The 139,993-nt window shown below is 46.9% G+C and overlaps 2 protein-coding genes across 23 annotated transcripts in view; both read left to right on the top strand.

The window, feature by feature from the left end:
* The window catches only part of LOC139260048 (poly(rC)-binding protein 3), a 305,580-nt gene extending 291,174 nt beyond the window's left edge, over positions 1 to 14,406 (top strand). For all 22 annotated transcript variants that reach the window (XM_070876158.1, XM_070876162.1, XM_070876141.1 and 19 more), the window contains one exon: positions 13,995 to 14,406. In XM_070876158.1, coding sequence (XP_070732259.1) covers positions 13,995 to 14,006 — 12 coding nt within the window. In that variant the 3' untranslated portion in view covers positions 14,007 to 14,406. The remainder of the gene's footprint in view (positions 1 to 13,994) is intronic.
* Positions 14,407 to 38,749: 24,343 nt separating this feature from the next.
* On the top strand, positions 38,750 to 106,064 carry LOC139260052 (protein mono-ADP-ribosyltransferase PARP12-like). Its single transcript, XM_070876163.1, has 12 exons — positions 38,750 to 39,156; positions 48,866 to 49,001; positions 50,975 to 51,233; positions 61,630 to 61,737; positions 62,680 to 62,803; positions 65,800 to 65,968; positions 89,216 to 89,336; positions 90,567 to 90,663; positions 93,924 to 94,011; positions 96,809 to 96,939; positions 98,778 to 98,929; positions 101,130 to 106,064. The coding sequence occupies exons 1-12, from the start codon at positions 38,822 to 38,824 to the stop codon at positions 101,447 to 101,449; spliced, it is 2,040 nt and encodes a 679-aa protein (XP_070732264.1). The 5' UTR covers positions 38,750 to 38,821; the 3' UTR covers positions 101,450 to 106,064.
* Positions 106,065 to 139,993: the final 33,929 nt, after the last annotated feature.

Raw genomic sequence — 139,993 nt, forward strand, 5'->3', positions numbered from 1 at the left:
TGCTTCCAGTTTGGTTAGCCCAATCTATATGTAGTTTTCTACAATGCTACCATAACTGCAGATTGGAATACCAAATGCCTACATTAGCTTTTACAGGCTAAAATAATTCAGTTATTTAGGAAAACATAGCAAGTTTAATCAGTAAAAACCCATTTCAGTTAAAGCAGTGAATGTAGCAGCTTGGATAGAAATTTAGTAAAAAGAGAGTAGTAGTTAAACTATATTTCTTGGACTGGAGGGATGTAATCAGAGGTGTCCTTGGCGTTACTGTTGGGATCATTGCTCTGAACTTGGATATAGGGGGTGCAGTGTCAACATTTTCATACAATATAAAAATTGGGTGCACTGTGAAAAGGCTTGTGTGTGAGGTCATAACCAGGTTATTAGATCAAATAAATAAATGTCAGATGGTATTTAATGTGGAGAAATGTGAGGTGATTCATATTGGGAGGAAGAATGCAGAAAGGAAATGTGTACTAAATGGTAAAATTATGAAGAGCAGAGAGAAGGCAAGGGCCAGTTGAAAAAGCTGTGTTTTATTGAAAGCAACATATGGGATCCTAGATTTTATAAATAGGGGCATGAGTGAAAACGTAGAGGTAATGTTAAATCTATATAAGTATTGGCTAGGCTTAGAATATTGGGTGCCCTACTTCAGAAAGGATGACAAGGGTATAGAAGAGATTCACTAAGATGATACCAGGGATAACACTTCAATTATAAGACACAAGAGAAACTGAGTGCTCTTCATAAAAGTAGAGTAGGAGGAGATCTGATAGAGGGGTTCAAAATTATGATGAGGTAAATAGGATTTGGTGAGCCAGTAAATAGAGGGCATGAATTTAAGATGAACACCAAAAGAACAAAGTGTTATGTTCAGAATAACTCCAAGACTGTATATCTTAAGCTCAAACTGTTGTGACCTTGGTCTCTTTATTGTAACTCCAGAGTGAGGAAGCAGTATGGTAGACTGCCTTTTATACCTGCTTGCCCGGAGTGTGCAGGTGACCCCTACAGAGCTCTCCTACAGGTGCGCCCTCTGGTGGAAAGTCTTACACATTGGTAATGTTTACATACATAACATCATTCTCCCCCAAAGTCTTACATACAAGTTATTTACAAGTTGAGGCGATCCGGGGCTCTGCGTTCCCGGGTTGATCGCCTGAGTTGAAGTCCTGGCATGGGTGAGTCGGTCGGATCATTGCTGCACTGCAGTATGGCTGGTCTGATCGGACTGTCGGGCATGGTGGGTTCTTCCTCGTGGTTGACCGCGAGGTCGATTGCTGGTTGGGTGCATGTGTGGATCAAATGATGGTAATGTCCTCTGCAAACTGTTCTTGGTTGTCAGTGAACCGCAGTTTAGTCTGATCCAAGTGCTTTCTGCACGTTAGTCCATTCAAAAGTTTGACAACAAACTTCCCCTCCTTGGCTAACACAGTGCCAGCAACCCATTTGGGACCATGACCGTAATTAAGAATAAACACAGGGTCATTAACCAATGTCACGTGATACAGCTGTGCAATCGTGGTACATGTTATGCTGGTGATGCCGGGTTTCTACATGATCATTGAGATCCAGGTGGACTAAGGAGTGCCTCGTTTTGAGTGCTCTCCATTAGCAATTCTGCAGGGGGAACCCCGATCAGCAAGTGGGGTCGCGTGCGGTAGCTGAGCAGATCCGAGTTAACCGGGTCTGCAGGACACCGTCTGTCATTCGTTTCAAGCTCTACTTGATGGTTTGGACTGCCCGTTCCGCTTAAACGGCACAGACCTGACATGCTTGATGCCATTGCGGGTCATGAACTAGTTGAATTCCGAGCTGGTGAAACATGGTCCATTGTCACTAACAAGGACATCGGGCAAACCATGGGTGGCAAACATGGCCCGGAGGCTTTCAATGGTGGCAGTGGACGTACATGATGACATTATTATACATTCAATCCATTTAGAGTAAGCATCCACTGCTACTAGGAATATCTTTCCTAGAAAGGGGCCAGCGAAATCTAAGTGGACCCTGGACCACGGTTTGGAGGGCCATGACCACAGACTCAGTGGGGCCTCCCTTGGTGCATTGCTCAACTGTGAGCAAGTGCTACATTGGTGTATGCATGACCCCAATTCCAAGTCAATGCCAGGCCACCAAACGTGCGACCTGGCAATAGCCTTCATGACTATGCCTGGGTGGGTACTGTGAAGGTCGCGTGTAAACGTTTTCCTGCCTTTTTTTGGCAAGATTACACGATTCTCCCATAAGAGACAGTCCGAATGGATGGACATTTCATCCTTTCGTCAGTGGAACGGCTTAATTTTGTCTTGTATTTCCTTTGGAACCCCCAACCAGCTCCCATTGAGGACACAGCTTTTTAGTAGTGATAGCACCGGGTCCTGGCTCGTCCAGGTCCTGATCTGGCGAGCCGTGACAGGTGACCCCTCGCTCTCAAAAGCATCTATTACAAGAAGCAAGTCTGCGGTTTGCGCCATTTCCGCCCCGGTCGTGGGCAGTGGTAGCCGTCTAAGGGTATCAGCACAGTTCTCAGTGCCTGGTCTGTGGCGGATTACATAATCATACACAGATAACGTTAGTGCCCGTCTTTGGATGCGGGACGAAGCATTGGTGTTAATACCTTTGCTTTCTGAGAACAATGAAATGAGCGGCTTGTGATCGGTTTCGAGCTCAAACCGGAGTCCAAATAGGTATTGGTGTATTTTCTTAATCCCATATACGCATGCTAGTGCTTCTTTCTCAACCATACTGTAGGCTCTTTCAGCCTTGGGTAAGCTTCTGGACGCATATGCAACCGGTTGTAGTTTGCCTGACCCATTGGCTTGCTGTAACACACAACCGACCCCGTACGAAGATGCATCACAAGTTAGCACGAAACGTTTACATGGGTCATACAATACAAGTAACTTGTTAGAACATAGCAGGTTTCTGGCCTTGTTAAAGGCTGTCTCTTGAGATTTACCCCAAACCCATTCGTCACCCTTGTGTAGCAATAAATGCAATGGTTCCAGCAAAGTGCTCAACCCTGGTAGAAAGTTACCAAAATAGTTAAGGATTCCCAGGGACAAACGCAGCTCTGTCACATTCTGTGGTCTGGGTGCATTTTTGATGGCCTCCATCTTGGAGTCTGTGGGTCTTATGCCGTCCGCCGCAATCTTTCTCCCCAGAAATTCGAGCTCTGGCGCCAGGAAAACACACTTGGAGCGTTTCAGCCTGAGTCCCACTCTGTTCAGTCACTTGAGAACCTCTTCCAGGTTGTACAGGTGTTCGGTGGTGTTGCGGCCAGTGATCAAGATGTCATCTTGAAACACACGGTGCATGGAACCGATTTCAGCAGACTCTCCATGTTCCTCTGGAAGATGGCCGCAGCCGAGCGAATCCCAAAGGGGCATCTGTGGTATATGAACTGTCCTTTGTGCATATTGATGCATGCCAATTTTTTCAAAGGTTCAGCCAGCTCCTGTGTCATATAAGCAGAGGTTAGATCCAGCTTGGTGAACGACTTCCCGCACCCCCCCCCCCCCCCTCCCGCCAGCCTTGCAAACAAGTCATCAGCTTTGGGTAGTGGGTCCTGGTCCTGTAACGAGACTCAGTTGATCATTACCTTTTGGTCCCCGCAGATTCTGACTGTCCCGTCACTTTTCAACACAGGAACAATTAGACTGGCCCACTCTGAACTCGACTGGCGATATGATCCCCTCTCATTGAAGTCTGTCCAGCTCGATCTCGACTTTCTCTCGCATCATGTGTGGAACTGCTCAGGCCTTGAGATGAACGGGTCATGCATCAGGGACTAGATGGATCTGCACTTTGGCACCTGTGAAGTTGCCGATGCCTGGCTCGAATAACGATGGGAATTTGTTTAGCACTTGGGCGCACGAGGCGTCATCCACCGAAGACAGTGCTTTGATGTCGTCCCAGTTCCATCGGATCTTTCCTAGCCAGCTTCTGCCGAACAGTGTTGGGCCATCGCCTGGTACAATCCATAGTGGTAAATCATGCACAGCTCCATCGTACGATACCTTCACTGTCGCACTGCCAATGACTGGTATGAGCTTTTTGGTGTAAGTGCTCAGCTTGGTGTGGATCAGGCGTAGTTTTGGCCTTTGTGCCTTGTTGCCCCACAGCTTCTCAAAAGCTTTCTGGCTCATAAGTGACTGACTTGACCCCGTGTCCAATTCCATGGAAACTGAATGCCATTTAATTTGACTTTTAACATTATCGGAGAGCTTTTGGTGGTGAAGGTGTGTACCCCATACACTTCCTCTTCGGCCTCGGGTTGAGTTTCCTCTCTTACTCGTTCAGCATGATCCACGCCGGCTCGGTCATCTTCTGCCGACTGTGCCACGTGGTGAATCGCAGCACATCTGCACATTCGTTGGAGGTGCCCCATTGTTCCACAGCCCTTGCACACATCGTGCTTGAAACGACATTGCTGGGCTTGATGATTACCTCCGCAGCGCCGACACGGTGCTAATGGATTTGCATTCGCGGCCCATGGCGGACTGTGAATCATCCTAGGTGTAGCCCCTGCCATGTACAGTTCTGCCTACTGAAGGCGTTATTTTATGCACAGTACTTGCCGATGTGTTTCGATGCTGCAATGATATCTGTTTAGTGTTATCGTTCGTGGACATAAACGCCTGGGCTATCGTGATGGCGCTGTTCAGTTCTAGGGATTCGGCAGACAGCAGTTTGCGAAGAATGACCTCATAGCCGATTCCAAGCACGAAAAAGTCCCGCACCACTTCCCCCAAAAATCCAGCAAATACACACTGTCCCGCAAGGCGTCTTAGGTCAGCGACGTATCGCTCCATGTCCTGGCCCTCAAAGCGGTGGTGTGTATCAAAGCAATACCTGGCCACCAAGATACTCTCCTTCGGCTTGAGGTGTTCCCGAACCAGCGCGCTCAACTCTTCTTGTGTCTTCTCCGTTGGTTTCATCGCCACTAGCAGATTTTTGATGAGGCCATTTATCGTGGACCCGCAAACGGTGAGGAGAATCACCCTGCGCTTGACCGCGGTTTCTTCCTTTTCCAGCTCATTGGTCACAATGTACTGATCAAGACGCTCAACGAAGGCTTCCCAATCATCACCCTCAACAAATCTCTCAAGAATACCAACGGCAGCCATAAGTTCATGATCTGTTATTCGTTGCCAATTGTTATGTTCAGAATAACTCCACAAGACTATATATCTTAAGCTCAAACTGTTGTGACCTTGGTCTCTTTATTGCAACTCCAGAGTGAGGAAGCAGCATGGTAGACTGCCTTTTAGACCTGCTTGCCCAGGGTGTGCACGTGACCCTCAGGTCTCCCACAGGTGCGCCCCCTGGTGGCAAGTCTTGCACATTGGCAATGTTTACATGCATAACACAAAGGGAAAGGTTAAAAGAAATGTTTTTATGCAGAGGGTCGTTGGAACATGGAATGGCCAACCATAAACAGTTGAAGCCTTAAATGCTTTTTAAAACAAGTGGATAAGTACTTGAAATATATATTTTTTTTAACAGTATGGGGAAAGGACAGGGGTGTGGGACTAAGCAGGTAGCTCTTTCCAAGATTGCAGTCACGAATGGCATCCTTCTCATCTTGTATAAGGAGGAATCAGTGAGTCGCTGGGGCTATTCAACAATACAGAGCATTACAGTTTAACCATTTTCAGCCTACATCCACATGCGCAGTTTCCTGCAAGGGTCACTGGATGGACCTGGACTGTGAATAGCATACAAATTGTATAATGAACTCAGATTTATCACTATTCTTTCTTTGGAGAGAAAGCCGTTATTCCCGTCTATTTTTAAAGAACAACAAACTAACAGATTATGTCATGGTTTCAGGAGAACGACAGTGTGATTCCTCCTGAATTACATTCCAGCGTGCACTTTTTTCTATTCCACTAACGGGCTTTTTCTTGTCCTCGCTCCCTCAGTGGTGCTTTGTTTAGCCATTACACTGTTGACCACTAGAACTTTGTTCTCAATTCCCTCTGCTTTGACATTTTGCTCCCTGTTTTAAAAACTGTGTTTACCCCTCCATTTTCTGTGTGTATTTTAACTTCCTGCTCAGTGTTGACAATTCTCCTTGAGTTAAGTGCTTTGAGACATTATATGGAATTGCTGCATGTCGCTCTCCTGAAACCATGACATAATCTGTTAGTTTGTTGTTCCTTAAAAATAGATGGGAATAACGGCTTTCTCTCCAAAGAAAGAATAGTGATAAATCTGAGTTCATTATACAATTTGCATGCTATTCACAGTCCAGATCCATCCAGTGATCCCTGCTGGAAACTGCGCATGTGGATGTAGGCTGAAAACCACATTGGTTAAACTGTAATGCTCTGCATTGTTGAATAGCCAGCGACTCGCTGTCTAGGATTAAACATCGAAACATAGAAAATAGGTGCAGGAGTAGGCCCTTCGAGCCTGCATCACCATTCAATATGATCATGGCTGATCATGCAATTTCAGTACTCCATTCCTGCTTTCTCTCCATAACTCTTGATCCCTTTAGCCGTAAGGGCCACATCTAATTCCCTTTTGAATATATCTAACGAACTGGCCTCAACAACTTTCTGTGGTAGAGAATTCCACAGGTTGACAATTCTGAGTGAAGAAGTTTCTCCTCATCTTGGTCCTAAATGGTTTACCCCTTATCGTTAGACTGTGACCACTGGTTCTGGACTTCCCCAACATCTGTCCAGTCCCGTCAGAATTTTATATGTTTCTATGAGATCCCTTCTCATTCTTCTAAATTCCAGTGAATATAAGCCTAGTCGATCCAGTCTTTCTTCATTTGTCAGTCCTGCCATCCCGGGAATCAGTCTGGTGAACCTTCGCTGCACTCCCTCAATAACAAGAACGTCCTTCCTCAGATTAGACCAAAACTGTACACAATATTCAAGGTGTGGCCTCACCAAGGCCCTGTACAACTGCAGTAAGACCTTCTTGCTCCTATACTCTAATCCTCTCGCTATGAAGGCCAACATGTCATTTCTCGCCTTCACCGCCTGCTGTACCTGCATGTCAACTTTCAATGACTGATGAACCATGACACCAGGGTCTCGTTACACCTCCCCTTTTCCTAATCTGTCACCATTCAAATAATCTTCCTTCCTGTTTTTGCCACCAAAGTGAATAATCTCACATTTATCTACATTATACTGCATCTTCCATGCATTTGCCCACTCACCTAACCTGTCCAAGTCACCCTGCAGCCTCTTAGCATCCTCCTCACAGATCACACTGCCACCTAGCTTAGTGTCATCTGCAAACTTGGAGATTTAAAATTCAATTCCTTTGTCTAAATCATTAATGTATATTGTAAATAGCTGGGGTCCCAGCACTGAATCTTGCAGTACCCCACTAGTCACTGCCTGCCATTCTGAAAAGGACCCGTTTATTCCTACTCTTTGCTTCTTGTCTGCCAACTAGTTCTCTATCCACATCAATACATTGCCCCCAATACCATATGCTTTAATTTTGCACACTAATCTCTTGTGTGGGACCTTGTCAAAGTCCAAATACACCAGATCCACTGGTTCTCCACTCTACTAGTTACATCCTCAAAAATACTCCAGAAGATTTGTCAAGCATGATTTCTCTTTCATAAATCCATGCTGACTTGGACCGATCCTGTCACTGCTTTCCAAATGCGCTGTTATTACATCTTTAATAATTGATTCCAACATTTTCTCCACTACCAATGTCAGGCTAACCGGTCTATAATTCCCTGTTTTCTCTCTCCCTTTTTTAAAAAGTGGGATTACATTAGCTACCCTTCAATCCATAGGAACTGATCCACAGTCTATAGAATGTTGGAAAATGACTACCAATGCATCCATTATTTCTAGGGCTACTTCCTTAAGTACTCTGGGATGCAGACTATCAGGCCCTGGGGATTTATTGGCCTTCAATCCCATCAATTTCCCTAACACCATTTCTAATAAGGATTTCCTTCAGTTCCTCCTTCATTAGACCCTCGGTCCCCGAGTATTTCCATAAGGTTATTTGTGTCTTCCTTAGTGAAGACAGAACCAAAGTATTTGTTCAATTGGTCTGCTATTTCTTTGTTTCACATTATAAATTCACCTGATTCTGATTGCAAGGGACCTACATTTGTCTTCACTAATCTTTTTCTCTTCACATATCTATAGGATTGCACATGACCAAAGGTGACTCAGCCAAGCTAATAGTGGGGCTGCTGCTCCCCAGTGGAATAGTACCCCAGTGTAAATCAGCACCGTTTAAAATTGGGTTGAAAAACTTAAATGGCATTATTTGGTTGTTCCTTGTAGGATAGTTATCAAGCTGAAGATAAGTGTGACATCCTAATATTACTAATTTTGTGCACTACATCTTAAAAACTATTATCAAGTTAAAAATCCCATAGCAAAACTGCTGCTGCAGAATGACCTTTCACCCTGTGACCACATGATGCTGATGTCAAAACTGGCTTCCAAACCTGTCACTGGCTGTATGCTTTACATGTGTCTGAAGTTGGAGCACCCCATGAATCTTAATGTTTTACACTGATTTAAGGAACAACGATAAATTTTACGGGTGTCCTTGAGTACAAGCTTCACTGATTCCATACAGCTATCCCAACACACACGGACTTAATGTGCTGTCAAAAACATTCCACTGTGCAACTGACCAATGCAGATTGATATTTACAACAACAACAACTTGTATTTATATAGTTCCTTTAATGTAATGAAATATCCCAAGGTGCTTCACAGGAGTATTAATGAGATTTTTAAAAACTGATACTGAGCCACATAAGTAGAAACCAGCGCAGGTGATCAAAACCTTGGTCAAAGAGGTATGTTTTAAGGAGTATCTTGAAGGAGGAAATAGAGGTTTAGGCAGGGAGTTCCAGAGCTTGGAGCCTAGTCAATAGCAGGCACAGCCACCAATGGTTGAGCGATTATAATCAGGAATGCTCAAGAGGGCAGAAATAGAGGAGCTCAGACATCTCGGGTGGGGGGCTTGTGGGGCTGGAGGAGATTACACAGGGTGGGGCAAGGCCATGGAGGGATTTGAAAATAAAGATGAGAATTTTGAAATTGAGATATTGCTTAATCGGAAGCCAATGTCGGTCAGCAAGTACAGGGTTGATGCTTGAGCGGGACTTGGTGCGCGTTAGCGCATTGGCAGCCGAATTTTGGATCACCTCTAGTTTACATTGGGTAGAATGTGGGAGGCCAGCCAGGAGTGCATTGGAATAGTCAAGTCTAGAGGTAACAAAGGCATGGATGAGGGCTTCAGCAACGGATGAACTGAGGCAAGGGCGGAGACGGGTGATGTTACGGAGGTGGAAATAAGCGTTCTTAGTTACGCTGCGGATATGTGGTCGATATGATGCCAAGGTTGCGAACAGTCTGGTTCAGCCTCAAACACAGGTTGGGAGGGGAATGGAGTCAGTGGTTAGGGAACGGAGTTTGTGGTGGGGACTGAAAACAATGGCCCAGAAATCCCGGTTTCTCCTTCCCGCGGGTGTTCAATTGGATTCTAGAAAAAAGAAGCTCACCTACCTGAATCTGCTATGCCCACACGTGATCCCGGTCCTGATACCATCACTGTGCGTGCACATCGGGACGTGCTTAGGCCTGGAGCTGGAGTCACATGGCTCTGCGCAGCCAATCCAGTATAGTATATTCTCATTCATCATAATGAGAACTCCGTAAGTTGGAGTTCCCATTATTATGAATGAGAAACAGCCTCCAAAACACACACAACCAATAATAAAAGCTAGAAAAAATGCACAACATATTTTTATTAATTTTAATTTTGTTTTTTAAAAAATATGTATTTTTCCAATTTTTAAAAAAGTTTTTAAAATTATGATTTAAAGTAAACTTACCGTATTGGGGAGGGTTTTTAACCACAATGTGTTTTTAAAAAAATTTTTACAATGTTTGTGTGTTTTAAAACTTATGCCTGTAAAAGTAGGCTATGCGCCTTCTTTTATTAGGCGCAAGAGTTTGAGGACATTTGCTGAGTGAGATATGGGTAAATCCCACAAACTTGCCCTTGCAAATATCCTCACTCCCGAGGTGCGGAGGATCTGTCTTGACAGATCGGAAAAAACGGTTTTCAGCGCATGCGCATTGTGCACTGAAAACCGGCTTTTCCGATGCCTTCCCGGGTCCGTAGAAACTCCGTACGGACCCGGGGAGGCTGGAATTTCAGGGCCAATGGCTTCGGTCTTCCTAATATTCAATTGGAGAAAATTTCTGCTCATCCAAAACTAGATTTCGGACAAGCAGTCTGACAATTTAGAGACCGTGACGGGTTCGAGAGAAGTGGTAGTGAGAGAGAGCTGAGTGTCATCAGCGTACATGTGCAAACTGCCGCTGTGTTTTCGGATGATATCGCCAAGGTTTAATATGTAGATGGGAAATAGTAGGGGGCCAAGTATAGATCCTTGGGGGACATCAGAGGTAACAATGCGGGGCGGGAAGAGAAGCCTTGCAGGTGATTCTCTGGCTACGATTAGATAGATAAGAATAGAACCAGGCGAGTGCAGTCCCGCCCAGCTGGATGCTGGATGACGGTAGAGAGGCGTTGGAGAAGAATGGAGTGGTCAACCGTGTCAAAGGCTGCAGGCAAGTCAAGAAGGATGAGAAGGGATAGTTTGCCTTTGTCACAGTCTCAAAGGATATCATTTGTGACTTTGATGAGAGCCATTTCAGTGGCAGGGGCGGAAACTGGATTGGAGGGATTCAAACATGGAATTGCAGGAGAGATGGGCACGAATTTGGGAGATGATAACACGTTCAAGGACTTTGGAGAGGAAAAGGAGGTTGGAGATGGAGTGGTAGTTTGTAAGATCGGAGGGGTCGAGAGTTGTTTTTTTGAGGAGGGGGTGATGACGGCAGATTTGAGGGAGAGGAGGACAGTACCTGAGGAGAGTGAACCGTTAACAATGTCGGCTAACATGGGATCCAGAAAAGGAAGTTGGGTGGCCGGAAATTTGGTGGGAATAGGGTCAAGGGAGCAGGAAGTGGGTCTCATGTTGAGCTTGGAAAGGCCATGAGGGGAGATCGGAGAGAAACTGGAGAAAGATGTGAGGCTAGGGCAGGTGGCTTCCTTAGAGGAAGTGTGAGCTAGGGGAAGGGAACATAAGAAATAGGAACAGGAGTAGGCCATATGGACCCTCGAGCCTGCTCCGCCATTCAATAAGATCATGGCTGATCTGATCATGGACTCAGCTCCACTTCCCCGCCCGCTCCCCATAACCCCTTATCTCCATATCGTTTAAGAAACAGTCTATTTCTGTCTTAAATTTATTCAATGTCCCAGCTTCCACAGTTCTGAGGCAGCGAATTCCCAGATTTACAACCTTCTGAGAGAAAAAATTTCTCCTCATCTCTGTTTTAAATGGGCGGCCCCTTATTCTAAAATCATGCCCTCTAGTTCTAGTCTCCCCAATCAGTGGAAACATCCTCTCTGCATCCCCCTTGTCAAGCACCCTCATAGTCTTATACGTTTCGATAAGATCACCTCTCATTCTTCTGAATTCCAATGAGTAGAGGCCCAACCTACTCAACCTTTCCTCATAAGTCAACCCCCTCATCCCCAGAATCAACCTAGTGAACCTTCTCTGAAGCATATATATCCTTTCGTAAATGTGGAAACCAAAACTGCACGCAGTATTCCAATACCTCGCCAATACCTTGTATAGCTGTAGTCCCTGCTTTTATACTCCATCCCCCTTGCAATAAAGGCCAAGGTACCATTGGCCTTCCTGATCACTTGCTGTACCTGCATACTATCCTTTTGTGTTTCATGCGCAAGTACCCCCAGGTCCCGCTGTACTGCAGCACTTTGCAATCTTTCTACATTTAAATAATAACTTGCTCTTTGATTTTTTCTGCCAAAGTGCATGACCTCACACTTTCCAACATTATACTCCATCTTTCAAATTTTTGCCCACTCACTTAGCCAGTCTATGTCCTTTTTGCAAATTTTTTGTGTCCTCCTCACACATTGCTTTTCCTCCCATCTTTGTATCATCAGCAAACTTGGCTACATTACACTCGGTCCCTTCTTCCAAGTCGTTAATATAGATTGTAAGTAATTGGGGTCCCAGCACTGATCCCTGCGGCACCCCATTAGTTACTGGTTGCCAACCAGAGCATGAACCATTTATCCCAACTTTCTGTTCTCTGTTAGTTAGCCAATCCTCTATCCATGCTAATATATTATCCCCAACCCCGTGAACCTTTATCTTGAAAAGGCAGTGGTGGCTTTCAATCCTGGAGACAAAGAAGTCCATGAGCTCCTCACACTTCTTGTCGGAAGTGAGGATGGAAACTGGGGAGAAAGGTTTAAAAAGATGGTTAGCAGTGAAGAATGGAAGCCGCAGTTTATCTTTACATTCCAGAATGATTGTGGAATAGTGAGCGATTTTGGCAGAGGAGAGCAGGACCTGATAGTGCTTTATGTGGTCAGCCAGATCTGACGGTGAATGGCTAAACCAGTTGTCCGCCATATCCGTTCAAGTCTTCATCCCTTGGACTTAAGGGAGTGAAGATCAGGGCTGCACCGGGGGAACGGCCAGGGTGAGAGAGAGTAATTGTTTTAACAGGGATTAGGGCATCAAAGGTGGTGGTGAGGGTGTGATTGAGCAGATCAGTAGCTGCAGAAATGTCATGGTGAATGGAGGGTCAAAGGCTGGACAGTTGTCTAATATGAAGTATTTGAAGTAATTCGAACTTGGATAAGCTACACACTTCCCAATATCCCTGAATTGGGGAACCAGAAAACCATATTCCCCATACTTGTTAAATCTAAAGAAGTTTACTCCGCAAGCATAGTCTTCTAACGACTTGATGAGAACAAAAATAAATGTAGAGCAGGTATTCAACGAGCAATTAGCCAATTGTAATCCTGAGTTCATTTACACCAGTATACGAAAGTAACGTATTCTGAACTACATGGGTGGATATTCACTAAACAAAAGATTTTACTCCAAGAGGAGTTTGCTGAAAGAATTTCCAAACAATCCGCCAGCGTCTGATTGCCGCCCAAAATACCACTGAGATTCCCAAAATTATCGCCAGCAAAAAATTCCCTCCAGCAAAAAAAAATGGGCGTTGCACCCCGATTATCGGCAAAAAAATGGAATCTTGGACCGATTGGTCCGTTCTTTTTTTTTAATGGGCGATAATTACTAAATAATTTACACGGAGGCTGCGGGTTGGGCCTAGGAGGAGAAAAACACATTTTTTCAAAAACCATAAAATAAAAAAATCAGGAAAACATTCTCAGGACTCTCTTCACCTAAATCACTGCAAGAGAATTTTAAAATAATGAGTAAAAACTCATTTACTTACCTTTTTTTGCAGGACTACATAGCTACCGCCCAGCTCCGCTGATTCTCGTGGGCGTTTTTTTCAACTTACCTACGGGTCACTGCTAAGCTAAAAATTGGGTGATGGCAGTCTATGGGCGGTGCATGCCGGCAGTCCGCTCCCCAGCGGTACTTCAAAACCGCCGGCGGAACTCAACTGTGGAAAATTTTGCTGACCTGGTTCTTGCCCAAAACGACCAATACCACCGAGAAACCAGGCGGCGAAGCAATGGAAACTCTCGTCCACAGGATCTATTACCATTCCAAAATCTGTCAGATTTACAGTAAATCAGTCTGTAGGGTCATTGTAGCTTTAGATTGTCTGCTGAACGTCAGTAAATGGATGTTGTGGCTTTCCCCACAGTATTCTCGAGCCTGTTTCATTTAGAATTTACCACAAGGAATAGCATAGATGCACTCAAGGGAAAGTTAAATAAACACATGTGGGAGAAAGAAATAGAAGGATATGCTGATAGGCTGAGATGAAATAAGGTGGGAGGAGACTTGTGTGGAGCATAAACACCAGCATTGACCTGTTGGGCTGAATGGGCTGTTTCTGTGATGTAAAATTCTGTGCAATTGAAGCTCATTTAGAACTGTGACTGAGCAAATTGTTTTTTTTTCTCTTTTCTAGGCTAACATCTGAAGTCTCTGGAATGGGCACACTTTAATTGTTTCCCCATCTCCCTCTGCTATCCGTGTCATGTTACCCACCTACGTAAACCACAAGCAACCTGCTATCACACCCTGTTTGTAAAATTTGTATATTACAGTCCTGGCTCATAGACAACACTTAAAATGTTACATTTTAAGGAATTATTCTGAAATTCTTTTCCAATTACAATCCTTTCTGACTAGACCCTCCTTTCCCCATTGCTTCATGCTTTAATGTAGGTTTTTGGTTCTATATTTACTTAAATTAACTATTGCTTGCAAAAAAAAATGCATTTGCAGACTATTTCCTCTGTACTTTTTAGTTCAGTAATTACTGGTAACATGATTGCAAATTCTTTTTATAAAAAATAATAAACCTTGATGTAATCCAATTATTTGTAGTTCTGTTTGGTTATAATAAAGGAAGGTACATGACTGGATATGTGCTGAAATGCAATCTATCACTAAACACGTAATGCCCGTCTCCTCTATCAGCTGGCATGAAAAGGTACATATCATCCATGATGTGTTTGAATTGCAAAGACCTTGTTCTTGAGTAAGTGAATAATCTAGAGGGCATGATGATTAATGATCAATGGACTGGATCAGGGGTGTGTGGAAGAGGTAAGAGGTAAGAAGGATGGAGTGCAATTTAAAGAGGTTAATCCCAAGGAGTGAGATGTGTGCTGGGAGTGATGTAAGATAGTTGAGATAGCTGCCTAGGGAGAGCTAGTGATGGTTGACAAGCTGGCATGATGAAGGATACCAGTGGAGGTACTGAGGGGGTTCATGGGCTTATTCAAGAGGGACTCGATTCTGGGACAGTGGTGGGAGAAAAGATGTTGAATAGAGCGAAGGCTCAAGGCAGGCCTGATGCTGGAAAAGAAGATGTGGCTGGATAGGAGCTTGGCCATTTAGGAGTAAAGTCAAGAAGCACGTTTTCACATAAGGGTATTGGAAATCTGGAATTCTCGCCCAAAAGACTGAATCAATTGAAATTTTTAAAACTCGAGATGGCTAGATTTTTGTTAGGTAAGAGTATTGAAGGATATGGAGCAAAAGCAGATCATGATCTAATTGATTGCTGGAACAAGCTTGAGGTAATGGAATCACCATCCCTTAAAAAAAAAAATAGATTATCTGGTCAATATCACATAGCTGTTTCTGGGAGCTTGATGTGTACAAATTGGCTGCCACATTTCCCACATTACATCAGTGACTACTTCAAAAGTACTTCATTGGCTGTAAAGTGCTTTGGGGCATCCTAAAGTCATGAAAGGTGCTACATAAATGCAAGTTTTCTTGAGGGGCGGAATGGCATACTCCTGTTCCTATCTTGCCATGTTCAATTAGAATCCGGTGTAGGCAAGAGCCATTCTCTGTTGTGTATGCAATAACTCAATAGACTGAATACTGTAAACTCCAATCGGGTACAAACCTGGCTCTACTTTATTAGGGCTCAAAATGATTACATTACAAGATGGCTGGCCTTTTATAGCTGGGCCGCACACCCGTGCGCACAGCCCAATGACCTCCAACAGTGGCACCACCTGGTGGCTAATAAAACCCAAGCATAACAATATCCCCCTTTAAGATATTAGTAACAGTCCTTTTACAAATTGAGACAGTCCTGGGCTTTCCGCTCCCGAGTTGATAATCTCAGTTCAACTCCAGCCTTGGCCGAGCGTTCTGAGTCTGTTGTGACTGGGAGCTGGGTAGCCGATCTGGGAGTGGCAATGACCATGTCAGGGATTGAAAGTCCGGATTCATTGATGACACCGGAGTCCTCTGATGACTGAGGGTAGGTTGGTTGGTCACTGATTGTGTCTTCCTCAGACTGTTCCGGTTCATCCATGTGCCGCAGCTTTATCTGATCGACATGTTTCCTGCATGTCTGCCCATTCTTGAGCTTAACGATAAACACTCTGTTACCCTCGGCCTTAACAGTACCGGCTATCCATTTGGGACCTTGACCATAATTCAGCACATACACAGGATCATTGATAGAAATGTCGCGTGACACATTAGCGCAATCATGATACCCTTGCTGACTTTAATGTCTTTTATTCGACATGATTATTCAAGTCCGGGTGGACAAGAGAGAATCTGGTCTTGAGACCTCTTTTCATCAATAGTTCAGCAGCGGAGACCCCGCTAACCGTATATGGTCTTGTCCTGTAACTAAGCAATATGCGTGACAAGCGAGCTTGCAGTGAACCTTGAGTTACGCGTTTCATACTCTACTTGATAGTTTGGACCACGCTCTGCTTGTCCATTGGATGCAGGTTTGAATAGTGCTGACCTCACATGTTTGATACCATTGAGTTTCATGAACTCTTGAAACTCCATACTGGTGAAGCAAGATCTGTTGTCACTTACAACGATGTCGGGCAGACCATGCGTAGCAAACATGGCCCGAAGGCTCTCAATGGTAGTTGTGGATGTGCTGGATGACATGAGTGTACACTCTATCCACTTGGAATAAGCATCCACCACAGTTAAGAGCATCTTTCCCAGGAAGGGATCTGCAAAGATGATGTGGATCCTGGACCGTGGTTTAGATGGCCATGACCACCGACTCTGGTGATTCCGCTGGTGCTTTACTAAACTGCATGTAAGTGTTACATTGATGCACACATGATTCCAGATCAGAGTCAATTTCAGGCCAGCATACATGAGACCTGGCAATGGCTTTCAACATGACAATACCAGGATGCGTGCTATGTAGATCATGCACAAATTTCTCTCTGCCTGCCTTGGGCATAACAACACGATTATCTCACAGTATACAATCTGATTGAATGGATAGTTTGTCTTTGCGACGGATGTAAGGTTTGGTGGTCTCTCATTTGCTTGGGTATGGCAGACCAATCACCACTAAGGATACAACTTTTCACACCGATAATATCGGGTCCTGGCTGATCAGGTCTTGTTGGGCCGTGACGGGGGTTCCTTCACTCTCAAAAACATCCAAGTCTAACAGTAGGTCTGCTGGTTGTGGCATTTCCACCTCCAGTGGGCAACGGCAGACGGCTCAATGCATCGGCACAATTCTCAGTGCCAGTTCGATGGTGAATTACATAATCGTAGGCAGATAATCTCAGCGCCCACCTCTGGATGTGGGATGATGCATTGGTATTGACACCTTTGTTTTCCGAAAACAATGAAATGAGTGGCTTGTGATCTGTTTCCAGTTCAAACCAAAGACCAAACAGCTACTGATGCATCTTTTTAACCCCATACACACAGGCTAGTGCTTCTTTCTCTACCATGCTGTAGGCTCATTCCGCCTTTGACAAATTTTTTGAAGCATGCAACCAACTCCATATGATGAAGCAGCACAGGCCAATACTAGATGCTTACATGGATCATAATGTACGAGCAGCTTGTTAGAGCAAAGCAGATTAGAAGCTTTCTCGAAAGCGCTATCTTGAGATGCATCCCAAACCCAGTTGTCACCTTTACTTAGCAGCATGTGCAGTGGCTCTAATAAGGTGCTCAATCTAGGTGAGAAATTACCAAAGTAGTTGAGTAGTCCCAGGAACGAATGCAGCTCCATCACATTCTGAGGCTTGGGTGCATTTTTGATGGCCTTGGTTTTCGAGTCCATCAGCCTGATACCTTCAGCAGCAATTTCCCCCCCAGAAATTCAACTTCTGGTGCCATGAAGACGCACTTCGAGCGTTTCAGTCCGAGTCTCACTTTGTCCAGACGATGTAGAACCTCTTCCAGGTTGTTCAGATATTCGGCGGAGCCACGACCTGTGACCAGTATATCATTTTAGAACTTAACGGTTCTGGGAACGGACTTCAGTAGACTCTCCGTGTTCCTCTGAAATATGGCTGCAGCCGAGCGAATTCCAAAAGAGCACCTGTTGTAGATAAACAGTCCTTTATGAGTGTTGATGCACGTAAGTTTCTTTGACGAGTCGACCAGCTCCTGTGTCATATAGAGTGATGTCAGATCCAGTTTTGTGAACGACTTCCCCCCCACCCCCTCCAGGCTAGCGTTGCAAACCGGTCATCAGCCTTCGGTAATAGGTATTGATCCTGTTTTGAAACTCGGTTGATCATAACCTTGTAGTCTCCACAAATCCTGACAGTGCCATCACTTTTCAACACTGAAACAATGGGGCTGACTCATTCGTTAAATTCGACCAGTGATATGACCCCTTCACACTGAAGTCTGCCCAGTTTGATTTCGACCTTCTCCTTCATCATGTACAGAACCGCTCGAGCTTTATGATGGACGGGTCTTGCATCTGAGTCCACGTGGATCTGCACCTTGGCTCCCGTGAAATTGCCGATGCCTGGTTCAAACAGCGAGGGGAACTTGCTCAGCACTTGAGCACATGGAGTATCCTCCGACAACAATGCTTTGATCTCGTTCCAGTTTCGTTTGATTTTTTCTAACCAGTTCCTGCCGGACAGCATTGGACCATTGCCTGGAACAATCCACAACGGTAAATCGTGAACCGCACCATCATACGACACCTTGATTACTGCACTGCCAATCACCGTTATGAGTTCTTTAGTGTACGTAGGCAACTTGGCATTGACTGGATTCAGCTTAGGCCTCACAGCCTTAGTATCCCACAGCCTGTCGAATGTCCTCTGGCTCATTATTGATTGATTCGCACCCGTGTCCAATTCCATTGATACCGGCACACCATTAAGTTTTACATGAATCATTATCGGTTGGCTCTTTGTTAGGAACGAATACAGTCCATACACTTCTTCCTCTGGTATCTCGGATTGCATATCCGGGTCCGTGCTAGACTGGTCATCATCCTCCATGTGGTGTGTCGCAGCATGCTTGCTCAGTTGCGGACACATGCACTGGAGATGCCCCACTCTCGAACAGCCTTTACAAATATACTGTTTAAACTGACACTGATAATGCCGATGATTTCCCCTACAACGTCAACACGGTGATATTGGATTCATTCCCGTTGACGGACTTTGAGCAGCCACAGGTTTCGCGTAAGCAGTCAGGTAGGCCCTGCCATATGCAGCTCTGCCAAAAGACGATACTATCTTGTTTACAGTACTTGCCGAGTTCCAATTTTTCAGTGATATCTGCTTTAAGCTTTTGTCCGTCGTCTTACATGATTGGGCAATCGTGATGGCCTTGCTCAAATCCAGCGTCTCTGCCGCCAGTAGCTTACGCAGGATCACCTCGTGGTTGATGCCGATTACAAAGAAGTCCCGCAGCATGTCTGCCAACGCAGTTTTGAACTTACACGGTCCAGTAGACATCATAGGTCGGCAACGAACTCCGAAACATCCTGGCCCTCAGAACGAATGTGCGTATAGAATCGATATCTTGAGATGATGATGCCTTCATCTGGTTTGAGATGGTCACGTACCAGAGCACACAATGTTTCATAGTCCCTGTCCGTTGGACTTAAGGGCGAGAGGAGATTCTTTGAGTCTATAGGTTTGCGGACCGGAAACCGTGAGGAGAACCGCCCGACGCCGAACTGCGTCTGCCTCTTTCTCCATTTTGTTGGCCACGAAGTACTGGTTCAAGCGGGCTACAAAGTCTGCCCAATCTTCTCCCTCCACGAATCACTCCAGAATTCCAATTGTGCTCATTTTTGCATGCAAAGGTTCTTGTTACCTCGTCGCCAAATGTTGTGTATGCAATAACTCAATAGACTGAGTACTGTAAACTCCGAACACGTACAAACCTGGCTCTACTTTATTAGGGCCCAAAGAGATTACATTACAAGATGGATGACCTTTTATACCTGGGCCGCACAAACGTGCGCACAGCCCAATGACCTCCAACAGTGGCGCCACCTGGTGGCTAGTAAACCCAATCATATATACATGACACAGTCACTGTCAGTGTTGGTGTTTTGGACTGGTGGCAATAGCCAACACAGCAAATGGTATCCCTATTCCTCCAGCAGCAATTCGACTATCCTTCTTGCTTCAAAAAGTTGTGGCACCGTGGACTGTTGGAGAAGAATGGGAAATTGGGAGGTCAGCACCAAGGGCTACCTGCCCAATTCTGTGGGCCACACGTGCTCCCGAAGAAGGGGCAGCGTTCCAAGTGCCTGACCACAGAATTGGCCTTCAAATCTCCGTTTCTTAAAGCAATCACCACTTCTATTGCTCAATTCTGCAATGTCAAGATGGTGTGGGCCTGCCCTATTCTCCAGCTGGTGATGAAGGAGAAGAGGGGGCGTTTCGCCCCACAGTATTGGCTCATTTTATTCTCTCCTCGACTCGGCCAGGCCCACTGTTCTGTTCTCATTTTCTGTTTTCATTTCAGATCTGGATTTGCAGCTTTTCCTTCTTCAATTTTACCCATGCTCTCACCAGGTCTTTCGCCCTCTCAAATATTTTCCAGTTCGTTTAACGCCTCTTCATTGCCTCACTGAACCTTTACATCATGTAATAGTTTTCTACTGAGGCAGTTTGTAGGTTATTCAGCCCATCATGTGCACTCTCCATGGCTATCACCTTTCCTCTCTTATCTCTCTCTGCCTCTCTAAATTCAGTTAATTAAATAAATCTGGAATTAAAGGTTCCAGTGCCCATGAAAATACTGGATTGTTGTAAAAACCCATCTAGTTAACTAATGCCCTTTTGGGAAGGAAATCTGCCATGCTCACCTGGTCTGGTTCCACAGACTCTGACTCTGACTCCAGACCCATAGCAATGTGGTTGACTCTTAACTGCCCTCTGAAATGGCGTAGCAAACCACTCAGTTGTGCCAAACCACTACGAAGAAGTATACTAAGAAAACCGGACCGACCACCCAGCATTGACCTAGGCACCGGACAAAACAAAGACACACCCAGCCCAGTCGACCCCACAAAGTCCTCCTTACTAACATCTGGGGACTTGTGCCAAAATTGGGAGAACTGTCCCACAGACTAGTCAAGCGATGGCCTGACATACTCACAGAATGATATCTTCCAGCCAACATCCCAGACTCCTCCATCACTGGGTATGTCCTGTCCCACCAGCATGACAGACCCAATGGTATACGGGAGGAAGGGAGTGGTCCTGGGAGTCCTCAACATTGTCTCCGGAAGTCTCAAGGCATCAGGTCAAATATGAACAAGGAAACCTCCAACTGATTATCACCTACCACACTCACTCAGCTAATGAATCAGTATCCCTCCATGTTGAACACCACTTGCATTGTGTAGCAAGGGCACAGAGCATACTCTGAGTGGGGGACTTCAACATCCACCGAGAGGTTCGGTCGCACCACTATGGACCGAGCTGGCCAAGTCCTGAAGGACATAGCTGCCAGACTAAGCCTGCGGCAGGTAGTGAAAGAACCAACACAAGGGAAAAACCTATTTGACCTCTTCCTCACCAATCTACCTGTCGCAAATTCATCTGTCCGTGACATTATTGGTAGGAGTGGTCACTGCACAGTCCTTGTGGAGATGAAGTCCCATCTTCACACTGAGGCACACTCCATTGTGCTAAATGGGATAGATTCAGAACTGATCTAGCAGTTCAAAACTGGGCATCCATGAGGCGCTGTGGGCCATCAGCAGCACCAGAATTGTATTCCACCACAAACTGTAACCTCATGGCCTGGCATATCCTTCACTGTACCATTACCACCAAGCCAGGAGACCAACCCTGGTTAATGAGTGCAGAAGAGCATGCCAGGAGCAGGACCTAAAAATGAGCTGCCAACCCGGTGAAGCTGCAACACAGGAGTACATGCATGCTAAGTGGTGAAAACAGCATGGTATAGACTGAGCTAAGCGATCCCACAACCAACGGATCAGATCAAAGCTCTGCAGTTCTGCCACATCCAGTCGTGAATGGTGGTGGACAATTAAACAACTAACCGGAGGAGGAAGCTCCATGAACATGGCTAAGCCCAGCATCTGAGTGCAAAAGATAAGACAAGCATTCACAACTAGAAGTGCAGAGTGGATGATCCATCTCAGCCTTTTCCTGAGGTCCCGACCATTACATAAGCCAGTCTTCAGACAATTTTATTCACTCTACATGATATCATGAAACAGCTGAGCATCATGAAATTAGATGCAGCAAAGGCTATGGGCCGACAACATCCCAGCTGTTGTGCTGAAGACTTGTGCTCCAGAACTAGCTGCACCTCTAGCCAAACTGTTCCAGTTACAGCACTGGCATCTACCTGACAATGTGGAAAATTGCCCAGGTATGTGTTGTCCACAAAAAGCAGGACAAATCCAATCCGGCCAATTACTGCCCTATCCGTCTAATCGCAATCATTAGTAAAGTGATGGAAGGTGTTGTCAACAGTGTTATCAAGCTGCACTTACTCACCAATAACCTGCTCACAGATGTTCAGTTTCGATTCCGCCATGACTATTCGGCTTCAGACCTCATTATAACCTTGGTCCAAAGAAAGAAAAACTTGCATTTATATAGTACCTTTCACGACCACCGGATGTCCCAAAGCACTTTACAGCCAATGAAGTCATTTTTGAAGTGTATTCACTGTTGTAATGTAGGAAACACGGCAGCCAATTTGCGCTCAGCAAGCTCCCACAAACAGCAATGTGATAATGACCAGATAATCTGTTTTGTTATATTAATTGAGGGCTAAATATTAGAAACATAGAAACATAAAAAATAGGTGCAGGAGCAGGCCATTTAGCCCTTCTAGCCTGCACCACCATTCAATGAGTTCATGGCTGAACATGAAACTTCAGTACCCACTTCCTGCTTTCTCGCCATAACCCTTGATCCCCCGAGTAGTAAGGACTTCATCTAACTCCCTTTTGAATATATTTAGTGAATTGGCCTCAACTACTTTCTGTGGTAGAGAATTCCACAGGTTCACCACTCTCTGGGTGAAGAAGTTTCTCCTCATCTCGGTCCTAAATGGCTTACCCCTTATCCTCAGACTGTGACCCCTGGTTCTGGACTTCCCCAACATTGGGAACATTCTTCCTGCATCTAACCTGTCTAAACCCGTCAGAATTTTAAACGTTTCTATGAGGTCCCCTCTCATTCTTCTGAACTCGTGAATACAAGCCCAGTTGATCCAGTCTTTCTTGATAGGTCAGTCCCGCCATCCCGGGAATCAGTCTGGTGAATCTTCGCTGCACTCCCTCAATAGCAAGAATGTCCTTCCTCAAGTTAGGAGAGCAAAACTGTACACAATACTCCAGGTGTGGCCTCACCAAGGCCCTGTACAACTGTAGCAACACCTCCCTGCCCCTGTATTCAAATCCCCTCGCTATGAAGGCCAACATGCCATTTGCTTTCTTAACCGCCTGCTGTACCTGCATGCTAATCTTCAATGACTGATGTACCATGACACCCAGGTCTCGTTGCACCTTCCCTTTTCCTAATCTGTCACCATTCAGATAATAGTCTGTCTCTCTGTTTTTACCACCAAAGTGGATAACCTCACATTTATCCACATTATACTTCATCTGCCATGCATTTGCCCACTCACCTAACCTATCCAAGTCACTCTAGAAACATAGAAAATAGGTGCAGGAGTAGGCCATTCGGCCCTTCTAGCCTGCACCGCCATTCAATGAGTTCATGGCTGAACATTCAACTTCAGTACCCCATTCCTGCTTTCTCGCCATACCCCTTGATCCCCCTAGCAGTAAGGACCTCATCTAACTCCTTTTTGAATATATTTAGTGAATTGGCCTCAACAACTTTCTGTAGTAGAGAATTCCACAGGTTCACCACTCTCTGGGTGAAGAAGTTCCTCCGCATCTCGGTCCTAAATGGCTTACCCCTTATCCTTAGACTGTGACCCCTGGTTCTGGACTTCCCCAACATTGGGAACATTCTTCCTGCATCTAACCTGTCTAACCCCGTCAGAATTTTATATGTTTCTATGAGGTCCCCTCTCATTCTTCTGAACTCCAGTGAATACAAGCCCAGTTGATCCAGTCTTTCTTGATAGGTCAGTCCCGCCATCCCGGGAATCAGTCTGGTGAACCTTCGCTGCACTCCCTCAATAGCAAGAATGTCCTTCCTCAGGTTAGGAGACCAAAACTGTACACAATACTCCAGGCGTGGCCTCACCAATGCCCTGTACAACTGTAGCAACACCTCCCTGCCCCTGTACTCAAATCCCCTTGCTATGAAGGCCAACATGCCATTTGCTTTCTTAACCGCCTGCTGCACCTGCATGCCAACCTTCAATGACTGATGTACCATGACAGCCTAATAGCATCCTCCTCGCAGCTCACACTGCCACCCAACTTAGTGTCCGCAAATTTGGAGATACTGCATTTAATCCCCTCATCTAAATCATTAATGTACAATGTAAACAGCTGGGGCCCCAGCACAGAACCTTGCGGCACCCCACTAGTCACTGCCTGCCATTCTGAAAAGTACCCGTTTACTCCTACTCTTTGCTTCCTGTCTGACAACCAGTTCTCAATCCACGTCAGCACACTACCCCCAATCCCATGTGCTTTAACTTTGCACATTAACCTCTTGTGTGGGACCTTGTCGAAAGCCTTCTGAAAGTCCAAATATACCACATCAACTGATTCTCCTTTGTCCACTTTACTGGAAACATCCTCAAAAAATTCCAGAAGATTTGTCAAGCATGATTTCCCTTTCACAAATCCATGCTGACTTGGACCTATCATGTCACCATTTTCCAGATGCACTGCTATGACATCCTTAATAATTGATTCCATGGCCAGGAAACTGGGAAGAACTCTCCTGATCTTTTTCAAAATTGTACCATGGGATCTTTTACATCCACCTGAGAGCAGATAGGGCCTCGGTTAAATGTCTCATCCAAAAGACAGCATCTTCAACAGCGCAGTACTGCACTGGAGTGTCAGCCAACATTTTTGTTCTCAAGTCTCTGGAGTGGAACTTGAACGCATGACTTTCTGACTTAGAGGCAAGGGTGCTACCAACTGAGCTATTGGCTGACATGGACATAGACAAAAGAGCTGAATTGCAGAGGTGAGGTGAGAGTGACTGCCCTTGACATCAAGGCAGCATTTGACTGAGTGTGGCAGCAAGGAGCCCTATTAAAATTGGAATAAAGGGGAATCAAGGGGTAAACTCTCCACTGGCTGGAGTCATACCTAGCACAAAGGAAGATGGTTGTGGTTGTTGAAGGTCAATCATCACAGCCCCAGGACATCGCTGCAGGAGTCCCTCAGGGCAGTGTCCTAGGCTCAACCATCTTCAGCTGCTTCATCAATGATCTTCCATCCATCATAGGCTCAGAAGTGGGGATATTCGCTGATGACTGCACAGTGTTCAGTTGCATTCGTAACTCCTCAGATAATGAAGCAGTCCATGCTCGCATGCAGCAAGACCTGGACGACATTCAGACTTGGGCTGATAAGTGGCAAGTAACATTCGCGCCACACAAGTGCCAGGCAATGACTAGCTCCAACAAGAGAAGAAGACTTGCAGTTATATAGCATCTTTCATGACCACAGGATCTCAAAGCGCTTTACAGCTAATAAAGTACTTTTTGAAGTATAGTCACTGTTGCATTGTAGGAACGCAGGATATAAGAATGTAGGATGCGGAGGACGGAACGGTGCAGTTGAGTGTAATGTGATCGACTCCAGGCATGAGGTAAAATTCAATGGGGCGGAGGGGAGTAATGGACCCGCGAGTGGGCGGGAAGGCTTCATAAACAACTGGTGCACACCGCAAACCCGGAATAATTACCAGAAGCTCTCACGTTTGCAGCTCGGGGCTTTCTCCCGGTCACAGGCCCAGGCTAATGGCTGCCAGCTTTGTGCAAGGTTCAGTGCTCCACCATCTTGATTCAGTGAGTAGCAAAGTGCATGTGCGGTCACTTTGATGGAGGAACAATGAATGGGCGGGGCTTCAGTGTCTGTTCCTAACCGGGTCCTGGAGCAAGGGGACACCACCACGGGTCGGGAGGATAAAAGAGCATGCCCCTGCGGCTTCTCGCGCAGGCTGCTGCAAGTGTGCGACGGCTTCAAAGTGGGCGACTGGGTGAAGTCATCAAAACCCAGGTCGCCGTTTGGCGCGTGAGCAGGGACATCAGCGGGGCCCTGGTACAGCGGAGGAGCGGGAAGGTCGTGGTGGAGGTGCAGCTGATGTTTTTGTGGCAGAGGAGCAGCGAGAGATCGTGGCGGAGGAATGTTGAGAGATCGGAGCAGAGGTGCGGCAAATGAAGGTACAGGGCCCAGAAGAGCCGAGGGCCCAGGGGCAGCACGGGCCAGCCCACACTGCGATATGTGTGCGCACTAGGTCTGTGCAGCAGAGCTGGTCTCCAGTCGTCCTGGTTAACCCTTGCCACTGGATAAAGGCCTAGCTCTGTCAAGTCCGTGTGGTGGCTGATGTGCAACGGTCACCACACGTTAAAAAAATTCACACACAGGCATCTTCCACCCCTTCAATTAGAGTTCAGGACTGGAATATCAGGTCCTTCCAACGACTTGGAAGAAGGGACTGAGTATAACGTAGCCAAGTTTGCTGACGATACAAAGATGAGAGGAAAAGCAATGTGTGAGGAGGACACAAAAAATCTGCAACAGAGCATAGACATGCTAAGTGAGTGGGCAAAAATTTGAAAGATGGAGTATAATGTTGGAAAGTGTGAAGTCATGCACTTTGGCATAATAAATCAAAGAACAAGTTATTTTTTAAATGGAGAAAGATTGCAAAGTGCTGCAGTACAGCGGGACCTGGGGGTACTTGTGCATGAAACACAAAAGGTTAGTATGCAGGTACAGCAAGTGATCAGGAAGGCCAATGGAATCTTGGCCTTTATTGCAAAGAGGAAGGAATATAAAAGCAGGGAAGTCTTGCTACAGCTATACAGGGTATTGGTGAGGCCACACCTGGAATACTGTGTACAGTTTTGGTTTCCATATTTACGAAAGGATATACTTGCTTTGGACGCAGTTCAGAGAAGGTTCACTAGGTTGATTCCAGAGATGAGGGGGTTGACTTATGAGGAAAGGTTGAGTAGGTTGGGCCTCTACTCATTGGAATTCAGAAGAATGAGAGGTGATCTTATTGAAACGTATAAGATTATGAGGGGGCTTGACAAGGTGGATGCAGAGAGGATGTTTCCACTGATGGGGGAGACTAGAACTAGAGGGCATGATCTGAGAAATAAGGGGCCACCCATTTAAAACTGAGATGAGGAGAAATTTATTTTCTCAGAGGGTTGTATATCTGTGGAATTCGCTGTCTCAGAGAGCTGTGGAAGCTGGGACATTGAATAAATTTAAGACAGAGATAGACAATTTCTTAACCGATAAGGGAATAAAGGGTTATGGGGAGCAGGCAGGAAAGTGGAACTGAGTCCATGATCGGATCAGCCAAAATCATATTAAATGGCGGAGCAGGCTCGAGGGGCCGCATGGCCTACTCCTGCTCTTACTTCTTCTGTTCATTGAAACATTTGTGAACCCATGTGGAAGCAAGTCATCCATGTTCGAGGGACTGCTTATGATGATGATAATGATGTAGGAACGCAGCAGCCAATTTGCACACAGCAAACTCCCACAAAAAGCAATGTGATAATGACCAGATAATCTGGGGTTTTTTGTGATGTTGATTGATAGATAAATATTGGCCAGGACACCAGGGCTAACTTGCCTGCTCTTCTTCGAAATAGTGCCATGGGATTTTTTGTATCTATCTGAGGGAGCAGACAAGGCCTCGATTTCACGTCTCACCAAAAGACAGCACTTTCCACAGTGCAGCGCTCCCGCAGTACTGTGCCCCGAGGAGTGTCAGCCTAGATTTTTGTGCTCAAGTCTGTGGAATGGCACTTGAACCCACACCCCTTCGACTCAGAGGCGAGGGTGCTGCCAACTGAGCCACTGGCTGACATAAGAGAGTGTCTAACCACCACCTGTTGACATTCAATAGGATTACCATCGCCAAAATCCCCACCATCAATGTCCTGTGGGTCACCAATAACCAGAAACTTAACTGGACCAGCCACATAAACTGTGGCTACAAGAGCATGTCAGAGGCTGGGTAATCTGTGGTGAGTGTCTCACCTCCTAACTCCCCAAAGCCTTTCCACTCCCTGTAAGGCACAAGTCAGGAGTGTAATAGAATGCTCTCCACGTGCCTGGATGAGTGCAGCTCCAACAACACTCAAGAAGCTCAATGTCGTACAGAACAAAGCAGTCCGCTTGATTGGCACCCCATCCACCACCTATCGGTGCACCGTGGCTGTAGGTGCACCATCTACAAGATGCACTGCATCAACTCGCCAAGGCTTCTTCAACTTCACCTCCCAAACCCATGACCTCTAGAAGGACAGGGCAGCAGGTGCATGGGAACACCATGACCTCCAAGTCACACACCATTCTGACTTGGACATATATCACTGTTCCTTCATCATCCTTCAGCGGGTTGTGTAGAGGACACAGAGGCTGCAAAGCGATTTAGATAGGTTAAGCGATTGGGCTAAGGTTTGGCAGATGGAATACAATGTCGGAAAATGTAGGTCATCCACCTTGGGAAAAAAAACAGTAAAAGGGAATATTATTTGAATGGGGAGAAATTACAACATGCTGCGGTGCAGAGGGAACTGGGGGTCCTTGTGCATGAATCCCAAAAAGTTAGTTTGCAGGTGCAGCAGGTAATCAGGAAGGCGAATGGAATGTTGGCCTTCATTGCGAGAGGGATGGAGTACAAAAGCAGGGAGGTCCTGCTGCAAATGTACAGGGTATTGGTGAGGCCGCACCTGGAGTACTGCTTAAGGAAGGATATACTAGCTTTGGAAGGAGTACAGAGACGATTCACTAGGCTGATTCCGGAGATGAGGGAGTTACCTTATGATGATAGATTGAGTAGACTGGGTCTTTACTCGTTGGAGTTCAGAAGGATGAGGGGTGATCTTATCGAAACATTTAAAATAATGAAAGGGTTAGACAAGATAGAGGCAGAGAGGTTGTTTCCACTGGTCGGGGAGACTAGAACTAGGGGGCACAGCCTCAAAATTCAGGGGAGCCAATTTAAAACCGAGTTGAGAAGGAATTTCTTCTCCCAGAGGGTTGTGAATCTGTGGAATTCTCTGCCCAAGCAAGCAGTTGAGGCTAGCTCATTGAATGTATTCAAATCACAGATAGATAGATTTTTAACCAATAAGGGAATTAAGGGTTATGGGGAGTGGGCGGGTAAGTGGAGCTGAGTCCATGGCCAGATCAGCCATGATCTTGTTGAATGGCGGAGCAGGCTCGAGGGGCTAGATGGCCTACTCCTGTTCCTAATTCTTATGTTCTTATATCACTGGGTCAAAATCTTGGACCTCCCTCTCTAACAGCGTTGTGGGAGTACCTTCACCACACGGACTGCAGCGGTTCAAGAAAACGGCTCACCACCACCTTCTCAAGGGCAGTAAGGGATGGGCAATGAATGCCGACTTGCGACGCCCACATCCCATGAACGAATAAAAAAAAATAGAATACCAAGGTCGAAAAGAATAAGAGAAGAGGGTAGGTGAATTAATACACAGGAAGACATTTAAATATTTTGGTCTGGATTTCCACAAACCCTGTTGCTTCCGGCGAAGTTACAGAGGAGCAGCAGCATAAGGTCCATGGTAATTTAGGGCCATTTAGTAATGTTATTGTCAAAAGGCGAATCAGGAGCCGGGTGACTTTTAAACCATTTTTTGTGCAATAGCGTCATCTACGTTACTGGAAGAATACAGGTCTTTGGAGCTTCCGTTTGCCTGGACATTGGCACCATTTTAGGATATCTTGGTGAGTTTGTACTTCATGGCAGAAAGATAAAACTACTTCTTCCCAATGCTTGCCCTAGATCCCCTCTCTCTCAGTTTCCTCAAAAAGAGACTTGCATTTATATAACACCTTTCACTACCTCAGGATGTCCCAAAGCGTTTTACAGCAATAAAGTACTTTTGAAGTGTAGTCACTGTCGTAATGTAGGAAACATGGCAGCCAAATTACGCACAGCAAGCTCCCACAAACATCAATGTGACGATGACCAGATAATCTGTTTCAATGATGTTGGTTGAGGGATAAATATTGGCCATGGCACCCTCACCCTCCTCTGTTCTTCAAAATACTGCCATGGAATTTATTAGAGGGCAGATGGGACATTGGTTTAATGTCTCATCTGAAAAAATCCTCTCAACAGTGCAGCATTCCCTCAGTACTGTACTGAAGTATCAGCCTAGATTTTGTGCTCAAGTCTCTGGACTGGGACTTGAACCCACAACCTTCTGACTCATAAGGTGAGAGTGCTAATAATTGAGCCACAATTGACACCCTGACTTCAGCAACTTGTAGTTTTCCAAAAAATAAATTTACAGGAATCTTAAAGGGACATGGTAGCAATGAGACTGCCAATCAACAAATGTCAGTCAGGCAGCCTAAATGCTCCAATAAGAACACTCCCTATGAATACAGCCAATAAAAATAACACCAATTACACATGTCTCATTACTTTTTCCATCCATTCCATTATCACCTCAGCTCTCTTTTGCTCCACCATTGATATTTTCAGTTATGTGCACTCCCAACTTCCTGTTTCCCTTGGCAGATGGGTCAACAACCAGGGGGCATAGATTTAAAGTAGTTTGGGGGAGGTTTCCAGGGAGTTTGAGAGGAGATTTCTTCACCCAGAGGGTAGTGGGAGTCTGGAACTCACTGCCTGAAAGGGTGGTAGAGGCAGACACCCTCACCATCTTTTAAAAATACTTGGATGTGCACTTGAAGTGCCGTAACCTACAGGGGTACGGACCAAGAGCTGGAAGGTGGGATTAGGCTGGACAGCTCTTGGTCGGCTGGCATGGACACAATGGGCTGAAATGGCCTCCTTCCGTGCTGTAAACTTCTATGATTTCTATGATATATATTGCCGTCTTCCCACAGTGCTGTAACGCCATCTGCCTCATCCCCTACTTTTGGCACCCTTCCCATGCAGCTCGATCTCCGGGGATTGACCTCTAACCTCCTCTCTGCCCTCTGATTGTCCTCTTCAACTGCCAATTTCCAACCCTACCAGTGGATCATCAACTGTTAACCTCCTTATATTGCCTTCAATAATACTCGCTGCTTTGCAAGCAAAGCACTTGCTGTCTATCACCTCATTGAGAATGAATCTATTGACATCGTTTTGCAGACCGTAATTCTTTCCGTTTCCCCTAAGTATAGCTAGACGTTCCATCACGTGCTGTACTATTCAGAGGCTATTTCAGACATTAATATGTTTTTGTGCTCCCTGCCATCAGTCCTGAACTTGCCTTTTGACCAGTTTGTGCCTGTGTTCCCTTATTTTATAATCCTGATATAATTTGCAATAGTGCTGAAGATGAACCTTGTCTACTCAATTTAGTATCGCATTCCTCTATCACGTCCGATCTCATTTGCCTCTTTAAAGCTGAAGACTATCAAATTTTTCTAACCTTTTCTCTGTGTCGGCCTTGGCTCAGTCGTAGCACTCTCAGCTCTGATACAGAACGTTGTGGGTACATGTCCCAAAAATCTAGGCTGACAATCCAGTGCAGTACTGAGGGAGTTGGCTGCCGCATTTCCTACATTACAACAGTAACTGCACTTCAAAAGTATTTCATTGGATGAAAAGCGCATTTCGACATCCTGAGGGCATGAAAGGCATTATAGAATTTCTTGTGACTCGAACTCTGGACACCACAGATCGCCCTCGTGGTCCTTTCTGTCGGTTTGTTCGTCGTTTTCATCGGATTACATAGGATATACAGCACAGAAATAGGCCATTTGGCCCATCCAGTCTATGCTGGTATTTATGCTTCACTCGAGCCTCCTCCCATCTTTCCTCATCTAAATGCTCTAGTCCCTTCTCCCTCATATGCTTATCTAACCATGCCTTAAATGCATCTATACTATTCACTTCAACCATGCCCTGTGGCAGCAAGTTCCACATTCTCACCACCCTCAGGTTTCTTCTGAAATTTTATTTTGGATTTCTTGGTGACTATCTTATATTGATGGCTTCTAGTTTTGCTCTTCCCACAGGTGGAAACACTGTGGGGTAGAAATTGCCCTCTGCCCAAAACCATCCCGTTTCGATGGTTTTCACTGCAGCCACGGTTCAGGTCGCCTCTTGAGCGACATTCGGCTCTTTGTTGTTTTTTTTTCCTTGTATCCGGAAGTCACTCTTAATGGGGGCGGTGACAACACTTGAGGGCGGAAGTTGAGGGCAGTGCGGAGTCACCGCCGCGATGACGTCATCATGGCACCGCGTCACCATGGCTCTCCTCTTCATTTAAAGGGGAGAGCCTCTGCGATTTTAAAACTTCAGCCCACTGGGCCACCAGGGAGGGTTTTGGCCGGGCCAGCGGCCTGCCATCCAAGAGAGGGTGCCAGGCTACCTGTTGGCATCTTCCCGGGCCGAACCTGGGGGCATAATTGTCAGCCGACAAAAAAAACATGCGCCCGCTCCTTTAAGGGAAGCTGCACCGTCATTGCAGAAGGCCACAGCCTCACTGGACCACCGGGAAAAAGCAGGTTTTGGCACCGCCAGGTATGCCGAAGATTTTCCGAGGGGAATGTTGCCGTCAGGGGGGAACATCGGCGGTGCACGCGGTGATTACGCTCTTACCACGGATCGGCAGCAGTGGAGCGGTAGGGGGTGGATCGGGGCACTGCCAGAAAAACACAGAAGTGCAATTGGGCTATCAGCGGCCATTCCATGAAAAGATGGGCCACTCCACAACGTAGCGGCCAATTTGTAATGCTAACAGGCCCCTCTATCATAACCTTTCATGATTTTAAAGACCTCTATTAGGTCACCCCTCAGCTTTCTCTTTTCAAGAGAAAAGAGACACAGCCTGTTCATTCCTTCCTGATATATATACCCTCGCATTTCTGGTATCATCCTTGTAAATCTTCTCTGCCCCCTCTCCAGTGCCTCTATATCCTTTGTATAATATGGTGACCAGAATTGTACGCAGTACTCCAAGTGCGGTCTAACCAAGGTTCGATACAAGATTAGAATAACTTCTCTACTTTTCAATTATATCCCTCTAAAAATAAACCCTAGTGCTTGGTTTGCTTTTCTTATGGCCTTGCTAACCTGTGTCGAGATTTTTGGTGATTTATGTATTTGTGCTCCGAGATCCCTTTGCTCCTCTACCACATTTAGGTTCGTAATTTCCAAGTAATAAGTGACCTCCCTATTTTTCTTAACGAAATGTAATACCTCACATTTATCTGTGTTGAAATTAATTTGCCAATTATTTGCTAATCTGCAAGTTTATTAATGTCTTCTTGTAATTTGTTGCAGTCCTCCTCAGTATTGACAATCCCCGCCCAATTTGGTGTCAACCGCAAAATTTAGAAATTGTGTTTCTGATTCCAAACTCTAAATTGTTAATATATATTTTGAATAGCTACCCTTTACCCCTACTCTCTGCTTTCTGTCTTGAAGCCAGCTCACTATCCATTCTGCTACTTGTCCCCTGACTCCGCATTCTCTGACCTTGTTCATTAGTCTAGTTTGTGGTACCTATTCGAAGCACCCTTGTCTACTCTCTCTGTTACCGCTTCAAAAGATGTAATTAGAACATAAGAACATAAGAATTAGGAACAGGAGTAGGCCATCTAACCCCTCGAGTCTGCTCCGCCATTCAACAAGATCATGGCTGATCTGGCCGTGGACTCAGCTCCACTTACCCGCCCGCTCCCCATAATCCTTAATTCCCTTATTGGTTAAAAATCTATCTATCTGTGATTTGAATACATTCAATGAGCTAGCCTTAACTGCTTCCCTGGGCAGAGAATTCCACAGATTCACAACCCTCTGGGAGAAGAAATTCCTCTCAACTCGGTTTTAAATTGGCTCCCCCGTATTTTGAGGCTGTGCCCCCTAGTTCTAGTCTCCCGACCAGTGGAAACAACCTCTCTGCCTCTATCTTTTCTATCCCTTTCATTATTTTAAATGTTTCTATAAGATCACCCCTCATCCTTCTGAACTCCAACGAGTAAAGACCCAGTCTACTCAATCTATCATCATAAGGTAACCCCCTCATCTCCGGAATCAGCCTAGTGAATCGTCTCTGTACCCCCTCCAAGGCTAGTATATCCTTCCTTAAGTAAGGTGACCAAAACTGCACGCAGTACTCCAGATGCGGCCTCACCAATACCCTGTACAGTTGCAGCAGGACCTCCCTGCTTTTGTGCTCCATCCCTCTCGCAATGAAGGCCAACAGTCCATTTGCCTTCCTGATTACCTGCTGCACCTGCAAACTAACTTTTTGGGATTCATGCACAAGGACCCCCAGGTCCCTCTGCACTGCAGCATGTTGTAATTTCTCCCCATTCAAATAATATTCCCTTTTACTGTTTTTTTTCCCCAAGGTGGATGACCTCACACTTTACGACATTGTATTCCATCTGCCAAACCTTAGCCCATTCGCTTAACCTATCTAAATCTCTTTGCAACCTCTCTGTGTCCTCTACACAACCCGCTTTCCCACTAATCTTTGTGTCACCTGCAAATTTTGTTACACTACACTCTGTCCCCTCTTCCAGGTCATCTATGTATATTGTAAACAGTTGTGGTCCCAGCACCGATCCCTGTGGCAGACCACTAACCACCGATTTCCAACCCGAAAAGGACCCATTTATCCCGACTCTCTGCTTTCTGTTAGCCAGCCAAGTCTCTATCCATGCTAATATATTTCCTCTGACTCCGCGTACCTTTATCTTCTGCAGTAACCTTTTGTGTGGCACCTTATCGAATGCCTTTTGGAAATCTAAATACACCACATCCATCGGTACACCTCTATCCACCATGCTCGTTATATCCTCAAAGAATTCCAGTAAATTAGTTGAACATGATTTCCCCTTCATGAATCCATGTTGCGTCTGCTTGATTGCACTATTCCTATCCAGATGTCCCGCTATTTCTTCCTTAATGATAGTTTCAAGCATTTTCCCCACTACAGATGTTAAACTAACCGGCCTATGGTTACCTGCCTTTTGTCTGCCCCCTTTTTTAAACAGAGGCGTTACATTAGCTGCTTTCCAATCTGCTGGTACCTCCCCAGAGTCCAGAGAATTTTGGTAGATTATAACGAATTAGGTTGGTCAAGCAAGACTTTTACTTTTGAAATTCATGCTGACGATTTATTATATTTTTGGTTTCTAGATATTATTTTTTTTCCCTTTAGTAGGGATTCCATTATTATTCCTAACACCAATACTGAAGCAAAGTAATTATTTAATATCTCTGCCATCTCCCTATTGCTACCTGTGGCGTTATCCTGTCATACATGTCTTTCTCAATTATTATCTTAAAGCGTATTATATTTTGGTCACTATTGCCCAGGTGTTCCCCTATCTTTTCTCCCCTTGTTCACTCTCTTCCCACCTACATCTGTGAGTCCTCTGACGCCCTCTATCACTTTAACAGTTTCCAGTTTCCTTGCCCCAACCATCTCCTTTTCACCATGGACGTCCAATCCCTCTACACTTCCATCCCCCATCAGGATGGTCTGAGGGTGCTCCGCTTCTTCCTCGAGCAGTGGCCCAACCATTCCCCATCCACCACCACCCTCCTCCACCTGGCTGAACTTGTTCTCACATTGAGCGACTTCTCCTTTAACTCCATTCACTTTCTCCAAATTAAAGGTGTTGCTATGGGAACGCACTATGCCTGCCTTTTGTGGGATATTTGGAAAATTCTTTGTTCCAGTCCTATTCGGGTCCCCTCCCTCACCTCTTTTTCCGGTACATTGATGACTGTATCGGTGCCGTTTCCTGCTCTCGCCCTGAACTTGAAAATTTAATTCATTCTGCATCCAATTTCCACCCTTCTGTCACCTTCACATGGTCCATCTCCGACTCTTCCCTTCCCTTCCTCAACTTCTCTGTCTCCATTTCTGGAGATAGACTTTCGACCAGTATCCACTATAAGCTCACTGACTCCCACAGCTACCTGGACTACACTTCCTCCCGCCCTGCATCCTGTAAGGACTCCATTCCATTCTCCCACTTTCTCCATCTCCGTCGCATCTGCTCTGACGATGCCACCTTTCACACTAGTGCCTCTGACATGTCTTCCTTTTTCCTCAACAGAGGATTCCCCTCTGCCATGGTTAACATGGCCCTCGACTGTGTCCGTTCTATTTCCCACACCTCTACTCTCACCCCTTCCCCTCCCTCTCAGAACCACGACAGGGTTCCCTTTGTCCTCACCTTTCACCCCACCAGCCTCCACGTTCAACGGATCATCCTCCGCCATTTCTGCCACCTCCAGCGTGATCCCACCACCAATCACATCTTCCCCTCCCCTCTCAACATTCCAAAAGGACCACTCCCTCCGCAACACCGTGGTCCATTCCGGAGTCACCTCCAGCACCCCTCCCCTTCCCACGGCACCTTCCCATGCAAGCACAGGAGATGCAACACCTGTCCTTTTACCTCGTCCCTTCCCACTATCCAGGGCCCCAAATATTCCTTCCAGGTGAAACAGCGATTTACTTGTACTTCTTTCAATTTATTATACTGTATTTGCTGCTCATGATGTGGTTTCCTCTACATTGGGGAGACCAAGTGTGGATTGGGTGACCCCTTTGCTGAACACCTCCGTTCAGTGACCCTGAGCTTCCGGTCGCATGTCACTTTAATTCTCCACTCCACTCCCAGTCTGATATCTCCATCTTCGGACTCCTCCTTTGTTCCAATGAAGCTCGATGCAAGCTCGAGGAATAGCACCTCATCTTTCGTTTAGGCACTTTACAGCCTTCTGGACTCAACATCGAGTTCAACAGTTTCAGAGCATAACCTCTGGCCATTTGGCTCCTTTTCCCTCCCCCCTCACTCCTGCCCCCCGCCCATCTTATTTTTTTTTCTTTTTTCTTCTTTTTTTTCTCTTTGTCTATAATGGCAGCCGGTCATTACTACACCATTCACACCCAATCCAGATTAATCTTTTTCTTACTTCTGCCATTACCATTTTGATTTGGCCCATCATTCCTTTTGTCTCTTTAATCTCTCCTGCCTTGCACCCTATCACAGACCTTCCCTTTTGTTATTTCTTCCCCTTCCCTTTTCAGCGCTTAAGAATCTGTTCTTTTCGAACATTCGGCAGTTCTGACGAAGGGTCGTCGACCTGAAACGTTAACTCTGTTTTTCTCTCCACAGATGCTGCCTGACCCGCTGAGATTTCCAGCATTCTCTGTTTTCATTTTAGTTCCCCTATTTTGTCTTGTTTCTCGATGACCAAAACTGAAACCACTTGAATTTATTGCCTGGCAAAAGAGCCAACATGCACCTGCTGGTTACTGGGTAACAGGTGTGTGTGCCAGGTGAAGACTGGACCGAGATTAGCAGTGATGCTCCCCCAGTACCAATATGCACTGTCTCGGTTCACACGTGAAGAATGCACCTTTGAATGGGATACAGTTTCAGGTCCATGGTCTCAAAGTGATTTTTCAGTATAACTCAGCAATCTGTTGCTTTACGTCTTGTTGCCAATTTTTGTGCTTCAGTATGGATCACATCAATTCTGCTTTGTACGAATATTTTAAAAGAAACATCCCATAATACTAAACCATCCAGTTATGGAACAAGACAACAAGAAGAAGCATTTATATAGCACCTTTAATGTAGTAAAACATCCCAAGGCGCTTCACAATGGCATTATCAGACAAAACTTGACACCGAGCCACCTAAAGAGATATTATGGCAGGTGACCAGAAACTTGGTCAAAAAAGGTAGATTTTAAGGAATGTCTTCAAGGAAGAGAGTGACTGAGAGGTTTAGGGAGAGAATTCCACAGCTTGGACCCTAGACAGCTGAAGGCACGGCCGCCAATGGTGGGTCAAAGTAAATCAGGGATGTACAAGGCTAGAATTGAAGGAGAGTAGAGTTCTTGTAGGGTTGTAGGCAATACTCCGCTAATTTTTGGAGAGGGAGGTGCAGTCCTTTAACAAGCCGCGTGACCCATTGAAAGTTTCGCGCATGTGCGAAATTTCACATTTGAAATGCCGGTCCCAGGCGGTGCGGGATGAGCAGACAGTTGCGCGGTTACACGGCCATGCAGCTTAGAGGGAATGTTGGTTGTCAGGCCAGAGGAGGTTGCAGAGATAAGGAGGGGCGAGGCCATGGAGGGATTTGAACGCAAGGATGAGAATTTCAAATTTGAGGCGTTGCTGGACTGGGAGCCAATGTAGGTCAGCGAGCACCGGGGTGGTGGGTGAATGGGACTTGGTGTGAGTTAGCAAACAGGCAGCAGAGTTTTGGATGAGCCCAAGTTCACGGAGGGTGGAAGCTGGGAGACTAACCAGGAGAGCATTGGAATAGTTGAGTCTGACAGTAACAAAAGCATGAATGGACAATGGTAGTTTTGAGCCTTGGTTCTCTGAGGTTGCTCAAAGGAGGCAGTAGTAAAGATGCTACAATCAGCCACAGTGCCCCTTGGCTACAGATGGATAAAAGACGCCAGGGCTCCCCCTTCCTGGTTACTATAACGTGACCCTTGGTGGAATGTGCACACGTCTCCTCAGTGAGGACCAGAGCAAGCTTGGCTGTGATACCTCCACAGTGAAATAGCTGAAAACACTCACAGTCTAGGCTCACATATGAAGAATGACCATTTGGGCAAGGTAACAGGGTCTCTAGTACTTTGCGCTGTGCCCCAGCACAAGTCAGCACATTCAGGAACTAAAGTGGAAAGTTGCTAAAAGGAAAATTAGCAACTAAAGGGTTAAAATAAAAGCCTTCCAGCTCATAAGATCACAACAGTTAACAGCTAGCCAGTAAATCTCCCGGTTTCAGTTTCATTTCTAAGATTCCGTGTCACATAAGATCTTTTTGTTAAACTCGCCTCGATTTCAAAAGAAGAGGACAATAAAACACAAGGAGGAGAAATGTCGCAACTGACTGTCACAGAATACAGCCTCAAGACCCTCTGCGCCAACCAGGGGGCTCTGGATTACAACTCCATCCAGGGGGAAATTACCAGCCACATCAGTGTCTCTGGGACTGATCTAAACCAGGCCCTGCACGACATCGAGCACTTTGCTGTGGTGAAACGCTCAGGAGCTGAACCACTCGGGTCCAATCTGACTCCAGACAGTCTCATCATCGCCGTCACCTCGGTCAGGCTGTGCAAAATCTATTCGAAGAGGGACTGCGAGGGCTGTGGCAAGCTGCATTTATGCTACCGCTTTATCTATGATGACTGTAGATCATCCAAAGCGAAGTAAGTGGGTGTTTAAGTGAACTCTTCTGGCCGTGTTATTTGCTGTAAAGCCTGCTCTGTAAGTCGCAAAGTTACAGAGGTCTTTAGGGCGTTGCTGTTATCAATCATTTGTACAAAAGTCCAGAGTCCGCAAGCCAGCTGCCAGTGTTTATCCGGTTAAATGTGGTTCCTGTAGACCAGAAGGTCAGGTTATACCTGGTCTGGTGAAACTTGGCTCACAGACATCGGGCGGGGTTTTTCTATTTGTTCTTGGGATTGAGGCAATGCTGGCATTTATTGCCCATCCCTCAGTTGCCCTGTGGGCCTCCTGCTTAAAGCGTTGCAGTCTCTTGTGGTGATGTGACTCCCAGAAAAGTATTGGGCAGCAAATGCCATTACATTGACCCAGTAATGATAAAGGAATAGTGATATATGTTCAAGTCAGGGTGCTAAGTGGCTTGAAGTGGAACCTGGAGCTGACATTTTAACCACAACATTGCTGCTCTTGTTCTTCTAGGTGCGACAACAGCAACTTGCATCTATTTAGTGCCTTTGATGTAGTAAAATATTATCAAGATGCTTCATAGGACCGTAATGAGACAAGATTTGACACTGAGCCACTTAAAGAGATATTAGGCAAGGTGACCAAAAGCTTGATTATGGGGTAGGTTATAAAGAGCGACTTAAAGAGAATGGTTAACCTGTGGAATTCTCTTCCGCAGAGAGTTGTTGATGCCAGTTTGTTAGATATATTCAAGAGGAAGTTGGATATGGCCCTTACGGCTAAAGGGATCAAGGGGTATGGAGAGAAAGCAGGAAAGGGGTACTGAGGTGAATGATCAGCCATGATCTTATTGAATGGTGGCGCAGGCGCGAAGGGCCGAATGGCCTACTCCTGCACCTATTTTCCATGTTTCTATGTTTCTAAAGGTGGAGAAATAGGTGGAGGGGTTTCAGAAGGGAATTTCAGAGTTTAGGGCCTGGACAGCTAAAGGCATGGCTGCCAATGGTGGGTGAAAGAAATTGGGGTGTGCAAGAGGCCAGAATTTTAGGAACATAGGGTTCTTGGAGGGATATGAGAGCTGGAGGAGGTTACAGAGATACGGATGGGCAAGGCCATGGAGGGAGTTTTGACAAGGATGAGAATTTTAAATTCGAGGCATTGCTGGACGAGGAGCCAGTGTAGGTCAGCGAGCACAGGGGTGATGGGTGAACGGGACTTGGTGCGAGTTAGGACACAGGAAGCAGAGTTTTGGATGAGCTGAAGTTTGTGGAGGATGCGAGGTAGGAGGCCAGCCAGGAGAGAGCATTGGAAAAGCCGAGTCTGGAGGTAACAAAAGCATAGATGAGAGTTTCGGCCACAGACGGGCTGAGGCACTGGCACAAATCGCAGGAGAGGGAGGTGCTGCCCAAGTAACCTTGGTGAGTTGCTGCAGTGTGTCGTGTAGTTCATAATTACTGCAGCACAATGAATTTGTGGTAGGGGGTGGACATTGTGTTTAGTGGCAGCGCACTGATCAAGTGAACTGCTCCATCCAGGATGGGTTCTGTTATGTCTTGAATAAAGAATCTGACCAGGTACTGTCAGCTTAAAGTAATGTGTGACCGTAGCCCTTTATTGCAGGTCTCCAGAGTGCCTCTCCAGCCTGTGAGGCCTCCTTATGTACAGGTGCTCCCAAGGGATTGTGTGATCCCTTGGGACTCCAGGGGATGAGCCCTCTGGTGGTTAAACAAGGTATTTACAGGTTCACATATATAACAACACTTCCCCCCCCCCCCCCGCCCCTCCACCACCCCCCCCACCCAAAGTCAATAGTGTAACTATTTACAATGTGAGTCGATATCTGGGGCCTTCCTTTCCCTGGTTGATCGTCTCGGTGCAAATGCTGGTTTTGGTGAGTCGTTTGCTGGGCCCTCGCTGGGCTGCTGCGCAGCTGGCCTTGCCGGGCTGCTGGGTGTGATGAGTTCTACTGGGATGCTGCAGGTGATGGGTTCTGCTTCGTGGTCAACCGCTGGGTCGGTTGTCACTTGTGTGTGTGTTGGGGGGTCGAAAAAGGTAGAGTCTATTGTGGGTTGTTCTGGATAGCCCGTGAATCTGAGTTTGGTTTGGTCCAAGTGTTTTCTACAGGTCAGTCCATTTGAAAGTTTGACCAGAAACACCCTACTCCCCTCTTTGGCCATGACAGTGCCGGGAAGCCACTTGGGACCTTGTCCATAGTTCAACAAAAATACAGGATCTTTAATTTCTATTTCACGTGACACATTTGCGCGATCATGATATATATTCTGTTGAAGCCGCCTGCTATCTACCTGTTCATGTAGATCAGGGTGGACTAAGAGAGCCTTGTCTTAAGAGCCCTTTTCATGAGCAGCTCAGCTGGGGGGAACCCCAGTGAGCGAGTGGGGTCGTGTGCGGAAACTAAACAGGACTCGGAATTGGCGAGTCTGTAGTGAGCCTTCAGTTACCCTCTTCAAGCTCTGCTTGATTGTTTGCACTGCTCGCTCTGCCTGACCATTGGATGCTGGTTTAAACAGGGCAGTTGTGACATGTTTGATCCTATTGCGGGTCATGAACACTTTGAACTCGGCACTTGTGAAGTATGGCCCATTGTCACTCACAAGGACATCAGGCAGGCCGTGCGTGGCAAACATGGCCCGCAGGCTTTCAATGGTGGCAGCGGACTTGCTTGCCGACATTATCTCACATTCAATCCATTTGGAGTACGCATATACAACCACAAGGAACATTTTTCCCATGAATGGGCCTTATTAGTCGACATGGACCCTGGACCACTGTTTGGAGGGCCAGGACCATAAACCTAGTGGCGCCTCCCTGGGTGCATTGCTTAACTGTGAACATGTGTTACATTTGTGCACGCTGGACTCTAAATCTGCATCGATACTGGGCCACCGCATGTGGGATCTGGCTGTCGCTTTCATCATTACAATGCCTGGGTGGGTACTGTGGAGGTCACTAATGAAAGTGTCCCTGCCCTTTTTTGGCACCACTACCCGATTACCCCAAAGGAAGCAGTCTGCCTGTATGGACATTTCATCTCTGCGCCGCTGATATGGCTTTATTTCTTCCTGCATCTCGAACGGAACAATAAGCCAACTCCCGTGGAGCACACAGTTTTTTTTACTCAGGACAGTAAGGGGTCCTGGCTCGACCAGGTTCTAATCTGTCGGGTGGTAACAGGTGATTGCTCACTCTCGAATGCTTCCATTACCATAACTAAATCTGCGGGCTGTGCCATCTCCACCCCTGTGGTGGGCAATGGCAGCCTACTGAGAGCATCGGCACAGTTTTCTGTGCCTGGCCTGTGGCGGATGGCGTAGTTGTATGCGGACAATGTGAGCGCCCATCTCTGGATGTGGGCTGATGCATTCGTATTTATCCCCTTACTTTCAGAAAAGAGGGATATAAGTGGCTTATGGTCAGTTTCCAATTCAAATTTGAGCCCAAATAGATATTAATGCATTTTCTTTACCCTATAAACACACGCTAACGCTTCTTTTTCGATCATGCTGTAGGCCCCCTCAGCCTTAGACAGACTTCTGGATGCATAAGCAACCGGTTGCAATTTCCCAGGTTCATTAACTTGTTGCAATACACACCCGACACCATATGACGACGCATCACATGCTAGTACCAAACGCTTACATGGATCATACAACACAAGCAATTTGTTTGAGCATAACAGTTTCCTAGCTTTCTCAAAGGCATTTTCTTGGCTTTTATCCCATACCCATTCATCTCCTTTACGCAGAAAAGAGTGCAGTGGTTCTAACAGTGTGCTAAGTCCCGGTAAGAAGTTACCAAAGTAGTTCAGGAGTCTTAGAAACGACCGCAGCTCCGTCACGTTCTGTGGTCTCGGTGCTTTCTTGATTACCTCTGTCTTCGAATCGGTGGGCCTGATGCCGTCCGCCGCGATTCTTCTCCCCAGGAACTCCACTTCAGGCACCAGGAAAACGCACTTCGAGTGTTTTAACCTGAGCTCCACACACTTAAGCCAACTAAGAACCTCCTCCACGTTCTGCAGGTGCTCGACGGTGTCCCGACCTGTAACCAAGATGTCGTCCTGGAAGACCACAGTGCGCGGGACCAACTTCAGCAAGCTTTCCATGTTCCTCTGGAATATTGCCTCGGCTGATTGAAACGGGCATCTGTTGTAAACGAAGAGACCTTTGTGCGCGTTGATGCAGGTGAGGCCCTTCGATGATTCCTCCAGATCCTGCGTCATGTAGGCCGAGGTCAAGTCCAGCTTCGTGAACGTTTTTCCTCCCACCAGCGCCGCAAATAGATCGTCTGCGTTTGGTAGTGGGTATTGATCCCATAGGGAGAAACGATTGCTAGTTACTTTATAATCGCCACAGATTCTGACGGTGCCATCTTCCTTGAGGACTGGAACAATCGGACTGACCCACTCGTTGAATTCGATTGGCGAAATGATGCACTCTCGTTGCAGCCAGTCCAGCTCGATCTCCACCCTCTCTCTCATCATGTACGGTACCGCTCTCGCCTTGTGATGGATGGGTCGCGCCCCCGAAATCAAGTGGATCTGCACTTTTGCTCCTTTGAACTTCCCGATGCCCGGCTCGAACAGCGAGAGGAACTTGTTTAGGACCTGGGCACATGAAGTGTCATCGACGGACGAGAGCGCTCGGACGTCGTCTCAGTTCCAGCGTATCTTTCCCAGCCAGCTCCTGCCGAACAGCATGGGGCCATTGCCCGGTACCGCCCAGAGTAGCATTGTCGATTACGGGAATCAGTTCCTTTGTGAACATTCTCAGTTTAGTACGAATGGGAGTCAGGACTGGCCTTGAGGCCTTGCTGCACCACAATTTATTAAGTCTTTTTGTTCATTATGGACTGGCTCACACCCGTGTCCAACTCCATTGACACCGGGAGTCCATTTAATTCAACCTTCAGCATTAACGGGGGCACCTTGTTGTAAATGTGTGCACCCCATATACCTCTGCCTCCTCAGTCAGGCTCTGGTTTGTCGTGATCCACCGTGGATCTGTTCTCCTCTGCAACATGGTGGTTTGCAGGATTAGCAGGGTTTGCAACTCGCCTGCACATACGTTGGAGGTGTCCCATTGTTCCACGGCCCTTGCAAACGTGTCCTTTGAAGCGGCATGAATGAAAATGATGATTACCTCCACAGCGCCAACAAGGTGTTAATGGCCTTGCATTCACCACCCTTGATGGTGGACTCTGAGACATCTGCAAATGTGCAGCTGCAGGCATGTGAGTCCTGCCCTGTACGTTATGATTCGAAAACAACATTACTTTGTCCACAGTACTTGCAGCAGCACTCGTGTGCTGAGAGATTTGTTTGGTCTTGTCACTGGTGGCGATGAATGCCTGGGCTATCGCTATGGCTTTATTCAAGGTTGGGGTCCCTGCAATCAAAAGTTTGCGAAGTATTACTTCATGGCCAATGCCAAGTACAAAGAAGTCCCTGAGCATGTGCTCCAAGTGTCCTTCAAATTTGTAATGTCCTGCAAGGCGCCTTAGCTCGGCGACGTAGCTCGCCACTTCATGGCCTTCAGACCTCTTGTAGAACCAGTGCCTCGCCATCAGAATGCTTTCCTTCAGATTTAGATGCTCCCGGACCAGTGTGCACAAATCATCGTATGACTTCTCTGTGGGTTTTGCTGAAGCAAGCAGATTTTTCATGAGGCCATAAGTTGGTGCCCCACAAACGGTGAGGATTGTCCTTCGTTTGGCAGCGTTCGCGTCTCCTTCCAGCTCGTTGGCCACGAAGTATTGGTCGAGTCACCCCATGAAGGTTTCCCAATCATCTCCCTCTGAAAATTTCTCCAGGATGCCCACAGTTCTCTGCATTGTTGCAGTAGGGTTCGTCATCTGTATCTCGTCTTAAATAAAGAATCTGACCAGATATTGTAAGCTTAAAGTAATGTGTTGCCGTAGTCCTTTATTACAGATCTCCAGAGTGCCTCGCCAACTTGTGAGGCCTCCTTATGTACTGCTGCTCCCAAGGGATTGTGGGATCCCTTGGGACTCCAGGGGATGAGCCCTCTGGTGGTTAAACAAGGTATTCACAGGTTTACATATATAACAGGTTGAGCTTGAGTGTTGCTTCTGTTGCACCTTTCCAGGCAAGTGATACGTATTCCGGGACTTAGCCATGGTGGTACTATTAAAGATTATTGGGAGGTGGTTGGGCCAAGAACAAGAAATTACGGATGCGTGCAATAAAGGTACAGCAGTTATCATGGGTGACTTTAATCTACATATAGATTGGGCTAACCAAACTGGTAGCAGTACGGTGGAGGAGGATTTTCTGGAGTGTATTAGGGATGGTTTTCTAGATCAATATGTTGAGGAACCAACTAGAGGGCTGGCCAACCTAGTCTGGGTGATGTGTAATGAGAAAGGACTAATTAGCAATCTTGTTGTGTGAGGCCCCTTGGGGAAGAGTGACCATAATATGGTAGAATTCTTTATTAAGATGGAGAGTGACGCAGTTAATTCAGAGACGAGGGTCCTGAACTTAAGGAAAGGTAACTTTGATGGTATGAGATGTGAATTGGCTAGAATAGACTGGCAAAAGATACTTGAAGGATTGACGGTGGATAGGCAATGGCAAACATTTAAAGATCACATGGTTGAACTTCAACAATTGTACATCCCTGACTGGCGTAAAAATAAAACGGGAAGGTGGCTCAACCGTGGCTAACAAGGGAAATTAGGGATAGTGTTAAAACCAAGGAAAAGACATATAAATTGGCCAGAAAAAGCAGCAAACCTGAGAACTGGGAGAAATTTCAAATTCAGCAGAGGAGGAAAAGGGTTTAATTAGGAGGGGGAAAATAGCGTATGAGAGGAAGCTTGCCAGGAACATAAAAACTGACTGCAAAAGCTTCTATAGATATGTGAAGAGGAAAAGATTAGTGAAGACAAATGTAGATCCCTTGCAGTCAGAATCAGGTGAATTTATAATGGGGAACAAAGAAATGGCAGACCAATTGCACAAATATTTTGGTTCTGTCTTCACTAAGGAAGATACAAATAACATTTCGGAAATACTAGGGAACCGAGAGTCTAGCGAGAAGGAAGAACTGAAGGAAATCCTTATTAGCCAGGAAATTGTGTTAGGGAAATTGATGGGATTGAAGGCCGATAAATCCCCAGGGCCCGATAGTCTACACCCAGAGTACTTAAGGAAGTGGCCCTAGAAATAGTGGATGCATTGGTGATCATTTACCAACAGTCTCTCGACTCTGGATTAGTTCCTATGGACTGGAGGGTAGCTAATGTAACACCAATTTTTTAAAAAGGCGGGAGAGTGAAAATGGGAAATTATAGACCGGTTAGCCTGACATCAGTAGTGGGGAAAATGTTGGAATCAATTATTAAAGATGAAATAGCAGCGCATTTGCACAGCAGTGATAGGATCAGTCCAAGTCAGCATGGATTTATGAAAGGGAAATCATGCTTGACAAATCTTCTAGAATTCTTTGAGGATGTAACTAGTAGAGTGGACCAGGGAGAACCAGTGGATGTGGTGTATTTGGACTTTCAAAAGGCTTTTGACAAGGTCCCACACAAGAGATTGGTGTGCAAAATTAAAGCACATGGTATTGGGGGTAATGTATTGACGTGGATAGAGAACTGATTGGCAGACAGGAAGCAGAGAGTCGGGTCCTTTTCAGAATGGCAGGCAGTGACTAGTGGAGTGCCGCAGGGCTCAGTGCTGAGATCCCAGCTATTTACAATGTACATCAATGATTTAGATGAAGGAATTGAGAGTAATATCTCCCAGTTTGCAGATGTCACTAAGCTGGGTGGCAGTGTGAGCTATGAGGAGGATGCTAAGAGGCTGCAGGGTGACTTGGACAGGTTAGATGAGTGGGCAAATGCATGGCAGATGCAGTATAATGTGGATAAATGTGAGGTTATCCACTTTGGTGGCAAAAACTTGAAGGCAGAATATTATCTGAATGGCAGCAGATTAGGAAAAGGGGAGGTGCAACGAGACCTGGGTGTCATGGTACATCAGTCATTGAAAGTTGGCATGCAGGTGCAGCAGACAGTGAAGAAGGCAAATGGCATGTTGGCCTTCATAGCTAGGGGATTTGAGTATAGGAGCAGGAGGTCTTGCTGCAGCTGTATAGGGCCTTGGTGAGGCCTAACCTGGAATATTGTGTTCAGTTTTGGTCTCCTAATCTGAGGAAGGACGTTCTTGCTATTGAGGGAGTGCAGCGAAGGTTCACCAGACTGATTCCCGGGATGGCAGGACTGACATATGAGGAGAGACTGGATCGACTGGGCCTGTATTCACTGGAGTTTAGAAGAATGAGAGGGGATCTCATTTAAACATATAAAATTCTGACGGGACTGGACAGTTTAGATGCAGGATGAATGTTTCCGATTTTGGGGGAGTCCAGAACCAGGGGTCACTGTCTAAGGATAAGGGGTAAGCCATTTAGGACCGAGATGAGGAGAAACTTCTTCACTCAGAGAGTTGTTAACCTGTGGAATTCTCTTCCGCAGAGAGTTGTTGATGCTAGTTCGTTAGATATATTCAAGAGGGAGTTGGATATGGCCCTTACGGCTAAAGGGATCAAAGGGTATGGATAGAAGGCAGGAAAGGGGTACTGAAGTGAATGATCAGCCATGATATTATTGAATGGTGATGCAGGCTCGAAGGGCCAAATGGCCTACTCCTGCACCTATTTTCTATGTTTCTATGTTTCTCATTCAAGGTAGTCATTCCCTGCCACATATGTGGTGCAAATGATACCTGCCACTCGTCAACCTAAATCTAGATATCATCCATGTTCTGCTGTAGGCTGGCATCAGCATCATCAGTGAGCTGCCACACTCCTGACCTCATGACAAACAGAAGGTCTTTCATGAAGTATTGGAAGATGGTTGGGCTGAGGATGTGTCCCTGAGCAACTTCTGCAGTGATGTCCTGTGACTGTGAAGGACAGCCTCTGCTAACCATGACCTCTTCCTTTGCATCAGGTATGGCTCCAGCTATTGGAGGCTTTTGACTTTGACCCTCCACCCATTGACTTCAGTTTTTCCAACGTTCCTTGGTGTTACACTTGGGTCAAATACTGCCATGATGTCGAAGGTAGTCACTCTCGCCTCACCTCTGGCATTCAGCTCTTACCTCCAGATCTGGAGCCCAGTGTCACATTTTGCCTGAATGCTCCTGTGAAGTGCCTTAGGATGTTTTACTATGTAGAGATGCTACATAAATGCAAATTGTTGTTGTAGAGTGAACCAAATTGGTTGGAGACTGGTACCTATGATGGTGGGGGCCTCTGGAGATCTAGTAGGATCATGTATTTGGCACTTTTGGCTGACGAAGCTTCTAACCACTTCAGCCCACTCTCTTGCACCCGCATGCTAGTGTCACTAGGGTTGAGGTTGAGGATGTTCATGGAGCTTCCTTGAATAAATGTGGTAAGGCTATGGAGCTTTGTTCTGATCCATTGGTCGTGGGATTGCTTGGCTCTGTTGTAACCTCAGTTCAAAGCACAATAAGCTTGCTCAGCCTGAGAGAGTGACCAAGGAGGGAGACAGAAAAAAACAGGGTTCAGACTGAGGTTAGAGTCCAATTTGTCGTACAGTGTGATCGATGGGGTGTGTTATAAGGCTCTAATTGTGGTGGAAGCATTACAAACAGCATTATTAAATCAGCTAAGATCTAGAAGTTACCTGAATATCCTTTATTTCTTTCAGAAAACTCTGCACATATTCTCATGACATCCAATCCTCTTACAATCATGCCATCTTGAGTGCTAATGGGCTTCACAATCTGGACATCAAAGAACTACGTCAACTTCTACTGCAGAATGATCCCACCCTGCTACCCGAGGTAGGATTCGAAAGAAGGATGCTGAGAGGGGACCTCATAAAGGAAAATAATCAGGATAGAAAAGATAAATCAGGAACGTTGCTTCAAATGAAACCATGACAGTAGGTCAAGGTTCAAATGAAGGATGGACAAATTTAGGACTGATGCCAGGAAATTGCACTTCACACAGACAGGATTGAAGTTTACAAAACTGGTTAGGCCTCAGCTAGAGTATTGTGGCCAATTATAGGCACCACACTTTAGGAAGGATGTCAAGGCCTTAGAGAGGGTACAGAAGAGATTTACTGGAACGGTATCAGTGATGAGGGATTTCAGTTCTATGGAGAGACTGGAGAAGCTGGGATCGTTCGCCTTGGAGCACAGAAGATTAAAGGGAGATTTAATAGAGGTGTTTAAAATCATGAACAAATTTAATTGATTTAGATAAGGAGAAACTGCTTCCACTGGCAGGACGATTGGTAATCAGAGGACATAGATTTAAGGTAATTGGCAAAAGAACCAGGGAGAAGATGAGAATTTTTTTTATGCAGCGAGTTGTTGTGATCTGGAATGCACTGCCTGAAAGGATGGTGGAAGCAGATTCAATAGTAGCTTTCAAAAGGGAATTGGATGAATACTTGAAAAGGAAACATTTGGGTAAAGAGCATGGGAGTGGGACTAATTGGATAGCTCTTTCAAAGAGCCAGCACAGGCACGATGGGCTGAATGGCAAAATGGCCTCCTTTTGTGCAGTATGATTCTATGGGCTAGAAATTGATCAAAGGCTGTCACTGCCCGTCTAATATGTTAAGACTCCCTTTGAGAATCCCAAGAGCTGGCAACTGTCCACATTCTCGGCGGTCCTGGTCAAATTAATTCCAAGGCTGTGGGAGGTGGGAAAACACAAAAAATATTTTTTCAAAAAATAAAACATCAGAAAACTTTCAGAGGCCCCTTTTCCACTGAATCACTGCAAAAGGATTTTAAAAATCGTTCACTTACCTATTTTTGCCGGGTTTCATACCTACCATCCATCGAAAGCCTGGTCCGACAGGGCAGTTTTTTTTGAAGAAGTACGGATCAAACTCGGGCGGAAATGATTTTCCCAGTGTTGCACGCCGGCAATCTGCTCCCCAGCGGTATTTCAAAACCACCAGCGGAAGACTGCAATGAATTTCCCACTGATACGTTTTCAGCCCAAAACGATGAAATACACCAAAAAACCCAGCAGTAGGCTGATCAATTTCTAGCCCTATGACTCTAGTCATTACAGCATTACGATTAAGAGCGCAAAAAGTAAGCTAATAATGTTTGTTTCTCCCCCTCAGCTCACTTTTAGAGGGACTGAGGCCAATTCTAGTGTCCCCACCAATGCCTGGGCTACATTCAGCAGTGCAGCTTTTTCTTAAGGGGCAGAACATTTGAAAAGTAAATGTCCTCATTTGAGGCCTAGTTGGAAAGGGTACTGAAGCATTAAGTAACTCAGTGCTGCTCGATGCAGGTTTATTTACAACATTTCATGGATTGGATTATGTTGCAGGTTTGCAACATAAAATAACCGGGACAATCTAGTGGTCTAATGCATTGGTTGTATGGGATTTTTCTTTTGTTTCTGGTTTTTCACCTCTCCCAGGAGATTACGTGGTTTCAGGTGGGGTGAGGAGTATATACATTGTGATGCACAAGACCTCGCAGTTGTGTGGGTCAGGCTGGATGGACCAGTGGGTCTTTTCCTGTCTGTCATTGCTCGTATGTTCATATCACTGAGATGGAGGGGGTGCTGAGTAGGAACTAGGCAGTTTCCAACAGAGCAGGCAGAGGAAATAGTTCAGTGCTTCCTTTAGACTCCCTTTGAGAATCCCAAGAGTTGGCAACTGTCTACACTCATAATGGAAAATAGTGGATTGTACATGGAAGGAGACAAGTCAAACCTAGACCGGGGAAGGTAACAAATAAATAGGAGATGAGATTACAAATGATCTTCTCTTTTTCAGGTTTGTACCTTTTACAACAAGGGGAATGGTCCCTATGGTGCTTGCAGCTTCAAGCAATCTTGCAATAAGCTTCACATCTGCCTTCAATTTGTTCTTGATGCCTGCCCGCTCGGAAGCCGGTGTGAGCGTTTGCACAGCTTCCTGGAAAGCCGAGAATTGCTGGAGACTCGCAGAGTGAACATAGAACTAATCTGTGATCTGCCCTCCATATATCGTAACATCTGTGCAATCAGGAGATGGAATTCTGCCGATGAGAAAGGTAAAATTACAGTTTTGTTTCCCTTTTAATTTTCGCTTTGTTTTATTCCCTTACCCCACCCTTAAAGGTGTCAGCTGTAGCTCAGAGGTAGCACTCTCGCCTTTGTCAGAAGGTCATGGGTTCGAACTCCACCCCAGAGACTTGAGGCCATAATCTAGGCTGACACACCAGTGCAGTACTGAGGGAGAGCTGCACTGTTGGAGGTGCCATCTTATGGATCAGATGTTAAACCGAGACCCTATCTGCCCACTAAGGCGGACGTAAAAGATTCCATGGCACTATTTCAAAGAAGAGCAGGATAGTTCACCCCAGTGTGCTGGCCAATATTTATTCCTTAACCAACGCCACTGCAACATTGCTATTTTTGAGACCTTACTGTGCACAAATTGGCTGCTGCAATTCCTACATTACAACAGTGACTACACTTCAAAAGTAATTAATTTGCTGCAAAGCGCTTTAGGATGTCCTGAGGTTGTGAAAGGCGCTGTAGAAAGGCAAGTCTCTCTTTTCTTTTATCTAACCTAAGGAGAGAGATTTCACATCCTCACTGAAAATTATTTAATTATTAACTCATCAGTTATTTAATTTCTAACTGTTACTGCTAAACATGCAGCCACTGCCCAGTGCTGCTCCTGATATTGCTGCCCAAAATGGTCAAGAAGGTTTCATCATAGTTAAACTTATGTGAACAGTTAAACGGGGAAGAGTGGAAAAATATGTGCTTGACAGTGTTCGTACTTCTGTGTTCGTACTTGGTTGTGCGAGGGGCAGCTTACACAGCTATGTGCAAGGGGGGTGGAGTATAAAAGTAGAGAAGTCCTACTACAACTGCACGAACACACCTGTGAGTACTGCAAACAGTTTTAGTCTCCTTATTTAATGAGGGATATACTTGTATTGGAGACAGTTCAGAAAAGGTGATTCCCGAGATGAAGGGGTTGTCTTATGAAGAAAGTCTAAGCAGGTTGGGCCTGTACTTATTGGAGTTTAGAAGAATGAGAGGTGATCGTAAAAGATTTTGAGGGGGCTTGACAGGGTAGATGCAGAGAGGATGTTTCACTTCATGGGGGCATCTAGAACTAGGAGGCATAGTTTCAGAATAAGGGGTCGCCCATTTAAAACAGAGATGAGGAGGAATTTCTTCTCTCAGAGGGTCGTAAATCTTTGGAATTCTCTACCCCAGAGAGCTGTGGAGACTGGGTCATTGAATATATTTAAGGTGGAGATAGATACATTTTTGAACAGTAAGGGAGTCAAGGGTTATGGGGAGCAGGCAGAGAAGTGGAGTTGAGGCCAAGATCAGATCAGCCATGATCTTATTGAATGGTGGAGCAGGCTCGAGGAGCCAAATGGCCTACTCCTGCTCCTATTCCTTATGTTCTTGTGTGTCACTTATACAACTATACTATTTGCACCTGGAGTTTTCACCAGAGTGCTGGAGAGGTGCAGAGGAGACGATTCTCTGCAAAATATTTTAGGCCTTATCTAATATCCAGGATTTCTGTGCTGTGATTCTAGTAGAGATCAAGACTATCAGGGGTTTCCTGGTTGATCCCAGACCTCTTTACTGTCTCTCAGTTGAAACTAGGGTTGCCAGCTCTGATTGGACATATTCCTGGAGGTGTCATGACATGATCTCTTTTCTCTAACTGCCCCACACTCCAGCCATTGATCACCCAACATATCCAACCTCACGGTGCCCCGCCTTCCCATGCCAATCGGAAAGCGAACAGGTTCTTCATTACCCGATTGGTTGATTCTTCACTGTCAATCAAGTAGTTTTTATTTCCATGTCTGATATTTTTATAACTAATAAACAAAAATGTTCAAAGAAAATTTTTAAAAATCACAATTTTGAATGCCTTAATGACTTTTCTCCCGGGTTGGTCTGAGCTGTGTCCTGGAGACTCCAGGTCAGTCCTGGAGGGTTGGCAACCCTTATTGAAACCCCTTTGGATTGTTCTCATGTTCTCATGGATCTCATTTTGTAATCAGCTAGAGGCTACATCGCATTCCATTGGTGTGTTGTGGAGTGTAAGAGTGGAGTAATTGATATAAAAACTCGACTACTCTTTGACCCAGAATCAGCAGGCGGACACCTCGGATAAGTAAGAACATGAACTTTATTCAAGCCGGCAGGAGAAGCATCTCACTTCTCAGACCTCTGAGAACGGATCTTCGATGTGCAATACATTTCGCGCACGTTTTATACTGTTTTACCCGATAAGTACATAATTACTGTTGATTAGTTTCCCATTGCACATATGCATCATGCTCAACTGCTATTGGTTATTACATAGAAACATAGAAAATAGGTGCAGGAGTAGGCCATTCGGCCCTTCGAGCTGCACTGCCATTCAATAAGATCATGGCTGATCATTCACCTCAGTACCCCTTTCCTGCTTTCTCTCCATACCTCTTGATCCCTTTAGCCGTAAGGGCCATATCTAACTTCCTCTTTAATATATCCAATGAACTGGCATCAGCAACTCTCTGCGGTAGGGAATTCCACAGGTTAACAACTCTCTGAGTGAAGAAGTTTCTCCTCATCTCAGTCCTAAATGGCTTACCCCTTATCCTTAGACTACATCCCCTGGTTCTGGACTTCCCCAACATCTGCAACATTCTTCCTGCATTTAACCTGTCCTGTCCCATCAGAATTTTATATGTTTCCGTGAGATCTCCTCTCATCCTTCTAAACTCCAGTGAATAAAGGCCCAGTCGATCCAGTCTCTCCTCATATGTCAGTCCTGCCATCCCGGGAATCAGTCTGGTGAACCTTCGCTGCACTCCCTCAATAACAAGAACGTCCTTCCTCAGATTAGGAGACCAAAACTGAACACAGTATTCCAGGTGAGCCCTCACTAAGGCCCTGTACAACTGCAGTAAGACCTCCCTGTTCCTATACTCAAATCCCCTAGCTATGAAGGCCAACATACCATTTGCCTTCTTCACCGCCTGCTGTACCTGCATGCCAACTTTCAATGACTGATGTACCATGGCACCCAGGTCTTGTTGCACCTCCCCTTTTCCTAATCTGCCATTCAGATAATATTCTGCCTTCGTGTTTTTGCCACCAAAGTGGATAACCTCACATTTATCCACATTATACTGCATCTGCCACACGTTTGCCCACTCACCTAACCTGTCCAAGTCACCCTGCATCCTTTTAGCGTCCTCCTCACAGCTCACACCGCCACCCAGCTTAGTGTCATCTGCAAACTTGGAGATATTACACTCAATTCCCTCATCCAAATCATTAATGCATATTGTAAATAGCTGGGGTCCCAGCACTGAGCCCTGCGGCACTCCACTAGTCACTGTCTGCCATTCTGAAAAGGACCCGTTTATCCCGACTCTTTGCTTCCTGTCTGCCAACCAGTTCTCTATCCATGTTAGTACATTACCCTCAATACCATGTGCTTTAATTTTGCACATCAATCTCTTGTGTGAGACCTTGTCAAAAGCCTTTTGAATGTCCAAATACACCACATCCACTGGTTCTTATCTATAATGTGTTGCAGCTGTCTTTGCACAATTTCTGTTTTTATAAAGGTTATCTGATCAAGGGGTTTGCTTGTTAATGTGGTTTAACACTGAACAATGTATTACAAGACCTCTCAGTACATTAGCATTTATATCTGTACCTTAAAGAGGTTAAAACATAACATTGTCCAAGGAGTCACAAACCTCACTACATTACTGTATTCTATCCCCAGTTATTTATTTTCTCCATATTCAATTTTATTCTAACATGAGCTCTCTACCTGCAACAGAGAGAAATAAGTTCTGTCTCCAGCTGAACCAAGCCAATCTTTCATTGGGGTCATTATTTTGATTCTTCGCTTACTGAATCCTGGCCAATTGGCTGATGAGATGGCCATTTAATCTCATTTTGAATCGTGGGTTCAAGTTAAGTGCTTATCCCTCACCTCCCTGGGCTTCGACCTAGCTTCAATCTTCCCACATCGTTGTGACTATTCCTCTTTCTATTCGTTATCAGTCCTCTGCACAGTCACATTTTGTCAGTAACTGTTCAGTTTTGTTTTCGTCTGTAATCCTGTTTAACCATGATTATTGTTGACGTCTGTAATGCTCTGATAATTTGAAATCTGGCACTATGTGCTTGATCTTCAGAGAAGATTTACCAGAATGTTACCAGAGATGAGGGACTTTAGTTACAATCAAAGAATGGTTCCAGCACAGAAGGAGGCCGTTCGGTCCGCCGAGCCATGCAGGCTCTCTGCAAGAGCACTTCAGCTAGTCCCACTCCCCTGTCCTTTCCACGTAGCCCTGAAAATTTGTTTCCTTCAGGTACTTATCCAATTCCCTTTTGAAAGCCACAATTGAATCTGCCTACACCACCCTTTCCGGCATTCCAGATCCTGACCACTCGCTGTGTAAAAATGATTTTCCTCATGTCACCTTTGGTTCTTTTGCCAATCATCTTAAATCTGTGTCCTCTGGTTCTCGACCCTTCCATCAATGGGAACAGTTTTTCTCTATCTACTCTGTCTAGATCCATCATGATTTTGAATACCTCTATCAAATCTCCTTTCAACCTTCTCTGCTTTAAGGAGAACCCCAGCTTCTCCAGTCTATCCACGTAACTGTTCTCGTAAATCTCTTCCACACCTTCTCTGGGGCCTTCACATCTTTCCTAAAGTGCGATGCCCAGAACTGGACACAATACTCCAGCTGAGGCCGAACCAGTGTTTTATACAGGTTCATCATAACTTCCTTGCTTTTGTACTCTATGCCTCTATTTATTAAACCCATGATCCCGTATGCTTTTTTAACCGCTTTCTCAACCTGCCCTGCCACCTTCAAGTTTGTGCACATATACCTCCAGGTATCTCTGTTCATGCACCTCTTTATGATTGTATCCTTTAGTTTACATTGCCTCTCCTCATTCTTCCCACCAAAATGTATTACTTCACACTTTTCTGCGTTAAATTTAATCTGCCACATGTCCGTCCATTTCACCAGCCTTTCTATGTCTTCTTGAAGTCTATCACTATCCTCCTCACTATTCACTATACTTCCAAGTTTTGTGTCATCTGCAAATTTTGAAATAGTGTCCTGTACACCCAAGTCCAAGTCATTAATATATATCAAGAAAAGCAGTGGTCCTAGTACTGACCCCTGGGGAACACCACTGTATACCTTCCTCCAGTCCAAAAAATAACCGTTCACCACTACTCTCTGTTTCCTGTCACTTAGCCAATTTGTATCCTTGCTGCCACTGTCCCTTTTATTTCATACTTCAACTTTCTGACAAGTCTATTATGTGGCACTTTATCAAACGCCTTTTGGAAATCTGTGTACACCACATCATTTGCATTACCCACATCAACCCTCTCTGTTACCTCATCAAAAAACTTGATCAAGTTAGTTTAACACAATTTGCATTTAACAATCCATGCTGGCTGTCCTTAATTAAATCACAGTTGTCCAGGTGACTGTTAATTTTGTCCCTGATTATTGTTTCTAAAAGCTTCCCCACTACTGAGGTTAAACTGACTGGCAGTCGAGGTACATTCCCACGAAGGGGAAAGGTTTATCCTTACACTTATTTTTGAACAAGGGTGTAACATTTGCAATTCTCCAGTCCTCTGGCACCATCCCTGTATCTAAGGAGGATTAGAAGATCATGGCCAGTGCCAGCACGATTTCCACCTTAACTTCCCTCAGCATCCTAGGATGCATTCCATCCGGTCCTGGTGACTCATCTACTTTAAGTACAGCCAGCCTTGCTAGTACCTCCTCTTTATTAATTTTTATCCCATTCCAACTACCTCCACTTTCACCATGACTTTGGCAGCATCTTCTTCCTTGGTGTAGATAGATGTGAAGTACTCATTTAGTACCTCAGTCATGTCCTCTGCCTCCATGCGTAGGTCTCCTTTTTGGTCCACAATTAGCCCCACTCCTCCTCTTACTACCCGTTTATTATTTATCCACCATTATCATTACTCTATAACTCTTGCATCTCTCTGTAATTTCCCTGCAAATTTGCCTCCTAGTTGGTGGCCTATAGAATACACCGAGAAATGTAAAGGCACCTCCTTACTTCTTAACTCTAACCAAATAGATTCTGACTTTGACCCTCCAGGACATCCTCTCTCTCCAGTATTGCAACATTCTCCTTAACCAATACTCCCACCACCACATCCTTTCTTTCCTTCCCTATTGTTATGTCTCGAATAAAGCAACGTGACTGTATACTGTAGACATGAATAAGTGTGACCTTAATCTCTTTATTCTAACTCCAGAGTACTTGTACAGCATGGGAGGCCTGCTTATATACAGTGCTCCCAAGGGACTCCAACAGATAGCCCTCTGCTGGCGGTAGAATGTTGGTTACATAGTGTTGCATACATAACATCACTCCCCCCAAAGTCAATAGTACATTTATTTACAGGGTGAGACGATCTGGGGCTTTTCGCTCCCTAGTCGATTGTCTCGGTACAAACACAGGTGCAGGTGAGTTGGTTGGGCCTTCGCTGGGCTGCTGCGCTGCTGAGGATGATGAGTTCAGCTTCGTGGTCAACCGTGATGTCGGTTGCCACTTGGGTGTGTGTCGGAGGATCAAAGTTGGTGGTGTCCTCTTCAGGTTGCTCAGTGGCTGTCTGTGAATCGCAGTTTGGTTTGGTCCAGTCCAAATGCTTTCTGCAAGTTAGTCCATTTGCGAGTTTGACCTGAAACACCCTACTCCCTTCTTTGGCTATGATGGTGCCAGCAAGCCATTTGGGACCATGTCCATAGTTGAGTACAAATACAGGGTCATTGACTTCAATATCGCGTGACAAATTTACACGATCATGGTACATGCTTTGTTGATGCCGCCTGTCCTCGACATGATCATGGAGATCAGGGTGGACTAGAGAGAGCCTTGTTTTGAGTGCCCTTTTCAGGAGCAGTTCGGCAGGGGGAACCCCGGTGAGCGAGTGGGGTCTAGTGCAGTAGCTGAGCAGGATTCGGGACAGTCTGCAGGGAGCCATCCGACGTGCGTTTCAAGCTTTGCTTGATGGTTTGGACTGCCCGTTCTGCCTGGCCGTTGGATGCCGGCTTGAACGGGGCAGATGTGACGTGCTTGATCCCATTGCGGATCATGAATTCCTTGAATTCAGCGCTGGTGAAGCACGGCCCATTGTCATTGACAAAGACATCAGGCAGGCCGTGCGTGGCAAACATGGCTCGTAGGTTTTTGATGGTGGCAGTGGACGTGCTTACAGACATTATTACACACTCAATCCATTTTGAATAAGCATCCACAACAACCAAAAACATGTATCTCCGCTGGGGCGCTGGACCAGCTCCTATGGAGGACAGTTTTTTTACAAGGGACAGTAAAGGATCCTGGCTGGTCCAGGTCCTGATCTGGTGGACCGTAATGGGTGACTTTTCGTTTTCAAATGCATCCATCACCAAGAGCAAGTCTGCAGGCTGTGCCATTTCCACCCAGTGGCGGGCAATGGTAGCCGACTGAGCATCAGCGCAGTTCTCTGTGCCTGGCCTGTGGCGAATTACATAGTTATATGCGACAGCGTGAGCGCCCATCTTTGGATGCGAGCAGAGGTATTGGTATTAATACCTTTGCTCTCTGAGAATAGCGATATGAGTGGCTTATGGTCAGTTTCTAACTCTAACTTAAGCCCAAACAGATACTGGTGCATTTTTTTTTAACCCCGTAAATGCATGCCAGAGCTTTATTTACAATCATGCTGTAGGCCCTTTTGGCCTTGGACAAACTCCTGGATGCATAAGCGACCGGTTGCAATGTTCCCAATTCGTTTATTTGTTGTGACACACACCCGACCCCGTATGAAGACGTGTCGCAAGCTAGCACTAAACGTTTACATAGGTCATATAGAACAAGCAGTTTGTTGGAACATAACAGATTTCTGGCTTTCTCAAGACCAGTTTCTTGTGATTTCCTCCATACCCAGTCATCTCCTTTGCATAGCAACACATGTAGAGGTTCTAGCAAGGTGCTTAACCCGGGTAGGAAATTACCAAAATAATTGAGGAATCCCAGGAACGACCGCAGCTCCATCGCGTTCTGTGGTCTCGGCGCGTTCTTGATGGCCTCCGTCTTGGCGTCGGTGGGTCTGATGCCGTCTGCCGCGATTCTTATCTAAAGAACTTGTCCTCTGGCGCCAGGAAAGCACACTTCAAGCGTTTCAACCTGAGTCCCACACGATCTAGCCGACTTAGAACCGCTTCCAGGTTCTGCAAGTGTTCGATGGTATCCCGACCTGTGATCCTGGAAAACCACAGACTCTCCATGTTCCTTTGAAAAATGGCCGTGGCTAATCGAATCCCAAACGGGTATCTATTGTAGATGAGCAGACTTTTGTGCATGTTGATGCAGATGAGGCCTTTCGAAGATTCTGCCAGCTCCTGTGTCATGTAGGCCGAGGTCACGTCCAACTTGATAAACGTCTTTCCTCCTGCCAGCGTCGCAAATAGGTTGTCTGTCTTGGGTAGCGGGTACTGGTCCTGTAGCAAAAAACGGTTACTTTATAGTTCCCACAAATTCTGACCGTGCCATCGCCTTTGAGAACCGGAACAATCGGACTTGCCCACTCGTTGAACTCCACCAGCGCGATGATGCCTTCTCACTGCAGCCTATCTAGCTCAATTTCCACTTTCTCTTGCATCATGTATGGCACCGCACATGCCTTGTGGTGGATGGGTCGTGTACCGGGAACCAAGTGGATCTGCACCTTCACCCCTGAAAACTTTCCAATGCCTGGCTCAAACAGCGACGGGAAATAGCCGCAGATGTATAGGCCCTGCCATATGCAGTTCGGCCTGCTAGCGAAGTCATTTTATGCACAGTACTTGCCGGTGAGCTTCGATGTTGAAAAGATATCTGTTTGGTGTTATCGTCCGTGGCCATGCATGGCTGGGCGATTGCAATAGCCCTGCTCAGGTCTAGGGTTTCGGCAGCCAGCAGCTTTCGAAGAATAACTTCGTGGCTGATGCCCAGCACGAAGAAGTCCCGCAGCATTTCCCCCAACGCAGCTCCAAAATCATAAGGTCCTGCGAGGCGTCTCAGGTCGGTGACATAATCCGCCACGTCCTGGCCCCCGGAGCGATGGTGCGTTTAAAAACGTTATCTGGCCATGAGGATACTCTCCTTCAGCTTGAGGTGGTCCCGAACCAGCGTGCACAACTCAGTATATTCCTTCTCCATTGATTTTGTCGGTGCGAGCAGATTCTTGATAAAGGCCGTATATTTTAGGTGGGAGAACCACCTTGCGCTTGACCGCGTTAGTGACTCCTTCCAGCTCATTGGCCACTAAGTACTAGTTGAGACGCTCGACGAAGGCTTCTCAATCATAACCCAACGAATCTCTAATATTCCAACGGCGGCCATGGTTGTGTGAAGGTTCGTATTCTATTACTGTCGCCAATTATTATATGTACAAGAACTCCACGAGGCTGAGTAATGTGAGCTAAACTTAGTGTGACCTTAGTCTTCTTTAGTACAACTTCAGAGTGCTTAAACAACATGGCAGCCAACCTTTTATACTGGCCCTGCACATGTATGCAGGTGACCATTAGGACTCCAACAGTCATGCCCTCTGGTGGCAAGTATTACATAGTTGCATACATAACAGGAAGTGTCTTGAAGTTCCTACATGGCACAAGATATGCATTCCATGGGACCGAGGTGTCCTGTCATGCCTCTATTTATTCGACTATTAACTAACTTACAGAACTAAACTTAACTAAGAATCTTGAAAGTCCTTTGTCTCCTACTGCTTCTCTCGTTTTCATCGTTAAAGTCTTAGTTATATTATTTAGTTTATCTATTTAAGTTAGAGAGAAAAAATTAATACTCACCCACCTGTGACATCACTCCTGGTTTTCTGCTGTTCTTTTGGAATTTGTCGAATTTGTGCTGGCGACTCCTTCCAGGTCTGTGCTGTCCTGGAGGGAATAGAGAAGCTGGGTTTTTCTCCTTAGAGCTGAGAAGGTTAAGGAGAGATTTAATGGAGCTGTTCAAAATCATGATGGATTTTGATAGAGTAAAGAAGAAACTATTTCCAATGCAGGAGGTTCGGTAACCAGAGGACATAGATAATTGGCAAAAGAAACAGAGGGGGAGTTGAGGAGAATTTGTTTTTACACAGTGAGTTGTGATCTGGAATGCACTGTTAACAAAAGGAATTAGATCTTTACTTAAGAAGAAAAATGTTCTTTGCTGTGGGGAAAGAGCAGAGTGGAATTGGATATTTCTTTCAAAGAGGCACAAGTATGATGGGCCGAATGGCCCACTTCTGTGCTGTATTATTCTATGTAGTTAGTCATTATGTTCTGCATTCATCAAATGTTTTAAAGAGATAGTACAAAAGAAGTAACACGTGATCTCTTTATTTAGTTCCAGATAAGCAGCCGCCACCCAGTCGTGTCCCCAGTAACACCAACAGAGGTGTGGACAGTGAGGAGATCTGCCTGTTCTTTCTCAGGAAGCACTGTTCCTTTAAAGGTACTGAGACTCAGCTGGTTGATGTGTTGGTAAGGGCAATGGAGTAGGGCACTAAAGATGATTCTCACAGCTCTACTTTATAAGGAGAGAGCGGTAGATTGGAGTTTGTTTTCAACGTAAAAGATCCCATGGCACTATTTCGAAGAAAAGCAGAGGAGTTCTCCCCAGTGTTCTGACCAATATTTATTCCTCAACCAACTTCACTAAAACAGATGTTCTGGTCATTATCTCATTGCTGTTTATGGAAGCTTGCTGTGCGCAACTTTGCTGCCGCGGTTCCTACATTACAGCAGTGACTACACATCAAACGCACTTCATTGGCTGTAAAGCACTTTGGGACATCCTGAAGTCATGACAGGAGCTATATAAAATGCACGTTTTTGTTTTTAATGGGGAGATGATTGAGAAGGACACTATCTTTAAAATGAAAAGATGCTGTTGACATAAGCAAACTGTAAGTTAGACTGTGAGCACAAAGCTGGAAGATCCTGGATCAAACTTACAAATAAAACTGGCAATTAAAGTAAACCCACCCTTCCTCACAGAATAATGGACTTGTGAAACAAAACCAGTAGGGTTAAATATTGGAGATCGCTTGGCATGATGTAGGCCAATCTGCCCATCTTGCCTCATCTATCCAGGAAGACCTTGAATCTCACCTTCACAGCATCCAGCTGTTTGTTAAACAATTCCAGGAGTGCATTCCACATGTTGATCACTCTGCAAGTGAAGCACTTTCTAACATCTGTTCAAATGTCACCAGCTTGAGCGTCTGTCCCCTTGTCCTAAGGTCACAGTTTGGTTTGAAGCTGTGTTCTGAACCTACATCTTCTATATCACTTATTACCCTATATGTTGCTGCAAGATAAGGGTTTCATCTTATGAGATGAATAAGATGAAACCCATTTGAAATAATCTCCTTGCATATTTGTGTTAATTCAGATCGGTGTAAACTGGTTCACTTCAAGCTCCCTTATCGATGGCAAGTTTATGAGGAAACATGGAAAGATCTATTAAGCATGGAGCAGATCGAAAAGGATTACTGCGATCCCAGTAGCATAGGCATGTAAGTTTGACAATGACCTAGAGAGAACTGTCCAGATCTTTGCCTTCTTTGACACAAACCCTTATTACTGGGCTTCTTTTCCTTCTGATTAGTTTGTAAAACGTTTATTTATGTTATGCTAATTTCTGTTTTCATGAGATGTACATATTAAAGGTTTGTCTAGAATTCACGTGATTTCTCTTACTTTCTTTACAACTAATGCCCTCAGTGTATAGAGAGGTCAGGGGAGATGTAGTTTAATGGTCAGGAGAGAATGGGTTTAATGGTCAGGAGGGGTGTGGTTTAATGGTCGGGAGGGGTGTGGTTTAATGGTCGGGAGGGGTGTGGTTTAATGGTCAGGAGAGAATGGGTTTAATGGTCAGGAGGGGTGTGGTTTAATGGTCAGGAGGGGTGTGATTTAATGGTCAGGAGAGAATGGGTTTAATGGTCAGGAGGGGTGTGGTTTAATGGTCGGGAGGGGTGTGGTTTAATGGTCAGGAGAGAATGGGTTTAATGGTCAGGAGGGGTGTGGTTTAATGGTCAGGAGGGGTGTGATTTAATGGTCAGGAGAGAATGGGTTTAATGGTCAGGAGGGGTGTGATTTAATGGTCAGGAGGGGTGTGATTTAATGGTCAGGAGAGAATAGGTTTAATGGTCAGGAGGGGTGTGGTTTAATGGTCGGTAGAGAATGGGTTTAATGGTCAGGAGGGGTGGGGTTTAATGGTCAGGAGGGATGTGGTTTAATGGTCAGGAGAGAATGGGTTTAATGGTCAGGAGGGGTGTGGTTTAATGGTCAGGAGGGGTATGGTTTAATGGTCGGGAGAGAATGGGTTTAATGGTCAGGAGGGGTGTGGTTTAATGGTCAGGAGAGGTGTGGTTTAATGGTCAGGAGGGGTGTGGTTTAATGGTCAGGAGGGGTGTGGTTTAATGGTCAGGAGGGGTGTGATTTAATGGTCAGGAGGGGTGTGGGTTAATGGTCAGGAGAGAATGGGTTTAATGGCCAGGAGAGAATGGGTTTAATGGTCAGGAGGGGTGTGGTTTAATGGTCAGGAGAGGTGTGGTTTAATGGCTATGAGGGGTGTGGTTTAATGGTTAAGAGGGGTGTGGTTTAATGGTCAGGAGGGGTGTGGTTTAATGGTCAGGAGAAAATGGGTTTAATGGTCAGGAGAGAATGGGTTTAATGGTCAGGAGGGGTGTGGTTCATTGGTCAAGAGGGGTGTGGTTTAATGGTCAGGAGGGATGTGGTGTGTGGTTTAATGGTCAGGAAATCAGGAGGGGTGTAGTTTAATGGTAGGGAGCGGTGTGGTTTAATGGTCGGGAGGGGTGTGGTTTAATGGTCGGGAGGGGTGTGGTTTAATTGTCAAGAGGGGTGTGGTTTAATGGTCAGGAGGGGTGTGGTTTAATGGTCAGGAAGGGTGTGGTTTATTGGTTGGGAGTGAATGGGTTTAATGGTCAGGAGTGGTGTGCTTTAATGGTCAGGAGAGAATGGGTTTAATGGTCAGGAGGGGTGTGGTTTAATGGTCAGGAGAGAATGGGTTTAATGGTCAGGAGGGGTGTGGTTTAATGGTCAGGAGAGAATGGGTTTAATGGTCAGGAGGGGTGTGGTTTAATGGTCAGGAAATCAGGAGGGGTGTAGTTTAATGGTAGGGAGGGGTGTGGTTTAATGGTCGGGAGCGGTGTGGTTTAATGGTCAGAAGGGGTGTGGTTTAATGGTCGGGAGGAGTGTGGTTTAATGGTCAAGAGGGGTGTGGTTTAATGGTCAGGAGGGGTGTGGTTTAATGGTCAGGAAGGGTGTGGTTTAATGGTCAGGAGGGGTGTGGTTTAATGGTCGGGAGGGGTGTGGTTTAATGGTCAGGAGGGGTGTGGTTTAATGGTCGGGATGGGTGTGGTTTAATGGTCGGAAGGGGTGTGATTTAATGGTCAGGAGGGATGTGGTTTAATGGTCGGGAGGGGTGTGGTTTAATGGTCGGGAGGGGTGTGGTTTAATGTGGGGAAAGATGTGATTTATTACATTTATTTAGGGTCTTTCACAACCTCAGGACATCCCAAAGCACTTTACAACCTCTGAAGTACTTTTGAAGTGTAGTCACTGATGTATTGTGGGAAACACGACAGTGTACTTGCCATGTCATCATCTCCAAAAGTTTCCTCATCCTCTCCCCAACTCAATGTCATTGATTCAATAATGTTGTCATCAGAACATAAGAAATAGGTGCAGGAGTAGGCCATAAGGCCCATCGAGCCTGCTCCGCCATTCAATAAATTATGGCTGAACTCATAGTTGCTCATGTAGGGAAACCTGGATTTCCTTTACCACCGTCTATACAGTCTATCTTTTCCCTTAGGAGGATCGAACACATTTGGCATGTGGGAATCAAATTACGATACATTATCTTTCAATTAAGCATTTGCATGAACTGCAGCATTATATATGGGTTGGTCCTGCTTAGGTGTTCATTTTAGTAGGGCTGATTTCCATTCAAAAAAAGCGAGTCTTGTTATAGGGATCGTTAAAACCAGGGATTCATTATAAGATGGGTTCATTGTAGTGAAGTTATACTGTACATACAAAGGGGTGGAAGTTATACTACAGTTATATAAAGATCAGGTTAGAACCCATCTGGAGTACTGCACTTCAGGAAGGATATATTAGCCCTGGAGAGGGTGCAGTGCAGATTCACCAGAATGATACCAGGACTAAAATGGTACAATTATGAGGACAGAAGTGAATTCAGCAGCTCTTTAAAATTGACAGCTAGATCGAGAGAGATCAGGACTGTTTTGGGCCACGGGCTGCATGATGGTCATCACTGGTAGATGTTGAGCAGGTACAGGTATGCTGCAGATCATAAAAGACGTAAGATCCAAATACAGGACTGGTCAGTGATGCTGAAACTAATAGATTATTGAGCATAGCACTCAGAAGCACAATAACCAATGCATTTGACGGTTCTCCTTATATTACAACTGAATTGACTGTTTCTGTTTCTCAGCCCTTTTTGTTATTCATGTTACAGAGTAGGACCTCCACCTATTAATTTCATGACCATGACCAACAACTTGAGTAAGGTGAGGCGTCTCTCCACCACCTCCTCTGTCACCAAACCTCAGCACTACTCCCTGACCACTGAATGGCTCTGGTACTGGCAGGCTAACAATGGAGAGTGGATTGAATATGGTGAACAGGTGAGCTTCTGGTTTCTTACATAAACTTACAGAGAATGTACAATACAGAAACATGCCATTTGGCCCGATTGGTCTGTGCCGGTGTTTATGCTCCATGAGCCTCCACTCACCCTACTTCGTCTCACCCTATCAACATATCCTTCTATTCTTTTCTCCCTTGTGTACTTGTCTTGCTACCCCTTAAATGCATCTCAACCACTCCTTGTGGTAGCGAGTTCCACATTCTAACCACTCTCTGGGTAAAGAAGTTCCTCCTGAATTTGTTATTGGATTTATTAGTGACTATCTTATATCTATGGTTCCTAGTTTTGGACTCCCACAAGTGGAAACATATTCTCTACGTCTATCCTATCGAACTCCTTCAGAATTTTAAAGACCTCTATTAGGTCAGCCCTCAGCCTTCTCTTTTCTTGAGAAAAGAGCCCCAACCTGATCATTCTTTCCTGATGGTTGTAGCCTCTGAGTTCTGGTATGCTTGTAAATCTTTTTTGCACCTTCACCAGCGCCTCTATATCCTTTTTGTAGTTATGGAGACTATATTACTCTCCACTTGCCTGGATGGGTGCAGCTGCAACAACACTCAAGCTCAACAACCTCCAGGACAAAGCAGTCTTGTGTGATCGGCAGCCCATCTACCACCTTAAACATTCACTCGCTCCACCCCCGGCACACCGTGGTTGAAGTGTGTACCATTTACAAGATGCACTGCAGCAACTTGCTAAGGCTTCTTCAACAGCAGCTCTCAAACCCGCGACCCCTAACACTTAGAAAGCAAGGGCATCTGGCACATGGGAACATCATCACCTCCAAGTTACCCTCCAAGTCACACACCTGGCTTGGACATACATCACCATTCCTTCATCGTCACTGGGTCAATATCCTGGAACTCCCTATCATGGATTGCAGTGGTTCCAGGAGAAGGTCCACCACCACCTTCTCAATGGCAGCTAGGGTTGGACAATAGATGTTGGCCTTGCCAGTGATGCTCATATGTCAAGAATAAATTTTCTGTAACACCCATTTCTACCTCTCTTCCACCACCCCTGAATTCATTGACCACTACTGTGCTGTTGACTGTCTGAATCTGGGTCATGGATGAGCCAGGCTACCCTCCAGCTTAATACTTCCATTCTCTTGGAGTCCAAAAGCTCTGCATAACAGAATTTAATTAAAAAGAACAGAAAATGAAATAAACTAATCAAACTGGTCTGGGCAGATTGCATTTGTGCATTTTAAAAGAAACTAGGGAAGAGATAGCAGAGCCATTATTACACATATTTAATAATTCTTTAGCAAAAGGTGCAGTACCATAGGACTGGCGGATAACTAACGTAATGTCTATATAGATAGAACATGTCCCGGGAACTATAGACCAGTCAACATAACATCGGTAGGAAAGATAATGGAATCTGTACTAAAGGAGAAAATAGAAAAACAGCTAGAAACCAAACATGTGGTAATGAATAGTCAGTATGGATTTCAAAAGGGAAAGTCTTGTTTGACCAACTTCATTGAATTCTTTGAAGAGGTAACAGAGTAGACAAGACTAATGTAGTAGATATAATAAATCTAGATTTCCAAAAGACCTTTGATAAAGTACCACATAATAGATTAATTCATAAATTTGCAGATGACACCAAATTGGAGGGGATAGTCAGTACGGAGGAGGACTGCAACAAATTACAAGAAGGCATTAATAAACTTTCAGAATGGGCATATAATTGGCAAATGACTTTCAACATAAATAAGTGTGAGGTATTCTTAAAGAATCAATGCAAAAGAATGTGGGTTTCCCTTTTACAAAGTGAATCCCACCATCAGTGGCACTTCAAAAAAGTGAGAGAGACTGTTGAATTAGATGGGCAATGGAGTTGAGGTACAGCTCAGCCATGATCTGGATGAATGGCGAAACAGGCTTGAGGGGCTGAATGGTCACTCATGTTCCTATATTCTGTCACAAGATGGGTGCAGATGAGGAAGGTCATGGTGATGCACCTGAACCCATATCATGCCATTTTTCCCAATGAATCTTCATGGTAATAGCATTGTAATATAATTACTGGGACTATTGGCACTATCATCATGTATATAAAAATTCATTAGAAAAGAGAATAGCAGAAACCTAATGTGATTCCTATATATAAAAATGGAGATAGAACAAGTCCAGGGAACTAAAGACCAGTTAGCTTAATGTCGGTAGTAGGAAAGATAATGGGATTCTTACTTAAAGATGTAAGAGAAAAACATCTAGAAACTGAAACTATAATTAAAAATGGTCAGCACAGATTTCAAAAAGGAAAGTATTACTTGACCAACCTTATTGAATTATTTGAAGAAGTAACAGAAAGGGTGGATAAATGTAGTGTGGTAGAACTAATTGGCTAGAACCTCCACTTTTTTTGCATGCTTAATGCCCACCTAACACCCATTTTACCGCTGAAATGACGTATTACGCCCATATATCGCCCATTTTGGCACAGAATGGAAATTAATGGGCATTTTTAGGAAACTTATTGCTGAGCGTTACTTTTCCCATGTGCTTAACGCCGGGGAAAAATATTACCGCCTGCCCACTTTTTTTGGGCGGAATCATCAGAATGGGCGAAATCAACACCCATAATATCGCCCAGCGTTACTTTCTGCACGGAATTAACACCAAGATTCAATATTAATGTCCGCCCACTGTTTTTTGTCGTAAAGAGCATATTTACCCAAGCTAGTGGCCATGAGATCGCCAGTGTCAATTTCACCACCTTGCACACATATCGCCCACAATATCACTCGCCCAAAAAAAACGCCCACAAAAAGTGTAACTAACTGGAACGAACGCTAGCGGTGTGGCTGGCACTTGTTAAATTCCACTCTTAAGTGAGGAGCTGATATCTGAAAGATTTGTCTGAAAGAGTGCTGATGTGAGTGATAATGCTGACACACTGCTGTGTGTGTGCAGCTCAGACATCAATGGTGCCCATCACCTTGGTGCCAGTTAAAGTTTACGTTGATTGACGTTAAGTTGTATTTAAACCTTTCATGGTAAGGAATCACCAATGTTTAACGGTCCAGCTATCTGAGACAATGTGCAACAAGGTTATGTTCAATAACAAAAATGTAATACCAACATCGGTATGAAATCATAAGTATCACAGCCAATAGCACCCAACCCCTGCCCACACCTCACTTTTCCCACCATTGACATAAATCACATGTTCAACATGTCCAGGAACACAGAATACAAAGGCAAAGCAGGAGCGTGGTCCCCAGCCCTCATACATTGCAACAAATTGCATACACCCAGATGGAGATATAACACGGCCATCACCTGCAGACATGCACCTCACTTTCCTTCCCCCCTCCCCTTATTCTCCCCACCTCTATCCCTTCCCCTCCTCTCTACACGGTGCCTGGCCGAGGAGCTCCTCAGGCAGTGCCTCATTGGGGAGGATGAAGGCAGATGCGGTGGTTGCACGGGTACGGGAGTGGAGGATGCCGAGGGGGCAACATTCTCTGATGCAGAAGCAGGATCTTGGTCCTTGCTCACATCTGTCGTTCGCAGTGGTGGTGCGGAACAGAGGGGTGGAGTGCCGCGCTCGGGGACCACTGGGAGGCCTGTGGCAGCAGTGTTCCTGGCTATCGCATCCAGGGACTCCACCATCCACGGAATGTACTCGGTCATGGTGGCCAACTGTCGGGATATGTCCTCCATTGATTCAATGAGCTGGTCACCAATGTCGACAGTCCTCCTGGACAATTGTACCATCTCTCCGCTCTCATGTCACACTCGTGGAACAGACCTGCCGCGTTCATGAGACCTCCATGGGGTTGGCGCCGTCCTGGGGACAAATGGGGTGCCCTGTGGTGAGGTGCTTGGGGCCGGTGCCTCCAGAGTGGAGGCGGGAATGACCGGAGGACCAATAGATTGCCTTGGGTGGAATGGCTTTTGGAGTACGGCAATGCAGGTTCTTCGAAGTCCGCGCTCTCATCCTTGGAGAACAGACCCAGCGGATTGACGGGCGAGAATCGGAGCTCCTCAGCACCAGATGTAGGATCGTCCGCCAACTCCTGCCCCCCGCCCCCACCTTCTGGCCTCTGTGGTCTTGCCTGGGGCCGCACTGCTGGCTGAGCTGCAAGACACAAATGAGGTTATTAGAGGATAAGGGGATGCTAGGGTCACAAGGTGAGTCCAGCGCTACACACAGCATATGCATGACAAAAGCATCGCTATCAGAATCATCACAGACATCACATTTCATGACCATCAACACATTGTTCATTGCAATGATTTTCATTAGGCCAGCATTATTACTATGACAATTTTAGAAATCATCTATCATATATGATTGTTCAGATATGAGTGGGTGTGGCATCTATTGACATTACATGACGCAATGGTTAAGCTTTACTCACGTGGCATCACTTCAGGATCTACAGATGCGTCCGTGGCTGTCCGGGGCCTAATAGTCTGCATCCCAGAGTACTTAAGGAAGTGGCCCTAGAAATAGTGGATGCATTGGTGATCATTTTCCAACAGTCTAGCGACTCTGGATCAGTTCCTATGGTAGCTAATGTAACACCACTTTTTAAAAAGGGAGGGAGAGAGAAAGCGGGTAATTATAAAGCGAGTAGTTAGCCTGACATCAGTAATGGGGAAAATGTTGGAATCAATTATTAAAGATGAAAGAGCAGCGCACTTGGAAAGCAGTGACAGGATCGGTCCAAGTCAGCATGGATTTATGAAGGGGAAATCATGCTTGACAAATCTTCTGGAATTTTTTGAGGATGTAACTGGTAGAGTGGACAAGGGAGAACCAGTGGATGTGGTGTATTTGGACTTTCAAAAGACTTTTGACAAGGTCCCACACAAGAGATCGGTGTGCAAAATCAAAGCACATGGTATTGGGAGTAATTTACTGACGTGGATAGAGAACTGGTTGGCAGACAGGAAGCAGAGAGTCAGGTTAAACGGGTCCTTTTCAGAATGGCAGGTAGTGACTAGTGTAGTGCCGCACGACTCAGTGCTGGGACCCCAGCTATTTACAATAGACATCAGTGATTTGGATGAAGGAATTGAGTGTAATATCTCCAAGTTTGCAGATGACACTAAACTGAGTGGCCGTGTGAGCTGTGAGGGGGACGCTAAGAGGCTGCAGGGTAACTTGGACAGTTTAGGTGAGTGGGCAAATGCATGGCAGATGCAGTATAATGTGGATAAATGTGAGGTTATCCACTTTGGGGGCAAAAACGCAAAGACAGAATATTATCTGAATGGCGGCAGATAAGGAAAAGGGGAAGTGCAACGAGACCTGGGTGTCATGGTTCATCAGTCATTGAAAGTTGGCATCAGGTACAGCAGGCGGTGAAGGCGGCAAATGGTATGTTTACCTTCATAGCTAAGGGATTTGAGTATAGGAGCAGGGAGGTCTTACTGCAGTTGTACAGGGCCTTGGTGAGGCCTCACCTGGAATATTGTGTTCAGTTTTGGTCTCCTAATCTGAGGAAGGACATTCTTGCTATTGAGTGGGTGCAGCGAAGGTTCACCAGACTGATTCCCAGGATGGCAGGACTGACATATGAGGAGAGACTGGATCAACTGGGCCTTTGTACATTGGAGTTTAGAAGGATGAGAGGGGGTCTCATAGAAACAGATAGGATTCTGACGGGATGGGACAGGTTAGATGTGGGTAGAATGTTCCCGATGTTGGGGAAGTCCAGAACCAGGAGACGCAGTCTTAGGATAAGAGGTAGGCCATTTAGGACTGAGATGAGGAGAAACCAGAGAGTTGTTGATGCCAGTTCATTGGATATATTCAAGAGGGAGTTAGATATGGCCCTTACGGCTAAGGGGATCAAGGGGTATGGAGAGAAAGCAGGAAAGGGGTACTGAGAGAATGATCAGCCATGACCTTATTGAATGGTGGTGCAGGCACGAAGGGCCGAATGGCCTACTCCTGCACCTATTTTCTATGTTTCTATGTTTCCCCATGAGTGCGAACACACGCTCCTCCATGTCAGTGATGTCGATGGGGACTGATGGCCACCCACCCGTTCGCCTCTGCACAGACCTCATTGTCGATAGCGTCTTCTGTAAAAAGTGACAGGATGACATGGCATGAGATCATTGCTAGGTACTGTCACAGAGACTGATACAACACATAACTGACAGATGTAATCATGATTATTGTGATAATTATCATTCTTCACCTAAAGATGTACACCGTGGCCACAGGCTTTGAGTAAAACATTCCCGGCAAAAGTGCAAGACATCACATCTGCTGATAATCACTCATGACTGTTACAAATCAAATTATATAAATACATAAGTACATGTAAATCAATGTAATGCTTACTCTTGCGGATCCCACAAGGTCGTTGCATCGTTTGCGGCATTGGTCGCCGACGAAACCACCTCTGCTATCTTGTCCCATATCTTCTGGTAGGCCTTTGGGGTGGGCTTCCCACGCCCTCCCTGTGTCAAATCACCCCAGTGTAACTGCAGGAGTAAGGCATTTGCCTTGTCCGAAAACCTCCTGGCTCTTTTGTGCCCTCCAATGTCCCACCTCACTGCTCTCTCCAGCGTCAGTCTCCACAGCATGCTGTAATGCCTCCTCCTCTCTCTCCATTATGAGCCAAATTCGGTCAAATATGTGGCGGGTAACACCTACATTTTGTTTGCCTACTTGCTGTGAAGCTCTAAACTCTCCCTTCTTACTCCCAAAGCAGCCACACCACACCCAGCTACGCCTTCAGTCCCTCTAAGCTCCCTCTCTCTCTGTCTCCTCTTCTGCGCAAGCCATGGTGACCCTTGACCTCCAGAATCACGGGAATCAAGCGTTGCCATTGTTAAGGATGGCCAAAATTTCTGGCAGAAGGTCAGAAAACTTTAACGCTACCACTCATTTCATATCGCGCGCGGTAACGCCCATTTTCAAAAGTGGAAACTAGGTGGTTTGAGAATGGGCGAGAAGCCGGCAATCTGAAAACCCTTTTTTACCACCCACGCCGGAAATATCGCCCAGTTTTGGGCGGTAACCACAAAAGTAGAGGTTCTAGCCCAAAATATTTGGATTTCCAAAATGTCTTTGATAAGGTACTGTCGTGTATGGAGAGAGTCAGACTGAGCACTGTGAGCTCAAAGTAAAGTACTCCGGGGAATGAGCCCTCTGGTGTCTGTACAGAGTCCACATATATAACAACATTCCCCTCCAAAGTCAATAGTGTAACTATTTACAATGTGAGTCGATCTGGGGCCCTTCTTGCCCTGGTTGAACGTCTTGGTGTGAAAGCTGGTGTTGTTGAATCATTTGTTGGGCCCTCGCTGGGCTGTTGTACAGCTGGCCTTGCTGGGCTGCCTGGTGTGTTGGGCCCTGCTGGGCTGCTGTGGATGATGGATTCTGCTTCGTGGTCAACCTTGGTGCCAGTTGCCACTGGTGTGTATGTTGGGGGATCAAAAAAGGTAGGTTCCAAGGTGGGTTGCTCAGGATAGTCCGTGAATCTGAGTTTGATTTGGTCCAAGTGTTTCCGGTGAATGAGTCCATTTGAACATTTGACCCGAAACACCCTGCTCCCCTCTTTGGCCACGACAGTGCCGGGAAGCCACTTGGGACCTTGTCCATAATTCAATACAAATACAGGATCATTGATTTCAATCTCACGTGATACATTTGCGCTATCATGGTATGCACTTTGTTGAAGCCGCCTGCTCTCTACCTGTTCATGTAGATCAGGGTGAACGAATGAGAGCCTTGTCTTAAGTGCTCTTTTCATGAGCAGTTCAGCAGGTGGGATCCCAGTGAGCGAATGGGGTCTCGTGCGATAGCTAAGCAGGACTCGGGATAGGCGAGTCTGCAGTGAGCCTTCAGTTACCCTCTTCAAGCCTTCCTTGATGGTTTGCACTGCTCTCTCTGCCTGACCATTGGACGCTGGTTTAAACGGGGCAGATGTGACATGTTTGATCCCGTTACGAGTCATGAATTCTTTGAACTCAGCACTGGTAAAACATGGCCCGTTGTCACTCACAAGGACATTGGGTAGGCCGTGTGTGGCAAACATGGCCCGCAGGCTTTCAGTAGCGGCAGCGGACGTGCTAACCGACATTATCTCACATTCAATCCACTTGGAGTACGCATCTACAACCACAAGGAACATTTTACACAAGAACGGGCCTGCATAGTCGACGTGTATCCTAGACCACGAGGACCAAGCCCATAAACTTAGCGGCACCTCCCTGAGTACATTGCTTAACTGCGAGCATGTATTACATCTGTGAACGCAGGACTCTAAGTCCGCATCGATACCGGGCCAACACACATGGGATCTGGCTATCACTTTCATCATTGCGATGCCTGGGTGGGTACTGTGGAGGTCATTGATGAAGGTGTCGCTGCCCTTCTTGGGGACCACTACTCGATTATCCCACAGAAGGCAGTCTGCCTGTATAGACATTTCATCTTTGCACTGCTGGAACAGCTTTATCTCTTCCTGCATTTCCACTGGGACACTGGACCAGCTCCCGTGAAGCGCACAGCTTTTGACTAGAGATAACAAGGGGTCCTGGCTTGTCCAGGTTTTGATCTGCCAGGCAATGATGGGTGATTGCTCACTCTCAGATGCTTCCATAACCATGGCTAGATTTGCGGGCTGCACCATTTTCACCTCCGTGGTGGCAATGGCAGCCGACAGAGCATCGGCGCAGGTTTCTGTGCCTGGCCTGTGGCGGATGGCGTCGTTGTATGCGGACAACATGAGCGCCCATCTCTGGATGTGGGCCGATGCGTTGGTATTTATCCCTTTACTCTCGGAAAGCAGGGATATAAGTGGCTTATGGTCAGTTTCCAAATCAAATTTTAGCCCAAGCAGGTATTGATGCATTTTCTTTAACCCATAGACACACGCTAAAACTTCTCTCTCAATCATGCTATAGGCTCTCTCGGCCTTAGACAGTCTCCTGGATGCATGAGCAACCCGTTGCAGTTTCCCGAAATTATTAGCTTGTTGCAATACACACCTGACGCCATATGGCGACGCATTACATACTAGTACCAAACGCTTACATGGATCATACAACACAAGCAATTTGTTTGAGCATAACAATTTTCTCGCTTTTACAAAGGCATTTTCTTGGCTTTTGCCCCAAACCCATTCACCCCCTTTTCTTAGTAAGACATGTAGTGGTTCTAGCAGGGTGCTGAGACCCAGTAAGAAGTTACCAAAGTAGTTCAAGAGTCCCAGGAACGACAGCAGCTCCGTCACGTTCTGTGGCCTCGGTGCGTTCTCGATTCCCTCTGTCTTCGCGTTGGTGGGCCTGATGCCGTCCGTCGCAATCCTCTTTCCTAAGAACTCCACTTCAGGCACCAGGAAAACGCACTTCGAGCGTTTTAACCTGAGCCCCAGGCAGTTGAGCTGACTAAGAACCTCCTCCAGGTGCTGCAGATGCTCGACTGTGCCGCGACCTGTGACCAAGATGTCGTCCTGGAAGACCATGGTGTGCGGGACCGACTTCAGTAAACTATCCATGTTTCTCTGGAATATCGCCGCCGCTGATCGGATTCCAAACGGGCATCTGTTATAAACAAAAAGACCTTTGTGCGTGTTGATGCAGGTGAGGGCCTTCGATGATTCCTCCAGTTCCTGCGTCATGTAGGCTGAAGTCAGATCCAGCTTCGTGAACGCCTTTCCTCCCGCCAGCGTTGCAAAGAGGTCGTCGACTTTTGGTGGTGGGTATTGGTCCTGCAGGGAGAAATGATTGATAGTTACTTTGTAATCGCCACAGAGTCTGACGGTGCCATCTCCCTTGAGGACTGGGACAATAGGACTGGCCCACTCACTGAACTCGATCAGTGAAATGGTGCCCTCTCTTTGCAGCAGGTCTAGCTCGATCTCTACCCTTTCTCTCATCACGTACAGTACTGCTCTCGCCTTGTGTTGGATGGGTCGCGCCACCGGAATTAGGAGGATCTGCACTTTTGCTCCTTGGAATTTCCCGATGCCTGGTTCGAACAGCGAAGGAAATTTGTTTTTAAGACTTGGGCACACGAAGTGTCGTCAGCGGGCGATAACGCTCGGACGTCATCCCAGTACCAGCGTATCTTTCCCAGCCAGCTCCTGCCGAGCCGCGTGGGACCATAGCCCGGTACCACCCAGAGTGGTAGCTTGTGCACCGCTCCATTGTAGGAAACCTTTACGGTAGCACTGCCAATTACAGGAATCAGTTCTTTTGTGTAAGTTCTTAGTCTCATGCGAACGGGAGCTAAGACTGGCCTTGAGGCCTTGTTGCACCACAACCTTTCGAAAGTCTTTTTGCCTATGATGGACTGGCTTACGCCCGTGTCCAGCTCCATTGACACCGGAAGTCCATTTAGTTCAACATTCAGCATTATCGGGGGACAATTCGTGGTGAATGTGTGCACCCCATGTGCCTCTGCCTCCTCTATCTGAGGCTCTGGTTCGTATTGATCCTCCATGGATCTGTTCTCCTCTGCAACGTGGTGGTTTGCAAGTTTAACAGGCTTAGCAGCTCACCTGCACACTCGTTGGAGGTGTCCCATTGTTCCACAGCCCTTGCAAACATGTCCTTTGAATCGGCATGAATGGAAACTGTTGTGTATCTGTAAAGAATACACTCCCATGTTGCGCCACCAGGGAATGCATCCCCTGAAGTCCCAAGGGATCCCAGCATCCCTTGGGAGCACTGTATATAAGCCGGCCCCTAAGGCCTGTTCCTCACTCTGGAGTGTCTTAATAAAGACTGAGGTCACTGTTACTTTAACCTCCCTGTATGCAGTCTCATCTGTGTCAGTAACACAATAACTGGCGATGAGAATACGAATCCAACACAAAGATGCAGCAAACTGTGGGCATCCTGGAGAAGTTCTCGGAGGGTGAGGACTGGGAAGCCTATGTCGACTGGCTGGACCAGTACTTTGTAGCCAACGAGCTGGACGGAGAAGGAAGCGCTGCAAAAAGGAGAGCGGTCCTCCTCACGGTCTGCGGGGCACTGACCTATAGCTTCATGAAGAATCATCTGGCTCCGGTGAACCCCACATATAAGTTGTATGAGGAGCTGTGTACACTGGTTCGGGAGCATCTTAACCACAGGGAGAGCGTGCTGATGGCAAGGTATCGATTCTACATGTGCCAGCGATCTGAAGGTCAGGGAGCTATGTCGCCGACCTAAGGCGACTTGCAGGACAATGTGAGTTTGATGGCTACCTGGAGCAAATGCTCAGAGACTTATTTGTGCTGGGCATTGGCCACGAGACCATCCTACGAAAACTTTTGACTGTAGAGACACCGACCCTCAGTAAGGCCATTGCGATAGCAAAAGCGTTTATGTCCACCAGTGATAACACCAAACAAATCTCTCAGCACACAAGTGCAAGCAATGTTCATAAATTAACTGGAACTGTGTTTGCAAGCAGAAATGTACAGGGCAGAAACCACGAGTCTGCAACTGCCCGCAGTCCTCAGTGACCCAGATGACTCAGAGTCCCCAACAAAGGATGAATGCAAGGCAATTCACACCTTGTTGGCGTTGTGGAGGCTTCCATTCAGCCTAGTCATGCCGCTTCAAAGGGTATGTTTGCAAGAGCTGTGGAACAATGGGGCACCTCCAACCTGCTAACCACCACGAGGCAGAGGAAGATCGGTCCATGGTGGATCAAAGCAATTTCGAGCCTGAGAGAGAGGAGGCAGATGCTGAAGTACATGGGGTACACACATTTTCGACGAAATGTCTACCTATAATGCTAAATGTAAAATTGAATGGCTTACCCATAGCCATGGAATTGGGCACTCGCGCTAGCCACTCCGTCATGAGTAAAAAGATGTTTGAGAGACAGTGGTGCAACAAGGCACTCAGACCAGCCCTGAGCCCCATCCACACGAAACTGAGAACGTACACCAAAGAGCTTATCACTGTCCTGGGCAGTGCCATGGTCAAGGTCACCTACGAGGGCACGGTGCATGAACTGCCACTCTGGATTGTCCCAGGCGATGGCCCCACACTGCTTGGAAGAGCTGGCTAGGCAAAATCTGCTGGAACTGGGATGACATCCGAGCACTATCACATGTCGATGAGGCCTCATGTACCCAGGTTCTTAACAAATTTCCTTCCCTTTTTGAGCCTGGCATTGGAAACTTTTCCGGGGCGAAGGTGCGGATTTACTTGGTCCCAGAGGCACGATTCATTCACCACAAGGTGCGAGCAGTACCTCACATGATGAGGGAGAGAGTGGAAATCGAGCTGGACAGGCTGCAATGCGAGGGCATCATCTCCCCAGTGGAATTCAGCGAGTGGGCCAGCCCGATTGTTCCAGTACTCAAAAGTGATGGCACGGTCAGGATTTGCGATGATTATAAAGTAACTATTAATCGTTTCTCGCTACAGGACCAATACCCACTACCTGAGGCAGATGACCTATTTGCGATGCTGGCAGGAGGCAAGACGTTCACCAAGCTCGACCTGACTTCGGCCTACATGATGCAGGAGTTGGAAGAGTCTTCGAAGGACCTCACCTGCATCAACATGCACAAGGGACTGTTCATCTACAACAGATGCCCGTTTGGAATTCGGTCAGCTGCAGCGATCTTCCAGAGAAACATGGAGAGCCTACTCAAGTCGGTACCACGCACGGTGGTTCTTCAGGACGACATATTGGTCACGGGTCGGGACATTGTCGAGCACCTACAAAACCTGGAGGAGGTCCTCCAGCGACTGGATCGCGTAGGGCTGAGGCTGAAGAGGATGAAATGCGTCTTCATGGTAACAGAAGTGGAGTTTTTGGGGAAAAAGATCACGGCGGATGGCATTAGGCCCACAGACGCCAAGACAGAGGCTATCAGGAACGCGCCCAGGTCACAGAACGTCACGGAGCTGCGGTCGTTCCAGGACTCCTCAACTACTTTGGTAACTTCCTACGCACCCTTTTAGAGCCCCTACATGTGTTATTGCATAAAGATAAGAACTGGGTATGGGAAAAAAAAACAAGTAATTGCTTTTGAGAAAGCCAGAACATTTTATGCTCCAACAAGCTGCTTGTATTGTATAACCCGTGTCAAAGACTTGTGCTAGCATGTGATGCGTCGTCGTACGGAGTCGGGTGTGTATTACAACAAGCTAACGTTGCGGGGAAGTTGCAACCTGTCGCCTATGCCTCCAGGAGCTTGTCTGAGGCCGAGAAGGCCTACAGCATGATTGAGAAAGAGGTATTAGCGTGTGTGTTCGAGGTAAAGAAAATGCATCAGTACCTGTTTGGCCTCAAATTTGAGCTGGAAACCGATCACAAGCCCCTCATATCCCTGTTCGCTGAAAACAAGGGGATAAATACTAATGCCACATCCCGCATACAAAGATGGGCACTCGCGCTATCAGCAAATAACTATACCATCTGCCACAAGCCAGGCACCGAGAACTGTGCAGTTGCTCTCAGTCGGCTACCATTGCCCACCAAGGAGGGTGGAAATGGCGCAGCCCGCAGACTTGTTGATGGTCATGGAAGCGTTTGAAAATGATAAATCACCTGTCACGGCCCGCCAGATTAGGACTTGGACCAGCCAAGATCCTCTGCTGTTCCTAGTAAAGAACTGTGTACTGCATGGGAGCTGGGCCAGCATCCCCGTTGAAATGCAAGAGCTAATCAAGCCGTTCCAGCGGCGAAAGTACGAGCTGTCCATTCAGGCAGACTGCCTGCTGTGGGGTAACCGCCTAGTGCTACCCAAAAAGGGCAGGGAGACGTTCATCTCGGATCACAACAGCACACACCCGGGTATAGTAATGATGAAAGCGATAGCCAGATCCCACGTGTGGTGGCCTGGTATCGACTCTGACTTAGAGTCCTGTGTACGGCAATGCAGTGCGTGTGCTCAGTTGAGCAACGCGCCCAGAGAGGCACCACTAAGTTTGTGGTCCTGGCCCACCAGACCATGGTCAAGGATCCATGTCGACTATGCGGGCCCATTTCTCAGTAAAATGTTCCTGGTGGTGGTGGATGCTTTTTCAAAATGGATTGAATGTGAAATAATGTCGGGAAGCACCGCCACCGCCACCATTGAAAGCCTGAGGGCCATGTTTGCCACCCACGGCCTGCCTGACATACTGGTGAGTGACAACGAGTCATGTTTCACCAGTGCCGAATTTAAAGAATTCATGACCCGCAATGGGATCAAACATGTCACCTCGGCCCCGTTTAAACCAGCCTCCAATGGGCAGGCAGAGCGGGCAGTACAAACAATCAAACAGAGCCTTAAATGAGTCACAGAAGGCTCACTCCAAACCCGCCTGTCCCGAGTACTGCTCAGCTACCGCACGAGACCCCACTCACTCACAGGGGTGCCCCCAGCTGAGCTACTCGTGAAAAGGACACTTAAAACCAGACTCTCACTGGATCACACCAACCTGCATGATCAGGAAGAGAGCAGGGGGCAGCAACAAAATGTAAACGATGGTCGCGCCACTGTATCACGGGAAATTGATCTGAATGACCCTGTGTATGTGTTAAACTATGGACATGGTCCCAAGTGGATCACGGGCACGGTGATAGCTAAAGAAGGGAGTAGTGTGTTTGTAGTCAAACTAGACAATGGACAAATTTGCAGAAAGCACCTGGACCAAACGAGGCTGCGGTTCACAGACTGCCTTGAACAACCCACAGCAGACACCAGCTGTTTCGAGCCCACAACACACACCCAAAGGATCAACAACACGACCCCGGACCAGGAAATCGAACCAATCACGCCCAACAGCCCAGCAAGGCCAGGCTCACCCAGCAGCCCTGCAGGGCCAACAACACGCCAGCCCAGCGATGGCACAGCCAACACACCAGAACAGAGATCTGTACCGAGGCGGTCCACCAGGGAAAGAAAGGCTCCCGACTGCCTCACCCTGTAAATAGTTTTCACTTTGACTTTGGGGGGGAGTGATGTTGTGTATCTGTAAAGCATGCACTCCCATGTTCCGCCACCAGGAGGTGCGTCTCCTGAAGTCCCAAGTGATCCCAGCATCCCTTGGGAGCACTGTATATAAGCCAGCCCCTAAGGCCTGTTCCTCACTCTGGAGTGTCTTAATAAAGACTGAGGTCACTGTTACTTTAACCTCCCTGTGTGCAGTCTCATCTGTGTCAGTAACACAACAGAAATGATGATCACCCCCGCAGTGCCAACTTGATGTTAATGGCCTTACATCATCACTCTTGATGGTGGACTCTGAGACATCTGCGGACGTGTAGCTGCAGGTATGTGTGACCTGCCCTGTACGTTATGATTCGAAAACAACATCACTTTGTTCACAGTACTTGTAGCAGCACTTGTGTGCTGGGAGATTTGCTTCGTATTGTCACTGGTGGCAATGAATGCCTGGGCTATCGCTGTGGCCTTACTCAAGGTTGGGGTCTCTACAGTCAAAAGCTTGCGCAGTATGGTTTCGTGGCCAATGCCAAGTACGAAAATGTCTCTGAGCATGTGCTCCAAATGTCTCAAATTCGCAATGTCCTGCAAAGCGTCTCAGCTCGGCGACATAACTCGCCACTTCCTGACCTTCACACCTTTTGTAGGTGTAGAACCTCACCATCAGAACGCTTTTCTTCGGGTTCAAATGCTCTCGGACCAGTGTGCACAAATCGTCGTATGATTTCTCCGTGGGTTTTGCTGGAGTGAGCAGATTCTTCATGAGGCCATACGTTGGTGCCCCACAGACGGTGAGGAGGATCGCTCTACGTTTGGCAGTGCTCTCTTCCCCATCTAGCTCGTTGGCCACGAAGTATTGGTCGAGTCGCTCCACAAAAGTTTCTCAATCATCTCCCTCCGAAAATTTCTCCAGGATGCCCACTGTTCTCTGCATCTTTGGGTTCACTATCTGTATCTCGTCGCCAGTTGTTGTGTATGGAGAAAGAGTCAGACTAAACACTGTGAGCGCAAAGTAAGGTGACCTTGGTCTTTAATTGCAGGTCTCCAGAGTGCCTCTCCAACCTGTGAAGCCTTCTTAAATACCTGTGCACCCAAGGGATTATGAGATCCCTTGGGACTCTGGGGAATGAGCCCTCTGGTGGCTGTACAGAGTAAATACAAGTCCACATTTATAACAGGTACCACATAGTAGACTCATGAATAAGGTCAGATCATGCAGAATCAGGCAATAAGTAGTAGAATAGATAACAAACTGGCTACAAAACCAAAAACAGAGGAGGACTGTGACAAAATACAGGAAGATATTAATAAACTTTCAGAATGGCCGTATAATTGGCAAATGAACTTCAATATAGACAAGTGTGAGGCAGGAAAAATAAAGAGGTCACATATCCCTTGGAAAATGTGGAGTTGAGGAACAGAGGAATCTGGGGGTACAGATACACAAATCACTAAAAGTAGCGACGCAGATTAATAAGGCCATAAAAATAGAAATCAAAGCACTGGGATTCAGTTCTTGAGGGAAAGATTTGAAAAACAGAGAAGTTATATTAAACTTGTATAGAACCTTGGTTAGATCACACGGAGTACTGTGCACAGTTCTGGTCTCAGTATTATAAAAAGGACATAGAGGCACTGGAGATGGTGCAAGAAAGATTTACTGGAATGCTACCAGAACAAAGAGCTAATACCTATCCGGAAAGATTGAACAGGCTAAAGTTAGAAGGCTGAGTGGTGATAGATGTCTTTAAAGTTATGTAAGGGTTTGATAGGGTAGCTGCAGAGAAGATGTTTTCACTTGTGGGCGAAAGTGGGATTAGGCTGGATGGCTCATTTTCGGCCAGCGCAGACACAATAGGTCGAATGGCCTCCCTCTGTGCTGTAAACTTCAATGAGACCAGAAATTAGGTCCATAAATATAAGCAAGCGCTCTACTCGGAACTCCTACACAGCAAGTGAGCCCCAGGTGGGCAGAGGAAACATTTCAAGGACACCCTCAAAGCCTGCTTGATAAAGTGCAACATCCCCACTGACATCTGGGAATCCCTGGCCAAAGATCGCCCTAAGTGGAGGAAGAGCATCCGGGAGGGCGCTGAGCACCTCGAGTCTCGTCGCCGAGAGCATGTCGAAAACAAGCGCAGGCAGCGGAAGGAGTGTGTGGCAAACCAGACTCCCCACTCACCCTTTCCTTCAACGACTGTCTGTCCCATCTGTAACAGATATTGTATTTCCTGTATTGGACTGTACAGCCACCTGAGAACTCACTTTTAAAGTGGAAACAAGTCTTCCTCAATTTCGAGGGATTGCCTATGATGATGATGATGCAGTGCTCTAGCTGTGGCCTAACTAATGTTTTATAGAGTTCAAGCATAACCTCCCTGCTCTTATATTTTTTGCCTCAGCTAATAAAGGAAAGTATCCTGTATGCCTTCTTAACCACCTTCTCTACCTGGCCTGCTACCTTCAGGAATCTGTAGGCATGCACTCCAAGGTCCCTCTGTTCCTCTGCATTTCTCAGTATCCTACCATTTATTGTGTATTTCCTTGCCTAGTTAGCCCTCCCCAAATGCATTACCTCACACTTGTCCGGATTGAATTCTATTTGTCACTTCTCTGCCCACTTGACCAGTCCATGATATATTCCTGCAGTCAACAGCTTTCTTCCTCACTATCAACCACACAGCCAATATTTGTATCATCTGCAATCTTCTTAATCATACCCCCTACATTGAATTCTAAATCATTGATATATACCACAAAAAGCAAGGAACCTCGTACTGAGCCCTGCGGAACCCCACTGGAAACAGCCTTTCAGTCACAATAATCTGGATCTTGATAATCGGGGTCAGGAGTACTGTGTGGTGGGGGCAGCTTGGTAGAGAACCTTTGTCTTACGGATATTTAGTGTAAGGCCCATACTCTCGTACACTTCGGTGAAGCTGTTGACGATGGTTTGGAGTGTGCGCAAATGCAAGCATCTTCTGCTTACTATAAGTCAATGACAGAGGATGGGACGACCTTGGATGTGGACTGGAGGTGACGGAGGTTGAACAGTTTCTTGTTTTGTTCTGTAGATTTGCTCCACTCCAGCAGGGAGCTTACTGAGGGTGAGATGGAGCATTGCATCAAGGAAAATCGAGACAAGCGTTGGTGCGATGACACAGCCTTGCTTGACCCCAGTCCGCACGTCTATTGGGTCTTTGGTGGATCCATTGGTCAGGCTCACGGCTTGCATGTCATCATGAAGCAGGCGGAGGCTCGTGACGAACTTTTGAGGGCAGCCGAATTTGAGGAGGACACTCCATAATCCCTCCCATTTGACAGTGTTGAAAGTCTTTGTGAGGTCAAAGAAGGCCATGTACAGAGGTTGGTGCTGCTCCCTGCATTTCTCTTGAATTTGACGCGCGGTGAAGATCATGTCCATTGCGCCCCTTAGTGGGCGGAATCCGCATTGCAACTCTGGGAGGAGCTCTTCAGCCACTGGGAGAAGGCGATTGAGAAGGATTCTTGCGATGACTTTCCCTGTGGCAGACAGCGGGGAAACTCCTCTGTAATTACCACAATCAGACTGGTCACCTTTCTTGAGGATGGTCACGATGACAGTGTCTCTGAGATCCCCTGGCATGCTCTCTTCCTTCCAAATAAGAGAAATGAGTTCATGGATTCGCGCCATTAGTGCTTCTCTGCCATGCTTTAGTGCTTCGGTGGGGATTCCATCTGCTCCTGAAGCCTTGTTGTTCTTCAGTTGTCGAATAACTTTTTCAACCTCATGTCGGGCTGGAGTTGTGCTGAGATGGTGGCGGGTAGCATGCTGCGGGATGGAGTCGAGGACACTCGCGTCAAAGACAGAGTCTTGGTTAAGGAGATCTTCGAAGTGCTCCTTCCAGCGGGCACTGACTGCCTCTCTGTCCTTGATGAGTGCCTCTCCGTTCTTGGCCCTCAGTGGGGTAGGACCTTGGGTACTTGGGCCGTAGGTGGTCTTGACTGCGCTAAAGAATCCACGCACGTTGTGGTTGTCGGCTAGTTGCTGGATCTCCTGCGCTTTTTCCACTAACCATCTGTTCTTTAGGTCACAAGTTTTATGTTGGACCTCGGCCTTCAGACGTCTATAGAGCTGCTTCCTTGATCTCAAGTTGTGTTGCTGTTTCCAGTTCAAGATTGCCTTGCGTTTGCGGCTTATTAGCCCCAGGATCTCCTGGTCGTTCTCGTCGAACCAGTCTTGATGTTTCCTGGTGGAGTGACCAAGCGTCTCTTCATAGGTGCTAATTATGGAGGCCTTGAGGGCAGACCAGGCACTGTGGACACTCTGCATCTCCGGTTCACTGGAAGTCGTCAGATTAGTAGTGAGGTGCTGGCTGAATAGGGCTTTCTTAGCAGGGTCTTTGAGTGCTTCAGCGTTGATTTTCCTGCAGCAGTGTTTCTGTTGCTGCCGCTGTTTTGGGGCTACATTGATGGAGACATCAGAGCGGATTAGCCGGTGGTCCGTCCAGCAGTCGTCAGCTCCTGTCATGGCACGGGTGATACGGACATCCTTGCGGTCCCTTGCTCGGACGATGACTTAGTCTCGCAGGTGCCAATGCTTGGAGCGAAGGTATTGCATGAGGCCTTGTACTTGTCTCTCTGACTGAACGAGGTGTTGGTTATGACAACACCATGTTCTGAGCATTTCGTCAGGAGGAGGGTACCACTGGGGTTGGCTTTCCCTACCCCCTCTCTGCCGATCACACCTCCCCAGAGGTCTGTGTCCTTTCCAACTTTGCCGTTAAAGTCACCAAGGAGGATCAGCTTGTTGCCCGTTGGGACTCTGGTCAGTGATTGTTCAAGGCTGGACTAGAATTCCTCTTTGGTCTCGTCTGTAGCTTACAGTGTTGGGGCGTACGCACTGATGACCATAGCGCACTGGTTCCGGGCTAGGGTGAGCTGAAGGGTCATGAGGCGTTCGTTTATTCTGCAAGGGGAGTCTCCAGAGTCGCCCAACTAGTTAATTATTTATGGTGAAGCCAACCCCATGGAGGCAGCATTCTTCTTCTGGTTTGTCTTTCCAGAAGAAGGTGTAATCACCACCTTGTTCCTTGAGCTGGCCTTCCCCTGCCCGCTGAGACTTGTCTTGAGTTCCCAGGCAACAAAAGTATTATGGCGTTCCGGTCTGTCGTTGTTGGGGTTGACCATGACGGTCTTTTAATGTGGCATGGCCGTTACACACCAGCTACCACATGGGTTTGGCAGAGCAAGGTCTTGGTCCAATGGCAAGAGGATCCAAGACATGGGCCTAGTACACACACACACACACACACACACACACACATAATCCTATTTTCCTCCTTCCACAGGTCCTCTCTCCCTGTGTTTCATAGGATGCAGTGTAGGCCTCCCGAACTCGTTGTTGACCAGTGCTGTGCCTTCCCTGGGCCCCGACCCTGCTCCTGGGCCCCGACCTCGCTCCTGGGCCCCGACCTCGCTCCTGGGTCCTGACCTCGCTGCTCCTCCTGACCTCACTCTTGGGCCCTGACCTCACTCCTGGGCCCCGACCCTGCTCCTGGGTCCCGACCTCTCTCCTGGGCCCCGACCTCACTCCTGGGCCCTGACCTCGCTCCTGGGCCCCCGACCTCGCTCCTGGGCCCCGACCTCGCTCCTGGGCCCCGACCTCGCTGCTTCTCCTGACCTCGCTCCTGGGCCCCGACCTCGCTCCTGGGTCCTGACCTCGCTCCCGGGCCCGACCTCGCTCCTGGGCCCCGACCTTGCTCCTGGGCCCCAACCTCGCTCCTGGGCCCCGACCCTGCTCCTGGGCCCCGACCTCGCTCCTGGGCCCCGACCTCGCTCCTGGGCCCCGACCTCTCTCCTGGGCCCCGACCTCGCTCCTGGGCCCCGACCTCGCTCCTGGGCCCTGACCTCACTGCTCCTCCCAACCTCGCTGCTCCTCCCGACCTCGCCCCTGGGCCCCGACCTCGCTCCTGGGCCCTGACCTCACTGCTCCTCCCAATCTCGCTGCTCCTCCCGACCTCGCTCCTGGGTCCTGACCTCGCTCCTGGGTCCTGACCTCGCTCCTGGGCCCTGACCTCGCTCCTGGGTCCTGACCTCACTCCTGGGTCCTGACCTCGCTCCTGGGCTCTGACCTCGCACCTGGGTCCTGACCTCGCTCCTGGGCCCTGACCTCGCTCCTGGGTCCTGACCTCGCTCCTGGGCCCTGACCTCGCTCCTGGGCCCTGACCTCGCTCCTGGGTCGGGACCTCGCTCCTGGATCCCGACCTCGCTCCTGGGCCCCGACCTCTCTCCTGGGTCCCGACCTCGCTCCTGGGTCCCGACCTCGCTCCTGGGTCCCGACCTCGCTCCTGAGTCCCGACCTCACTCCTGGGCCCTGACCTCGCTCCTGGGTCCCGACCTCGCTCCTGGGCCCCGACCCTGCTCCTGGGTCCCGACCTCGCTCCTGGGTCCCGACCTCGCTCTTGGGTCCCGACCTCGCTCCTGGGCCCCGAACTACTCCTGGGCCCCGACCTCGCTCCTGGGCCCCGACCTCGCTGCTCCTCCCGACCTCGCTCCTGGGCCCCGATCCTGCTCCTGGGCCCTGACCTCGCTCCTGGGCCCCGACCTCGCTCCTGGGTCCTGATCTCGCTGCTCCTCCCGACCTCGCTGCTCCTCCCGACCCCGCTTCAGGGTCCCGACCTCGCCCCTGGGCCCCGACCTCTCTCCTGGGTCCCGACCTCGCTCCTTTTACCCAACCTCACACCTGGGTCCCGACAACGCTGCTCCTCCCGACCTCGCTCCAAAATACGTAGCCAATCAGCTACCTGGTTTCCGGTGACATCACACTTTGATTCTGTCCCCCCTCTTGGGTCGGCTCGTGCTGCTCCCGGCGGTGGCTAGCTCCTCTTGTGTCCCACTGTTGCTGGACAATGGCGCCGGGCTGGGCCTCGGGCACTGCTCCTCTTGGAATATTAATTTAGGTTCACTTGCACCATCAAACACAATAGCCTGCAAAATCATTCCCTTCAGCATTCACCAATGAAACAATATTCAACACTATTTTTAAATGAGGCACACTGGTAGTGAGATCAACCCCTCTAGGGTGTTCAGTCACCGCTTGGCTGTTCGTTGCCAGTGAACAATAATCAAATTACTCCAATGTTAATTTGAAAAAGTTAACTCATTCTCAGGGCAAATTCTGGTCAAAGTGACCATTGACTGGGAGGCTGAGTCCTGGCCCTGTATCAGTGAACACAGTGTCTGTCTGGGATCAGGACTCCTCTTAAACACATCGGGCTGTAAATGCACCTTGGATGGTAGAGCAAAGCGGGTGATAGTGAATCGGCTGCCCGGTTTACATTCCACCCGCTATTCTTTCCCGTTGAAATAAAATAGAAAGAAAGACTTGCATTTCTTCACCTTTCACGACCTCAGGACGTCCCAAAGTGCTTTACATCCAATACTTTATGAAGTGTAGCCACTGTTGTAATGTAATAAATACGGCAGACAATTTGTATACAGCAAGCTCCCAGAAACAGCAAGGTGATAATGACCAGATAATCTGTTTTAGTGATGTTGATTGAAGGATAAATATTGGCCAGGACACTGGGGAGAAATAGTGCCATGGGATCATTTACATGCACCTGAGAGGGTAGATAGGGCCTTGCTTTAACATCTCATCCAAAAGACTACACCTCAGTACGGTACTGGAATCTCAGCCTAGACTTTGTGCTCAAGTCCCTAGAGTGGGACTTGAACTCACAACCTTCTGATTCAGAGGCAAGTGTGCTACCCACTGAGCCATGACTGACACCTTGAGGTGTGAAACTGATTGTCAATTCCCTACCGTCCAAGAGGAATTATATAGAATTTTCAGCATAGAAACAGGCCATTTGGCCCAACAGTTCTATGCCAGTGTTTATGCTTCACATGAGCCTCCTCCCACTCCTCTTCATGTAACCCTATCAGCATACACTTCTATCCTTCCCCTTCATGTACTTATCCAGCTTCTCATTAAATGGATCTATACTATTCACCTCAAACACTCCATGTGGTAGTGAGCTCCACATTCTAACCACTCTCTGAGTAAAGAAGTTTCTCCTGAATTCCTTATTTTAAGTTATTAGTGACTATCTTATATTTATGATTCCTAGTTTTGGACTCCCCCACAAGTGGAAACATTTTGCCAACATATTCCCTACTGAACCACTTCATAATTATAAAGACCTTTAACACATCACCTCTCAGCCATCTCTTTTCGAGAGCCTGTTCAGCCTGTCCTGATAGATGTACCCTCTCAGTTCTGGTATCACCTTTGTAAATGTTTACTCCATACTGTCTGTTTGAAGAATCGTTCTCCTAGTGCTCACCTGTTGTGTTGTAATCTGGCAGGAAGGTTCAGGCAGTGCTTCCACAGTGACATCCGCTGACCTGGAAAACTTGTATTTGGCAGACAGCAAGGAGGAACTGGTATTCCTGGCAGGGAATCATCAATACATGGTGGACTTTGAAGGTACAGTCACCTCAGGATGTGGACAAACCAGATTTCCATTTATCTAATATACAGAAAGGCTTTTTATTTTAATCATAATTTTTAAAAAGAAAAAGAATGACTTGTATTTATATGGTGTATTTCACAACCTCAGGATGTCCCAAAGAGCTTTACAGCAAATGACAGAATTTTTGCAGTGTAGTCACTGTTATAATGTAGGAAATGCGGCAGCCATTTTGTGCACACAAACAGCAATGTGATAATTATCAGATAATCTGTTTTCTTTAAATGTTGATTGCAAGATAAATATTGGCCAGGACACGGGGAGAACTCCCCTGCTCTTCTTCTAAATAGTGTTATGGGCTCTTTTACATCCACCTGAGAAGGCAGACGGGGCCTCGGTTTAACGTTTCATCTGAAAGACAGCACTTCCGTTAGTGCAGCACTTCCTCAGTACTGCACTGGAGTGTCATCCTAAATTTTTGTGCTCAAGTCTCTGGAGTGGAGCGTGACCATTTGCTTGCAACTGTTGTCTATATTCATGATATCATTTGAGCAGGACTGGAAGTAAATTGGATTGTGAATTTTCAGCCTGGATTCTGGGCTTAAGGCTCTAGAGTGGGACTTAGTTGAACCCACAACCTCTTCTGACTCAGAGATGAGAGTGCTACCCACTAAGCCACGCTGACACCTATTATTTTATGTTTACCAACACCAAATTTCAGTCAGCTCAGATGTACAATGCAATGGGAAAGGTTGGATTGTAAAGAGGACCAGTGCAAGAAATCAGGCAGAGGGGGTCAACTCTCCCAAACACTTAGTGGATAAATGCACGGCAAAGTGTGGTTGGATAACATGCTGCTTTTGTGTCACCAGTCCTCAACCAAGAGGCCATTCCGCTCAACAAGGAACGAATCAGTCCAGATTCACGCGACCTGTGTCCACATCCGAAAGAATGAGCCAGCAAAGCTTTAGAAGATAAAGCTGACATTGGAACCCAGGCAAACAGGCAGCTTAGCAGATTTTGCCAAGCTTCCAGCAAATATAAAACACAATTACACACTTACAACACTGAAATCATCTTGCTATCTGTGGGAACCTTAGTAATTATTGGGAAATCAGAGTGAAGAGCAAGGCTGTGTTGTAGTATGAAGTTGCTTGAATCCACTGCATTTCTATTTAGCAACTAAAAATATATGGAATATTTTTAGTATAGATTGAAGCTGTTACTTTTTTCCCCTTCATGTTCAGCAATGATTCAGAAAAATACAATTCTTGGAACATGCAGGGAAATCCGAAGGAGACCGAGATTCATTTCGGAACAGGAAATGGAAAGGCAGATATACAGGTACTGACACGTAATTGCAAGATGTATATTGGTGCCAGGATGAAGGTGGAGCGGCAGAAGGGTGCAGGAGTAGAATCGGACTGATCTTTAAACTTGCCTGTCAATTAATAATGGTAATTATCTTCCACCCTCCATTAACTTAACTTTATCCAAAACTCTGCTGCCCATATCCTAGCTCACACCAAGTCCCATTACCCCTGTACTTGCTGACCTACATTGGCTCCCGGTTGAGCAATGATTCAATTTTAAAATTCTCATCCTCGTTTTGAAATCTCTCCATCGCCTCGCACCTCCCTATCTCTGTAATCTCCTCCAGCCCTACAACCCTCCCAGATGTCTGCACTCCTCCAATTCTGGCCTCTTGCGCGTCCTCAATTTTAATCGCTCCAACATTGGCAGCCGTGCCTTTAGTTGCCTAGGCCCTAAGCTCTGGAATTCCCTCCATAAACCTCTCTATCACGCTCTCTCCTCTTTTAAGATGCTCTTTAAAACCCACCTCTTTGAACAAATGTCCTAATATCTCCTAATGTGGCTCGGTGTCAAATTTTGTCTGATAATGCTCTTGTGAAACGCCTTTATCATTTTACAATGGGTAATTAAGAGTCAACCTCATTGGTGTAGGACTGGAGTCACAGTTAGGCCGAACATTAAGGGATATGGTGATAGGGCGGGAAAATGGAGTTGAGAAGAAAGATCAGCCATGATCTTATTGAATGGCGGAGCAGGCTTGAGGGGCCGTTTGGCCTACTGCTGCTATTTCTCATGTTGTTATGTTCTCAGACTGGGTAAGAGTGGCAGGTTTGCTTTCCTGAAGGACATCAGTGAACCAGCTGGGTTTTAATGACAATCCGACAGCTTGTCATACTGAAATTTTATATTTCCAGATTTCTTTTAAACTGAATTTCTCGGGATTTGAACTCACATTCTTTAGATGATTAATCCAAGCCTCAATGGGGCCAAGTTTCGGCCTGAGTTGCTCCTGTTTTTTTGGAGCAACTGGTTTAGAATGGAGTATCTTAGAAATTGCAATTCTCGGCATTTAGTTTGCTCCAGTTCTAGTCAGTTAGAACAGTTTCAGTTTGGAACAGATTTTTTTTTTCAAAAGGAGGCATGTCCGGCCACTTACACCCGTTTTGAAAGTTTAGGCAGCGAAAGGTTACTCCAAACTAACTTAGAATGGAGTTAGTGTAGATTTTTGTACGCTCAGAAAAACCTTGCCTACACTTAGAAAATCAGGCGTAGGGAATGGTGGGGGGGGGGGGTTTAAAGGGAAGTTTACAAACATTAAACACTTCAGTTTTACAAATAAAGAGCCATCATCAATAATAAATGATAAATACATCAATAAATCAACCAATAAATCAATCAAAAAAAATTAATTAAAAAATCAATAAATAAACATTTTCTACTTATCGACTGCAGCACCGGGAGCCCTCCAACAGCGTGCTGGGATGGCCCCCCCTCCCCCACCCCCCAGTGTGTCTCTGTCAGTGTCTCTATCTCTCTGTCTGTCTGTGTCTGTGTTTCTGACAGCGAGAGGAGGGGGGACGGGGGAGGGGGGTGGAGGGGTGGGGGGGAGAGAGGGAGGGCGGGGAGGGAGGGGTAGAGGGAGGGAGGGAGGGAGGGGGAGAAGGGGGAGAGGGAGGGGGAGAAGGGGGAGAGGGAGGGAGAGAGGGGGGGAGAGGGAGGGAGAGGGAGGGAGAGCAGGGAGGGGAGAGGGGAGAGGGAGGGAGAGGGGGGGGGAGAGGGGGGGAGAGGGAGGGAGAGCAGGGAGGGGAGAGGGGAGAGGGAGGCTGAACGGGCCGGACCCGGCCGGGCCCAAGACTTTGGGCGGGGCCCACCTCCAGCACCAGATTTAAAGGTAGGTGGCCGGGGGTCGGGTCCGGGGGGGGGGGGGGAGTGGGTGTCGGGTCAGGTTCGGGGGCAGGGGGGGGGAGTAGAAGCGGGAGTCGAGTCGGGTCCGGTCCGGGGACGGGGCGGGCGGGGGGGGGAAGCGGGGGGCAGGTCCGGGGGCGGTCCGGGGGCTGGGGGGAGAGCGGGAGTCGGGTCGGGTCTGGTCCGGGGGTGGGGGGGGTCGGGTCCGGGGTCGGGTCCAGACCGTGTGTGGGGGGGCGGGGGGGGGGGGATGTTGGGTCGGGAGGAAGCAGGAGCTGGGCGTGGGAGGTGCAGCCTGATCCACGCAGCCCCAGTGAGGCCATTCGGCCAGGGCTAGGGGCTGCGTGCTTAGGGCCCCTCCCACACAGTTTTGGGTGCCTGGAGCTACTGCACATGCGCACCCACTTGTAGCGCGCCTGTGCAGATGTCCCGGCACTGTTTTCAGCGCAGGGACCTGGCTCCGCCCCCCCACAGCTCGTGCTGCGCCGCGCCCAACTCCAGAGGACCTGCAGGGAGCCGGAGAATCGGTAAGTATTTTTTAGACGCACTTTCTGGCACGAAAAATGGGAGTCCAGGTCGGGGCTATGCAGTTCTAGGCGCGGCCCGAAACTTGGGCCCTTTATTACTAATCCAGTAACAAAACCAGTGCACTACCATACCCAGAGCACCCCATCATTAAATTAAAAACCATCACCTCTGTCCTTTTTGTGGGACAACTGACTTGATTTTGCCATGACCTTTCTCTCGCGACAACTTGGAATCGAAAGGCCCAGCCTTGTACATTCTTAGCTTTCAAATATGAGCCAAGAGCTGTGTCTCGAGGTCCCTTTGTTCAAAATCCAAGTGCCACCTGAACAATGATCTTTTACTGTTAATTCTGACCTCTGGAAACAGGGTGCAGGGTCTCGTGACATCTTCCATGCAGGGATTTGCCAGCAGGCCTGTCAGTCATATTACCTACCCTCATTCCCATGAGTATAATCTCCGTGGATACATCAGGCTATTCTAACATGAATGGAACTGGCATCACCAACATTATTTGTGTGACTATTAGTTGGACTTGCGATAAGATTGCTTAACGTCCCGAGTAGGGTTGGCAACTCTGGTTGGATGTAATGCAGGAGATTTTATCACATGATCTCCCACCTCCAACCACCCCACCCCGCCCCTCCTTCCCCAACCTTCCCACGCGAATTAGAAAGCGAATGAACTTTCCATTACCCAATTGGATGAATCTTGACTGTCAATCAGAACAGTCTCTTTTCTCATCGCCAATATTTTTATAACTAATAAATGTGTTCAAAGAAAGTTTTTAAAAAGCACCATTGGAGGCGACTTGATATCATGGAAAAACTCTTCAATTAATTGCTGTCTTCCTTTCCCAGCAAAGGCCAGGGAAAAGACAGCCCAGCTCAAAGCAAAGCCGTTCCATCGCATTGGGAAATGTCAGCTCAGCCTCCTGCTGGATATAAGGTAAGAACATAAGAAATAGGAGCAGGAGTAGGCCTTACGGCCCCTCAGGCCTGCTCCACCATTCAATAAGATCATGGCTGATCATCGACCACAACTCCACTTTCCCGCCCAATCTCCATAATCTCTTGATTCCTCTAGACTCCAAAAATCTATCTATCTCAGCCAAGAATATATTCAGAGACGCAGCATCCACAGCCCTCTGGGGCAGAGAATTCCAAAGATTCACAACCCTCTGAATGAAGAAATTTCTCCTCATCTCTGCCTTAAATGGCCTACCCCTTATCCTGAGACAGTGCCCCCGAGTTCTAGACACTCCAGCCAGGGGGAACAACCTCTCAGCATCTACCCTGTCAATCTCCTTCAGAATCTTGTATGTTTCAATGAGATCACCTTTCATTCTTCTAAACTCCAGAGACTTTAGGCGCATTCTACACAAAGTCTCATCATAAGACAGTCCTCTCATCCCAGGAATCAATCTTGTGAGCCTTTGTTGCACCGTCTCCAAGGCAATTAAGGAGACCAAAACTGTGCCACCAATTGTCGCAAGACTTCCTTCACTTATACTCCAACCCCCTTGCAATAAAAGACAACATGCCATTTGCCTTCCTTATTGCTTGCCATGCCTACATGCTAGCTTTCTGTGTTTCTTGCACAAGGACACCCAAACACCAACATTTAAAAGTTTCTCACCATTTAAAAACTATTCTGTTGATCTATTCTTCCTACCAAAGTGAATAGCGTCACATTTCCCTACATTATACTCCATCTGCCACCTTACTGCTCGCTTAGTCTATCTATATCCCTTTGCAGACGCTTTGTGTTCTCCTCACAGCTTACTGTCCCACCTAGCTTTGTATTGTCAGCAAACTTGGATACATTACACTCAGTCTCTTCATTTAGGTCATTAATATAGATTGTATATAGCTAAGGCCCCAGCACCGATCCTTGCGGCACCCCACTAGTTACAGCCTGCCAACCTGAAAATGACCTGTTTATCCCTACTCTCTGTTTTCTCTCCGTTAACCAATGCTCTATCCATGCTAATACATTACCTCCAATCTCATGATTTTTTATCTTCTGGTAATAACGTTTTATGTGGCACCTTATCGAATGCCTTTTGGAAATCCAAATATACTGCATCCATTGGGTCCCCTTTATCTACCCTGCTAGTTACATCCTCAAAAAACTCTAATAAATTTGACAAACACACACAGGATATCAGCTGCTAAAACAATGTACTCATGTCTCACCCACTACTCTGCAGGAGATGAATGGAATTCTAGGCAGTTAGGTCCTTAACTAGAACCCATGTTACCAGGAAAGAAGGACTTGTATTTATATACCAGCTTTCATGATCTCAGATCGTCCCAAAGTGCTTTACAGCCAATGAAGTACTTTTGAAGTGTAGTCACTGTTCTAATGTAGGCATCGTGGCAGCCAATTTGTGCACAGAAAGAGCCCACAAACAACAATGTGCTAATCACCAAATAATCTGTTGTAGTGATGCTGGTTAAAGGATAAATATTGGCCAAGGCTCCAGGAGAACTCCCTTGCTCTTCTTCGAACTAATGCCATGGGATCCTTTTTATCCACCTGAGAGAACAAACGGAGCCTCAGTTTAGTGTCTCATCTCTGACAGTGCAGCACTCCCTCAGCACTGCACTGGAAGTGTCAGCCTGGATTTTGTGCTCAAGTTTCTGAAGTTGGGCTTGAACCCGTAACCTACAGACTTAGAGATGAGAGTGCTCCCCACTGAGCCAAGGCAGACACCGTAGATTGCAAAAGCTCTTCTGGAAGACAAAGATTTCCTCAATTTATTTTCAAGCCACCATCAGCCCTAAGATCAGTGAATCCATGCAGAGACCCAGCTCCACAGACACTGACTGGCCTCCGGTACTTTGCCCTAGTGAGCCCAAACAGTGGGTGTCCAGACGTTATTTGACTGAAGGGGGCCAGGGGCATCACAGCTGAGCCCAACAACACCAACTTGCATTTATATAATGCCTTTAACCTATTAAAACACCCCAAGTGTTATCAGAAAAATGTGACAGGGAACCAAATAAGGAGATATTAGGACAAGTGGCCAAAAGCTTAGTCAAAGAGGTAGTTTTTAAGGAGCGTCTTAAAGGAGGAGAGAGAGGCAGAGAGGTATAGGGAGGGAATTCCAGAGCTTGGAGCCTAGGCAGCTGAAGGCACAGTTGCTTTGGAAATCGTGCATTCACAAGAGTCCAGAATTGGAGGAACGCAACTCTGTCCTCCACCTTGATATCCATATACATGCACCTCCAGCAAGGTTTCTTGGATAGAAAATAGGATTAGAACCCTGGCTGCCTTTTTTATTTTGTTTCTGTTTCCTTCTCCCCAATCTGAAGGATGCTGAAGGCAATTGTATGTGACCCACTGAGATCAGTTAACTCAGCACAGAGCAGTGATTGAACCTGGAACCATGCTGGTCGTGCGGCCCTGTTCTACATGGTGTATTACATTGACCCATTAGAAAGAATTTGCATTTATATAGCGCCTTTTACAACCTCTGGACATCCCAAAGCGCTTTACAACCAATGAAGTACCTTTGAAATGTAGTCACTGCTGTAATGTAGGAAACGCAGTAGCCAATTTGCACACAGCAAGGTCGTGAAAGGCGCTATGTAAATGCAAGTTGTTTGTTTCATTATGTACATGGGATCACTAGATGTACACTGCCAACCATCTCACACATTAACCAGATTCGCTGTATTTGAATATGTTTAGATTACCTGTTGCTCTGTGCCTCTGGCTGATAACCGTCTCTCTGCAGCTTGTTCCAGTGCCCAAATCTTCAGAGGAATATAAACAGGTGCAGTCCCTCTTTCAGCGGACTATGAGGAACAGTGTGATCCAGAAAATTGAACGAATCCAAAACCTGGCCCTGTGGGAAGTCTATCAATGGTTTGTAAGCTCATGTTGCTGATAGTTTGTAGGTATGTAATGTCTAGCAATGAAGTAGCGCTTTGTGCCCCACCTGATGTGGTACTGTAGAGATCAGGAAGACCTTTGGTCTATGCTGTGACCATCAGAGAGGCAGCTGGCCTCATTGTCCCTGGGTTATGGACCTTCCTTCCTTCCTTCTTTCCTTCCTTTCTTGGGAAAAAAGCAGATGGAGGAGAGAGACAATGAGCTGGTGAGTTTAACAGATTGACCAACCTTTCAGGTAGTAGGATCTTTGGTGGCAAGAGTAGGGCCCCAAGTTTCCGGCCGCGCCGAAAACTGCACGCCTGTTCTTCGCGCCTAAAAGTGCGCAGGAAAAAAACTGTTTAATTCTCCGGCTCCTCGGAGCTCGAACTCAGCTTGGCACGGCACGCACTTCACAGCGGGGGGCGGAGCCAAACACTCGCGCCGATTCTCTAAGCAGTGGGGGGCGGGTCTAATTTAAATGAGCCAACATCGTGCCGGCAACCCTGCGCGTGCGCGTTGGAGTGTGTGCGCACGCGCAGTGTCAAACAAACATTGGCACTCGGCCATTTTTAAAGGGACTCCGCTGCCGTCGAGCCACTGACGCCGCCCCTTAAGCGTAGCCAAATGGCCCCAACTCCCTTGGAAAGCTGCGTGCGTCGGTGTTGATTCTTTGGCTGCCGGCCAGCCACTGACGCCGCTCATATCCCATGGCCGAATGGCCTCAACCCCCTTGAAAAGCTGTGTGCGTCGGTGTTGATTCTTCGGCTGCTGGCCAGCCACTAACAGAATGAAGGCCTGCCTGAAGCACCACAGCTCAGCTCGAAGGCTGCTTGCTGCCGCTGTTGGGGCTGCCGTCGAGACACTGACGCCACACCCCTGCCTGTCTCCAACATGATAGGCCTGCTTGAAGCACAGCAGCTCGAAGGCTGCTGCTGTTTCACACAGATAGGAACATGGTTTATTTAATCTTTTCTTTGCTTATAAATTTTTATTCAGGTTAGATTTATTTGTATAATATTTGTATAAGTATAACTAAGGATTGATTGTAGAATTTAATGACTTCCCTTCCCCCCACCTCCCCCCCCCCCCCCCCCGTTCCCTAAGCCTAATTTGTAACCTACGCCTGATTTTCTAACGTGTAGACAAGGTTTTTTCGAACATACAAAAATCTTCACTAACTCCATTCTAAGTTAGTTTGGAGTAAGTTTTCACTGCCTAAACTTTGAAAACAGGCGTAAGTGGCCGGACACACCCCCTTTTGAAAAAAAAATTCTGTTCCAAAGTGAAACTGTTCTAACTGACTAGAACTGGAGCAAACTAAATGCCGAGAATTCAAATTTCTAAGATACTCCGTTCTAAACCAGTTGCTCCAAAAAAACAGGAGCAACTCAGGCCGAAACTTGGCCCCTGGGAGTTAGCCCATGGGGAGAAAAAGTGGAGAAGCCAGATAGAAACATTCTTGTTTTTTCCCTCCCTCATAGGAATGTAGGAACAGGAGAAGGACATTCCGCCCCTCGAGCCAGTTACGCCATTCAATTAGATCATGGCTGATCTGTATCTTAACTCCATTTACAGACTTTGTTCCATATCGCTTGACACCCTTACCTCACAAAAATCTGTCGATCTCAGTCTTGAAATTTTCAATTGACCCCCAGCATCCACAGCCTTTTTGGGGAAGAGAGTGCCAGATTTCCATGGCCCTTTGTGTAAAAAATGTGCATCTTGACATCACCCCTGAACGGACTACCCTTAATTTTAGGATTGTGCCTTGTTCTTCTTTCTCCTGTCAGTTTAGCGATGGTCACTGTGGTTTGTTTGTATTTGTGAGACAGGCAGAAGGAACAGATGAAGAAGAAAAATGGCGGTAAAGAGGTGGGCGAGAAGCAGCTTTTCTATGGCTGGGATTCCTCACCTGTCGCTATCGTCTGTCAGGAGAACTTTGACTGGAGGATCTGTGGGACACATGGAGAAGGATACGGAAAAGGTAACAGGGAAAATCAGCGTTACTGACAACGTGAATTTCATTTACATCCATAAGAACAAAAGAATGTAAGAAATAGGAGCAGGAGTAGGCCATAGGGCCCCTCGAGCCTGCTCTGTCAGTCAATAAGATCATGGCTGATCATCGATCTCAACTCCACTTTCCCGCCCAATCTTTATATCCCTTGATCCCTAGAGTCCAACAGTTGATCTATCTCAGCCTTGAATATACTCAAAGACTCAACATCCACAACCTTCTAGGGCAGAGAATTCCAAAGATTCCTAACCCTCTGAGTGAAGAAATTACTCCTCATCTGTCTTAAATGGCCTACCCCTTATCCTGAGACTGTGCCCCCTAGTTCTAGACACTCCAGCCAGAAGAAACAACCTCTCAGTATCTACCCTGTCAATCCCCTTCAGAATCATGTATGTTTCAATGAAATCACCTCTCATTCTTTTAAACTCCAGAGAGTATCTCCCCAGCCTAAAGAATAAGTCTGATAACTCATATTCTAGATCATCAAATGTTAGAGACACTTTTACAAAGCTGAGCTAATGGGTCTAGTTAATCTGAATCAGAGTTAAAGAAAGGACTTGCATTTATATAATGCCTTTCACAAGCTTAGGATGTCCCAAACATCTTAACGATTCACCACCAGAAACAAATCCTGCTTTTTAGCTAAGATGGAATGGAGATGTGACAACTAGATCATAGAATGATACAGTGCAGAAGGAGGCCATTCGGCCCATCATCCCTGTGCCAGCTCCTTGAAAGAGCTATCCAATTAGTCCCTCTCCCCATCTCTTTTCCTATAGCTCTGTAAATTTCTTCCTTTCAAGTATTTCTTACTTTCAAGTAAGGGAATCCAATTCCCTTTTGAAATTTATTATTGAATCTGCTTCCATCACCTTCAGGCAGTGCCTTCCAGACCACAAAAACTCACTGATAAAAAAAATTCTCCTCTCCTCTCTGGCTCTTTTGCCAGTTATCTTAAATCTGTGACCTCTGGTTACTGACTCTTCTGCCACTCGAAACAGTTTCTCCTTATTTACTCTATCAAAACCCTTCATGATTTTGAACACCTCTGGTAAATCTCCCCCTAACCTTCCCTGGTCTTAGGAGAACAATCCCAACTTCTCCAGTCTCTCCAAATAATTGAAGTCCCTCACACCTGGTACCATTCCAGTAAATCTCCTCTGCACCCTCTCTAAGGCCTTGACATCCTTCCTAAAGTGTGGTGCCCAGAATTGGACACAATACTCCAACTGAGGCCTACCCGGTGTTTTATAAAGGTTTAGCATAATTTCCTTGCTTTTGTGCCCTATGCTTCTGTTTATAAAGCTAAGGATTCTGTATGCTTTTTTAATAGCCTTATCAACTTGTCCTTCAATGATTTGTGTACGTACATACCTAGGTCTCTCTGTTCCTGCATCAATTTTCCAGGTCTAGGGAGAAGGGAAGTGAACAGGGGTCGCTGCTCCTGATCACTGTCCAGTGTCTTTGTGTTTGTTTTGATGAGAGTCTTTGTTTTTTTGTGTGTGTATGTGTGTGGTCTTTGATCAGGTGAGTACAGGATCAGGCTCTGCTGTGATTGTCCCCATGGTCACAACTTAATGTCCAGACTTACACATGAAGAATGGCCAGTTCCATGAGGTACTGGAAGGGTGCTGGTACTCCAGTACGTGTCACCATCTTCAAGAAGCCAAAGGAGTGGGGGAAATAAATAAAAAAAAAATATAGGAGGGGAAGATTTTCACATTTGTAGGTAGATTCTCTGAGTCCTTTCCTGTGATGAGAGACCACAAACACCATGAGTGCCCATCAGAAAATCACAAGCCCACTTCCCCCTGATCTTCCATCTATTGCAAATAGCTAAGGACGTCACTAGCCCTTGATAAGTGGACTTTCTTTTTCTGATGTGCAATCCTAATGATCAGTTTTTGTACGGTCTGATCTACTAACCTTTAAAATCCTAATAATTCCAAGAATGGGAACAAACTGAGAAGATTGAGTTGGATGGTGATCTGGATCTGTTCCAATGATGAAACTTTCACTCCATCGCAAGGTGTAGCATTGCTGCTGTGGACTGGTCAGATTTGGGGATTGTGAAGATACAGCCTCATTTCAGTTTGTTTATTTTTTTGCATATATATATATATATATATATATAATAAACTAAAAAAGTGTTTTGTTCCACCCTTAGGAAGTTACTTTGCCAGAGACGCATCCTACGCAGACAATTATTTCTTCACAACATCAGCCACCAAGACTATGTTTCTCGCAAGGGTTCTGGTTGGCCAGTTTTTCAAAGGAAGGGCAAACTATTGCCGGCCACCTTCGAAAGATGGCTCATTCACCAACCTCTATGACAGCTGCACCGATAATATCTCTGACCCAACCATCTTCGTCATATTTGAGAAGCACCAGATCTACCCGGAGTACATTATTGAATACAACAACAAAGTTGGCTTCTTCCAATGGATGCTGGGAATTATGTCAGGACGGTCTGCGTCTGCCAACTAACACAAGTCTGGCGTAATTTTTCTGCATCTTAACTGTTCAGTGTCTTAATCTTGGATAAGGTTGTTCCTTTTTGGATCAACTACCCAATGAACCTTGGATCATTGTACTTCACAATTGACCATTGATAGATAACCAGCTATTCCAATGAGATATTTAACCAACCTAAGTAACTAAAAGTGGTATTTGTTTTCTGGGCAGCGATTATATGATAAGTAATCAAATCAGTTACAATAGCTACACTTTGCTGTTAAATTGATTTTGCTATTATGTTTTGTATTAGTTTTGATTTGTTCATGTTATGCTAAACCTTTATAAATCACTGTTTGGGCTCCAGCGCTGCTGGAGTATTGTGTTCATTCTGGACACTATACTTGAGGAAGGATGTCAAGGCCTTGGCAAGGATACAAACATTTACTAGAATGGTACCAAGGCTGAGAAACTTGAGTTATGTGGAGAGACTGGAGAAGCTGAGATTGTTCTCCTTACAGCAGAGAAGGATAAGGAGAGTTTTGATCGAGGTGTTAAGGGTTTTGTCAGATTAAATAAGAAAAAATTTCCACTGGCAGGAGGGTGGGTAACCCGAGCACACAGAGGGGGGATGAGGAGAATTTTTTTTAATGCGGAGTTGTTACGATGTGGAACTCACTGTCTGAAAGGGTGGTGGAAACAGATTCAATAGTAACTTTCAAAAGGGGAGTGGCGCTACTTTGATACGTCTTTCAAAGAGCCGGCGCAGGCACGATGGGTCGAATAACCTCCTTCTGTGTTGAATGATTCTACGTAATTGCAGTTAGCTGACTAAAGCATGCAGAAAAAGTGTGAAATTATAAGGAGTAATTTTGCAAGACTGTGCTGTTGGCTGAGAGATCTGCTGACATCAAGGACGAGTTAGAGAATCGGGACCTCACAAAATTATCCCTATAGTGTAAGAACTTACAGGTTCTATGTTAGGGGATGTGACTCAAGCCTAAAATGTAACTGAGTCCTCCCGTTCTCTGTAATCTCTTCCAGCCCCACATCTTTCCGAGATATCTGCGCTCCTTTAATTCTGGCCTCTTGCGCATCCCCAACTATAATCGTTCAACCATTTCGGCCGTGCCTTCAGCTGCCTTGGCCCTAAACTCTGGATTCCCTCCCTAAACTTCTCCACCTTTCTATCTCTCTTTCCTCCTTTAAGACGCTCTTCAAAATCTACCACTTTGACGAAGGTTTTGGTCATCTGCCCAAATGGGGAGGAATTTTAACATTAAAGAACAGGTGGGTTTGGAGCGTGTGTGTAGTTAAATTGTTTAAAATCGGATTCCTGACCTGAACCCGCCTCCAACCTGCTCACTTCGGTTTTAATGTAGGTGAGATGGGAAGCAGTACAGGGCGCAGAGAGCCAACCTGCTGTCAGGAGGCGGGACATCAATTTAAATATCACAATGAGGCTGGAAGCCTCTTTTTTAACCTCCATTTTGTCTTTAACTGCATGTGGACAGGTTTTATATTTTCATAAAGCCCAGCAGTTACAGCAAGGTGGGGACTACTGGATCCAGGAAGCAAATACATTTACACCTATCTTCTGGATCCAGGGTCCCTGCTTAACCCACTCCTCGTGATCAGAGACCCCCCCCCCCCACCAACGGTCATCCTGCAGTCAGCCACGATGCTCTGCAAACTCCACCCCCCTTCTCCCCCACCGTAGTCCTTCGATGTCCCAGATCTTCTCCCTCCGGACCCTTGATGACGGCAACTTTCTCTCCTCACCCCTCCCCCCACCCGCCCACAGCACCAGCCCCCATCCGATCCCTCCCTCCCTTCTCTGTCCGGCCTAGTGTCGCATGCAAATCAGGCCCTGCCATTAAACTTGGGAAACCCAGCATTTGCAGCATTTCCTGTCTCCTCAGAGGTCTTCCTTTAACATCCGAGACATTGCAAGGGTCCAGCAGCACTCGCTATACACTTAAAAAAACTTTTAACATGTATTGCAGCAAGCCACTACTTCAATAAAATCAAAGAAAAATCAATCTAAAAGCTTAAATACAAACTTACCTGAAAGATGTGTGTGATCCTTTAAGAGGTGCTGACAGCATCTCTGTCAGTTTGCTGCACGCTAGGGATACATGGCAAGCTGAGAATCCAGTGTTGAACTCAGTGCAAGGTCCAAGTTCGCCGGGGTGACGTTCATCGACTTAATTTGCAGGGCGATGGACCTTACTGGCGGTGCTGCCGGACCTGGGAAATGGAGGAAGTCACGAGACCTACCACCAGCTGGCGAAAGAGCGGCGACCGGCCTCTTAAAGCAGCTTTTTGCCGGTAATGAGCGTGTTAAGCCTTTGCGTTTTTAGCCCTATGCCCCTATTTATAAAACCCTGATATGCTATTGACCTTGTTATAGCTTTATCCACTTTCACTCTCATTTGAAGGAATTATATATTTGCATCCCTACGTATCTCAGTTCCTAACTGAGCAGAATGGCGCAGCGGAAGCGTGCTGGGCCCAGAACCCAGAGGTCAATGGATCAAAACTATTCTCCCGTGTAGTGGCTGGTGTGCAATGGCCACCACACGTTAAAAAAATCCACGCACAGGCATCTTCCACCCTTCAAGATTTAGTTCGGGACCAGGAATTTTAGGTCCTTCATTGGAACACCTGTGAACTTTTTGACGTGGAAGCAAGTCATCCTCGATTCAAGGGACTGCCTATGACGAGGATCTCAGTTCCTCCACATCCTTCACGGAATATAGATTCTCAATTCCATGCCGTTCCATTGAAAGTGTAAGTACCACAATAGATGCTGGTGGCTGTCATTAGGACTCATTGACACACCGATCGCCTCATGGAGCTGTGTGTTATAAATCTGTACGGCTAATCGCTGTACTTGTCAGGAACAGATTCTAATCAGAGGAGGCAACATGGAACATGACAGAAGTAACTAAAGAGACCGGTCAATATAACCAAGCTATTACCTTGTTATCAGACTAAAACGAACTGTAGAATGTCACAATAAATGAGCTGCATCACCATTGTGTTAATTCAAACATTTTTGAGTGATTTTTTTTCACCATTTAAGATGAAGAGGAAAACAGTTGCATTTATATGCTGCCTTTCATGTCCTCAGGATAATGATTGACTTTTTGAAGTGTTGTAGGTAAATGCAGTGTATACTTTGTGCACAGCAAGGTCCCACAGAGAGCAAACACACTAAATGGCCTGCTAGTCTGTTTTTGATGGTATTGGCTGAGGGTTGAATGTTAATGATAGTGCAACGGGACTTTTTACAGACACCTAATATCTCATCCAAAAGATGGCGTCACCAGCAATGCAGCACTCTCTTTCTAGATTCTAGAGCTAATTGCAACCGAACCCTGCCTGTTTTGCATCTCGCCCAATTGTACTTTCCATCTGATCCCATCAGTTTGTCACTGGACGAGTTCGCTTAAAATCAGCATCTATGTGTGCAAGTTCTGGAGTATAGCTTAAAGCCATAACCTTGTAATTCAGGGATGAAAGTGCTACCACTTGGTTCACCAATGGTGGTGAATAATTCAATACTTTCCGTTCTTTGCCAATAAGCCAAGGCTTCTTCAACACCTCCCAAAGCCACGACCTCTACCACCTAGAAAGACAAGGGCAGCAGGTGCATAGGAACACCACCTCCTGCAAGTTCCCCTCCAAGTTACACACTATCCTGACTTGGAAATATATCATCATTTATTTATTGTCGCTGGGTCAAAATCCTGGAACTCCCTCCCTAACATCACTGTGGGAGTTCCTTCATCACACGGACTGCAGCAGTTCAAGAAGGCAGCTCACCACCATCTTGGGCAATTAGGGATGGGCAATAAATGTTGGCCATGCCAGCGACATCCCGGAAAGAATAAAAAAAAATAAGTTTCGAGTGTTCCCATGCTAACGCTAGAAAAGAGAGTCCTTTACTCTGCCCCAGCAATGTGCCTTAACCTCAACCTCAAAAATCACCCTCTACTCTGTAAGTACGACTTGCACATTTCCCACAGCAGTCAACCTTACCATCTTTTTCAGCGAGATTGCCAATTTATCGCCAAACTGTGGACCATTTTGCGCTATGACCCGCACCCATTCAGGGTGAGCATCTTGTTCCGAAACGTGGAACCAGCCAATGGAATTCTTTCAGGAGCAGGAGGGTTAAATTTTTGGGATGATAGTGGCTGGTCATTTACCTGTATGTTAACTATTGTTATGTATAATCAATACTATCTATGCATGGAATCAAAGAAACTCCTCTGCTGATCACCGGGTTTGTGTACAGTAATTCACATCGTCTGTATGTTAATTATTTGAATGTACCATTTGTTACTATGCGCGGAAACGATCTGGTTTGTGTACAGTAATTCATGACATCATCTGTATGTTAATTATCTGTATGTACTATGCAAGGAAACAAGAGTTCAAAGGCTTTTTTGGTATAAAGAGAGGGAAGGCTGTTTGAGACACACACATTAGACACTGGAAACTCGGAAGGTGTGTGTGTCAAAAGCAGCCACGGAAATCGGAACAAGCAGAGAGCTGTCTTTGTGAAGTGTCTCAGAAACTTTCATACTTGGTTTGTATAGTATGAATGTCTAAATAAAAGACCTGATTTTGCCATTTACTACAAGTGAGTGTGTGTGTAATTTGACGTTTAAAGCAACAAAGCGAAAAGAGTAAGAAATCTGTACAACATCTTGGTGACCCCGGCGTGATTTTCAAAAGCTCGTTGGCTGAGTTTTTCGAAGGAGTGTTTCCCACACATCAGTTCGAGGGGTGAGCATTCTCTTAGTTGTCATGAATAAAGGGATCTCCAGTTAGTAATGGGAGAATCATGGGATATTCCAGATGAGGTCGGGTCATTTCTTAATGAGTGGATTGAGTCGAAAGGGGGACCTTACGGAATAGGGCAGGAAACGATGACAGGAAGATGGAGAGAGACATGACAATCCTTAGTGGAGAGTATTCAGTTAAAACAGATTAAAGTGTTTGGGTTAAAAAGTGATAAAAAGAGAAAAGCGTTAGTGTTGCAGTGTCTAATGCTGGGGATTCAAAAGTTAGGAGAAGAGGCTGAGGCTAGAGATAGGGAAGTCTCAGAACTGAGAGAGCAGCTAACAGCAGCTAACAGCAGTGAGTAAATTTCAGGCACTCGGAGCAGCCGGGACTGTTCTGCTGGTAGATCAGCATCTTGTTGATGAACAGAACCGTAATTAAGATCCAGAGAAAGGAATATCTAAGCTGTAGCAGATGGTGGTATTAGGGACAGCAATTAATAAAGCCAGGTGGTATTCACAGGATTCCCCAGGTCTGAGAATTGAAAAGGGGATTAAGGGACAGGGAGAATGCCCACCGTTCCCTTCCACAACTCCTTTGTCTTCTCTGACTTCGGAGCCTCGAACCCATGTGGTTGGCGTGGCAACGTTAGGTACGGAGGCAGAGCAGTTAGATGCCTCTTCAGTTCCTCAGACGCTTCACACTCCACAACATTACACACGACCTTCTGGTAATGCGGAGAGTGGGGGAAGCACGTTCGGGTGGACAAGGCTAGAGCACAATCATGATTCCTCTGCTCCCTATGGTGCTTGTGAAGGGAACACTACCTTAAGTGGTTTTGGGGATTCCTGGTATGAGCGAAGAGGGATAAAGTTACAGGACATGAGAGCTATCCTTAGTGAAGTGGGACCTGCACCCTTTCTGGATCTTAATAAGTTTGCCCAATGGTGTGTAATATTCTGGGATGGTGGCAATCAGGGGACATATTGGAGAAACAGAGGGTTCACATGATTCTGCGAGCTTTAGGGAATCGCCGGGGAAAGGTAATAGGTTTTGAAACAACTTCCAGGTCCCTGCTTAGGAGAATAATAGCTGCAATCTTTGGTGCTCACTCAGGGCCACAGTGCATAAAGCGGCTTGCATTATTACCAGGGGAAGACCCAGGGAAGCGGGGGAATGTATATTCCAGTTGTTGTAAAAGTTTGGGAAGTAATTGGATTGCTATCAGTCTTTACGGGGATGATACACATAGAGAGATCATTTTGACTCTTCTACATCCTTCAGTAGTTCTGGAAGTAGATGCCTGGGGCGGGGACGATAGCTTTGATAAATGGTTGGCAAGGGTAGAAAGCTTGTATCAGAGACCTGCAGGTATCCCAGTCATGGAAGTGAGATAGGAGTTACAGCAATGGAAGGCAGAAGGGCCTGAGTGGATGATTCCCACGAGGAGTCACATAAAAGGAGCAGGACCAGGTAGTGCCTGGATCCCAACCCGTTAGTTGATAGAGGATAGGGATAGACGGCCTAAAGAATTGGAAAAGTTAAAAGAAAAATTGAAGAATGAGGAAAGAGAAGCTAGAGTCACAGACAGGAGTGATACCTCGGTTCAGATGGTGAGGTCGGGGGTAGATTCTGTACTTGAGGGAAGATTGCTATAGGGATACTGCGCCTCAACCACACACGTCATTTCTTTCGGACCCTTATTTCAGGATAGGGGTGGCCATACCTTTATCGAGGCATGTGTGGAAGGGCAGCGGGAAATTGACACAGGGTCCGTTGGACAAATGAAGGTTGAGGTGATCCTGGAGGAAGGGGATGTCCCTCTTCAGAGACTGTACACCAGGAGCAGTTACTGAACAGTCAGAGATGAAAGCAGTGGGAGAAGCTTGTTCAAAAGCATTTAAAGTTTCTGTAGGAATGGGCTGTCTCAAAATTGATGAGCTGTTCAGTGAAAAGTTCAAATGTGGGAGTTATAAACATGATCTTAAAAGATGCGAAATAGAAGCTGGATCATTGCAAATGTCGCGAGAGGAAAGTACAGCAGTTCCGAAGGATGAACTGAGAGAAGGATTGGGTCTCTCGACTGACTATTCAGCATTTCCGTCATCATTTACTCTATGTTGTTACACTTCTCCCATAAAGCAGAGGAAATTGTTAAAAACTGTGCAGACGGCAACAGACTTGGTCAAAGACACCGATTGCGAGTTTAAATTGCAGAATGTAAACAGCGTGGAATTCAGTAGAAAACATCAAAAATTGAAAGTTGGCTTAAGGGAAAATGGATGTGGTAATTTAGCATCTTGTATGGAATGATCTCGCTCATGCAATGCTGAGGTTTGGCGGTTAAACAAGTCTATAATTGTGGCTATGGGGTTTGGCCGATTATGGGTACATAATGTGTGCCTTGTAACGGTTTTGTTGTTACTAATGACCAGCTACAAATATATATCTGGAGGTTGGATCTTATTGCTCTAATCGATCTCTTCTAATTATGGAGTGAGATCATTTACAATTCTATCGACACAAGGTGATCACAGACCAATGGACATTAAAATGGCATCCTGAGAATCTGAGTCTGCAGCAACCCTACTTTGACCCTAATCGTGCTGCTATTTGGAAGAAGAAAATGCAGAAATGAAGTACAAGATTTCAACAATACGGAGTTTGAATCAAGCAATTGTTGTGGACATTAACCATCACACTGCAGAAAGTGAGAACGTTCGCACAACTTTGGTTCAAATTGGACATGTAAGTTGGTGGGAGCCGTTGTTTGGATGGAGACCAACAGCAACTGGTGTGATGAACACAATGATACATCCTGTCCTTATGCTGGTGCTGTTTCAGTTCATTGTGCTGGTCATTTTGATTTACTGCGGATGTCGTGTTCGAAAACAAGGACTACAACTGGAGAATGCTGTTGAATGAGCTCAAATGGCCATACAACTGCTACCCAGATAAGGCCTGGCACAGAGTTAAAGAGAAGAAGTGAGGGAATGTGGGAGCGAAAGCCCACATTTCTGAAACGCTTTGCTTCGGCACAGTCTGGACAAATCGAAGGGGTTGAAGGTTGAAGATGGAAGTTTGTATCAAAACAGGAGATGTTTGGATCAAAACAGGCTGCTAGACGATATGGTGCCATTTAGCCATTGAAATGTGTCTATCTGATCACCTGTGTGTTTACCGTACTTCATGTTGGGAGTCGATTTATGGGGGTGAGACTTGATTTCGGGATGATAGTGGCTGGTCATTTACCTGCATGTTAACTATTGTTATGTATCATCGATACTATCTATGCATGGAATCAAAGGGCCCAAGTTTCGGGCCGCGCCTAAAACAGCGCAGACTGGACCTGGACGGCCGTTTTTTGCGCCACAAAGCGCGCCTAAAAAAACTTACCTATTCTCCGGCTCCCTGCAGGTCCTCTGGAGCTGGGCGCGGCGCAGCACGAGCTGTAGGGGGTGGAGCCAGGTCCCTGCGCTGAAAACAGTGCCGGGACCTCTGCACATGCGCGCTACATTGGGCGCGCATGTGCAGTAGCTCCAGGCGCCCAAAACTGTGGGAGGGGCCCGAAGCACGCAGCTCCTAGCCCGGGCCGAATGGCCTCACTGGGGCTGCGTGGATAAGGCTCCTGCCACTCGACCGGACCCGACCCAAGCCCCGCTCTCTCCCCCCCCCCCACGGCAACCCGACCTCCGCGCCCCCACCCCCCCCCCCCGCGACTCTCCCACCCCCCCGCCGACCTCAGCAACTCTCCCACTCCGACCTCCGTGACTCCCCCCCGGACCTCCGCGACTCTTCCCTCCACCCCCCCCCCCCCCCCCCCCCGGACCTCCGTGACCCCCCCCCCGAGACCTGACGCCACCTACCTGTAAATCCAGCCTGAAGTCTTGGGCCCGGCCGTTCAGCCTCCTTCTCTCCCTTCCTTCCCTCCCTCCCTCCTCTCTCCCTCCCTCCCTCCATCCCTCCCTCCCTCCCTCCCCCCTTTCTCCCCCTCTCCCCCCCTTCTCCCCCTCTTCCTCCTCTTCCCTCCCGCTTCTCCTCCTCTTCCCCCCCCCTTCTCCTCCTCTCCCCCCCTTCTCCTCCTCCCACCCCCCACCCCCCTACCCCGCTTCTCCTCCCCCCCTTCTCCTCCTCTCCCCCTCCTTCTCCTCCTCTCCCCCCTTCTCCTCCTCTCCCCCTTCTCCTCTTCCCATCCCCCACCCCCCTACCACCCCTTCTCCTCCCCCTCCTTCTGCTCCTCTTCCCCCCCTTCTCCTCCTCTCCCCCCTTCTCCTCCTCCCACCCCCCACCCCCTCCTCCTCCCCCCACCCCCCTCCTCCTCCCCCCCAGTCCCACCCCCCCCTCCTCCCCTCCCCAACCTCACCCCCACCCCCCTTCTCCCCCTCCCCCCCAACCCCTTCTCCCCACCCCCCCTTCTCCCCCACCCCCCTTCTCCCCCTCCCCCCCACCCCGCTTCTCCCCCTCCCCCAACCCCCCTTCTCCCCCTCCCCACCACCCTCCTTCTCCCCCTCCCCCTCCCACCCCCCTTCTCCCTCTCCCCCTCCCACCCCCCTTCTCCCTCTCCCCCTCCCCCTTCTCCCCTCCTCCCCCTCCCCCTCCCCTCGCTGTAAGAAACACAGACACTGACAGACAGAGAGTGAGAGACACACACAGACAGACAGACAGAGACACACTGGGGGGCTGTCCCAGCACGCTGTTGGAGGACCCCCGGTGCTGCAGTCGGTAAGTAGAAAATGTTTTATTTATTGATCTTTTTTAAAATTATTTTTTATTAATTTTTTTTGATTGATTTATTGGTTGATTTATTGATGTATTTATCATTTATTATTGATGATGGCTCTTTATTTGTAAAACTGAAGTGTTTAATGTTTGTAAACTTCCCTTTAAACCCCCCCCCCTTCCCTTAATTTGTAACCTACGCCTGATTTTCTAAAGTGTAGACAAGGTTTTTTCGAACGTACAAAAATCTTCACTTACTCCATTCTAAATTAGTTTGGAGTAAGTTTTCATGGCCTAAACTTTGAAAACAGGCGTAAGTGGCCGGACATGCCCTCTTTTGAAAAAAAAATTCTGTCCCAAAGTGAAACTGTTCCAACTGACTAGAACTGGAGCAAACTAAATGCCGAGAATTCAAATTTCTAAGATACTCCATTCTAAACCAGTTGCTCCAAAAAAACAGGAGCAACTCAGGCCGAAACTTGGCCCCAAAGAAACTCTTCTGCTGATCACCTGGTTTGTGTACAGTAATTCACATTGTCTGTATGTTAATTATTTGAATGTTCGACGGCAGAGGTTGGGGTGATCTTGGACCTGGCGTGGAGACGGAGAAGGTTGAACAGGTTTCCACTGGTTCTGTAGTTTAGTTCCACTCCAGCGGGGAGCTTGTTGACTGTGAGGTGGAGCATTCCAGCGAGGAAAATCGAGAAGAGGGTTGGAGCAATGACGCAGCCCTGCTTGACCCCAGTCCGGACGTGGATTGGGTCTGTGGTGGATCCTTTGGTCAGGATCAAGGCTTGCATGTCAACGTGGAGCAGGCATCAAGAGCCACAGCGCGGCCCTGGACTTTCCATACTTCGGGAGCGTATTATTAACAAGGGTAGACATCGACGACGAGGTTCAACACCACCTCCAGTGCGCCAGCGCAGCCTTCGGCCACCTGAAGAAAAGAGTGTTCGAAGACCAGGCCCTCAAATCTGCCACCAAGCTCATGGGCTACAGGGCTGGAGTGATACCCACCCTCCTGTATGGCTCAGAGACATGGACCATGTACAGTAGACACCTCAAGTCGCTGGAGAAATACCACCAACGATGTCTCCGCAAGATCCTGCAAATCCCTTGGGAGGACAGATGCACCAATGTTGACGTCCTCGATCAGGCCAACATCCCCAGCATCGAAGCACTGACCACACTCAACCAGCTCTGCTGGGTGGACCACATTGTTCGCATGCCTGACGCAAGACTCCCAAAGCAAGTGCTCTATTCGTTTCAAGGACACCCTCAAAACCTCCTTGATAAAGTGCAACATCCCCACCGGCACCTAGGAATCCTTGGCCCAAGACTGCCCAAAGTGGAGGAAGAGCATCCGGGAGGGCGCTGAGCATCTCGGGTGTTGTCGCCAAGAGCATGCGGAAATCAAGCGCAGACAGCGGAAGGAGCGTGTGGCAAACCAATCCCACCCACCCTTTCCTTCAATGACTGTCTGTCCCACCTGTGACAGAGACTGTAATTCTCATACTAGACTGCTCAGTCACCTAAGAACTCACTTTTAGAGTGGAAGCAAGTCTTCCTCGATTTCGAGGGACTGCCTATGATGATGATGATGACTTGAATGTACCATTTGTTACTATGCGAGGAAACGACATGGATTTTGTACAGTAATTCACATTGTATATATTAATTATTTGAATGTACCATTTGTTACTATGCGCGGAAAATATCTGGTTTGTGTACAGTAATTCATGACATCGTCTGTATGTTAACTATCTGTATGTACTACGTAAGGAAACGAGAGTTCAAAGGCTTTTTTGGTATAAAGAGAGGGAAGGCTGTTTGAGACACACACATTAGATATGGGAAACTCGTAAGGCGTGTCTGTCACAAGCAGCCACGGAAATCAGAACAGCAGACAGCTGCCTTTGTATAGTATGAATGTCTAACTAGAAGACCTGACCCTGCCATTTACCACAACTGAGTGTGTGTGTAATTCAACGTTTAAAGCAACAAAATGAAAAGAGCAAGAAAGCTGTACAATATTGCTCATGTTAGGACCCTTGTGATGCTTGTGGTTGGTGACTTCTAGGCGCTCCAGCCTGTGAGGTCTCTGCCTGCGTGGCCCAGCTGACTTTCTGGGACCATGATGGGTACTGGTTGAGGAGATGGTGAAGAAGTAGACATCCTGAGTGATGGCAACATTATAATTTAAATGGAGAAAAATTGCAAATGCTGCAGTACAGAGGGACCTGAGGGTCATAGAAACATAGAAAATAGGTGCAGGAGTAGGCCATTTGGCCCTTCGAGCCTGCACCACCATTCAATATGATCATGGCTGATCATGCAACTTCAGTACCCCAATCCTGCTTTCTCTCCATACCCCTTGATCCCTTTAGCCGTAAGGGCCACATCTAACTCCCTTTTGAATAAATCTAACGAACTAGTCTGTGATAGAGAATTCCACAGGTTCACAATTCTCTGAGTGAAGAAGTTTCTCCACATCTCGATCCTAAATGGCTTACCCCTTATCCTTAGACTGTGACCCCTGGTTCTGGACTTTCCCAACATCGGGAACATTCTTCCTGCAACTACACTGTCCAATCCCGTCAGAATTTTATATGTTTCTATGAGATCCCCTCTCATTCTTCTAAATTCCAGTGAGTATAAGCCTAGGCGATCCAGTCTTTCTTCATATGTCAGTCCTGCCAACCTGGAAATCAGTCTGGTGAATCTTCGCTGCACTCCATCAATAGCAAGAACGTCCTTCCTCAGATTAGGAGACCAAAACTGCACACAATACTCAAGGTGTGGTCTCACCAAGGTCCTGTACAACTGCAGTAAGACCTCCCTGCTCCTATACTCAAATCCCCTTGCTATGAAGGCCAGCATGCCATTTGCTTTCTTTACTGCCTGCTGTACCTGCATGCCTACCTTCAATGACTGATGTACCATGACACCCAGGTCTCGTTGCACCTCCCTTTTACTAATCTGTACCATTCAGATAATAATCTGCCTTCCTGTTTTTGCCACCAAAGTGGATAACCTCACACTTATCCACATTATACTGCATCTGTCATGCATTTGCCCATTCACCTAACCTGTCCAAGTCATCCTGCAGCCTCCTAGCATCCTCCTCGCAGCTCGCACTGCCACCCAGCTTAATGTCATCTGCAAACTTGGAGATATTACATTCAATTCCTTCGTCTAAATCATTAATGTATATTGTAAATAGCTGGGGTCCCAGCATTAAACCCTGCAGCACCCCACTAGTCACTGTCTGCCATTCTGAAAAGGACCCGCTTATTCCCACTCATTGCTTCCTGTCTGCCAACCAGTTCTCTATCCATGTCAATACATTACCCCCAATACCATGTGCCTTAATTTCGCACTTGATATGTCCTTACTATACAGTATAAATGCACACGAGGCCCATACTTGAGAGAAGGTCACTCTCTGACCAGTTACCTTTATTACCAAGACTTCAAGTGATGAAGGTGGGTGGAGCTTCCCCTTTTATGCCTGAAAGTCCAGGTTAGGAGTGTCTCCCACAAGTTCACCCCTTGTGGTCAAAGTTCTCAAGGTGTACAACTTAGGTCAGCTTATACATGGGTTACAATGATAGTTGAATACATGACATCACTTCCCCCCCAAAGTATTATTGGGATCATAGGTTAAGTCTCTCTGGTGGTTTACGCTCCCTTGTAGAGCGCCTGAGTTGGGGCTCCGGTTGTTGGGCGCTGGCCTGAGTGTCTGCTGCTTGCGATGCCTCAGGCCTGTCCGGACTGCCCACAGTGACTGGGCTCTCCTCCACTTGGTTCCGGTTTTCGGTCACCTGTGCTGGAGCAAATTCTACGTCGCGTTCTTCCTCTGCTTCTTCTATGGGGTTGCTGAACCTCCTTTTAGTTTGATCCATGTGTTTGCGGCAGATTTGTCCATTGGTAAGTTTAACTACCAAAACCGTATTTCCCTCTTTGGCAACCACAGTGCCTGCAAGCCATTTGAGACCTGCAGCGTAATTAAGGACAAAAACAGGATCATTGACATCAATACATCGTACCCTCGCATTCCTGTCATGGTAGTCACATTGTGACTGAAGCCTGCTCTCAACAATTTCTTTCATGGTGGGGTGTATAAGGGATAACCTGGTTTTGAGCGTCCTTTTCATTAGCAGCTCTGCGTGTGGAACCCCTGTGAGCGAGTGTGGTCGGGATCTATTGGCCAACAGGAGGCATGATCAGCGGCTTTGTAGGGAACCCCCTTGGATTCTGAGCATCCCCTGTTTGATTATCTGCACTGCTCGTTCCGCCTGGCGGTTTGAGGCCGGCTTGAACGGTGCCATTCTGACATAGTTGATTCCATTGCCTGCCATGAAGTCCTGGAATTCAGTGCTTGTGAAGCACGGACCATTGTTGCTGACCAAGACATCCGGTAGACCATGGGTGGCGAACATTGCCCGTAGACCTTCTACCGTGGCAGAGGATGTGCTTGAATTTAAAATGGCACACTCAATCCATTTGAAGTAGGCGTCTACTACAACCAAAAACATTTTTCCATAAATGTACCTGCGTAGTCCACATGGATGCGTGACCATGGCTTGGCGGGCCAGGACCAGTGGCTAAGGGGGTCTTCCCTAGGTGCATTGCCCAGCTGAGCACATGTGTTGCACCTGCGAACACAAAGTTCCAGGTCTGCATCTATCCCTGGCCACCAAACGTGTGACCTGGCAATTGCCTTCATCATGACAATGCCGGGTGCTCATTGTGAAGTTCTCGGATAAACACCTCTCTGCCCATCTGGGGTATGACTACTCGGTTTCTCCACAATAGGCAATCGGCCTGAATCGAGAGTTCATCCTTGCGCCTATAAAACGGTTTAAATTCCACAGGGCATGCCCCGTACGTGGCTGCCCAGTCCCATTCAGGACACATTTCTTAACTAAAGACAGTAGCGGGTCTTTATTTGTCCAGACTTTAATCTGACGGGCTGTCACAGGTGAACCTTTGCTTTCGAAAGCTTCAACAGCCATGACCATCTCAGCATCATGCTCAGTTGTCCCCTCAGTGGTGGCTAGTGGGAGCCTGCTGAGTGCATCGGCGCAGTTTTCAGTGGCCGGTCTGTGCCGAATTGTGTAGTCATAGGCGGCTAACGTGAGTGCCCACCTCTGTATGCGGGCCGATGCATTCACATTTATGGCCTTGTTGTCGGCTAAAAGGGACGTTAGAGGTTTGTGATCTGTCTCCAGCTCAAATTTCCTGCCAAACAGGTACTGGTGCATTTTTTTTACTGCATATACACATGCTAGCGCTTCCTTTTCTAACATTCCGTAGCCCCTTTCTGCCTGGGACAGACTTCTGGAGGCATAAGCTACCGGCTGCAACTGACCATTGACATTCACATGCTGCAACACACACCCGACCCCATAGACGACGCATCGCACATTAGAACAAGTCTCTTACACGGGTCATATAACGTTTACAGTTTGTTGGAGCATAACAAATTGCGTGCTCTATCAAAAGCCCTTTCCTGGCTGTCCCCCCAGACCTAATCACGACCTTTGCGTAGGAGCACGTGTAGCGGCTCTAACAGCGTGCTCAATTTGGGAAGAAAGTTACCAAAATAGTTCAGGAGCCCCAGGAACAAGCGCAGCTCCGTCGTGTTACGGGATCTGGGTGCTCTCTGGATCGCTTCCGTTTTGGACGCAGTAGGTCTGATCCCTTCTGCTGCTATGCTCCTCCCCAGGAATTCTACCTCCGGAGCTAAGAAGACGCTCTTCGCCTTTTTCAGTTGCAGCCCTACCCAGTCCAGTCTGCGTAGCACCTCCTCCAGGTTGTGGAGGTGTTCTTCAGTATCGCAACCCGTGATGAGGATGTCGTCTTGAAAAACCACCGTCCTTGGAATTGACTTGAGGAGGCTTTCCATATTTCGCCGAGAGATCGCGGCGGCCGAACGAATCCCAAACAGACATCTGTTATACTCAAACAACCCCTTGCGTGTCGTGATGGTGGTCAGCTTCTTCGACTCACTCGCCAGCTCCTGGGTCATGTAAGCTGAGGTCAGGTCCAATTTTGAAAAATATTTGCCACCGGATAGCGTCGCAAAGAGGTCCTCCGCTCTCGGTAGCGGGTACTGGTCTTGGAGTGACACCCGATTGATGGTGGCCTTGTAACATGGGTTACAATGATAGTTGAATACATGACAAAAGCCATCGCCAGGTCTCATGTATGATGGCCAGGAATTGACTCTGAGCTGGAATCATGTGTGCATTAGTGCAATGCTTGCATGCAGCTCAGCAAAGCACCAGCGGAATCGCCGCTGAGACTGTGGTCGTGGCCGTCCAAACCATGGTTCAGGATCCACATAGACTTCGCAGGTCCCTTCCTGGGGAATATGTTTTTAGTTGTGGTGGATGCATATTCGAAGTGGCTAGAGCGTATAATCATGTCATCCAGCACATCCACAGCTACCATTGAGAATCTCAGTGTTATGTTCACAACACATGGTCTGCCTGACATTGTTGTTAGTGACAACGAATCGTGCTTCACCAGTCAGGAGTTTCAAGAGTTCATGAAGCTCAATGCTATCAAACATGTAAGATCAGCACCATTCCAGCTACAGAGGTTTTCAGGAACTGCAAGGGATTCCACTCCATGAATGTCCAACTCGTTGTTGACCACCAGCAAATTATAATGGCAGTGAATGCTAAATTTCTGGGCAGCATCCATGATGCTCACATCCTGCGTGAGAGCACTGTATCTGACTTGTTTAACAATCAGCCACAAGGTCGATGCTGGATGCTTGATGACAAAGGATATGGCCTCGCCACCCTGGTTGATGACCCCCCTGTGTGACACCCACACCGAAGCCGAGAGGCGTTACAACGAGAGCCAAAGAGCCACTCGCAATATCGTGGGGAAACCCATTGGAGTGCTGAAGCAGCACTTTAGATGCCTGGACCACTCAGGAGGCGAGCTCCAATACTACCCTGAGCAGGTAGCTCAATTCGTGGTGGTGTGCTCCATGCTGTATAACTTGACTATCAGGAGGGGACAAGAATTGCCTGATGAATCTGAAAGTCCACCTCATCAGAGAGAGGAAGAGGAGGATGAGGAGGTGGACTCTGACATCGGCCCAGACAAGCAGGCTGATGCTGAAGCCATGCCCCCAACCCACTGTAGACCGCATGAAAGGGCCCGTGGTGGCATGATAGCTGCAAGAGCCTTACGTCAGGAGCTCATCAATGAGCGCTTTGCCTGAAAGAACGTTGGTGTTATTTACACGGCTGACATACTGTTGGGTGTGCAGGTCAAACATCAATGGTGGGCATCACCTTGGTGCCAGTTAAAGGTTAAGTTGATTGAAGTTAAGTGTCATTATACCCTTTGATGTTAAGGAATCACCGGCGCGTAACGGTGCAGCAATCTGAGCCAATGCGCAACAAGGTTTTGTTAAATAAAAAACATTTAAACCGAACAATTGTCTGAAATCATCAGTATTTCTGTAAAAACCAACCTTTCCCCCCCCACCCCGCCACTTCTCCTCCCCACCTCTACCCCTTCCCCTTCCCCTCCTGACTCCAAGCCGCCTGGCTGAGGTGCTCCTCAGGTGATGCTTCACTGGGGGGGGGGGGGGTGGTGGCTGGGGGGGGGGGGTGGCGACGGCTGAACCGCTGCTTGGACAGATACGGGAGAGGACGGTCCCGATGTTGCTCCTGGCTCTCCTGTGTGGTTGGCAATGGGGGTGCGGCACCTTGGGGTGCAGTGCCACGCTCAGAGACCACTGGGAGCCCTCTGCCACCAGTGTTCTTGGCTACCAGCTCCAGGGCTTCCACCATCCCTCCATGTTATATCTTATTTGTTGGACAAAAACTCGGTGCCAACTATGTTCTTGGTGCTTAGTAGGCTTTTTGCTGCTGGTGAATCTCCCTTGTGCCTCCCACAATGGCTAAACAAGCACACACCACAGCCACACACGCCTTCATTCCTTCTCATCTCCCTCTCTCTCTGTCTCCTCTTCTGCGCATGTGATGATGACCCTTGACCTCCTGAATCACAGGAATCAAGTGTTGCCATGCCGTTGCTAATGACAGTGACACTTTACGGCAGAAGATCAGCAAGATTTAACACTACCACCCATTTCATATCGATTGCGGTAACGCCCATTTTCAAAAATGAAGACTAGGTGCTTTGAAAATGGGCGAGAAGCCGACGATCTGAAAACCCATTTTTACCACCCATGCCGGAAATAACACCCATTTTTGGGCGATACGCACAAAAGTGTAAAATCTAGCCCTTAGACTTTCAACCCTCAGCTCTGGGATTCCCTCCCTAAACCTCTCTGCCTCGCTACCTCTCTTTCCTCCTTTAAGCTGCTCCTTAAAACCTTGACTGAGTTTTTGGTCACCTGACCTAATATCGCCTTACGTGGATTGGTATCAAATTTTGTTTCATGACGCTCCTGTGAAGCACCTTGGGACATTTTACTATGTTAAAGGTGCTATATAAATGCAAGTTGTTATTATTAATCAGGATTGTTGGTTTATGAAAACTGATGATATCAAATTCTGATTTTACTACACGGTTTTTCACTCGTGGTTGGGGATTATGAGGTACAAACTTCAAGAGCTCAACTATGAAAATAAAACCTCCTGCATCAGACAAGCTGTTGTACAAAGTATTGGAAGGCCTGCCAAGAGGTTTCATCACCATGGTTGAAAGTACGGACGAGCCCGCAAGCCATCAGCACTTTGCAGCTTACCGCAGAGTATTTGGCCTCCTTTAGAGTGGTGCAGCCAGGCCCTCACAATAGGAGTCGATTTTACCAGGCTTTGCCACTTTGCTGGAATCTCCAATGGCTGCCATCCAGACTCTGGGGCCTACCTTAGCGAGACTGGTAGCCCGAGTAGATAAAGGCTTTCAAGATGTCACTCAGCTCCTGCAGTCTGTACCCCCACAGATCAGGGGGAACTGATGTTACACTGGTACGTGTTACATAAGAACATAAAAAATAGGAGCAGGAGTAGACCATTTGACCCCTCGAGCCTGCTCCGCTATTTAATAAGATCATGGCTGATCTGATCATGGACTCAGCTTCACTTCTCTGCCCGCTCCCCATAACCCCTTATCCCCTTATCGCTCAAAATTCTGCCCATCTCCGCCTTAAATATATGCAATGACCCAGCCTCCACAGCTCTCTGGGACAGAGAATTCCATAGATTTACAACCTTCTGGGAGAAGAAATTCCTCCTCATCTCAGTTTTAACTGGGCGGCCCCTTATTCTGAGACTATGCCCCCTAGTTTTAGTTTCCCCTATGAGTGGAAATATTCTCTTTGCATCCACCTTGTTGAGCCCCCTCATTATCTTATATGTTTCGATAAGATCACCTCTCATTCTTCTGAACTCCAATGAGTATAGGCCCAACCTAATCAACCTATCTTCATAAGTCAACCCCCTCATCTCCGGAATCAACCTAGTGAACCTTCTCTGAATAGCCTCCAATGCAAGCATATCCTTCCTTAAATACGGAGACCAAAACTGTACACAGAAGTCCAGGTGTGGCCTCACCAATACCCTGTACAGTTGTAGCAAGACTTCTCTGCTTTTATACTCGATCCCCCTTGCAATAAAGGCCAATATTCCATTTGTCTTCCTGATTACTTGTTGTGGATGTATACTAACTTTTTTGTGCTTCAACCGTGGCTAACAAGGGAAATTAAGGAAAGTGTTAAATCCAAGGAAGAGGCATATAAATTGGCCAGAAAGAGCAGCAAACCTGAGACCTAGGAAAAATTTAGAATTCAGAAGAGGAGGACTAAGGGTTTAATTAGGAGGGGGAAAATAGAGTATGAGAGTAAGCTTGCAGGGAACAAAAAAACTGACTGCAAAAACTTCTATAGATATGTGAAGAGAAAAAGATTAGTGAAGACTAATGTAGGTCCCTTGCAGTCAGAATCAGGTGAATTCATAATGGGGAACAAGGAAATGGCAGACCAATTGAACAAATACTTTGGTTCTGTCTTCACTAAGGAAGACACGAATAACCTCCCGAAAATAATAAGGGACCGAGGGTCTAGTGAGAAGGGGGAACTGAGGGAAATCCTTATTAGTCAGGAAATTGTGTAAGCCCTATGAGGCCAAATTAATACTGGGGGAAATCTCTGGAAGCTGAAGTTCAGCGAGTTCATGTGGAGCACATACACAGTTCATATACCAGGACGCCACCGATAATGATGAAAGTGCTCTCAATGGCATCCCAGTATTAATGGAGCTAGACACGGGGGCCAGCCAGTCCCTGATGAGTATCAAAAAGTTCAAAAGGTTGCGGGTGTCCAAGGCCAGGAGACCAAAATTATTGCCGATTGACGCATAGCTACGGACATATACAAAGGAGATAATTCCGGTGCTAGGCAGCACCATGGTAGTCGTGACCCACAAAGATTCGGAGAACAGATTGCCACTCTGGATTGTCCCGGGGGACGGTCCCGCACTATTGGGGAGGAGTTGGCTTGCTGTCATGAACTGGAAATGGGGCGATGTCAATGCGATTTCTTCTGTGGAGCGAATATCATGCTCACGGGTCCTGGACTAATTTGACTCATTATTTCAACCCGGCATCGGCACTTTCATGGGGGCCAAAGTACTTATTCACATAAACCCGGACGTCAGGCCAGTACACCACAAGGCCAGAGCGGTGCTGTACGTAATGCGGGAAAAGATAGAATGTGAATTGGACCGCCTGCTGAGCGAACGCATCACCTCGCCAGTTGAATTCAGTGACTGGGCAAGCCCGATCGTGCCGGTGCTCAAGGCGGATGGGTCGATCAGGATTTGTGGCGATTACAAGGCCACCATCAATCGGGTGTCACTCCAAGACCAGTACCCGCTACCAACAGCGGAGGACCTCTTTGCAATGCTATCCGGTGGCAAACATTTTTCAAAATTGGACCTGACCTCAGCTTACATGACCCAGGAGCTGGTGAGTGAGTCGAAGAAGCTGACCACCATCACGACACACAAGGAGTTGTTTGAGTATAACAGATGTCCGTTCGGGATTCGTTCGGCCGCCTCGATCTTTCAGCAAAATATGGAAAGCCTCCTCAAGTCGATTCCAAGGACGGTGGTTTTTCAAGACGACATCCTCATCACGGGTTGCAATACTGAAGAACACCTCCACAACTTGGAGGAGGTGTGACGCAGACTGGACCGGGTAGGGCTGCGACTGAAAAAGGCGAAGTGCGTCTTCTTAGCTCCGGAGATAGAATTCCTGGGGAGGAGGGTAGCAGCAGACGGGATCAGACCTATAGCATCCAAAATGGAAGTGATCCAGAGAGCACCCAGACCCCGTAACACGACGGAGCTGCATTTGTTCCTGGGGCTCCTGAACTATTTTGGAAACTTTCTTCCCAAATTGAGCACACTGTTAGAGCCGCTACACGTGCTCCTACGCAAAGGTCACGATTGGGTCTGGGGGGAGAGCCAGAAAAGGGCTTTTGATAGAGCACGCAATTTGTTATGCTCCAACAAACTGTTAACGTTATATGACCCGTGTAAGAAACTTGTGTTAACGTGCGATGCGTCGTCCTATGGAGTCGGCTGTGTGTTGCAGCATGTGAATGCTAATGGTCAGTTACAGCCGGAAGTCTGTCCCAGGCAGAAAGGGGCTATGGGATGGTAGAAAAGGAAGCGCTAGCATGTGTATATGCTGTAAAAAAAATGCACCAGTACCTGTTTGGCAGGAAATTTGAGCTGGAGACAGATCACAAACCCCTAACGTCCCTTTTCGCCGACAACAAGGCCATAAATGCGAATGCATCGGCCCGCATACAGAGGTAGTCATTCACGTTAGCTGCCTATGACTACACAATTCGGCACAGACCAGGCACTGAAAACTGCACCGATGCATTCAGCAGGCTCCCACTAGCCACCGCTGAGGGGCAACTGAGCATGATGCTGAGATGACCATGGCTGTTGAAGCTTTCGAAAGCGATAAGCCAGTCAGATTAAAGTCTGGACAAATAAAGACCCGCTACTGTCTTTAGTTAAGAAATGTGTCCTGAATGGGGACTGGGCAGCCACGTACGGGGCATGCCCTAAGGAATTTAAACCGTTTCATAGGTGCAAGGATGAACTCTCGATTCAGGCCGATTGCCTACTGTGGGGAAACCGAGTAGTCATGCCCCAGATGGGCAGAGAGGTGTTTATCAGAGAACTTCACAATGAGCACCCGGGCATTGTCATGATGAAGGCAATTGCCAGGTCACATGTTTGGTGGCCAGGGATAGATGCAGACCTGGAATTTTGTGTTCGCAGGTACAACACTTGTGCTCAGCTGGGCAATGCACCCAGGGAAGACCCCCTTAGCCCCTGGTCCTGGCCCGCCAAGCCATGGTCACGCATCCATGTGGACGACGCAGGTCCTTTCATGGGAAAAATATTTTTGGTTGTAGTAGACGCCTACTCCAAATGGATTGAGTGTGCCATTTTAAATTCAAGCACATCCTCTGCCATGGTAGAAAGTCTACGGGCAATGTTCACCACCCATGGTCTACCGGGTGTCTTGGTCAGCGACAATGGCCCATGCTTCACAAGCACTGAATTCCAGGACTTCATGGCAGGCAATGGAATCAACCATGTCAGAACGGCACCGTTCAAGCCGGCCTCAAACAGCCAGGTTGAACGAGCAGTGCAGATAATCAAACAGGGGAAGCTCAGAATCCAAGGGGGTTCCCTACAAAGCCGCTGATCACGCCTCCTGTTGGCCAACAGATCCCGACCACACTCGCTCACAGGGGTTCCACCCGCAGAGCTGCTAATGAAAAGGATGCTCAAAACCAGGTTATCCCTTATACACCCTACTATGAAAGAAATCGTTGAGAGCAGGCTTCAGTCACAATGTGACTACCATGACAGGAATGCGAGGGTGCGATGTATTGATGTCAATGACCCTGTTTTTGTCCTTAATTACGCTGCAGGTCCCAAATGGCTCGCAGGCGGTGTGATTGCCAAAGAGGGGAATAGGGTTTTGGTAGTTAAACTTACCAATGGACAAATCTGCCGCAAACACGTGGATCAAACTAAAAGGAGGTTCAGCAACTCTATAGAAGAAGCAGAGGAAGAACACGACGTAGAGTTTACTCCACCACAGGTGACCGAACACCGGAACCAAGTGGAGGAGAGCCCAGTCACTGTGGGCAGTCCTGACAGGTCTGAGGCACTGTAAACAGCAGACACTCAGGCCAGCGCCCAACAACCGGAGCCCCAACTCAGGCGCTCTACAAGGGAGCGTAAACCACCAGAGAGACTTAACCTGTGATCCCAATAATACTTTGGTGGGGAGGTGATGTCATGTATTCAACTATCATTGTAACCCATGTATAAGCTGACCTAAGTTGTACACCTTGAGAACATTGACCACCACAACGGACAAACTTGTGGGAGACACTCCTAACCTGGACTTTCAGGTATAAAAGGGAAGCTCCACCCACCTTCACCATTTGAGGTCTTGGTAATAAAGGTAACTGGTCAGAGAGTGACCTTCTCTCAAGTATGGGCCTCGTGTACATTTATACTGTATAATAAGGACATATCAGCTTTCATCATTACAATGCCTGGATGTGTGCTATGTAGCTCACGTACAAACTTCTCTCTCCCTTTCTTGGGCATAACAACACGATTGCCCCACAGTATACCATCCGACTGAATAGACAGTTCGTCTTTGCAACGAATGTAAGGTTTGATCTCCTGGCACATTTGCTTGGGCATGGCAGACCAATCACCTTTGAGGATGCAACTCTTCACCACCGATAAAATCGGGTCCTGGCTGGTCCAGGTCTTAACTTGTTGAGCCATGACGGGGGTTCCTTCACTCTCAAAAGCATCCATAACTAACAGTAGGTCTGCAGGTTGTGGCATTTCCACCTCTGCGTGGGCAATGGCAGATGGCTCAAAGCATCGGCACAATTCTCGGTGCCAGGTCTATGGCGAATGACATAATCGTAAGCGGATAATGTCAGCACCCACCTCTGGATGCGGAATGAAGCATTGGTATTGATAGCTTTGTTTTCAGAGAACAGTGAAATGAACGGCTTGTGATCTGTTTCCAGTTCAAATTGAAGACCAAACAGGTACCGATGCATCTTTTTAACCCCATACACACAGGCTAGTGCTTCTTTCTCTACCATGCTGTAGGCTCCTTCCACTTTAGACAAACTTCTTGAAGCATACGCGACTGGTTGAAGTTTACCCGACTCATTAGCTTGTTGGAGTACGCAACCAATTCCATTTTATGACGCATCACAGGCCAATACTAAACGCTTACATGGGTCATAATGCACCAGCAGCTTGTTCGAGCAAAGCAGAGAAGTGGCTTTCTCAAAAGCTCTGTCTTGAGACGCACCCCACACCCAGTTGTCGCCTTTTCTTAGCAGCATGTGCAGTGTTCTAATAAGGTGCTCAATTCAGGTAGGAAGTTACTGAAGTAGTTGAGTAGTCCAAGGAATGAATGCAGCCCCGTCACATTCTGCAGCTTGGGTGAATTCTTGATGGCCTTGGTTTTCGCGTCCGTGGGCCTGATGCTGTCAGCAGCAATTTCCCTCCCCCAGGAATTCGACCTCTGGTGCCATGAAGATGCACTTTGAGCGTTTCAGTCTGAGTCCCACTTTGTCCAGATGATGTAGAGCCTCTTCCAGGTTGTTCAGATGTTCATCGAAGTCACGACCTGTGATCAGGATGTCATCTTGGAACACAACGGTTCTGGGAACAGACTTCAGTAGACTCTCCATGTTCCTCTGAAATATTGCTGCAGCCGAGCAAATTCCATTGTGTGTGCAATAACTGTTAGACTGAGTACTGTTTAACTCCAAGAAGTATGTCCTTGGCTCTGCTTTAATAAGGCCCAAAGTGACTAATATACAAAATGGCTGGCCTTTTATACTTGGGCTGCACACACATGCGTGCAGCCCAATGGGCTGCAACAGTGACGCCATCTAGTGGCTAGTGATCCCAAAAGTACATACATGACAGTTGACCTCTCTGTTAAGGGAACTTTATCTCGGCCCCTCATAATTTTATACACTTCAATAAGGTCTCCACTCAGCCTCCTCTTTTCAAAAGAAAACAACGCCAGCTGATCCAATCTTTCCTCATAGCTAAAATTTTCCAGTCCTGGCAACATCTTTGTAAATCTCCTCTGTACCCTCTCTCATGCAATTACACCTTTCCTGCAATGTGGTGAACAGAAATGCACACAGTACTCTAGCTGTGGCCTAACTAATGTTTTATACAATTCAAGCATAATCTCTTTGCTCTTGCATTCTATGCCTCGGCTAATAAAGGCAAGTATTCCATATGCCTTCTTAACCATCTTATCTATCTGGCCTGCTATCTTCAGGGATCTGTAGACATGCACTTCAAGGTTCCTTTGTTCCTCTACACTTCTCAGTGTCCTATCCTTTATTGTGTATTCCCTTTCCTTGTTTACCCTCCCCAAATGTTTTGCCTCACACTTCTCCGGATTAAATTCCATTTGCCACTGTTCTGCCCACCTGACCAGTTGATTGATACCTTCCTGCAGTCCGCAGCCTTCTTCTTCATTATCAATCACACAGCCTATTTTTTTTAGATCTACAATCTTCTTAATCATACCCCCTACATTCAAGCCTAAATCATTGATATATACCACAAAAAGTAAGGGACCTAGTACTGAGCCCTGCGGAACCCCACTGGAAACAGCCTTCCAGTCACAAAAACACCCATCGACCATTACCCTTTGCTACATGAGTCAGAGCAGCAGCTGACCCCTCCCACACACACTTTCGCCCCGCAGCCGCCATAAATACTGCATGGATTGGGGCGGAGAAAAAATTAAAAATACGATAGGTGGGGGGGGGGGGGGGCAATTTCAGCCCCGCCTAGTTATGATGCTCCAGCCATCAGGAATGTGGGCAGGCTTGAAGTTTCAGGCCTTTTCCTCCTATCACTGTTGTATGTTTATATGTGTGACTCAGCTGCTAAACATGTCAGAAACTTAAAAGAACTCTTGAGAAATGTTACCATCTCACAGATTTGTACACAAACCTGTTTGTTTAGCTTCCTGTTGATTGGTCATTCCCTTGGTAACAGCCAACAAAGCTTATTGTTCTCTCATTCGGGAGGATACGAAAGAGCTCAAGGCATTATTTGAAGAAGAGCAGGTAATTCTCCTGGGGGCCTGGCCAATATTTTTCCCTCAACCAGCAACACTAAAACAGATTAAATGGTTAGTTATCTCATTGCTATTTGTGTGACCTAGCTGTGTACATATTGGTTGCTGTGTTTGCCTACATACTACTTCAAAAGTAATTAATTGACTATAAAGCACTTTGAGACAGCCACAGGACATGAAAGGTGCAATATAAGTGCATTTTTTCCCTCTTTCATTTACTTCACTCCCCACTGCTGCTGAAACATTCAACCGCTGTATACAGCTTTGTCTCCATACCTAAAGAAGGAAATGCCTGCCTTCGAGGCAGTGCAATGAAGGCTCACTAGATTGATTCATTTGGAAAGAGGTAATATGATAGGTCCAAGTCAGCATGGATTTGTGAAAGGGAAATCATGCTTGACAAATCTTCTGGAATTTTTTGAGGATGTTTCCAGTAGAGTGGACAAGGTATATTTGGACTTTCAGAAGGCTTTCGACAAGGTCCCACACAAGAGATTAATGTGCAAAGTTAAAGCACATGGGATTGGGGGTAGTGTGCTGACATGGATTGAGAACTGGTTGTCAGACAGGAAGCAAAGAGTAGGAGCAAATGGGGACTTTTCAGAATGGCAGGCAGTGACTAGTGGGGTACCGCAAGGTTCTGTGCTGGGGCCCCAGCTGTTTACACTGTACATTAATGATTTAGACGAGGGGATTAAATGTAGTATCTCCAAATTTGCGGATGACACTAAGTTGGGTGGCAGTGTGAGCTGCAAGGAGGATTCTATGAGGCTGCAGAGCGACTTGGATAGGTTAGGTGAGTGGGCAAATGCATGGCAGATGAAGTATAATGTGGATAAATGTGAGGTTATCCACTTTGGTGGTAAAAACAGAGAGACAGACTATTATCTGAATGGTGACAGATTAGGAAAAGGGCAGGTGCAACGAGACCTGGGTGTCATGGTACATCAGTCATTGAAGGTTGGCATGCAGGTACAGCAGGCGGTTAAGAAAGCAAATGGCATGTTGGCCTTCATAGCGAGGGGATTTGAGTACAAGGGCAGGGAGGTGTTGCTACAATTGTACAGGGCCTTGGTGAGGCCACACCTGGAGTATTGTGTACAGTTTTGGTCTCCTAACCTGAGGAAGGACATTCTTGCTATTGAGGGAGTGCAGCGAAGGTTCACCAGACTGATTCCCGGGATGGCGGGACTGACCTATCAAGAAAGACTGGATCAACTGGGCTTGTATTCACTGGAGTTCAGAAGAATGAGAGAGGACCTCATAGAAACGTTTAAAATTCTGACGGGGTTAGACAGGTTAGATGCAGGAAGAATGTTCCCAATGTTGGGGAAGTGCAGAACCAGGGGACACAGTCTAAGGATAAGGGGTAAGTCATTTAGGACCGAGATGAGGAGGAATTTCTTCACCCAGAGAGTGGTGAATCTGTGGAATTCTTTACCACAGAAAGTTGTTGAGGCCAATTCACTAAATATATTCAAAAAGGAGTTAGATGAAGTCCTTACTACTAGGGGAATCAAGGGGTATGGTGAGAAAGCAGGAATGGGGTACTGAAGTTGCATGTTCAGCCATGAACTCATTGAATGGCGGTGCAGGCTAGAAGGGCCGAATGGCCTACTCCTGCACCTATTTTCTATGTTTCTATGTTTCTATGTTTCTATTCTTGGGATGAGAGGGTTGTCCTATGAGGAGAAATTGAGTTAAATGGGCCTGTACACTCTGATGTGCAGAAAATTAAGAGGTGATCTCATTGAAACATGTAAGATTCTGAGGGGGATTGACAGGGTAGATGCTGAAAGATTGTTTCCCCTGGTTGGAGAGTTTAGACCTAAGGGGTATAGTCTCAGAATAAGGAGTCGGCCATCTAAGACCAAGATAAGGAAGGATTTCTTCACTCAGAGCGTTGTGAATCTTTGGAATTTTCTACCCCAAAGGGCTGGGGATGTCCAGTCACTATTATATTCAAGACTGAGATAGATAGATTTTTGGACACTGTAAGAGTATCAAAGGGTATGGGGATAGAGGTGGGAAAGTAGAGTTGTGGTTGAAGATCAGCCATGATCTTATTAAATGGTGAGAAGGCCTACTCCTGCTCCTATTTCTTAAGTTCTTATGGTCTCATATCTTTTTCTCCTCCAGACTTCACTTGTCCATTGCTCCACTTGCCAACCTCTCAAAAATACTCTCCTATATAAACCATAATGTGCTCAAAACATAGCCCACTGCATGTTAACCCATACTATTGTCACACTCCTCAGCTGTGGGTCAGTGGTAACATTCTCTCCTTTGATTCAAAAGAAGATCATGGGTTTGAGTCTCACTCCAGGGACTTGAGCACAAAATCTAGGCTGACACTGAGTACTGAGGGAGTGCTGCACTGTCGGAGGTGCCGTCTTTCGGATAAAACGTTAAACCGAGGCCTTGTCTGCACGTAAAAGACCACATGACACTATTTCAAAGAAGAGCAAAAGAGTTCTCCCTAGTTTTCTCTCCAATATTTATCCCTCAACCAACACAAAAAAAATAATCTGGTCATTATCACATTACTGTCTGTGGGAGTTTGCTGTGTGCATATTGGCTGCCATGGTTCCTACATTACAACAGTGACTACACTTCAGAAAGTATTTCATTGGCTGCAAATTGCTTTGAGAAGTCTTATGGTCATGAAAGACACTATATAAATGCAAGTCTTAATTTTTTCCCCGACACTCCTTCCATTGTCAGCCTCCACTGACTTCCTATTGCCCAAGGCATTCAATTCAATATCCTTGTCCTCGTTTTTACCACTTCCTCCGCAGCCTTGCTCCTCCATACCTGTGCAACCTGTTAATAAGAAAAAAGATTATCAGGGTACAAGCTGACAGAGATTTTCTCAGCAGATTGTCCTCTTCCATCAGTGAGACCTAGAGTTGATTCAAGTCTGGAGTGATGGGATAGAAGCTCACACTCTTTGTTAGTGTCTGAGTCTCTCTACCTCAATGTGTGAATGTCTGTCCCTACAACTGTAACCAGGCCTTCAATATGCAGTTCGGAACCTGGAATATTAGGTCCTTCATTGAAACACCTGTGAACTCATTGAACTCATCCCTTTTTGGTGTGGAAACAAGTCATCCTCGATTCGAGGGACCGCCTAAGAAGAAGAAGAACCAGGCAAAACAACAGCAGATGAAATGTAATTCAGGGACATTAATAAAGGAAAAATTGTCCTCCACCAATGTTATTGAAAGTGCTCAAGATGATGTTAAAAGAGATCTACAACAACAACAGCATGCATTTATATAGTGCCTTTAAAGCAGTAAAATGTCCCAAGGCATTTTCATCGCTCCACCATTACCTTCAGCTGCCAAGGTCCAAAGCTCTGGAATTCCATCCCTAAAAGTCTCCGACTTGCTCTCATCCTTTAAGACGCTGCTTAAAATCTACCTCTTTGACCAAGCTTTTGGTCACCTGTCCTAATATCTCCTTATGTGGCTCGGTGTCAAATTTTGTTTCTGATAACACTTCTGTGAAGCACCTTTGGAAGTTTTACTACGTTAAAGGTACTATATAAATACAATTTGTTGTTGTAGAAAGGAAGGATCTGGGAGGGGATCTTATAGAGGTTTAGAAGATAGTTAAGGGAATAGTAAATCAGAAATATTACTTTAAATTTGATTGACAGAGCAGGACAAGGGGGCACAGGTTCAAATTAGTAAAAGGTCATTTTGAGAATGATATTTTGAGAAGTGTGATCAATGGGTGGAATAGATTCCAGATGACGTATTGAAGGCAGAAAACCTGGAGTTCTTTAAGAAATGATTGGATGCTACAGTGGGAAGAGGGAGTTTGGGATTTTTCTGTTTGGATGAAAGAAGATGGATGGAATGGCTTTCTTCATTGATAGTTATCTAGTGTTCTCTCTGTGTATGAATCTTCCTCTCTCTGCCTGTCCCGCCTCCTTTCATTAGTCTGTGTGTGTGCCTCTCTGTATGTCTCTCTGTGAGTCTCCTTGTCACTGTAGTAATATCTTCCTATGAGTATATCTCTGTATGATTGTTCCCTCCTCTCTCCATCTCTCTCCCTGTGCATGAGCCTCCCTCTCCATCAGACTCCTGTCATTTCTCCCTCTCTATGTATAAGCTCCCTGTGTAGATCTTTGTGTCTACCTCCTGCTCTCTGTCCTGTGTCTTTCTGTGTATAAGCCTCTCTCTCTCACTGAGTATCTGTACGTGCCTCTAGCTGTGTACAATTTTTTCTGTAAAATCTCTCAGTGAATCTCTCCCTGAGTACGAGTCTCTTAGTCTGTCTCGTTGTGTATGAGTCTCTCACTCTTTCCATGGGCTAGAATTGGCACTTTTGTACAGATTGCCCAAAAATGGGCGTTATTTCCGGCATGGGCAGTAAATATGGGTTTTCAGATCGCCGGATTGTCGCCCATTTTCAAAGCCCTTAGTCTCCATTTTAAAAATTGGGCGTTACCGCGAGCGAACTGAAATGGGCGTTAGCGTTAAATCTCCCTGACCTTCTGCCGTAAAGTGTCACCGTCCTTAGCAACACTCATTTCCTGCGATTCAGGAGGTCAGGGGTCATCATTACATGTGCATAAGAGGAGACAGAGAGAGAGCAGAGAGAGAGTGAAGGTATGTGTGGGTACTTGTTTGGCTGCTTTGGGAGGTAGGAGGGAGAGTTTCGAGCTTTATAGCAAATTGTGTGACAAAAGTTAGCTGTTAGCAGCCAGATATTTCCATTACTTTGGCGCCTATAATGGAGGGAGTGGAAGAGGCGACACAGCACACTGTGGAAACTGACGCTGGAGAGAGCAGTGAGCTGGGAGAGGAACAACTGGGAGGACAAAAGAGAGCGAGGAGGTTCTCGGACGAGGCAAATGCCTCCCTCATGCAGGAGGTCCAGTCACGCTGGGATGATTTGACCCAGGGAGGGAGTGGGAAGCACACCCCAAAGGCCTACCAGGAGATATGGGCCAAGATAGCAGAGGTGGTCTCGTCGGCGACCAACGAGGTGCGTGAGGGCAACCAATGTTGAAAGCGATGGAACGACCTTGTCAGATCCGCCAGAGTAAGTATTACATTTAGTAACATGTACTCATATATTTAAATAATTTGATTTGTAAGAGTCATAAGTGACTATAATCAGATGTGAGGTCTTTCACTTTTACCGAGAATGTTGTACTCAAAGCCTGCGGTCACGGTGTACATCTTTTGGCAAAGAATGATAATTATCATAATAATCATGATTACATCTGTCGGTTATGTGTTGTATCAGTCTCTGTGACAGTACCGAGCAATGATATCACGCAATGATCTCATGCCATGTCGTCCTGTTACCTTTTACAGAAGAAGCTATTGAGGAATAGGGCCGAGCAGAGACGAATGGGTGGGTGGCCACCAGTCATCAGCGACCTCACTGACATGGAGTAGCAGGTGCTCTCACTAGTAGGGACCCACTCCCGGACGGCCACGCGAGCAGCTACAGACCCTAAAATGATGCCACATGAGTACACCATTGCGTGATATAAAGTCAATAGATGCCACACCCACTCATGTCCAACCAATAATATATGATATATGATAGATGATTGCTAAAAGTGTCCTCTAAATAATGATGGCCTCATGAGAATCATTACAATGCAGAATTTGTTGATGAGCATGAAATGTGATGTCTGTAATGATTTTGAGAGCGGTGGTGCTTTTGTAGTGTATATTCTGCATGTAGCGCTGGACTCACCTTGTGATCCTAGCACCCCCTTCTCCTCTAATAGCCTCATTTGTGTTTGTCAGCTCAGCCAGCAGCACGGCCCCAGACAAGACCACCGAGCCCAGAAGGTGGGGGCGCGGGGCCGGACTCGCCGGACTATCCTACATCTGGTGCTGAAGAGCTCCAATTCTCGCCCGTCAGTCTGCTGGGTCTGTTCTCAACGGATGAGAGCGCGGACTTTGAGGAGCCTGCATCGCCAGGCTCCAGAAGGCATTCCACCCGAAGGCCATCTAGTGCTCCTCCAGCCAGTCCCACCTCCACTCTGGAGGTACTGGGCCCAGGCACCTTGCCACAGGGCACCCCAGGTGTCCCCAGGACGGCACCGACCCCACAGAGGTTTTGTGGACGCGGCAGGTCTGCTCCACGAGCGCCAGATGAGAGGGGCGACATAGTAGACCTGTCCAGGAGGACTGTAGACATAGGTCACCAATCGAATCGAATTCGCAATGCCCTGCAAGGCGCCTTAGTTCGGCGACGTAGCTCGCCACTTCCTGGCCCTCAGACCGTTGACATGTGTAGAATCGATACCTTGCCATCAGGATTTAGGTGCTCCCGGACCAGCGTACACAGTTCTTCATACAATTTGGTTGTTGGTTTTACCGGAGCTAGAAGATTCTTCATGAGGCCATAGGTTGTTGCCCCACAGACGGTGAGGAGGATTGCCCTATGTTTGGCAGCGTTCTCGTCCCCTTCCAGCTCATTGGCCACGAAGTATTGGTCGAGTCGCTCCACGAAGGCCTCCCAATCTGAGGATTTCTCCAGGATACCAACAGTCCTCTGCATTTTCACATGCTTATTCGTTATCTCATCGCCAGTTGTTATGCTCATAATAAAGTAACGTAACTGAGTACTGTAGACAATGAATAAATGTGGCCTTAGCTCCTTTATTCAAACTGCTGAGTGTTGGTACAGCATGGGAGGCCTGCTTATATACAGTGCTACCAAGGGATGCTGGGATCCCTTGGGACTCCAACAGGTATGCCCTTCAATGGCGGTATGATACAGGTGGCCTAGGGTTGCATACATAACACATTTAGAACTGAGATGAGGAGAAATTTCTTCTCTCAGAGGGTCGTCAAACTGTGGAATTCTCTGTCCCAGAAAGCTGTGGAGGCTGGGTCATTGAATATGGAGATAGACAAATTTTTGAATGGTAAGGGAGTGAAGGGTTACGGAGAGCGGGCAGTGAAGTGGAGCTGAGCCCAAGATTGGATCAGCCATGATCTTGTTGAGTGGCAGAGTAGGCTTGAGGGGCCGGATGGCCGACTCCTGCTCCTATTTCTTATGTTCTTATTATAAACTTCGTCTTTCAATCTAATACTATCCTTAACTTCTTTAGTTAGCCACGGATGGATCATTTTGTCCTGTGGAGTTTTTGTTTCTCAATGGAATGTATTTTCGTGAGCGCCTCCTTTTCTACCATTCCGTACCCGCGCTCCGCCCGCGAAAGTGACCTGGAGGCATAAGCTATGGGTTGTAATTTGCCCGCACTATTGACATGTTGCAAAATGCACCCTACCCCATATGCTGACGCATCACATGTGAGAACTAGCTTTTTACCTGGATCAAAGAAAGTCAAAACACTGTTGGAACATAGAAGGTTGCGTGCCTTATTGAAGGCGCGTTCCTGGGCGTCTCCCCAAAACCAATCGTACCCCTTCCTGAGTAGCACGTGGAGAGGCTCCAACAGCGTGCTTAAGTTCTGCATAAAGTTCCCAAAGTAATTGAGTAGCCCGAGAAATTCTGAGACATTTCGGGGCCTGGGTGCCAGGCGAATTGCTTCTATTTTGGACTGTGATGGGCGGATTCCATCAGCGGCAATCCTTCTGCCCAAAAATTCAACCTCGGGTGCGAGAAACAGGCACTTGGATTTCTTGACTCGTAGGCCTACCCGATCCAACCGCTTTAGTACTTCCTCCAAATTACGGAGATGGGAGTCGGTGTCCCTGCCCGTGATAAGTATGTCGTCTTGAAATACAACCGTCCCCGGGATGGACTTGGGCAGACTCTCCATGTTGCGCTGGAATATGACAGCTGCCGACCTGATGCAGAATGGGCATTGATTGTACATGAAAAGGCCTCGATGTGTGTTGATGGTGATGAGTAGCTTGGATTCCTCGTTCAATTTTTGCGTCATATACGCAGATGTGAGGTCTAGTTTTGAGAAAAATTTACCTCCAACCAATGTGGCAAATAAGTCCTCTGCTCTGGGCAGCGGGTATTGATCCTGTAGGGAGACTCTGTTTATGGTAGATTTGTAGTCCCCACAGATTCGTACGGATCCATCAGGTTTCATGACTGGGACGATGGGACTTGCCCAGTCGCTAAATTCCACAGGTGATATAATGCCTTCCCGGAGAAGCCTGTCTAGTTCGTGTTCAAACTTTTCCCTCATCACATAGGGTACAGCTCTGGCCTTGTGATGGACCGCTCTCGCATCCTGTGTGATGTAGATTTTGACTTTGGCCCCTTTGAAAGTGCTGGGGGGGTCTCCGGGGACAATCCACAGGGGAAATCGGTTCACTATCCCTTTGTGTGTGACAGAGAGCATGGCACTGCCGAGGACTGGTACGATTTCTTTGGTATAGGTCCTTAGTTTGGTGGCGACCCTTGTGAGTTTTGGTCTGTCTCTTTTATGCGGCCACAGTTGTTCAAATTGTTGAGCGCCCATGAGAGATTGACTCGCTCCCGTATCCAGCTCCATGTTGACAGGTATCCCATTGAGTAGGACCCTCATCATTACAGGAAGTGTCCTGTTGTAAGAGCAGCGGCAATTGATCGTATTGACCTGCTGTACATGGGTCTGCTTTCCGACCCATCCGATTCGTATACCAGCCAAGCTGCCGTTTATTTGCACATGCGGGCCAAATGCCCTGTATATTCACAATTTCTGCAAACAGCCTGCTGAAATCGACATCCCCTTGACGAGTGCCCACCCCCACACCTCCAGCTTCCATTGTTCCCAAAGAATGAACTGCGAGTGGCTGATCTCTCTTGAGCTTCTCTCAGTTTGTAGTTGATTGCTCGCATTGTGGGTTGATGAGGTGTGAACAGCCGTTCCTGTGGCCCTTGATGGCTTCTGGCGCCACTGCCTGCTGTCGAGAGCCTGTTCTCCCGGTTTTGTCTGTGTGTGGAGGGAGCAGCTTGTTTACTGCTGTGAACTTCTTGTTCCGATATTTCGTTAGTTGTCGTACCTGCATTGTAAATCAATCTCGTTTCTTCTTCCCCAACCAAGAATGTCTGTGCAACCAGTGCTGCTGCCTCTCAGGTCAGGTTCTTGGTCTCTATGAGCTTTCAGAATATGCCTGTGTGGCCTATTCCTTCAATGAAAAAGTCTCTCAGCATTTCTCTCCTCAGTTCATCGGAGAACTCACATAAACTAGCCAACGTCCGAAGTTCTGCCACGAAGTCGGCCCACACAGCATCTGTAGTTGTAGAACCTGTGTCTGGCCATGTGTGGGCTGCTCGCTGGCTTCAGGTGCTCTCTTACCAGTGTGCTCAATTCTTCAAACGACTTGCTTGCTGGTTTCTCGGGTGCCAGCAGATCCTTCATTAAACCGTATATTTTCGAGCCACAGCTAGTCAAGAGATGGGCTCTTCTCTTGTCTGCTTTGTCGTCTCCTAACCAGTCTTTGGTTACAAAGCTTTGCTGGAGCCTTTCTATAAAGTCGTCCCAATTGTCTCCAGCATTGTACTTTTCATCTGATCTGTTGTTCGCCATTCAGTGGATTCTGTAATCCCATAACCCGTCGCCACTGTAAAGTCCTGTCCCCTCAGTACAGATTCACACGAGGCATGTCGTGAAGTCAAGGTCACACTGGACCTGAACTTTTATTTCATAGCTCTAGAATGCTGCACTTGCCTGAGACCTGTCCTTATATACCTGTCTCTTGCAAGTGCACCCCTGGTGGTAAGGTATACTGGTGGTTACAGGTCATAGCTTATTACAGTCATGTATAGCATGTTAGGATACAGTTATATATAATAATGTAAGATACATGACAGTAAGTGCCTCTCCTCTCTCTCTCTTTCTCTGTAAGTACCTCTCCTCTCTCGCTCTCTCTGTGTAAGTGCCTCGCCTCTCTCTCTCTCTTTCCCTCTGTGTAAGTGTCTCTCCTCTCTCTTTCTCTCTCTCTCTTAGTGTAAGTGCCACTCCTCTCTCTCTCTCTCTCTCTGTGTAAGTGCCTCTCTTCTCTCTCTTTCTCTCTCTCTGTGTAAATGTCTCTCCTCTCTCTCTTTCTTTCTCTCTGTGTAAGTGCCTCTCCTCTCTCTCTCTCTCTCTGTAAGTGCTTCTCCTCTCTCTCTCTCTCTCTCTCTCTCTGTGTAAGTGCCTCTCCTCTCTCTCTCTCACTGTGTAAGTGCCTCTCCTCTCTCTCTCTCTCTCTCTCTGTGTAAGTACCTCTCCTCTCTCTCTCTCTCTCTGTGTAAGTACCTCTCCTCTCTCTCTCTCTCTGTGTAAGTACCTCTCCTCTCTCTCTCTCTCTCTCTCTGTGTAAGTACCTCTCTTCTCTCTCTCTCTGTGTAAGTGCCACTCTCCCTCTGTGTAAATGCCTCTCCTCTCTCTCTCTCTCTCTCTCTGTGTAAGTGCCTCTCCTCTCTCTCTCTCTCTGTGTAAGTGCCTCTCCTCTCTCTCTCTCTCTCTCTCTGTGTAAGTACCTCTCCTCTCTCTCTCTCTCTCTGTGTAAGTACCTCTCCTCTCTCTCTCTCTCTGTGTAAGTACCTCTCCTCTCTCTCTCTCTCTCTCTCTGTGTAAGTACCTCTCTTCTCTCTCTCTCTGTGTAAGTGCCACTCTCCCTCTGTGTAAATGCCTCTCCTCTCTCTCTCTCTCTCTCTCTGTGTAAGTGCCTCTCCTCTCTCTCTCTCTCTCTCTCTGTAAGTGCCTCTCCTCTCTCTCTCTCTCTGTGTAAGTGCCTCTCCTCTCTCTCTCTCTCTCTGTGTAATTGCTTCTCCTCTCTCTCTCTGTGTAAGTGCCTCTCCTCTCTCTCTCTCTCTCTCTGTGTACTTGCTTCTCCTCTCTCTCTCTCTCTCTCTGTAAGTGCCTCTCCTCTCTCTCTCTCTCTCTGTACTTGCTTCTCCTCGCCCTCTCTCTCTCTATGTAAGTGCTTCTCTTCTCTCTCTCTCTCTGTGTGTAAGCGACTCTCTCTCTCTCTCTCTCTCTGTGTAATTGCTTCTCTTCTCTCTCGCTCTCTCTGTGTGCCTCTCCTCTCTCTCTCTCTCTCTCTGTGCCTCTCCTCTCTCTCTCTCTCTCTCTGTGTAAGTGCCTCTCCTCTCTCTCTCTCTCTGTGTAAGTGCCTCTCCTCTCTCTCTCTCTCTGTGTAAGTACCTCTCCTCTCTCTCTCTCTCTCTCTGTGTAAGTACCCCTCCTCTCTCTCTCTCTCTCTCTGTGTAAGTGCCTCTCCTCTCTCTCTCTCTCTCTGTGTAAGTGCCTCTCCTCTCTCTCTCTCTCTGTGCCTCTTCTGTCTCTCTCTCTCTCTCTCTCTGTGTAAGTGCCTCTCCTCTCTCTCGCTCTCTCTCTTTCTGTGTAAGTGCATCTCCTCTCTCTCTCTCTCTCTCTGTAAGTACCTCTCCTCTCTCTCTCTCTCTCTCTGTGCCTCTTCTCTCTCTCTCTCGCTCTGTGTAGGTGCTTCTCTTCTCTCTCTCTCTCTCTCTGTAAGTGCCTCTCCTCTCTCTCTCTCTCTCTGTGTAAGTCACTCTCCTCTCTCTCTCTCTCTCTCTGTGTGCCTCTCCTCTCTCTCTCTCTCTCTCTCTCTGTGTAAGTACCTCTCCTCTCTCTCTCTCTCTCTGTGTAAGTACCTCTCCTCTCTCTCTCTCTCTGTGTAAGTACCTCTCCTCTCTCTCTCTCTCTCTCTGTGTAAGTACCTCTCTTCTCTCTCTCTCTGTGTAAGTGCCTCTCCTCTCTCTTCTCTCTCTCTCTGTGTAAGTGCCTCTCCTCTCTCTCTCTCTCTCTCTGTGTAAGTGCCTCTCTCTCTCTCTCTCTCTCTGTGTAATTGCTTCTCTTCTCTCTCTCTCTCTCTCTGTGCCTCTCCTCTCTCTCTCTCTCTCTCTCTCTGCCTCTCCTCTCTCTCTCTCTCTCTCTGTGTAAGTGCCTCTCCTCTCTCTCTCTCTGTGTGTAAGTGCCTCTCCTCTCTCTCTGTGTGTGTAAGTGCCTCTCCTCTCTCTCTCTCTCTGTGTAAGTGCCTCTCTCTCTCTCTCTCTCTGTGTGCCTCTCCTCTCTCTCTCTCTCTCTCTGTGTAAGTGCCTCTCCTCTCTCTCTCTCTCTCTCTGTGTAAGTGCCTCTCCTCTCTTTCTCTCTCTCTCTCTCTCTGTGCCTCTCCTCTCTCTCTCTCTCTCTATCTGTGTAAGTGCCTCTCCTCTCTCAATCTCTCTCTATCTGTGCCTCTCCTCTCTCTCTCTCTCTCTGTGTAAGTGCTTCTCTTCTCTCTCTCACTCTCTCTGTGTGTACCTCTCCTCTCTCTCTCTCTCTCTCTCTGTACGTCTCTTCTCTCTCTCTCTCTCTGTGTAAGTGCCTCTCCTCTCTCTCTCTCTCTCTGTGTAATTGCATCTCTTCTCTCTCTCTCTCTCTGTGCCTCTCCTCTCTCTCTCTGTGCCTCTCCTCTCTCTCTCTCTCTCTGTGTAAGTGCCTCTCCTCTCTCTCTCTCTCTCTCTCTGTAAATGTCTCTCCTCTCTCTCTCTGTGTAAGTGCCTCTCCTCTCTCTCTCTGTGTAAGTGCCTCTCCTCTCTCTCTCTCTCTGTGTAAGTACCTCTCCTCTCTCTCTCTCTCTCTCTGTGTAAATGTCTCTCCTCTCTCTCTCTGTGTAAGTACCTCTCCTCTCTCTCTCTGTGTAAATGTCTCTCCTCTCTCTCTCTGTGTAAGTACCTCTCCTCTCTCTCTCTCTCTCTGTGTAAGTGCCTCTCCTCTCTCTCTCTCTCTCTCTCTGTGTAAGTGCCTCTCCTCTCTCTCTCTCTCTCTCTCTGTGTAAGTACCTCTCCTCTCTCTCTCTCTCTCTCTGTAAGTACCTCTCCTCTCTCTCTCTCTCTCTGTGCCTCTCCTCTCTCTCTCTCTCTCTGTGTAAGTGCCTCTCCTCTCTCTCTCTCTCTCTCTGTGTGCCTCTCCTCTCTCTCTCTCCCTCTGTGTGCC

This window comes from Pristiophorus japonicus, chromosome 3 (genome assembly GCF_044704955.1).
Source record: "Pristiophorus japonicus isolate sPriJap1 chromosome 3, sPriJap1.hap1, whole genome shotgun sequence".
Lineage (NCBI taxonomy): Eukaryota > Metazoa > Chordata > Chondrichthyes > Pristiophoridae > Pristiophorus > Pristiophorus japonicus.

What these genes read in the sequence shown, in the direction of transcription:
- LOC139260052 (XM_070876163.1), top strand. Translation starts at nt 38,822, where the DNA reads ATGTCGCAACTGACTGTCACAGAATACAGCCTCAAGACCCTCTGCGCC. An exon ending in GAATTCTGCCGATGAGAAAG is followed by an intron (nt 51,234 to 61,629) that starts GTAAAATTACAG and finishes CTCTTTATTTAG; the next exon opens with TTCCAGATAAGCAGCCGCCA. An exon ending in GGATTGAATATGGTGAACAG is followed by an intron (nt 65,969 to 89,215) that starts GTGAGCTTCTGG and finishes GTAATCTGGCAG; the next exon opens with GAAGGTTCAGGCAGTGCTTC.